The 113,471-nt window shown below is 47.1% G+C and overlaps 4 protein-coding genes across 7 annotated transcripts; 3 read left to right on the top strand and 1 right to left on the bottom strand.

Moving 5' to 3' along the window:
• Positions 1 to 17,933: 17,933 nt before the first annotated feature.
• Positions 17,934 to 35,595, bottom strand: STOML1 (stomatin like 1). The gene is given in 12 exon segments (XM_090268308.1): positions 17,934 to 20,695; positions 21,204 to 21,324; positions 21,327 to 21,400; positions 21,864 to 21,904; positions 21,906 to 22,033; positions 31,263 to 31,466; positions 31,779 to 31,830; positions 31,832 to 31,932; positions 32,979 to 33,250; positions 34,639 to 34,717; positions 34,905 to 35,172; positions 35,573 to 35,595. Coding segments are annotated over 12 exon segments (1,689 nt in total). The 3' UTR covers positions 17,934 to 20,369.
• On the top strand, positions 35,098 to 82,907 carry PML (PML nuclear body scaffold). 3 transcript variants are annotated; one of them, XM_090270025.1, is made up of 10 exons: positions 35,098 to 35,252; positions 38,595 to 38,778; positions 40,530 to 40,996; positions 63,365 to 63,945; positions 65,979 to 66,049; positions 70,991 to 71,128; positions 71,468 to 71,726; positions 72,736 to 72,788; positions 80,831 to 80,981; positions 82,033 to 82,907. In XM_090270025.1, exons 2-10 carry the CDS (start codon positions 38,647 to 38,649, stop codon positions 82,809 to 82,811), a joined length of 2,631 nt encoding a protein of 876 aa, XP_090126151.1. In that variant the 5' UTR covers positions 35,098 to 35,252; positions 38,595 to 38,646; the 3' UTR covers positions 82,812 to 82,907. The 3 variants fall into 3 exon arrangements, with proteins under 3 accessions (XP_090126151.1, XP_090126153.1, XP_090126152.1); XM_090270027.1 differs by having other exon boundaries at positions 35,098 to 35,276; XM_090270026.1 differs by having other exon boundaries at positions 35,098 to 35,284.
• Positions 72,918 to 74,558, top strand: LOC150015684 (uncharacterized). Its single transcript, XM_090270028.1, is given in 1 exon segment — positions 72,918 to 74,558. A coding segment is annotated over 1 exon segment (747 nt). The 5' UTR covers positions 72,918 to 73,381; the 3' UTR covers positions 74,129 to 74,558.
• An 18,050-nt stretch (positions 82,908 to 100,957) lies between the features above and the next one.
• ISLR2 (immunoglobulin superfamily containing leucine rich repeat 2) lies at positions 100,958 to 108,492 on the top strand. Of its 2 annotated transcripts, none has more exons than XM_090271800.1 (3): positions 100,958 to 101,088; positions 104,027 to 104,138; positions 105,483 to 108,492. In XM_090271800.1, the coding sequence occupies exon 3, from the start codon at positions 105,491 to 105,493 to the stop codon at positions 107,720 to 107,722; it is 2,232 nt and encodes a 743-aa protein (XP_090127926.1). In that variant the 5' UTR covers positions 100,958 to 101,088; positions 104,027 to 104,138; positions 105,483 to 105,490; the 3' UTR covers positions 107,723 to 108,492. The 2 variants fall into 2 exon arrangements, with proteins under 2 accessions (XP_090127926.1, XP_090127924.1); XM_090271798.1 differs by lacking the exon at positions 100,958 to 101,088 and adding an exon at positions 103,348 to 103,473.
• The last annotated feature ends 4,979 nt before the right edge of the window (positions 108,493 to 113,471 follow it).

The following is a 113,471-nucleotide window of genomic DNA, read 5'->3' as shown; positions in this document are numbered from 1 at the left end:
CGCTTTCCTGGCACAGGGAGGCACTTCTGCCTTGCCACTCTCCATCCAGGGCTGGGCCGGGAGGCCTGAAGAGAGTAGGCAAAAGCCTGTTGCCCAAGGGTCACTGTCTGCTGCACCCCTCACCTGGGTATGCCTCAGAGATGCTGTCTTAACTCCAGCTCCACCTGTCTCCATTCTCAGTACCCCCAAGAGAGAGCTCAGGCAAGGTCACCATATTCCAGACTGTTAGAGCACCCTTGAGGTGAAGTCAAAAGTTCCCAATTCCCAGGGCAGAAAGGAAGCCCAGAATGGGGAGCTTATGGGAAACCGCCGGCTCAGCCAATGCTCAAAGGAGGCTCCTGGGGATACATGATGCTCCTAGAGGCGGGGTGGCCTGGCTCTGGACAGGCTAGAGGGTTGGAAGGAGGAGAAGAGGAGGAGGAGCAAGCAGCTTCCGCGGCGGAACTAAGAAAGGGTTATTTCTGGAAGTGGATTTCTAAGAAAATTTGCCGGTGTGTGAGAGCCTTGGCACCACCCAGGGTCCCCCCTGGTCCCTAGCAATGCCTGGGGACCTAACTGGGCTTGGCACTCGGCACCACACATGGCTCTCCAGGAAAAGGAGGGAGGCATGGTGGGCAAGTCGTCTCTGGTAGCACCTTGGGTACTGATGTGCAAGAATCCACCTGGGCTGCAAAGGGCTCCTAGTCGCCTGCCTGAACCCTTCATCCTTTCGACGCTCAGCCTCAGTGCTGAGAGCCTCACCGCCTCTCAGACGCTGCTGTGAGAGACACCTGGAGGGGAAATGGGCCTCCCGTCAGCCTCCCTCTCTGTCAGGGCCACAGAATTTGTTAAGTACTAACAATTGGAGCAGGTGTAGCTGGGGAGCAGGAAGTACAAACAGAGGCTATGCAGGAGGCAGGGCACCTGGCTGTGGTCCTATCTCTGTCCTCCACTGGGCCTCAGTCTCCCCACCTGTGTTCTCAGGGGCCGGGCAACTTGAGCTCCAGGGATGCTCCATCAGAGAAGGTGGAGAAGGGAGGGAGAGGTGACAGGGAAGTCCAGCCTATGTGGGGCAGGCAGGGGACAGGCTACAGGACTCAGAGCAGGGCAGCCAGCAGAGAGACTGCAGGTGGTCAGGCCTGGGGCATCACGGCAGAGAGAGGCCTGAAGTGGGGGCGTTAGGCACCAAACCAGATTGGACCTGAAACCTGCAGAAAAACTTCCTGGTGCAAAGAGGATGCTAGGCTCCCGGGGCAGGGGAGGGTGTGGCTGGCTGGGCGAGTCCAGGGGCCAGGGGCAGGGCCTCTGATGAAAACCAGTTTAGGGGACAGCTGGGACCCAGATCCCACTGCTGTCCTGACCACAGCTCATAGCTGCCCGCTACCCAGGGACGCAGAACCCTGAAGCATAGGCACCCACTCCACAAAAAATCCCACCTTTTCAAAGAAGCTACTACCTAGGCCTGTATCATGGAAGCCTCTGAAAACCACAGGAGGACTGGTAGAGCTGGCCTGATGTCCTTCCTGAGACTTGGGTGAAGAGCTTCTTAATCCATCGAAATGACTTTTAAGAGAGCACTCTAATAAATAGACTGCTTGGCCAGGAGTGGGTGGTTGTGAGGATATTTACAGATTTCATGAAAACAAAGCCTCCGAAGTTCGACACTCGAGGGGGATCCCAGGGCCCAGCCCTTGCCCCTCTGCACTGGAGGTCTCTCAGCTCAATCCCATGGCGCCTCAGCCCTGTGATGCCTGACCCCCACTGTGGGAGGGTCCTGTTTGCCCTGCTGATCCCAGACTGACCGAGGTGAAATACCTGCCCTCTAGCCTGGGCTGGGGGGCTACTGCCCAACTCCTGCCACCCATCTTCTCAACACAAGAGGCCTAGGCACCCTTGCTGCCCACTCACAGAGTCTAAGGCCTGCTGGTCACGCCCCGGAATGGGCCCCTCTCTGTGGCTGCATCCCGGCACACACCGCAGCCCCAGCATTTGTTGGAAATCGCTGCACAGTTCTCAGCAAGACCCCCCGGCATCCCCCAGATTGAGTCCTGCAGGAGGTGCCTATGGGTAGGCCTGGCCAGGGGCAATGAGGGACACTGCCCACATCCAAGGAGCCTAACTGAAGCCTGTGGATACAGTTGTGAAGAGCAGCCAGAACCTGGGACCCAAGGGTGCTCATGACACCTGTCACCCTGGAAATTGTAGAACTTTCTGAGAATGAGACGGTCTTGAAAGCACTTGGATGCTAAAGCTCAGAATATGGAAGGCAAGGGAAGCAGATGTGGATTTGGGTTCCTGTATGCCCTATGTGAACTCATTTCTTCTTTTATTTTCCCTTTAATTTTTTAAATATTTTTTTTACCTTTGATCTTCATTGTATTTTTCCATTACCATTTAGTCCCCTTATACCTCCCCCCCCCCCCCAGCAATTCTCTTTAATTTTTCAAAATCAAATTTAATCTGCTTTGAGCCTCTGGCTACCAGGTGGGAAATTCAATGTCATGAGTCAATTTACTCCTACCCTAAAGGCCTTAAAAGCCCCAGAATATCAGAGAGGGGCCCTGTGGCCTTCAGGTCCCTCTACTTAGCTCACACAGGCTCATTGACTAACCTCCGAGGGTGGGCATCTCCAATCCTTGCATTGCTTGGACACAATACACCAGTCAGTCATGTCCCTCAAGGCTCACCACACCCCTGGGGTGCTGCCTGGCAAGGACACTGTCCTTGCTGACAGCAGACCCTCAGGCCCCATCACCCAGCTCTCCCAACCTCTTTCCTCTCTGCCTGCTTTCACCACATTCTCCTTAACTCCTCCCTCTGTCCCTCTTTCTCTTTGGGGTGACTTTCCATCACCCCCCAGTGTGCCTCAGTTCACAGAAGGAAGCCACATTAGACATGACCCTTGGCGGGTGGGAAGCACAAGTACCTCTTGAGGGAAGGGCGGAAGAATGACCCAGCAGAGTGCTGATAATGATGATGAAGGCAGCTAATTTCTTTAACACTTAGCCCTACATGCTCTCTGAAGGTGAGCCCAGTGAATCCTCATAATAACCCTGTGAAGGAGACACTATTTTATTACCATGTTGCAGATGGGGAAGTAGAAGCATAGAAAGGTCATGCCGGGATTCAAACAAAGGCATGTTCTGGGGAGGGGCAGGCTTCCCCTGAGTCCTCAAAGGCCGTCTGGACCAGACGAAAAGCTGTATCCCTGTGCTTTGAAACATAGCCAGAGCACTCACTGTTTAAACCTTCATCTCCTTCCTTCACAGCTCTCTGGAATCATGACTCCTAGAAACAGTGGCTCAAATACAGGATGGGGGAGGAGAAACAGAATTCCTCCCAGAAGCGTGACTCATACTTAGATTGTTCCTTATGGGCAGAGGAAGGGAGAAGCAAATGAGTCTAGACCACAAAAATAAAAATAAAAAGTATGATATGAGAAAGGGAATATTAACAGTCATGGATGACTTTTGAAATTTAAGAGAATAGTATATACAACTCCATGCTTATGAATTAGAGTGTTTCAGCATTAAATAATAATATTCTAGGTATATACTTATAAATTGCCAAAGCTGACTTGATGAGTGAAAGACCAATGACCACAGAAAAGTTTAAAAGTTGTCACTTCTAAAAAAGACACCAGGTGTAGAGAGGCATTTCTACGTTATTAAAATTCTTCCAGAGCATATGGCAGAAACAATAGATTGATTTCATGCTCCTGAATGGATTTGATGAAGCCAACATCATCCTGAAACCCAAATCTGACGAAGGTAGCCATCCTATCCCATCTACCTTCCAGATGCTAACCACACACCAATTTTACTCTTGACAATGGAGACAAAAACCCTAGATTAAAGGCTCCCCAAAGCAATCTATTATCGTGTTGTCTGATGCACTCAGCATTGCCCACACCTGTCCAGCCCCTGGAGCTTGGCCATGCCCTCCTGTATGCAGGTCATGCTGACACAAAAATGGAACCTGTGCAAAACTCACAAAACACAAAAGGCAGCAGCTCGAATTTCCACTGGAATACCCTGTTGGGTTGATAATTTGTCATTTTGTTTCCTTTTTGAGACGTTCTTAAGTGTTTGTTTCTTTGATTTTAAATAGGTTACATTCAGAGGCAGATTAAGGTCAGTTGAGGCCCCAGGCTCAAAAGAAAATATTGGGCCCCTTAAAAAAAAAAAGAAAGAGAGAAGGAAAATAAAAATACATGTTAACCATATTTTTAAATAAATAAAAAATATATGTACTATTAATATTTTATTTCCAGTAAAATTTGAATATATGTATAATTAATAATAGCATAATAATAATCACAAAGTTTTGATGTCATTTCATTTTTCTAGCTACCAATGAGAAGAAAAATATAAAATTTAATAGTCTGAATGATTAGAATACTAGAGAAGAGATTTTTTGTTATAGTGCAATAAACTAATGGTTCATTAAAATTCAAAAATTATTCATACACAACAAAAATCCAGGTGCTAATGTAACAACAGGAATTAATTTTATCTTAATATAATTTCAACAATAGGAATTAATTTTATTTTAATATAATTTCAACTTATCTGAATAATTATTTATATGCACAGAAAACTATTTTTAAAACCGTAAATGAAACAAGTACACATCCACAAGCTACTTTACACCCCTGCGTATTTGCGTATATCCTAAGTCTGCACTGCAGGAGAACCTTTGTAAGTACAAAGTAGCAAATACGATTCTATTGCTCCAATGAGCAGCAGCACAGACGCGCGGGGCCTATGCAGCGTAGTATGTGTATAGTCTGCAGCATAGTAATGAAATAATGAAAATAAGCAAATATAAACATACTATCAGGTTTTACCAGCAATTGTAAACTTGTACGTAATTAAAATTGCACATATGAAACCAAACTTGGTGTCATTAGAAAAAAGTGTAAAGTTGGGGTTTTGCAGGGCCCTTCAGAAGTCGGGGCCCAGGGCATGTGCCTGGTGCCTCCGCTGTTAAATTCGCCTCTGGTGACATTCCCTGCATCTCCCTGCTAGGCTTGGTAACATCTGACTAAATAATCAAGTCATGATGGAATTCCCTTTCACTGTGTCAGTATGCATACCCCCCAAAACTTTGGAATAGTGCTGTCTGAGGTCACTTGGGCAACCGAATCCTGGGCCCAAGGAAACTGATCCAACTGGCAGAGCACCTATGTCAGACAAGAGAGGGGAGGGGGCCTTGGCCTGTTTGGGATCCCAGCAGCCTGGGAGCTTCTTAGCCAGGAAACACTGTCACTGTACCTGGAAGCTACCTGAAGGTGCAGGGACTCTATGAACAGAATATGTGACATCAAAGACATCTCGTTTCTGACTCACAGCTATTGTCTCTCATTTTTTAAGTATAATTCAAGTGTATTAAGGAATTAGTTGCATACAGTGAGATTCCCCCATTTTAGGTATATGGTTTGATGAGTTTTGACAGTTATGTGCAGTCGTAGGGAAAAAACCCACAATGAAGATGTAAAATATTTTCACTATCCTGAAAAGTTCTCTCATGCCTCTTTGTAGTTGATTTTCTATCCTCACCCCCAGCCCCTGGCAACCACCAATGTGCTTTCTGTCCCTAGTTTTGCCTTCTCCAGAGTCTGATGTAAATGGAATCATATGATATGTGGCCTTTTGTATCTGTCTTCTTTCACTTAACATATTGCTTTTCTTTTGAAATTCATCCTTGCTGTATGTATCAATAGCTTGTTCCTTTTGATTGCTAAGTAATATTCCTTTGTGTGGAAAATTTATTTGTCCATATATCAGGGAAGAAATATTTGAGTCATTTCCAGTTTGGGGACTTTATAGGGAAAAAAAAACTGCTCTAAATATCCACCTACAGGTCTTTGAACTGACATATGTTTTCATTTTTCTTGGTCATATACCTAGGGATCTGGTTACTGAGTCACATGAGGGTATGTTTAACTGTACAAGAAATTGCCAAATTGTTTCCCAAAGTGGCTATTGCTCCATGAAGTGGCTATTGTCACTTTGTATTGTCTTTCTTTTCTTTCTTTCTTTTTTAAAAAATTCATTCTAGTAGGTATGTGATGCTGTTTCATTGTGGTTTTAATTTTCATTTCCCTGGTGACCAATAATGTTCAGTGTCTGTTCATGTATATATTTTCTACCATATCTCATCTTTGATGACATTTCTGTTTAAACCCTTTGCCCATTTTTATTTTATTTATTTTTAAGTATATTTTATTGATTATATTGTTACAATAGTTCCAAGTTTTTCCCCTTTGCTCCCCTCCGCCCAGCACCCCCCTTCGCCAACAATCCCCTCTCCAATCCATGCCCATGGGTCGTACACACAAGCTCTCCTGCCTCACCCTTTCATATATTCTTCTTCTTCTTTTTTAAAAAATAATTAATTAATTAGTTAAATATTTTAACAATAAAAAATAACAATCCCTCCCTCTCAGACTTAAGACCCTTTACAATCTTATAAAGGACAATGGGCGAAGGTCTCGAGCTCCTCTAGCCGCTTCAAGCTGGACATGGTCGTCATCCTACCTACCCGTGGGTCAAGAAATCCCTAATAAGAGTGGGGGTGTGGAGGGGAGGGTGGCCTTCCCACAAGGGGAAGGATTGTGCAGACTCCAGGTTGGTTGGCTGTCTCTGGACAACGGCATGCTTGGTTTAACAGGCTGGCATCCTTGTTGTATTACCGGGGCAACAGGGTTAAAGGACATCATTCAATCCGTAACCACTAGATGACAAAAGACAGGTATTAATTTTTCAGTGTCCCACATTAGGGAAAATAAGGGCTTCTTTGGAGGAAGGTATGCCAGGTACATCTCACCTGTCCAAAACCCTTTTGCCCATTATACTTAGTTTGGACTGAGGGGAATATTTTAGGTATCCCCCCTCTCAGGCCTCTGGGCTCTTTCTGTCCAAGCCATTAGGATAGAAAAGAGAAACCAGTTTTAAAGTGAAGCCCACAGACCACCCCGTTCTTCACCAACCCAGCCACTTAGTTCAGCCAAACCATTGAGTCTCAGGAGGCAGCAATGCAGACAGGATTAAGTGAGACCTATACGTACAGACAATCACTCAGGTCATGAGATCGTAGGCTTATGCCCTTTGAAAACAGAAAACACATGTTAATTTATGTAACATAGCCCACATACAAGTCTCTAAATCTGTAGGACTGTCTTATCGGAAAGACATCCAGTTGCAAGGCATTTGACATTCTTCTTGCCTGTAAATTAAACATCTTTGATAATGCCACAGACATAGTTTAACTTTCAAATGAAAACAAATTTTAAATGAAAAGAAACTTTAAAGACGGTTAGTTGCACTACTTTATAGTCTACCACTGGGCATTGTGATCTTCTTTGAATCGTGATTTTTCTCCCTAAGATTACCCTCCTTGTCATTAAAGGGACTGCATTAAGTCCATTTTTAATTTATCCTGTTCATTTGCATAAACACAACAAGAGCAGCAAATGATCACTTATGATCTTTAGTTCTGCTTTGCTGGAACTTACGCAAGGAACATTTAGGGTGACCTTCAGTCTCCCCTTCAAGGCACAGAAGCAGATCCACATACCTGGCATTCAGCCTTGCCTGTAAACACCTGTCTTTTCCAGGTCCTCCTGGTTTTCCATTGTGCCTTAAGGTCCCTTCTAGCCATCTTTCAGAAAAACAACCTTCATTCCTTCCCTGGAAAGATTGCTATGGACCGCTCATCCATCCAAGGTACCAGGCCTTTTATCTCGTGGACTTTTATTACCTTTGAAAGTCAGTCCCAGTTGCTCAGGGCTTTTTGGTAACAACCAAAGCCCAAGCATGTCTCCTTTAGGCATGACATTCCATTCAAAGTCTTAGTTAAAAAAGAAAAAAAAAAAAAAAACCCTCTATTAACAACTGGTCTTATTAGTTTTATGCAGAGAAAGTTAGGTCATTACTTACTTCTTTAGAATGCCAAACTCTGGAGGGATCAGGTAGGGAGAAAAATATACAGTGTGAAGGAAAATCGTTGTCCTTCTAATATTCACTGAACTTGCATTTCTATTCTTTATATTTTTATTTTCCCCCCCACTAAAAAATTTTCTGTTTGTTTGTTTTTCCATTACAGTTGTCTCACTTTTTTCCCCCTCTTGCTTCCCTGCACCCTGCCCCCCCCTTCTTCCACATTCAGTCTCCACCCAGTTGTCCATGTCCATGGGTCATTTATACATGTTCTTTGACTAGACCCTTCCCCTTCTTACCCCTTCTCTCCCTCCCATCTCCCCCTTTGTTACTGTTAGTTTATTCCTTGTTTACATAGCTCTGGTTCAATTTTGCTCATTTGTTTGTGTTGTTCATTAGTTTCCTGTAACAGGTGATAGCATAAGGTAATTTTCTTTTGTTGCCTGGCTTATTTCGCTAAGCATAATTCTCTCTAGTTCCAATCATGTTGTTGCAAATGGTAGAAGTTCCTTTTTTCTTTCAGTACTTATTCATTGTCATTTCCCCCCTTTGTACTCGTGTTCCTCTCTGTCTCTCTCTGTTTCTTCATCTTCTTAAAGCAGACCCTGTAGCATCTCTTGCATTGCTGGTTTGGTGGAGATGTATTCTTTTAGCCTTCTTTTGTCTTGGAAACTCCTTATTTCACCTTCCATTTTGAATGAGAGCCTTGCTGGGTAGAGTATTCTTGGTTGCAGGCCTTTGTTTTTCATTGCTTGGAATATTTTTTGCCATTCCCTTCTGGCTTGTAGTGTTTCTGCTGAGAAATCTGATGATAGCCTTATTGGAGCTCCCTTGTATGTTATTAGTTGTTTCTCTCTTGCTGCTTTTAGGATTCTCTCTTTGTCTTTGAATGTTGGCATTTTAATTATGATGTGTCTTGAAGTAGGCCTGTTGGGGTTCATCTTCATTGGGACCCTTTGTGCTTCCTGGACTTGTGTGACTCTTTCTCTCCTCATGTTAGGGAAGTTTTCTGTCATTAGTTTTTCAAAGAGGTTTTCTATCCCTTGCTCTTCTTCTTCTCCTTCTGGAATTCCTATGATACGGATATTATTACGTTTCATGTTGTCCTGCAGCTGTCTTAGAGCCTCTTCAGTCTTGTTCAGTCTTTTTTGGTTCGTTGCACCGTCTGGGAGTTTTTGTCTACATTGTCCTCCAGCTCACTGATCTGATCTTCTGCTTCCTCTAGCCTGTTTTTAATTCCTTCTACTGTGTTCTTCAATTCAGAGATCGTATTCTTCATTTCCTCCTGGCTCTTATTGATAGCTTCCATGTCCTTTTTGATGCTGGTATAATTCTCAGTAAGTTCCTTATAGTTCTTCTGGAGTTCACTGTAGTTTTTCTGGAGTTCTTTGTAGTTTCCGCTGAGCTCATTGAGCTTCTCCATAATCCATGCTTTCAATTCCATATCTGATAGTTGGCTCCCCTCTATTTCATTTAGCACTCTTTCTGGGGACTCTACCTTTCCTTTCGATGGGGGGTTGTTTCTCTGTCTCCCCATTTTTGTGACTCCTATTGTTTGTTGGTGCTTCTTAGAATGATCTGCACTTCCTGGATCTGCCCCTGGTGGCGTCAGATCCTGTACCAGTCTGGGCCTAGGCAGCCTGTTGGAGACTTCCAGGGATCTACTGCCTTTGTCTGGCTTCTTTAGTTGTTAATCTGTTCAATCTGTGATTAGCCGTCAGGCTTAAGGACCGTGGGTGTGGCAGCTTAATTCCTGTAGGCAGGGCCTATGCTTCCCCTCAGGCTGACGCCACTTGGCCGGGAATGGTCTGCCTGCAGTGTGGGGATGAGTCAGCACTGGGACCCGGCCGGCCGCTTCCCCTGCTCTCCCCTCAAAGCCACCACACCAAACTCTCCCCAAGCATTTCCCGTCCTCTCTGTCTTCCCTCTGCTTGTGCCCAGGGTAAGTGGGGGCAGAATATTTTCATATGTGATCCACTTAAGAGCTCTTTTTCTCCAGCTGTTTCTCTCTGGCTAGCAAGAAACCCTGTGGCTTTTCGCTTTTCTCAGCTGGATACTATTTTACTTTCTACTCTGTTGCTGTAGGCTGGGAAGCCCAGCTGGGGGTTTAGACCCTGCCCTTCTCAGGGGAACCCCCGGCTGCTGAGCTGTTTCTTAGTCCCTTCAGCTGCCACCCGTGTGAGCCTAGCCAGCCCTTCTGGGTCTCCGCACTCCCTACCAGTCACATTGTGATGTAGCGGCCTTTTCTGTCTCTCCGTGGTTATAAGACTTCTCTCCAGCTGGTGTTCAGTTGGTTATTCCAGATGATTTCTCCAAAATTACATTGTAAATCCAGACTAGTTCTAGGAGGAAGTTAGTATAGCGTCCACTTACTCCTCCGCCATCTTGTTTCTCCCCTTTGCCCATTTTTAATTGGCCAGTCCATCTTATTATTGAGTTGGAAGAGTTCCTTATCTATTCTGGATTCAAGTCCCTTACCGGTTATGTGTTATGCGAATATTTTCTCCAATTTGTGGTTTGTATTTTTATTTTCTTTTAATTTTTGTGAAAGCCAATATAATCATGATTACACTGTCTTATTTAAGAAATCTCTAACTAAACGAGGTAACAAAGATCTCCTTTTCTTTGTTTCTTTTTATTTATTTATTTTATTTGTTTGTTTGTTTATTTATTTTATTTTTAGAGAGAGGGGAAAGGAGAAAGAGAGGGAAAGAAACTGAAACATCACTGTGTGGTTGCCTCTCACTTGCGCCCCCAACTGGGGACTTGACATGCAACCTAGTAATGTGCCCTGACTGGGAATCGAACCAGCAACACTTGGCTCACAGGAAGATCTCTTATTTTTTAAAATATAAGTATGTAATACTATAATTTCCCTCTAAGCACTGCTTTAAATTGTGCCCTACAAATTGTGATATGTTGTGTTTTCATTTTAATGTAATTAAAAATATTTCTAATTATTCTCATGGTTTCTTCTTTCAGTCAGGAGTTATTTTAAAGTGTGTTGTTTAATTTCCAAAGATTTGGGAATTTTCCAGATACCTTTCAGTTATTGATTTATAATTTAACTTCATTATGATAAGAGGACATATTTGTATGATTTTAATTATTTTTTAATTTTTTGAGATTAGTTTTATGTCTCAGAATAGGGTCTATCTTGCTGCTGTTTCATATGCCTTCAGAAGAATGTACGTATTGCTGTTGTTGGGTGTAGTGTCCTATAAATGTCAATCAGGTTAACTTGGTTAATACTGTTATTCAGGCTACCCACATCCAGACTGATTTTCTGTCTTCTCACTCATTCTATCAAGTACTGTGTTGAGAGGGAAGTACATTTGTCTATTTCACCTTTCAGTTCTACCAGTTGAAACTGTATATGTGTTCCTGAGGGTATGACCCCTCACATTGAGGTTGTTTTTCTTCTTTGTGAACTTGACTTCTTTATCATGCGTTGTCCCTTTTTATTCCTGGAAATATTCTGTTCTGAAGTCTACTCTGCCCCATGTTAATATAGACACTTCAGCTTTCTTTGGGGTAGTGTTGGCATGGCATGTGTTTTTGTCATTCTCTTACTTTTAACCTAGCTAGGTCTTTATGCTTAGATTTCTCATAGACAGCCTGGGTGGGGTTCCAGAGGGTTTTTCTCACTGTTGCTGTGCACACTCAGCTTCCACAGGTCCCTTGCCTACCTCCACCAGAGTGTGCCCTCCACGTGCTCTTGCTCTCCTCCTAGTGGTAGACTGCTGTGACTGTTTCTCAGTTCCACTGGCTCAGCTTCCCAGAGCCTGTGCACCTGAGACTCCAAGGGTGGGCCTGGGCAGTGTTCCTGACGTCGGCCTTGTAGCTCTGGTGGGACTTGGGCAGGAGAGCATTTCCAACCCCTCCCAGAAACAGTGGTCTTAATTTCTGTCTCCTGCCACCTCCAAAGACTTTATTTGAAAGAACCTCCTCCCATAGCAGCCAGGAACCGCTGGTATGTCTGCGCCAGCCGGTGCGTGAGGGGCCTCTCCCTTCTCCTCCTCCTCTTGCTCTCCCTCCAATCTTCCTCTTGGGAAATGGTAGGGGAGGGACAAACTCCCTCCCGCCCCCCACATGATCTATCAAAGTAAAACGGTTTGTCCCATCTTTCCTCGGAGGAGCATGCCACTCTTTGGGAGTTGGTTCTCCTGGTTACCTATGACAACCTCATCTCTTTGATGGGTTTAAAACTAATAGTTTTTGCAAATTTCCTAGCTGTTCCTTGTTGTTAGATTGGGGGCGACATTCTCTTGTGGCTCTCTACATCTTACGAGGAAGCAGAACTCAGAGGGGCTTCTGTACACTAAGTGCCCTCTGAGTGACCCCTACTGCCTTCTAAGGTAATGTCCGTGGTGTCCAGTGTCTCATGGGTTTTGTTTGGGCTGTGTTTTCTGTCCCATGTGTGACTGACATTCACTGAGCCCCACTCCGTCCCAGCACTGCTCTAATTGTATTAGTTCATGTCAAGCCACCCCGACTCTCTCTGTCCTCTCACAACTGCATCCAGTCCAGCAGGTGATCCCTGGCTTTGTCTTCAAAATATAACTAGTTCCTTTCAAAACAAACAAACAAACAAACAAACAAAAAACAAGCTTACCAAGGGCTTGTTTACATTTAGCCCAGAGAAATAAAGACTTATTTTCAAGGAAGAACTTATGCACAGACATTCACACCAACTTTATTTGTAATAGCCAGAAGTCCTTCCAAGGGTGAATGGTTAAACCAGCTGTGGTACATCCATACCAAAGAACACAGAACACTACTCAGCAATGAAAAGGAATGAACTATTGATATGAGCAATAGCTTGGCTGATGCTCCATGGAATTATGCTGCATGATTCCATTTTCAGAGGAAAAGTACAGACGAGTGCTTGTCAGGGGTAAGGAATGGGAAGGAAGGGCTGTGGCTAGGAAGGGGTGACACAAGGGACCTCATCTTGATTCTTGTGGCAGTTACTCCAAGCTACACAGGTGACAGAATTGCATAGGGCTACACACACACACTTACACAAATGAGTGCACACATAATTGGTGAAATCTGAATAAACTGTGGAGTGTGCCAATATTAGTGTCTTGATTTTGATACTGTGGTGTGGTTACATGAGATGTTGAAGGAGCCTGGCTGTGGGAGGGGTACATGAGATTTCTCTGTGCATTGCTTTGCAATTGCTTGTGAATCTAGAATAAAATAGAAAAATTAAAATACATATAACTAGAATCCAACCCCTGCTTTCACCCTGGTCAATGCCACTCTCACCTCCTACCTGAATTATTGCAATGGTCTCTTAACGGGTCTCCATGCTTTTACATAGAGTCCATTCTCAACAGAGCAGCTTTTAGGCAGTTCCTGTCATTTTTTGAATAAATAAAAACCAGCCAATGAGAAAAGGAAAGGCTGTTTATCCCTGGCTGGGTGGTTCAGTTGTTTGGAGCATCATCCTGTATACCAAAAGGTTGCAGGTTCAATCTCTTGTCAGGGCACATACCCATATTTTTCGCTCCATAAGATGCACTTTTTTTCCCCAAAAAATTGGGAGGAAATGTCTGTGTGTCGTATGGAGCAAATATTGCATCACAGACCGTGATGTGTATTACCTGATCTGTCAGCGGCAGCGACAGCTGTTAGAAGAGGAAGCGGTGGGCCCACGTAAAACCCCTGGGGACGCTTAAATCTCCCACTTTACTGCTGAATCTCAGGGCATCTGGTCAGTATGAAGATAGCGAAGAAAGTGATATCAGTGATTGTGAGCAACTGAGTTAATAAATTCTGACACTAGCGATGATGAGTTCCTGGGGTTCCCAGAAAACTAGAAGAGTACTTAAACCTTAAAGTCTCTACTCATTTGTTAATGACAGTGATGATGGTTCTTAATACTGCTGTTGACTGCTGTTCACTTTACATGGTTGAACTATTATTCTGTTATATTTTATTAAATATTTTAGTACACCATTTGGTTCAGAATATTTTTTTTCTTGTTTTCTTCCTCTAAACCTAGGTGCATTTTATGGTCAGGTGTGTCTTATAGTGCAAAAAAAATATTGTACCTAGGTTGCAAGTTTGATCCCTGGTCAACACATACGGGAAGCAGCTGTTTGATGGCTCTCTCTCTCCCCCCTCTTCCTCTCTCTCTAAAATCAATGAACATGTCCTCAGATGAGGATTACAAAAAGAAAGAAAAGAAAAGGTTATATTTATTCAGAGCTTTCTCTAGCAAGAGAGGCAGCCTCTATCACTTTGTGTTGGCAGGCTCAGAGGAGGCAGAAAGTGGGAAAGCTTTATAGTCAGTGGGGGTGGGGAGAAAGGCTAGTGGCTTGGGGAAGCTATCATTGGGCTTACTAGAAGTGGGCCATCCTCTGTGACTGGTAAGGGTGCATATTTGGCTTTCTCAGGCTGGTCCTATGTTGGAAACAGGAACAGAAATTAGGGAAGCTCACCCCGGCTGGTGTGGCTCAGTGGATTGAGTGCTGGCCTGTGAATTGAAAGGTTGCTGGTTCGGTTCGATACCCAGTCAGGGCACATGCCTGGGTTGCAGGCCAGGTCCTCAGTTGGGGGCTTGTGAGAGGCAACCGATCAGTGTATCTCTCATACACTGGTGTTTCTCTCCCTCTTTTTGCCCTCTCTAATAGTAAATAAATCAAGTCCTAAAAAAAAAAAAACAACAATTAGGGAAGCTGTCAGTTATGAATCCAGTCCTGACTACTTGGAGCCAATTGTTATGGAAGTAATTGTTCAGCTTCCTGGATTGTCACTAGAGATAGCAGTCTGACTTCTAGCAGGCGGCTTCCTGGGCTCCTTATTGTAAAAGAGGCAGGATTCCTGGGCAGGTTGCTGCAGTTGCAGGTCAGAATTGTATTTTTATACATGATCTAACCATTGTCCATTTGTATATTCGGACTCTCACATTTCTGAGCTAGGGCTCTCCAGCCACGTCCCACCACACAGAGATCCCTGTGATGGCCTACAAGGTCCTGCATGAACGGGCTCCATCTTCACCTCTAGCCTCATCTCCTCCCACATTCCCCCACTCTCCACTCTGGCCACATTGGCCTCCTTGCTGTTCTAGAACATGCCAGGCCCTCTCCCAAGGTACTAATGGCCTTCTAACACATTGCACAACTTTATTTTTGATGCTTATTGTTTAAGTCTAACTCTCCAACGTAAATTTCACAAGGATAGTTGTTGATTTGTTCACTGCTAGGACGCTGCCTTGTCCAGCCCCATACAATTTTTTGAATGAACAAGTGAATGAATCTGTGAGTATGTGTGCATGCAGATATAACATGTTACTTTGTATTGGGTGCTCAGAGTTTACTGGGCCCTGTACTAAGGACTTTCATGTAGTATCCCATTTTTATTCTTTATAGCTCTTCTACAGGGTAGGTATTATCAGAGCCACTTATTTTGTCAAGTAAGAGAGTCCCAAAGGACACAGTGCCCAGTGTCCTAGAGCTTCTCAGGGGCCTACAAAATGTTTAAAAATGAAAAAACTCTGCTCCAAAATGCAAAAACTTCAGACTAACCCAAACTAATTTACATTTAATCAGATATCTACAAAATGTCATCAGTTGTTAACTTATGTCATTACTTTTGTGTCAATTTCTTTATTAAACAGTGTTCATAACAATTTCATTACATTTGGAAATGATTTTTAGATTGGATTTCTAAGAAACTCTGAGTACATCAAGAATGCAAATGAATGTTGGAGTGCTGACAACTTGCAGATAATTATACTATAAATGAATTACTCTTAGCCAAATTAATTTCCAAGGCGGGCTTACAAAAATCACTTCGCATCATTTTATAGTAAGATGTTATACTTCACGTAGCAATTCTGTGTGTTTCACTAATGGATTTTGGGGAGGAACCTCCAAAAGTAATAGCACCTCAGCCTAGGAAAGCCTTAAAATGCCCTTTGATATAATTAGCCCCATTTTACAGATTTAACTCCATGAGCTGCAGTTTCCAGGCCACACTAGTCAACCTTCCCCAATTCCTTCTGCTTGAACCCTCCTTCTCTCCCTACACCCCATCACTGCCAAGCTCAGCCTTGGCCTGGACACACATAGCGCTGTGTGTGTGTGATGTCTATGGGAAAGGTCAGGCAAGCTAACATTTCTGAGGCCTGGACCTCAGGTTCCTTTCCTCTCTCCGCTTTCTCTCTACTGTCCCAGAGATCAGTCCAGATCCTTGAATGCTAAATCTGGAATGAGGAAACCAGCTATCCTCAAAATTGCCACAAGATGGTGCCACAAGCTAGTAACTGGGCTTCTCTGGGTTCCATTCAGTGAGACAAGACTCAGACCAGACCAGGAAGCCAGAGGCCCCGGGCCCCCACCCCAAGCATCTCCTCTCAGGTGCCTCTAGACCCTCCAGGGCGACTCACATGGCTCTGTTTGTACCACTATAGCAGACATAGTGATTTGTCTCTGACTCCCTCTCCGGTTCATCTCCTTGTTTTCTTTCCTGTTTGCCTTCCAGTCTCCCTGTCCCATCTCTCTTTCCCAGTCTGTCTCTCTCTGCTTTCATCTTCTTCAATAAACCTAATACTTCCTCTCATTCAACAAGTTCATTTTAATAACCAGTTGCTGGTGTCTGTTATAGCGGACACTGCCAGGCTCTGGAAAGCAAGTTGGAGTCCCAGTCCAAGGGAGAGGAGGGCTGTGATAGGCAAGGCCCTCTTATCCTCAGCGTCCTCACTGTCCCCGCCTAGCTGAGTTGTGGAGAAGCTAGAGCACTGGGGTAGGAAATGTGTCCCCTTGCTGCAACCCCATAGTGGAGTCAGGCTTGGCAGAGCAAGAGGAAGCCCTGGGATCTTTCTCTTTTTTTAATTGACTTTGAGATTTGTTCCACTTACTTATGTATTCAGTGGTTGATTCTTATATGTGCTCTGACTGGAGATCAAACTCACAACCTTGATGTATCAGGAAGTTGCTCTAACCAACTCAACTACCCTACCAGGAAGCCCCAGCCCCAGGACCTTGAGAACTTCTTTAAGCCGGTCCCATTGCCCCATGACCCACACTGGTTTAGTGAACATAGGTTCTGGGCCCAGCCCCACCCCAAATCCCCCGGGGAAGGCTGTCTCAGGGCCTGCTGGGCCTTGGTCTCCCATCTGTGAAATGAGGTGTGTGGGTTCCCCAGGCCTTCCTCCCACCTGCCCTTGGCTTCACAGGTTCATCTCCTGCTCCACTTCTCTGTGCTGGCCTCACTCGGACCCGCTGTCCTGTCTGGTGAGCTGGACTCCACTCAGCTTAGGGTGGGAATCATTCACCAGAAAGAGCCAGAAATGTTCTCCAAGCCTCCAACACACAAACAATTCTTCCCGAAGCCCCACCTCCATATCACTCTCCGTTCAGTTTTTGGTTTAAAGGCCCCACTGAGGGGCTACCCAGGGAGCCTTGTGTGAGTTACCCAGTGACAGATTTTACCATCAACACTTCTGTCCCTTAACTTTTGTTAGCTAATAAACATCCCAGAGCTGCACCCTGTGTGCTAGGCTTTGTGTAGGGGTGGGTACATATTTACCCCATCCTATTCCCTCCCTTCTTTCTCCAGTCTCATTTATATTCCAAAGGGGTCAAAAATTTACATGTAAAAAATGAAATTGCAAGAGTATGTGGAATTCTTTTATTACCTCTAAAGGGCTTTTTTTTTGTTTTGTTTTTACTTGACTCAAAGTACACATGCTTTGACCTAGTAATGTCCCTTCTAGTTTATCCTACAGATAAACTCAATCACATTTTAACTGGCATATTTAAAGGTTATTAGTGTGTAGTGCTTGAAATAGCAAAACTCAAGACATAATCTAAATGCAACACAGGTTAAATAAATTGTGACACATCCATACAATGGAATCATATGTAACTATAAAACCCAATGGGGAACGTCCATGTGCTAATATAAAAAAAAAAAAAAAAAAAACCTCAAGATTTAATGTTAACTGAACAAAGCAACATGTGTTTGCTATGTTGCAATTTGTGTAAAAAAAAAAAAAAAAAAAAAAGACACCCAGCCCTGGCTGGTGTGGCTCAGTGCATTGAGCGTCACATGCCTGGGTTGCTGGCCAGGTCCCTAGTTGGGGGTGTGTAAGAGGCAACTGATTGATGTATCTCTCGCATGTTTCTCTCCCTCTTCCTCACTCCTTTCCACTCTCTCTAAAAGTAAATAAATAAAATTAAAAAAAAAAAAACACCACAGGATATACCATGTGATTGTATAAGCTACACAAAATTTAACATGAGCTACGTTAGATATTAGTATATAAACACAGCATAATATAACTATTGAATATATAGGCAGCGTCTAGCCCATTACAGGGACATTCCTAGCACATAGCTACTATTTTTACCCTTCTCATACTTGAGGTTCTAGTTCTCCAAACAGGAGGTGCGAATTACTTCTAAGTCCTCACAGGGGCTTTCCCTTCAGCCCGAGGTTCCCCCCCACTTCTTTTTAAAAACCTTATCGACATTTTTAGAGGAAGGAAAGAAACGATTTGTTGTTCCACTTATCTACGCATTCATTGGTTGATTCTTGTATGTGCCCTACCAGGGATCAAACCCAAACCCTAGGCTTATGAAAAGGACACTCTAAACAAGCTACCTGCCAGGCTTCCCCATTTCTTTTCTTCTTTCCTGGCCCACACCTGCCCACATAGCTCCAAGCCTCAGGCATCACCTCTTCAGGAAGCCTTCTCTGATTGACACCCTCCCCCCCTTTCCCCCAACACCCTGACCCTACTAGGTGCCCCATGTCCTCCCATAGGGACTGTAAGGTCTCTTCAGTCCTTTGAAGTCCAAGGGCCCTTGAGTGTATGGGCTTCATTTCCCAGAGTGCCAGCCTCACCCACGTGGCAGAGTCCCCAAAAGGGGTATTAACGGCTGGCAGCAGGACTTGCTCTCCACCACAGACATTTAACATAACATTAAACATTATGTTGATCCTTCTTAGCCCACAGAGGCCCTGAGGAGTTTCGGTTTCATTTAAGCTCTCACAGGAAGACGCCTGGGCTGCCTCATTAACATTCAGTGAGACCTGTGCTGTAGCCACGGAGGGAACAGAGATGAATTGCTCACATGTGAAGCTCATGGTTCTACCAGGAAGGTGGGCATCTGTGCAAGAAACAGTGACACAGGCTGTGGGGAAGGGGCACAATGATAGCCCCTAAGTGGAGGGGCAGCCCAAGCAAGAGGTGAAGAGCAATGCCCCACTAGACCTCAGGGTGGTGGCAGTGTGGCCAGCTGGGACAAGAGAGAAGGCTTCCGAGTGGTCAGCCTGGTTGGTTGGCCTCCAGGTGATTGAAGAGGACAGACCATGGGCAGGAGCTGCAACCTGAACAGGTGCATGTGCAGTCTGTGCTGGGAGGAGGCATAAGAGGGACAAGGCCTTGGCAGGAACCAAAGGACAAAGCCTGACACCAAAGAAGCTGAAGAGGGCCCTGCGGGAGGCCTGTCCCCAGAGGCTGTTGTTCCTCAAGGGAGGGCTCGGGTTTCGGTGGGGGCTTTTTCACAAGCCTGTTCAGGAAGTGAGATTCGGTTCTGAGCAACAGAGGAGTGAAAGGCCCCTCCTGTGGGGTGCCGGGGGTCTGGACTGGAGCAGTGAAGCAGAAAGCCTGGCCAGGCTTCCAGGCCAGAACTCTGTGCAGGTTTCCTTCCCTTCAGCCAATAGAGCAAGTGAGCTGAGGTGTAATAGAAGGGGAGGCAGAGAGCAGACCCGACTCCTCCCTGAATGGGGTGACTCTACCCTGCCTCACACCCCCTCTCTATCAAGAGGAACAGAGGGCCAGCTCCTGCCCCAGAGGGTTTGAGACCCTCGGCACAAAGGGGATCCATGGGTGATTCAAGAGCATCATGAGAGCTTGTGTCAGGCTTTGGGGCCCTGGTCCCTGGCCACCAACACTAGGGGAACAGCCTGGAAATCACCCACCCCCACACCCCACTGTTCTCCAACTCATTTGAGTTTTCAAACCTCTGGTAAGAAGCACAGGAAGGGCATGGCTCCCTTCATGCTGCCCTAGCCCCAGCCTGGCCCATCAGATATGCAAGATGGAGCTGTCAGACAAGTTAAGAGGTCTTTAGGGCCTGGGGAGGAGCCACTCTTTCCCATCCCAACCCCCACTAGCCTGGGCCTGGACTGCAATCTGGAAGGTGGGCCCTGCCTGACCCCGAGATCCCTCTGGTTGCGGTGGCCTCTTCTTGGTGGCCACCTTCCTCTCCAACCCCCCACCCCATATAAACACACTCTGGAGCTGAGAGCTTTGTTCCCTCATGCTGGGACCAAACCAGCTGCTGTCCAGCTGTTTCTGTGGGCCCTGCCTCTCTACCAGACAGGCAGTACAGCAGAGCGGGCCAGCACTCCTGTCACTGTGCTGTGTACTCAGTTGAGGGCTGGGTCCTCAGCAGAGGACTGGGAAGGGCAAGGCAACCTGACTCAGCCTCCATTCACTGGCTCCTGGCAGGGCCTGAAACCTCTCAGGGACTCAATAATCTGAGGTGCAGAGCCAATCCCTCTTCGTCCAAGATGCCCCCGTTGGGCTGGGCTGGGGATGGTTAGCCAAGGCTGCTGTTTCAGGGCCCTGAGGATAGCCTCCAGTTTCGTGGCCATTGCTAGGTTGCCCTTCACCTTCAGCCGGCCACTCATGTAGGCCCCAAGGAGCTGCAGTTCCCTGCACAACAGGGCTCGTAGGTCTGCTTCAGCCATCTCCACCGCCACGTCAGGGACGCTGTCAGGCACCCCACATCCCACTCTCCCTTGCCCTATGGGGAGAAAGAAGACCTAGTATGAGTAGGGGGACAGCTATGTGGTAGGAGAAAAGGGGTTAGCAAGGTTCACTGGGAAGGGGAGAGAGCAGTGGTTAAGCATTCAGGTCCTAATACCTGGGTTCAAGTCCTATTAGACATGTAACTGCTCAGAGTCTCAGTTTCCAAACTGGTGGTGTGGGGATGATGAGAGTCCCTAAATCATAGGCTCGTGATGAGAGTGGGTGACATAATACACCAAAAGCGCTCAGCACAGAGCCTGGCACACAGTAGGCCTGCAGCATATGCAGGAGGCTCGGCTATCTGAGCTATCCTACTGACAAGGACAGGGTGGGGAGACAAAGACCAGGATAATCATTGTCTGCACATGGTGTCTGTGCCCCTGACTGTTATGGGTTCACTTGAAACTGTTGGAAGGAGCAGGGCAGTCTAAAAAAAGGACCCGGGGAGGGGGTGGGGGCCACAAGCAACCCAGGTGAGGAGAGGGCAGGAAGGGCAGCTGCACCTGTAGTGAGGTCCAGGGTGCCTCTGGACAAGATGACATTGAACCGGTAGCAGGCCCCGACGTGGCTGACCAGGGTCTCAGACAGGTAGGGCTGCAGAGCCATCAGCAGCCCCCCAGCCACACAGGCTGCTTCAAGCTGGGCCCAGCACCAATGTGAGGGGCAGGCAGCTCAACTTCGCTCACCATCTCCAAGGTATCTATAGCGGGACAGCCCACGGGGTTGGGGAGGGAGGGAGAGGGTGGAGGTCAATTTGCTGTCAAGGATCACTGGCCTCCATACCTTCGCATCAGTTCCCTTACACCCTCTTAAGGTCTGGATTCAACTTTCTCCTCTGCTAAGAAGCCACTCTTGAGTTTTCAGCCTTAACTCTCAAACCCCATTTCTAAGCTACTCCAGTCTTGAATGTAAATCTCTTTTCTGGATGCTGCTGCTTCCTGCCATGGAGGCTCCCAAAGGCCTGCACACACTCACAAACACCTGGGCTCTTCCCACCACCTGAGCTGTGGACAGCTCTAGAATCGCAGTGGCCTGACAGGCAGGGCACGGACTAACTACATGAAGGTGCTTCGTTAAGGGAGTGAGTAGCCAAGCTCATCCTGTGCTGGACACCAAGCTGAGTGCCCTGCTGAGCCCCCTACCCTTTTCTGGAGGCTTCTTACCTGGCCCCAGGGGCAGGGCACCTCCTGCCATTGAGGACACCCGCCCCCAGAAAGTGAGGAGCTAGCTGTTGGAGGGGGCTTTCCTGGGGCGGCTGCAGCACGGCTTCTACTGCCAGCTCTACGCGGTCCACCTCGAGCCCCCAGGCCCTGGTCACATCGTTGAGCTCCAGCTGGAGGACAGTGTGGGGAGAAACAGAACTCACTTGGCACATCTTCCTGGGGCAGCTTCTTTGGGCAGGCTGGTGTAGCCACACATGGACGCGGCAGCACCCCAGGCCCCGTACCTGCCATTGACAAATTTCCACCTGATCACACAGGCATGAGACAGTTACAACCCAGCTGCGGGCTGCTGGCAGTAAACACCTAGGAGAGGACTAGGAGAGATATAGGGCACTGAGTTATCCAGGTGAAGGGGCATCACGGAAAGGAGGACCCTTCCAGGCAATGGGAACAGCATGGACACAAGCCCAGACAGGAGAATCTGGAACACTCTGGAACTGTGAGTAACCATACCTCCCTTCAGTTAAGACCCTCAAGTGCGGGCTGGGAGACTAGAGTCAGCGGAGGGGGCTGAGGGGGCCGCTCCTGCTCAACAGGATTTATTTTGAGGCACAAGGAGCCTCAGAAGGAGTTTAGCAGGGAGTTGAGAGAGCAGACTTGCTTGCTGGAAAGATTCTCTTGGCTGCCATGTGGACACTGGGTTGGAGGGGCTGAAGGTGTAGGCATAGAGACCAAGTAGGATCTTGTTTCAATGTCTCAACAGAAATTATGGAATCTGGAGATCCGGTCAAGATGGTGGCGTAGGCAGACAGGGTTCACCTCTTGCAAAAACCACATCAAAATTCAAACTAAAATATAGAACATATAGAACAACCATCAACCAGAACTGTCAGAAACCGAGTTGAATGGAAGTCTGACAACTACGGAATTAAAGAAACCACATCCATCGAGACGGGTAGGAGGGGTGCAAATCTGGAGTGGGCCGGTCTCTCACCCACGTGTGGTAAATAAAAATTTGGGAGAGATATCTCGGGAACCAGGAGTCCCAGCCCCATACCAGGCCCCCCAGCCCAGGGTTCCAGTGCCAGGAAAATAAGTCCCCACAACTTCTGGCTGCAAAAAGTGCAGATTGAGTTGGCAGAAGAAACTGCTGAAGCTCCAAGCAGTTCATTGTAAAGAACCCGCACAGATTCACCTACTCAGACTGACTCCCTCTGAGCTCCGGTCCCAGGGTAGCAACTTGGAAGGCACCAGTGGCATATAGGGAGAAAGTGAAGTGTCTGGCATCAAGGCAAGCAGAGGCCACTGTCTCTTTTCTAAACCCTCCTCCTACAAAGCTGGCAAGCTGGTGTCTCATATTTGAGACTCCATCAACCTGGCTATCACTGTTTGACTTGCCTTCAAGATCCCCAGAGACTCTGCCCCACCCAATTTACCGGCCCACCCAAGCTGCTTTTCCATATGAATGGCTGGTTTTGGCTCAGGCTTCAAAACTTCCTAAATTCTATCAAACAAGCAACAGCTAGCCTCAGTGAGCTCTAGGCCTGGCACTACCAGCAGACAGCCTAGATTCACAGCTTGCCTTCACCTGGGAATATCCAAGCCCAGCACAAGTAGCAGCCATCTCAGATTGCTTTATAGCTCAGGCAGGATGCCCCTGGCAAAGCACAGGTGGGAGCTGACCTTTCCTGCACCACCCAGGAAGCCCCAGGGCCAGCACACCCAGTGGACAGCTATAGGCCATGTCAAGCACCACCACCCTGCCCCTGCATAGCTGATTCTCCATAGAGAGTGGAAGTTGGTGGTCAGTGGTCACAGCCAGTCCTTGCAGCTTACTGGCCTGGGTAAATCCCTCTCATTGATTTGCTAACAGCAACAAAGGCTCAACTACAAGAGGAGGGTGTACTCAGCCCACATGAAGGGCACACCTTGAGTACACAGCTTGGGTGATAGGGGAAGCTATGCCACTGGAGCCTACAGGACACCTACTACATTAGGCCACAGTACCAAGACACAGTTGGTTAAAGCAGCTCTCCCTGATACGCAGAAACAAACACAGAGAGGCTGCCAAATAGAAGGGGCAAAAAAATATGACCCAGATGAAAGAACAGAACAAAACCCCAGAAAAAGAACTAAATAAAACATAGATAGGCAACCTATCAGATGCAGAGTTCAAAACATTTGTGGTCAGGATGGTGAGAGAAATGACTGAGTATAGCCACAAAATAAACAAGAAGTGAAGATTATACAGTTAAGTACGTAAAGAAAAATATGCAGGGGACCAACAGTGATGGGAAGGAAGCGAGGATTCAAATCAATGATTTGGAACAAAAGGGAGAAATAAACATTCACCCAGGACAGAAAGAGAAAACAAGAATTGAAAAAAACGAGGAGAGGCTTAGGAACCTCTGGGGCAACTTTAAATGTACTAAAATTCAAATCATGGGAGTGCCAGAGGAGAAGAGGAAGAGCATGAAATTGAAAACCTGTCTGATGAAATAATCATAGAAAACTTCCATAATTTGGTGAAGGAAAGAGACATACAAGTACTGAACAAGTTGGACCCAAAGAGGACCACACCAAGACAAATTTAATTTAAATACCAAAGGTAAAAGACAAAGAGAATCTTAAAAGCAGCAAGAGAAAAGCTTCTACATGGGAGCTCCCATAAGACCATCTGCTGATTTCTCAACAAAAATTCTGCAGGCCAGAAGCAACTGGCAAGAAATATTCAAAGTGATGAAAAGCAAGTAACTACAGCCAAGATTATTCTACCCAGCAAGACTATCATTTAGAATTCGAGGAGAGAGAAAGAACTTCCAACACAAGAAAAAGCCAAAGTAGTTCATCACCATCAAACCAGTATTATTACAAGAAAGATTAAAGGAAATTCTTTAAGAGGAAAAAAAAATTAAAAATATGAATAATAAAGTGGTAATAACTACATACTTATCAACAATTACTTTAAATGTAAATTGATAAAATGATCAATCAAAAGACATAGGGTGGATATTTGGATAAGAAAACAAGACCCATACATGTCCTGCCTACAAGAGACCCACTTCATATTGAAAGACAGAAATGGACTCAACAATAAAAATAAAGTTAAAAAAAAAAAAGTGTGGATATTCCAAACAGATTTAATTAGATATAGAGAAATAAATACATCATCCCTTAAAAAAAAAAAAAAAAAGACACATACAGATTGAAAGTAAAGGGATGAAAAAACAGGCGTTTCATGCAAATGGTAACCAAAAAAAAGCTGGGGGTCACTATATTTATATACAACAAAACAGATTTCAAAACAAAGGCTATAGCAAGAGACAGAGAAAGACACTTCATAATGATAGAGATCACAAGAGGATATAGTGGGAGCACCTAAATATATTAAGCAAATATTGACAGACATAAAGAGAAATCTATAGTAGTACAGTCATAATAGAGAATTTCAATACCCCTTTGATATTAACAAATAGTTCATACAGACAGAAAATCAACAAAGAAACAGCAGCCTTATATGATACATTAGACCAAATGGACCTAACAGATTTTTTTTTAGAACATTTCACCCCCAAGTAGCAAAATATGCATTCTTTCCAAGAACACATGGAACACTTTCCAGGATAGACCACATGCTGGATCACAAAACAAGCCTCAATAAACTTAATAAGACTTAAGTCATATTAAGCATCTTTTCCAAACACAACTGTATGGAACTATAAATGAATTACAAGAAGAAAACTGAAAAACACACAACACATGGAGGCTAAATAACATGTTACTATACAATGAATTGGTAAACAGAGATCAAGGAAGAAATAAAAAATATATTGAGACAAAAGTGAAAACACAACTCCAAATCTACAGGACACAGCCAACACAGTTCTAAGAGGGAAATTCACAGCAATACAGGTTTACCACAAGAAACAAGAAAAATCTCAAATAAACAATCTAAACTTCCACCTAAAGAAACTAGAAGTTAAATATAGTTGATAAATCTTTAACCAGATTCATCAAGAAAAAAAGAGAGCACCAAATAAAATCAGAAATAAAAGAGAAGTGACAACTGACACCACAGAAATACAGGAATTATAAGAAAATATTAGAACAACTATATGCCAACAAATTGGACAACCTAGAAAAAAATGGGTCAATTCCTAGAAACATAAAATCTTCTAAGGTTGAATCAAGAAGAAACTGAAAATGTGAACAGACCAGTAACTACTCACAAAATCTAACAAAATCAAATCAGTAATCAAAAACTCCCAACAAACAAAAGTCCTGGACTGGATAGCTTCAGAAGTAAATTTTACCAAATATTCAAAGAAGAATTAACAACATCTCTCCTCTCCTTCTCAAACTATTCCAAAAAACTGAAGAGGAAGGAAAGCTCCCACACTCATTTTATGAGGCCAGCATTACCCTGATTCCAAAACCAAAGACAGTAGAAGAAAATAGTTATAAACCAAGATCCCTGATGAAAATAGAAATAGAAAATCCTCAATAAAATACTAGCAAACTGAATTCAACAGTACATTAAAAAGATCATATACCATGATCAAGTTAGATTTATTCCTAGGAAGCAAGGCTGGTTCAATACCTACAAATCTATAGTGTGATACACCACATAAACAAAATGAAGGATAAAAATCATATGATCCTATCAATAAGTGCAGAAAAATCATTTGAGCCCTGGCTGGTGTGGCTCAATGGATTGAGTGCTGGCCTGAGTTAACCACACATTGATGTTTCTCTCCCTCTCTTTCTCCCTCCCTTCTCCTCTCTCTAAAAATAAATAATTTTTTTAAAGCATTTGACAAAATCCAACCTCCATTTATGATAAAAACTCTTGGCTAGTGGAAATAGAGGAAACACGCCTCAACATAATAAAGGCCACAATATGACAAGGCTACAGCTATCATCCTACTCAGTGGAAAAAAGCTAATAGTATTCTCCTTAAGATCAGGAATAAGACTATATCACCACTTATATTCAATATAGTATTGGAGTTAACAACAGCAATCAGACAAGAAAAAGGAATAAAAGGCATCCAAATTGGAAAGAAAGAAGTAAAATTGTCATTATTTGCAGATTACGAGATACTATAGAGAGAACGTTAAAGGTTCCACAAAAATACTATTAGAACTAATAAATGAATTCAGTCAAGTTTCAGGATACAAAACTGATATTCAGAAATCAATTCTATTTTTATACACCAATAACAAACTATCAGAAAGAGAAATTAAGAAAATCCCATTTACAACTGCATCAGAAAAAATAAAATACCTAGGAATACATTTAACCAAGTATGTAAAAGACCTATACATGGACAACTATAAGACACTGAAGAAAGAAATTGAAGATATAAATAAATGGAAGCATACAACCTACTCCCAGGTAGGAAAAATTAACATTATTAAAATGTCCATACAACCCAAATTAATCTAGAGATTCAATGCAATTCTTATCAAAATACCAAAGGCATTTTTCACAGAATTAAGCAAATAATTCTAAAATTTATCTGGAACCACAAAAGACCTCCCAATAGCCAAGGCAATCCTGAGAAAGCACAAAGGTGGAGGTATCATGCTACCTGATATCAAACTACACTATATAAGGGTATTGTAATGAAAACAGCATTGTACTGTAAGAGAGTGACCAGAAGACACAGAATGTGGGGGATGGGACTCAGTGGAGCACAGCCATTTTCCTGAGAGACCTAGTTTCTTAGTTATGCAAATAACTATGGCCACTCCATGTGCCAAGGAGATAGAAGGGCCTTTGACCAAAGAATGGTGACAAAAAAGCTTACAGGGCCTACAAGAGATACTGCAAGTGGCCGGGACTAGTCACTACACCCACTGCATCACAGGCCATGGTTAGGGGTTTAAAATAAGGCGGCAGCCATGTAAGGGGGAGAGCCATGCAGTTTGAAAGGAGGTAGGGGGAGCCATGTAGAATGAAAGGCGGCAGCCATTTGGCGCACTGGGCCACATGTTTTTAAAAGACTGCAAAGGCATTGCACTAGCCCATCATGAGGTCTGGCATGTAAGGAAGAGAGCCATGTGTAGCAGCTAGGCAGCTCTGTAGGACAGCTGGTTCGCTATGGGAGTGGGCTACACAGCCTAGGCTAGTAAGAAAGCAGGCACACTGCTGCTTTGATCTTGCCCACTCCAGCTGACTCAGAAACCACTGAGGATTTTGCCTTGCAGACTTGGACTTTCTCTGGGCTCTTGGAACTTGGGACATGCAGAGAGGACAATCTCAGGACTTGCCACTTTCTGGGATTTCATCATGCCTTTCTGGACTATTATACGGAGGCTGATGACATCGTATGCCAGATCCTGAGGGAGAGAGCTGACAGATAAGGAATGGGGCTTGGTTTTGGCTTACATCCTTTTGGGGAGCAAGGAAAGTGCTGGGTCTCATGGGAGAACAGGGTTCTGAGCAGGAGTGCCCCTAGCCACACCCCAAATGGGAATATTATAAATAAAAACCTGTTTTTCTCAACACTAATTGCTGATGCTTACACCAAGGCAGCACGTGAACGAACCACACTTTGCTTGGTAACAGTACTAACATAAAAACAGACATCAATCAATAAAACAGAATAGAGAGCCCAGAAATAAACCTACAACTTTATGGTCAATGAATATTTGACAAAAGAGGCAAGAACATAAAATGGGGTAAATAAAAACAGTCTACTCAATAAATAGTGCTGGGAAAATTGGACAGATACATGCAAAAAGTCAAACTAGACCACTTTCTTACACCATATACCAGGATAAACTCAAAATGGATTAAAGACTTCAGTGTAAAAACCAAAACCATAAAACTCCAAGAAGAAAACATAGACACTAAACTCTTTGACATCACTGTTAATAATATTTTTTTGTATATGTGTTCTTGGGTAAGAGAAACAAAAGAAAAATAAACAAATGGGACTATAACAAACTAAAAAGTTTTTTCACAGTAAAGAAAATTATCAACAAAATGAAAAGACAATGGGAGAATATATTTGTCAATGATAAATCCAATAAGGGATTAATATCCAAAATATATAAGAAACTTATACAACTTCACACACACACACGCAATTCAATTAAAAAATGGGCAGAGAACCTGACTAGACACTTCTCCAAAGAGGTCATGAAGATGGCTAACAGACATGAAAAGTTGCTCAGAGTCACTAATCATCAAAGACATGCAAATGAAAACCACAATGAGATATCACCTCTCAGCTTTCAGGATGGCTATCACCAATTAATCAACAAACAAGTGTTGGCAAAGTGTGGAGAAAGGGGAATCCTGTGCGCTGTTGGTGGGAATGCAGTTTGGTGCAGCTGTTACCTAACTCAAGGAGTTCCCCACTTGCGGGGTGTTGTCATTGTCTTTAGGTAGTTTTATTTATTTGCTGCAAGTAAAGGAGACGAAATTCACATCCAAAGCTCTGGTTCCCTGAAGGGAGACTTAGCCATTGCTTATATTCATTATTTGGTTGATTACATGTTGATATCTTCTTTGCAGCTGGCTACACTTAATGGGGTTGGTTCATGTCAAGCTCATCATGTTTACAGCTCCTTCTATAAAATACTGTGCTACATTTTGACACTCAGCAAGAATGCCATTTAGGAAGAACTACCCAGACCTTGAGACCCTTGTCCTACCTAACACAGCCACTATGGTAAACAGTATGTAGGTTCCTCAAAAAATTAAAAATAGAACTTCCCTATAACCCAACAATCCTACTTCTGGATATTAATCCAAAGAAATCCAAAACATTAATTCAAAATGTTATATGCACCCCTATGTTCACTGCAGCATTATTTAAAACAGCCACAATATGGAAGCAACCTAAGTGCCATCAATAGACAAGTAGATAATGAAGAAGTACTACATATATACAATGGAATATTGCTTCACCATTAAAAATAATATCTTTCCATTTGCAACAACATAGATAGACCTAGAGGTATCATGCTCAGTGAAATAAGTCAGACAGAGAAAGACAAATACCACATGATTTCACTTATATGTGGAATCTGAAAAATGGAATAAACAAACAAAACCGAAATAGGCTCATAGATACAGAAAACATACTGATGGTTGCCAAATGGGAAGAGGGTTAGGGTAAAAATGGTGATGGAATTAAGAAGTACAAATTGGTAGTTAGAGAATAGTCAATGGGCTTGTAAAATACAGCATAGGGAATATAGTCAAAAATGTTGTAGTGACTATGTGGGTGGGTACTAGCTTTATTGGGGGGACCACTTTGTTTAAGTTATATAAATGTTTAACCACTATGCTGTACACCTGAAACTAATATAATAGTGAATGTCAACTATAATTGAAAAAATCTTTTTTAACTTTTAAAAAGATCGAGCACTGGGTTTAGAGCGGGGAAAGCAGTTTTTCTGGCTCTGGTCCAGCTCTGCCCCTGACCATGGCTCTCAGAGGCATGCAAAATAATTTCTGAGGCTTAGTTTCCTCCCTCCAAAATAAAACAATATCAGCCCTCTTGCAGCAAAATATAAAGCTAAGATACATGGAGGCTGGAATGAGGGCTTTATAAACTATAACATGCTTTGCCCGTGAAAGGTACTGCTACTATTACAAATAGTATTTTCTCGGGAATTTCACCCAGTTGGTTGATCTACTTCCAGAAAGGACTGGGACCTCCAGGACTGGCAATGCCCCACTCCCCGCTCCTTTCCTCTAACCTCAGTTCCCTGGGAAAAGCAGAGCTGAGAGGAATGAGGGGCAAATTCACCTGTTTCCCTGTTAGGACATGGAATCAGAAGATACACTACCACCTGTGTATTCATTTCTACCCAATCTTGTCATAGGATTTAAGGTGAATTCCAGTGTAGATAATTGCTCACACCTGGAGAAGCAGGAAAAAGGACCAAATGTCCTTGTGTCCTTTTCTTCTGTGAAAACCGGGAATACAAAACCACAAAAATGCACATGCTGCACTGAGGAGCACAGAACTCCCCAAAAGGTGACTGGGCCAGGCAGGCCCCTGCTCCTTTCATCCACCTGCCTGCCCCAAGTCTACTGAAGGCCTCTGGGGCCCTGTGTTGTCATGGCAATGCCGACAGAACAGTGAAGGGCAAAACCTCAGAGACAGACCGCAAGAACCCGTGTCAAGTCACGCCCCCGTCAAAGCCCCTTTACCTCTCCGGGACTGGTTAGCTTCAGATTGCTATGGTCTGTGCCCACCTTCCATTCCTCAACTCACAGTCCCACCCACACCACTAGCTCTTCAAAGATCGTCACACTCTTCAGGCATATGGTAAACTGAGGCCCAGAGTGGCCTGCTGCTTTGCTCAAAGTGTCCTGCAGGCAAAGCCAGGCCCAGGAGCCAGCCACTGACTCTGCCCGTGAAGAGCTGCCTACCAGGAGCTGGTCGCTGATTTTGAGCTTCTCCATCTGGATCTCCCACAGCGGTCTCTTGAGCAGGGCCTTGGCCATGGCATTCTGGGCCGTCATGCGTGTGGCTGTGTTCAAGTCCTTCACAACCATCACTGACAACACTGGGTCCCAGATGCGGAACTGAACATCGGCCCCCACAGACAGCACAGCCCCATCCTTAGAAGCCAACTGCTGGTGGAGGCTATGAAAGAGGAGACACTCAAGGGGCTGAAGCTGCAGGAGGTCAGGCCCACTAAGACCACCCAGCTTGATCCACCCACCTAGTCACTAGCACTTTGTAGACAAAATGGTGTCCCAAGTACATGGGGTCAGGTATATGGAGCAAGGATGGGCTCTCAGCCTCCATCCTCGGTTTTCTGTTCTCCTCCCTACCCCACCCCCACCCCTGCCCCTAATGGCTACTCACAGGCCAAGGTACTGGCACCCAAAATACACTCTGCACAAGCCTCCACTTCCTCTGTCCAGGTGAACTGAGAAGACCCTCTCCTTGCAGGGAGGGACATTGAAGGCTCATGTCCTCAGATCTACCCTCAAAGGAGTCAATGAAGGGCAGGAGCAAAACCACACCAGGCCCTTGAGGGGTGCGGATCCGGCCCAGTCGAAACACGATCACCCGCTCATAGGTCGGCACAATCTGTCCACAATGGCAAAGGAAGGGTTGAGAGCAGTGAGCCCAGGCTGGTGATGACATCTGCCCAGGGCCCTCCCTCACCTCTCTCCCCCTTTCCCTGGGCAGTGTCTGGTATCCTTAAACTCTCTGATTTTAGATAAGAAAACCAAGGCTCTGAGGGGTTAAGTGACTTGCTCAAAAATCACACATTCCGTAAGTGAAATAGGCAAGATATGAATGCAGTTCTGAATGCTCTCAACTACCACACTGTATTAGCATGATCCTCAGAGAAACTTTTCACTTCTGTGGTCTGAAGCTAGATATGACTCAAACCAGGAAACTGTCTGGCCTTGAATTAGTCAGGAGCAAATTCTGGGCAGCTCTACCAGTAACCCCAAGGAAAGGGCTTTGCCAGCTTCAGGTGCCTGGAGTCCTCAAAGAAGAAAATACATCCAAATTGAGAAATGAAGGCCCAGAGAGGCAAAATGACTTGCCCAAGGTCGTGAATATTTCAGTAGCAGTTTTACGGCTAGGATTTGGGACTTTCTAAGGACCTCCTTCCAGACCACACCAAGCCCAAAGGCTTTCTAGAAGAGTTGACTGTGACCTAGGGCCGCACAGAGGGCAAAACCTGCCTGGGCTAGCACTCCACTGCAGCTTTCAGGTGTGGTCCTCAGCTATAGTTCATCTTTTTCCCATCTGCACCACCGCATGTGAAAATGAGTCTGGGTTTCCTTTTACTCATTATCTGCTGGCCAACTTCCATGTTTTTCATTTCTAATTTAGCCTGACCTAAAGGTAGGAAGATTTGTCAAAGATATCTGTATGCATCTGAATGCCATTATCCAGAGCCCATGACCTGGGAGTTTGGTTCTCATGACTTTGGACAAATCTGAGTCTCAGTCTCCTCATCTGAAAGATGGAAATGAACAACCCTCACACAGCCCACTTCACAGAAATGTGAAAACAAAATATTTAAGGGAAGGAAGCAGAGGACAGAAAATTCATCCATTAATGCCAAAGCTCTCAGTGTGGCTCAGCCACCCTGGGGCTGTCCCAGTCAGCCTTACCTTCAGGGCAAACCAGCCAGAAATGGGGAAGGTAATCAGCAACAACAAGAACCCCAGAAAACTAATGAGGCTGTGGGAGACGCAAGAGGGCCAGGTCAAAGGTGCATCTGGGGCAAGAGAATAGAAGCAGTCGATCAAGGGACACCAACTGGGCCTGCCAGGCCAGCTGCAAGCAGAGTCAATGTGGTCAAGTACACCGTCTGCCCACCTCCCTTCCTTCTCAGGGTTCCTAATCTGCCTCCTTCTAATACTCCCACATCTTTGGGCAGGTGCTAGTTAAGGGCTGTTTCCTCCTCCCATACATCAAAACTACTCTGTCCCACCCTGGCCAGTGGCCCAGTTAGTTGGAGCATCATCCCATACACCAAAAGGTTGTAGGTTCTGTCCCTGGTGGGGCATGTGGGCATGTACCAGAGGCAACTGACTGATGTTTTGCTCTCACATCCGCGTTTCTCTCTCTTTTTCTCCCTTCCTCTCCCTGTAAAGTCAATAAACATATCCTCAGGTAAGGATTAAAAAAAACAACAACCTAATATGCCCAAGCCCAACCCTCACAAGACTATTCTCTGCTGGACAATGGTCACTGTATCTGAGAAGCAAATCAGGTGATGACCTCCTCACCGGGCTGAGCAGGAGATATCTTCTTATCTGACTTAAAGTCTACAGTACTGCCTTCCCAGACTTGGCACAGAGTCAGAGCACCTGGGACTCTGTAAACATAGGCTGGGTTGTTTGAATGCTGCTAACATAACACAACCCTCCTCTCACAGCAACCCCAGAAGTGTGCTTTCAAGGAGTCCTTTCGCCTAAAGGAATAAAGCATTAATGGCTCACCAACAGGAGCCACAGGTGAGGACTAAGACGTTCTTTCCTAGCTCACAATTCTTCACGCCACTTTAATGCCCTAAGGACCATCAAAGGCATGCTTCACTTGAAGAGCTTCAGGTGGGAGGCGAAGAGGGCCAACTAGGAAGATGAGGCTCATTTGAGCCAGAGGTCCCAGCCCCTAAAAAGCCAGGAGCCCAGGATGGGAGTGAAGCTGAGACAACCTCAGAATCCAGGAAGAGGTTATTCTCTTCCCTTTCCCTCCCAATCCTAGACAGGGAGCTGACAGGAGCCTCTGCTCCACCTTCCCAGGACCCCACACTCTCTGGGTTCTGAGATCCAGGTTACTAAGTCTCCTTTTCTGCCAGGCTCTGATCCACATGGCCCCTGCAGGACGGTCAAGGACGGAGGGTCAAGGAGAGACCAAATCCTCCAGAATTTGGCTGTCAGGCTGAGGAATGAGAGATCTGGAATGTGGGACTCAAGGCTTTGGGTCAGAGCAGACAGAGAGAGCTGAGGGCCTTCCCTGCACATCACAGGGAACAGGGAAGCAGGTGCTCAAACTAAGGGGTGGAGGGAGCGGTGGAGATCCTGACACTTCTCTGTAGCTCAGTACCCTTGGCGTGCTGAATACCTTCTATGGCTAGACCTTTGTTTCTTCATGGTCAAAATGAGAACTTGAACCCTCTGCCCAGGACTAAAAGGCTGATGAGAATCAGGAGGAATGAGGTGGGGCAAGGTTCCTGGAAGATGAGAACCGTAGGGCTGCGGCCATTGCTCTAGAAAGCGCCGGGTGCAGGCCTCTCTGCACATCGTGTCCCCTGCCGTTTCCTACTCTTAAGGTGCGACTGCGCCAGACCAGCTGAATTCTGAGAAGAGATTTCGGGCCGGGTCCCTCGCACCTCCCGGGTCCTCTGTGTTTGGGGCGGGGGGCACTCAGCAGTCCCCGGCCCCAGCCGCCCCGCTCCGGCAACAAGGAGACTTCTGTCAGCCCAGGAAGCCAAAGCTTGACTGCTGGAATCGGCCCAAGTCCCCCAAAGGTAGCGCCTGGTACCCAGACCTGCCGACCATGGTTCCTGCCCTAGAGTTGAGGGGACGCACCCGCACCCGGGCACTGTCGGGACCCACCAGCCGGCCTCTGCTCCGCCCCGCCCGCCACTGCAGGCCGCCGCTTCCGCTCTCCCCAGGGCGGCCAGCGGCCACCGCTGAGGGCAGGAAGCCGAGGCGAGCCGGCCCAGCTCCCGCCGGCCGCACATCGCCACCTGCGCTGGGAGGACCGAACTGCGACCGCTGGGCTGGTAGCGGAGATGGGTCTTCTTCCCGGAAGTCCGCAGGATTCCATGCCTTCTCCTGTTTGCTCCCCCACGGCCTTAGGAAAGGACCAGGAGAGGAAGTTGGCTTTGAAAGGGATTTTTCAGGAGCCGAATCTTATCCAGAATCAAGGAATTGGTACCATTTCCTCTCCAAACTCAAGTACTGAGGTGGGGGTGTGTATGCTGAGGGAGGGGGAGTAGGGGGGCGGTGGAAGGCTTATCTAGAATAAGTTTTTCCAGGGCATGGTCGGCAAATTATTCCACTTTGTGTCCCCACAGCCCAGCAAGCAGGGCCTGGCACAGAGTGGATCTCAGTACTTTTTTGTTGATTAGGTCACTGTGGTCAAGGTGGGGCAGGAGGGCCTGGACTTTGGAACAAAAAGAGAAATATTATGTGCAGATTTCAGGAAGCATGGCAGAGTAATGGATAAGGGATTTTCACAGAGCTTTTGTTACCGAGCAAAGGGGGGCTCGTTCATGTGGCGTCTTGGGTGTAAGACCCAATAATTCCGTCGTCGTCGGCAGCCGTCCGTCTCGAGAGACGATGGTGTAGCTTCTTAAGAGTCTATCTGCACCGCCGAGAATGGCTGTACAGTCCGACTCGGGAGTGACACGGTATCTGTCTCCTCCCATGTTGAATCGACATCTTGCGATGACGCTGGAGTGTCCTCTCCAGTGAAGCTGAAGCTACAGAGCCTGGGCAGGGTGAGATGGAGGGTCTGCTGTTGCCCATGCAGCAGACCCCCCCTCTCTTCGCAGCTGAAGGGTCCAAGGGAAAGACGGAGTCAATACAGCTTGGCTTCAGGTGCGCCGCAGGAGTTGCCGGTGTTGACTACAACGTCAAACCACCTTAGGGACTCCGGCTCCGGATTTTCTGTCGGGGTTTACTCCCTTAGCCTTTCCCCTGAAGAGGTATGCCGCAAGGCAGCGGAGGTTTTTTGGAGTCAGAGTTTTCCTTCTCTGATGTGCCCTGACTGGAAGATCGAACCAGCGACACTTAGCTCGCAGGCCGACGCTCAATCCACTGAGCCAAACCAGCCAGGGGAACGACCCAATAATAAGTGTTGAGAAAAACAGGTCTTTATTTACAATATTCCAGCCTTGGGGTGGGGCTGGGAGCACTCCTGCTCAGAGCCCTGTTTTCCCCAGAGACCCAGCACTTCCCTTGCTCCCCAAAAGGCTATAAGCCAAAATCAAGCCCAGTATTTCCCCATTCCTTATCTGTCAGCTCTCTGGGGTACGTTGTCTTCAGCCCCTGTATAATAGTCCAGAAAAGCATGTGCCGTGTTACACTGGATCGTGGTGAAGTCCAGGAAAGGCACAAGTCCAGTGAGAGTCTAGGTGTGCAAGGCCCTCCTTGGAGACTTCAGAGTCAGCTAGAGCGGGCACAACCAAAGCAGCAGCGTGCCTGCTTTCTTACTAGCAGCTGCATAGCTGGATCCTGACTACAAACTGCATGGCTATTTCTCACATGGCTGCTATAACCTGCTGCTCCATCAAACTCCTCTAGCATGCTTCTTCTATTGTGTTTCTTCTCATGGTGGACAGGGGCTCTTCTGCAACCTTTTAAACAGCATGATTCCTCCTTCCCATCAGACTCCATGGCAGATGGCGGGGCCCTCTGTAGTCTCTCAAACTACATGGCCCAGCGCCCCAAATGGCTGCTCCCTTTTGTTTAAATCCTAACTGCAGCCTGTGATGCAGTGAGTATGGTGACCAGTCATGACCACCGGAAGGAATCTCGCACAGGACCGGTGAGCTCTCCGCCACCATTCTATGGTCAAAGTTCCTCCCATCTCCCTGACACCAGGCAGTGGCCACAACTATCTTCATAACTAAGAAACTAGTTATCAGCCATAGGTATGCAAAGTACCTTAAAAGCTGTATTATTTCCTCTCCCCACCCCCAAAATCATGGGCTGTGGGGACTTTGTGGACCCCTCTCTAGAAACTATCACCAGGAAGACCCTCCAGAGCATCCAGAGGTGAAATCTTCAGTCCTGTAGGTCCAGAGACATCACACCTCTTGATAGTTACCCAGAAGTAACTTGTCTCTCCATGGCTTGAGAAAACCCAAATACAAATGGGGAACTTACTGTGAGAAGCATTAACTTCCAACAGGGCATTGAGGCAGACTGTCTTCCAAAATGAGCAAAGAGGTTAATATAGCTTTCCTTGTCTCAGCCACATGCCAGTCTGCCTCCTCATGCCCCTCAGTCCGCCAGCAAAATTCAATTCCAGGTCCCTTCTACAGGTGGCTGCTCACCATCTTTTGCTTTTCCTAGTCTGATGGCCTGATTCTAAAGCCTTAGGGGTCCTGATCAGGCTGGAGGGTAGAGCAGACTTCTGAGGCCTTGGGAACTTGGTTGTCCCCACTTCCCCTCCCTTCAGGCTATAAGCCTTTATAAGAGCAGAGCCCTGTCATCATCCCTTCTAGTCTGTTCTAAGCTGGAACTGAGCACAGAATAGGTATACAAGGGTCAGCACAGTGGTTTCGATGGTCCCAGTGAAGCCACCCGGAGCTGTAGAACTAACTTGCTATCTCCTCACTCTTCATGCCTGGTCACCAGCTTTCCCCCTTTGCTCCTCATCCCCCATTGGCTAAGATTCACCCGCCTTTCCAACTATCACCCAAGGCATCATCCTGTTCCCCTCTTCTCCACTCAGTGTCCTCCTAGTGTCTCTGACTCAGGTCCCTCCTTGCATCCACTGCCACTGTCCTAGAACAGGCCACCTGTGCCTATGGTTGTCTGAGTGACTTTCTTAACATGGAAAATCGATCACATTTTTATAGGTTCCAAACCAACTCTATTGTCCTCAAAACTGGCCCATCTCTTCAGCTATGATCTTGCCCCAGTCCAGTCCTGGGTCAACATTGCTCATAGGTTCATCTTAAATCAGAAAATAACCAAAACTAGTTTCTCAACAGGCTCTCCTCTTTCATACCTTCATGCCTTTGCACATACTGTTTTCTCTGTTTAAAGAGCCCTCCCAATCTTGGAATCCCTGGTGAATTTCCACTGTTCCAAGTCTTATCTGAGAGACCTCCTTTCTAGCCAGTCTCAATACTGTGTGAAGATCTCTGTTTTGAGGCCTGCCGTTCTATTAGGTATGGGATGCTTCCAAAGCAAGAGCCATCTGTGTCTCATCTCTGTGCCCCCAGCTCCCAGCTCGGAGCTGGCACAAAGTTGTGACACTGTGGGCTGATTAATGGTTCAAAGCCCAGGGCGAGGGCTGCCTTCCCAACATCAGTTCTGCTACTTGCCCATTACCCCGGGTCAGCTGTGCGTCTACGGTTCTTCTCCCTCTCCCTCCTCCGCGCCCTGGGAGTGTCTTCAAAATCCTCAGTCTGCCTCTCCGCCCCTAGAACCGCCTCCAGCTCCTGTCTCACTTCCTCTCGAGAGACTGGCCCTAAACTGGCACCTCCCCTTTCGGACAGCTCCGGAAACTCAGCCATCTGGCGCACGATTCTCTTTCAGCTTCTCCAGTCCTCTAACGTCAAAACTGAGAATCGAAACTGCGCTGGGATTCATGCAGCAGGAGCCTGTACCTGCCCGATCTTCGGGGTCCCAGCAGGACTCTGCACTGCCTCGCACGCCCACCATGCCTCCCCCGGAGTCCTCCAGAAGCCACCAGCCCAGCCCGGACCACAGCCCCGCAGAGGTACTAACTATTGGGTTTGGGGAGATGGGGTTTAGTCTTCGTTAATTCGCTGTGGTGGAGGGAGAGGCGAGGAAGGAGAGGGAACTTGGCCAAGTACGCAGAGGGAAGACCAGACCCTAGGGTCCTGACCTTCTTGGCTCGAGTAGGAGTAGGGGAGAGTAGAAAAAGGGACCAGGATGAGTTAGAGGAGCCTCACTGGGCTGCTGTTCTCCACTGATCAGAAGCACCTTGGACCAGACTCTCATCCACGTGCTGGCGGCTTGCCTCTGCCCCTGTTCTGACGAAGGCCCCAGGGTGGTAGCCTTATTGCCCACGACCCGAGCATGGCTCTTGACCCGGGTGGGGGCACGCTGGAAAAAACAAAATCCAAGGACGGATCAGAATGGGAAACTATGGCCCAGACAAGAGAGGTGAATCACTTAAGGCCTCACAGCTCCTGTGGTTTCTTTTCCAGGAAGCCTTCCAGATCTGTCTCCTGGAACACCCTGCCTGCCCAACCCCCATTCCCAAAGGGGTTTATTAGGTTTTCCTCCTGGAAGCTTTGCCTTAGCCTTTTGAACAAACCGCTGGTTTCCCACCCCCAAAAGGAACTACTTAGATTCATTTTGCTCTGTGTTCTTTCAGGCCCCTTTGAAAGCACAAATAACACCAACTGCAGTAATTTGTATTATTTGCATAATTACATCTAGGAATAATATTGCTTAACATTACTAGTTAATATTTATTAGCTCTTCTCATGTGCCATGGGCTGTATTAAGCACTTTTTTGCATTTTTAAAACTTGTAGTAAAACATACACAACATAAGATTTGCCATGTTAACATTTCTAAGTGTACTATTCAGTGGCATTACCTACATTAACAGTGTTGTGTAACCCTCACCACCATCTATTTTTTCATCACCCCAAACAGAAACTCTGTGCTCTTTAAGCAGTAGCTCCTATTCTTCCCTTCCTCCAGCTTCTGGTAATCTCTGATCTACTTTTTCTCTGTGAATTTGCCTGCTCTAGATACTCATATAAGTGAAATCATACATTTGTCCTTTTGTATCTGGCTTAGTTCATTTAACACAGTGGTTCTCAACCTTCCTAATGCTGTGACCCTTTAATACAGTTCTTCATGTTGTGGTGACCCCCAGCCATAACTAAAGCATAGTGATTAATCACAAAAACAATATGTAATTATATATGTGTTTTCCAATGGTCTTAGGCGACCCCTGTGAAAGTGTCGGTTGACCCCCAAAGGGGTTGCAACCCACAGGTTGAGAACCGCTGATTTAACATAATGTTCTTTCATTTTAAGGCTGAATAATATTTCATTGTATGTACCACATTTAGTTTATCCATTAATGGACATTTGGGTTCTTTCCATGTTTGGCTGTTGGGAATAGTGTGCTACTAGGAATGTGGGTATGTAAGTATCCATTTGGGTTACTGTGTTCAGTTCTCTTGGTTATGTATCTAGAGTGTATCATATGGTAGGTAGTTCTGTGTTTACCTTTTTACTGTGTTTGATGGGAAGTAGAGTTAGAGTGGGAAGGCCTGAGTAAGTGGCGAATCGGGGTACTGATAAGCCTGGGTTTTTGCCTGGAATGGAATATGAAGTCCCATTCCAGCCTCCAGCCATTGGGGCGGGTGTCGGGTGCTGGGGGAAGAAAAGGGACAGCGGACATGTGACTGGACTGGAAGAGGGGGAGAGGAGTAAAGATGACTCCTGAGACTTAAGACCTCACCCCTCCTCTCTGGTTCCCTAGCAAGCCATGGAGGAGGAGTTCCAGTTCCTGCGCTGCCAGGGCTGCCGGGTAGAAGCCAAGAGCCCTAAGCTGCTACTTTGCATGCACACACTGTGCTCAGCATGCCTGGAGGCCCAGGGCACTCAGTGCCCCATCTGCCTGGTTCCGAGGTCCCCCGGCGCTAACGGGCAGACCCTGGATAACGTCTTCTTCGAGAGTCTGCAGCGGCGCCTGTCGGTGTACCGGCAGATTGTGGACGTGCAGGCTGCTTGCACCCGCTGCAAAGAGACCGCGGATTTCTGGTGCTTCGAGTGTGAGCAGCTCCTCTGTGCCAAGTGCTTCGAAGCGCACCAGTGGTTCCTCAAGCACGAGGCCCGGCCCTTGGCTGAGCTCCGCAGCCAGTCGGTGTGCGAGTTCCTGGATGGCACGCGCAAGTCCAACAACATCTTCTGCTCCAACCCCAACCACCGCAGCCCTACGCTTACTAGGTGAGCCCGCGGGCTGTCCAGGGTTGGGTGGCACATCCAAGAGCGCAGTAGAGGGTGAATGGAGAGCAGAAATCCAGAGTCACAAAGCTGAGAACATGGGACAGGGAGCTTCCAGGTCTTCTGACTCCAAGTGTGGTCCACAGACAAGCAGCATCTGTAGCAATGACCACAATTTATGCCATGCCATGCTAGTGGATCGTAGTAGTTTCCAGTTTCTGTGTGCAGTAAATAGTACAGCAGAATCATCTTTGCACCGTATTCAGTAATTCCTTTAGGATAAAAATATTTTTTTAAATACCATTGCTAGGATAAGAAGTATGAAAGTTTTACATTTTTATACATGTTACCAAACTACCATTTAGAAAGTATTGTAGTGGAATTTTCCACAAGTGCTGCCATGGGCTCTTGGTGTATAACTGGATTCTAGGATGAGATATATGCAGGTAGTTTCTATCTGAAAAGTCAAAACCTAACACCATGCTATTGGCAAATGTATGTATGGAAAAAGCAGTCAACTCCAGTTATCATTTTTATTAAACAGCACAAGATTTTAATTCATTTTTTCATATATAATACATTTATATGGTTCAAAAATTACAAACAACAATGTAAAGGGGGCAAAGTATCTATTCCTCTATAATCTGCCTAATCCCCACCACTTCTCCCTTCCCCATTCAGGTAACCATTGTCACTAGTTTGGAATGTTTCTAGTGTTTCTTTGTGAATACATACAGGGAAAGGAATGTATAAACTTTTGAGGTCTTATTTATACAAAACCCTTTTTAGCCAAAAAGATAGTGCACCTATGTGAACTTTCGGACACCCTCCCCCAATACATTGCTTGTGTTTGTTTTAGGGATGTGCTTGCAAAGTGAAAGTATTGTGTGTAGATGGGGGATCTGCTCAGAACCACATCCCTGCTAAACTGAGTGTGCCTCACATCCTGTGGGGAAGTTAGCTACTCCTGTCCCCCTGCTCCTCAACACTGTGTTATCATTTGAATTTGGATTTCTTGCTTATTTTTAAGGTTGAGGTTCAGCGACTTTTCATATGTTTATTTACCATTTTTCCTTCATTGGTGAATTGCCAATTTAGGTCCTTTGCCTTTTTCCCCTCCTTGGAGGAATTAATCTCTTTAATTGTAAAAGTCTGTTATAGTGTAAACACAATACCTCATACAACATGAAGTATTAGTGTTTAAGTTTTTAGGGTTTGTTTGTTTTTTAAAGATTTTATTTGTTTTTAGAGAGATGGGAAAGGAGTGAGAGAGGGAGAGAAACATCAATGTGCAAGAAAATGTCAATTGGTTGCCTCTTGCACGCCCACAGCTGGGAACCTGGCCTGCAACCCAGGCATGTGCCATGACTGAGAATTGAACCAGCAGCGTTTAGGTCTGCAGGCTGGCGCTCAATCCACTGAGCGACATCAGCCAGCGCTAAGTTTTTAGTTTTATGTAGTCCAGTCCATCAGTCTCTTCCTTTATAGTGTCTGGCTTTGATCATCCTAGGAAAAATTTTCTTCCCATGCCAATGCTAAAGATATTTTCTTACAGTCTATTTTAATAATTTCGTGGTTTTGCTTTTATAATTAAATCTTTAATTGAAATTGCATTTATTTTTGTGTGTGGTATATATATGGCAGAAACCTTCACTTTGCTTTGCTCTCTAAATGAAAGCCAGTTCTTTCAACTTTTATTGAGAGGTTTTAATAGTCCACTGTTGCCCTAACCTAAAATGCTCTTTTTATGTCCTAAATGCCCCTGTAGTCATGGCTATGTTTGTAAATCTCTGTTCGGTGCTACTAATCTGATGATTCCTATGCTAACTCTGCTATAAGGAGATCCGTAGTTTCATATTTACTAGGGCAAGTTCCCATTTTTCAAAAATAATTTGCTTTTCTTTTGCTCTTTGCAGTTTTAGAATTTACATATTCATTGGAATTTTGATTGAAATTGCAGCAAATTTGGCGAGAATTGTCCTCATCTTTGGGGTTTTATAGTTTTATTCACATTTGTATTGAACTTTTAAATTATAGTTAAATTTAAAATATTTAATAATATTGTGAGTGGAATCTTTTTCCATTACAATTTTTTAAAATATATCTTATTGATAATGCTGTACAGTTGTCCCAATTTCTTTTCCATTTGCTCTCCTGCAGCCAGTACCCACTTCCCTCCAGCAATACCACCCCCCTTATTTATATCCATGGGTTGTACATGTAAGTTCTTTGGCTTTACCCTTTCCTATATTATTCTTAATATCCCCCTGTCTATTTTGTACCTACCAATTATGCTGCTTAGGCCCTGCACCATTTCCCCATTACTCCCCCTCCCCCCTCCCAGCTGCTAACCCTCCAAATTATCCTCATATCTATGATTCTGTTCCCATTCTGGTTGTTTGCTTAGTTTGTTTTTGTTTTTATTTTTTAGGTTCTATTGTTGATAGTTGTGAATTTGTTGTCATTTTAATGTTCATAGTTTTGAGCCTCTTTTTCTTAAGTAAGTCCCTTTAACATTTCATATAATAAGGACTTGATGATGACGAACGCCTTTAGCTTTACCTTGTCTGGGAAGCACTTCATCTTCCCTTCCATTCTAAAGGATAGCTTTGCTGGATAGAGTAATCTTGGTTGTAGGTCCTTGCTTTTCATCACATTGAGTACTTCTTGCCAGTCCTTCTTGTCTGCAGTTTCTTTTGAGAAATCAGCTGGCAGTCTTCTAGGAACCCCTTTGTAGGGAACTCTTTTCTCTTGCTGCTTTTAAGATTCTCTCTATCTTTCACTTTTGGCATTTTAATTATGATATGTCTTGGTATGGTCCTCTTTGGGTTTAGCTTGTTTGGGATTCTCTGTGCTTCCTGGACTTATATGTCTATTTCCTTCGCCGAATTTGGGAAATTTTCCTTCATTATTTTTTCAGATAAGTTTTCCATTTCTTGCTCTTGCTCTTCTCCTTCTGGCACCCCTAAAAATTTGGATATTGGCACGTTTAAAATTGTCCCAGAGGTTCCTAAGCCTCTCCTTATTTTTTTCAGTTCTTGATTCTTCGTTCTGTACTGGTTGACTGTTTAATTTCTTCCTTACGTTCCAAATCATTGATTTGAACCCCAGTTTTCTTCCCTTCACCATTGTTTTCATGTGGATTTTCCTTCATTTCTCTTAGTTTAGCCTTCACTTCTTCCCTTACGTGTGTGCCATACACAACCATATTTGTCAAGTTCATGAGCATCTTCATCACCAGTGTTTTGAACTCTGCATCTGTTAGGTTGTCTATCTTCTCATCGCTTTGTTCTTCCACTGGAACCTTGATCTGCTCTTTCTTTTGGGCCATACTTCTCTGTCTCCTCATCTTAGCAGACTCTAGTGTTTGCCCCTGTGTCTTATGTAGAGCTGTCACACCTGTTACGTTATAAGGGGTGGAGCCTTAGGTATTCATCATTACAAGCGACCCATTTAACCACATTGTGGTGCTGTATGTGGGGGAGGGATCTGAGAGGGAACAATGCCGCTTGCTCAGCACTTGTCCCTTTTCCAGGCATTTCTCCTGCTTCCCATATGGGCCTGGCGCCTCTCTAGCTGTTGCCCTGGCCATTGTTCCCAGAGTGGGTGGGTCTGGGGACATTCTAGGACTGTGGGGGCCCTTTAAACAAGTGGACTGTGCTGAGAGACCAGCAGTTTCTGCCCATGCCACAACCCCCACTGGTTTGCACAGTCAGAATCAATGAGGTTTTATTGTCCCTGGTGCTGGAACCATGAGTTGTACAGTTTGGTCTGATGCTGGGAGCGCTCCCCAGGTGTCCCTCCTCTACTTCTTTTTAATGTGTCACTGCGCTTTCCCCCAGCTGGCCACAGCTGCTGTCACCCCTGCCACCACACCACGTCCTCTCTGCCCCAGCTCTGCCCCTCCTACCTGTCTGGATGAGTATTTTTTCTTTATATCTTTGTTTGTTGGACTTCCATGCAGCTTCATTTTCTGAAACTTCTGGGTCTCCAGTTTTGAGATGTACTCTTCTTAGTTGTGGAGGGAGACGGAAGTACCATTATAATTTCTAACTGGTTGTTATTATCATTCACTAATGTTCTTAATTTATATATATTAATTACATCTAGCCAATTATATTGAACTTTTATTTTTGTAAGTTTTTAGTTGATTATTTCAAATTTTCTAGGTAAACAGTCATATCACCTGCAAGTAATAAAGCCTCTTTTTCTTTCCAGTATTTATACACATTACTTTATGGCTTTGTTTCATTGGTCAGAACAATATTGAATAATAACTGTTAGAAAAAACAACTTTATCTTGTTCCTATGATTCATGAAAATTTTTCTTATGTCTTCTTGTTTAGTATGATGTTTATTACTGACTTCCTTAGGAAGCTTTTAAAATCAAATTGAGAAAGTTGTCTTAGGCCCGGGCCAGGTAACTCAGTTGGTTAGAGCTTTGTCCCCATCTGCCAAGGTTGTGGGTTCGATCCCTGGTCAACCAATGAATGCATAAGTAAGTATAACAACAAATTGATGTTTCTGTCTCTCTCTGATCAACAACAACAAAAAAGAAAGTTGAATTTCCATTTCTTATTTTACTAAGAATATTTTTTTTGTTTTATTTTTAACAAATAAAAATATTTGTTAAATGCTCAGGAATAAGTGTTCTTTTGGACTCTGAAGCTTTCCTTTCACTTTTTGTATGATGAATTGTATTAACAGGTTTCTTTATGTTGAACCATTTTTTAATTCTCAGAAGAAAATCTCTTTTTGGTAGTGATACACTATTTTAATTCATAGCTAGATTCCATTTATAACATCTTATTTAGTCTATAATATATATTTATAAATGTGATAATTTTTATGAATGTGTGGTTTCTTTGTCAGGTTTTCTTACCCATTTCATACTAATGAATTTGTAAGCTTTCTTTTTTTAATTATTTTATTTTATTATCTTCACCCAAGGACATGCTCATTGATTTTAGAGAAAAGGGAAGGCAGAGAGAGAGACAGAGAAAGAAACATATATATAAGAGAGAAAAATGTCCATGGGTTGCCCCCTGTATGCACCCAAACTGTACCAAACTGCAACCTAGGCATGTGCCCTGACTAGGAATGGAGCCTGCGACCTTTTGGCTTATGGGACGACATTCCAACCAACTGAGCCATACTGGCCAGGGCTAAGCTTAACTTTTTTAATGTGATAACATCTATCAATTGCTTAGCCCAGTGCCTGGCACATGTTAATAATAAATGTTAAAACCTTACTATTATTATCCTTTCTTTGCTCTAGGACAATTTAAAGAACATAAGCAATTAAGGCTTATAGAAGTTTCTTAAAAAGCTCTCTGAGACTGGTGCCTTTTTTGAAGAGTAGATTATTTTTCCCTGGTATTGATTTGTTTTGGATCTTAACTCAGATTTTCTGGAACATTTTTTAGTTCATTCTGAGTTATCTTTCAAAATTTAAAAATCTCTTCTATACCTGTAATTATACCTTCTGTCTTATTTCTAATCTATATTTGTGGTTATTTCAGTGATCCTTGCAAAGTACTAGTTTTTGGTCTTATACTCCTTATTGATATTAATGTTTTGTTTTCAAGTGGCTTATAATGTTTGGTTTCTATATTTGATGTTAATTTCTATAGTCCAGTCACTTAATATGTTAGAGTTCTATATTTGAGACTATATTGAGGTTTTCCTTGGGGCCTAGCATATTCCTATGACTTTAAAAAATCTGTATTCTTGGACTTCTGGCCAAGATGGAGGCGTAGACAGACATGCTGCGTCTCCCTCCACAACTAAGAAGGAATACAACTACCTCAAAACTAGAGACAACCAGAGGTTCCAGAAAATCGAGCTGCATGGAAGTCCAACAAATAAAGATATAAGGAAGAAATACTCATCCAGACAAGTAGGAGGGGCAGAGCTGGGGTGGAAAGGATGCAGTGGCAGCAGTGGAGAGCAGGCAGAAAGTGCAGTCAAACATTTTAAAAAGTCAAGAGGGGCACCTAGGGAGTGCTCCCAGCACCAGACCAGACTGCACAGCTCATGGTTCCAGCACCAGGGACAATAAAGCCTCATTGCTTCTGACTGTGCAAACCAGTGAGGGTTGTGGCAGGGGCAGAAACTGCTGGTCTCTCAGCACAGTCCACTTGTTTAAAAGGCCCCCACAGTCCTAGAATGTCCCCAGACCCACCCACTCTGGGAACAATGGCCAGGGCAACAGCTAGAGAGGCACCAGGCCCATACAGAAGTGGGAGAAGTGCCTGGAAAGGGGGCAAGTGCTGAGCAAGCGGCATTGTTCCCTCTCAGACCCCTCCCCCACATACAGCACCACAATGTGGTTAAATGGGTCACTTGTAATGATGAATACCTAAGGCTCCACCCCTTACAACATAAAAGGTATGGCAACTCTACCTAAGACACAGAGGCAAACAAGCACAGGAGCCTGTCAAGATGAGGAGACAGAGACGTATGGCCCAAAGAGGGAACAGATCAAGGTTCCAGTGGGAGAACTAAATGACGAGGAGATAGCCAACCTAACAGACCCAGAATTCAAAACACTGGTGATGAAGATGCTCACAGACTTGACATATATGCTTGAGTACAGCAGACGCATAAGGGAAGAAGTGAAGGCTAAGCTAAATGAAGTGAAGGAAAATCCATACAAAACCAATGGTGGAGAGAAGGAAACGGGGGTTCAAGTCAATGATTTGGAATATAAGGAAGAAAGAAACAGTCAACCAGTATAAGAGGACGAAACAAGAATTGAAAAAAATGAGGAGAGGCTTAGGAACCTCTGGGACAACTTTAAATGTGCCAAGATCCGAATCATAGGGGTGCCAGATGGAGAAGAAAGAGCAAGAAATAGAAAGGTTAAGTGAAAAAATAATGAAGGAAAACTTTCCAAATTTGGTGAAGGAAATAGACATACAAGTCCAGGAAGCACAGAGAGTCCCAAACAAGCTAAACCCAAAGAGGACCACACCAAGACATATCATAATTAAAATGCCAAAGGTTGTAGATAAAGAGAATGTGAAAAGCAACAAGGAAAAGCAGAGAGTTCCCTACAAAAGTGTGCCTATAAGACTGTCAGCTGATTTCTCAAAAGAAACTTTGCAGACAAGAAGGGACTGGCAACAAATATTCAATGTGATGAAGAGCAAGGACATACAACCAAGATTACTCTATCCAGCAAATCTATCATTTAGAATGGAAGGGCAGATGAAGTGCTTCCCAGACAAAGTAAAGCTAACAGAGTTCATCATCACTAAGCCATTATTGTATGAACTAAGCAGGGTGGGATTGCTGGAGGTTGTGTGTACTGGGAAGAGGGCAGCTAAGGGAAAAGAAATTGGGACCTCTGTAACAACATAATCAATAAAATATACTTAAAGTATTTTTTAAAAATCTGTATTCTTTATAGAGTACACACACATCTATATATACACATACCTATATGTATGCAAATATGTCTAACATATATCTTTTTACTCTTATTTACATTTTTAGCAAACATTATTAGAACATATTTTTGCATGTGTACATTTATCAAGAGTAGATTATCACTACTGTAGATAAGATAAAGCCTTTAGCATACTTTTTCTTCCTTCTTCATTTTTCCTATACCCTGATTTAGTTGAAATAACATAAAATTTTAGTTCTAGATTATTACCAAATTTTTATGCCTTTTCTATTGTATGCATTCTTCCTTCACAGCTATTAAATGTCATAATCACATTATAACTTGTTTGTTAGCCATCTCTTAGATATTAATTTCCCATTTGGCTGGACTACTTCAAGTAGTTTTTTTGTTTAGGGAAATTTACTTTCTGAGACCTTAAGTGTCCTAACTTGCATGTCCTTTTGCTGTCACATAAAGGAAAATTTAGCTAGGTTTTAAACTCTGGAGTCACCATCACAATTCCTTCATCTTGGAATATATAAGCATTGCTTAATAAGTTTCTGGCCCAAGTTTTGCAGATGAGAAATTCAGTTATTGTCTAATTATTTTTGTGTGTGTGGGGGGGGGGATTAGGTTTTGTTTGCTAAGGATTTCATATAATTGTTTTCTTTTTCCTTGAAATGATTGATCAGGCCATATCAGATATAGGTCTCACCATAGCAACAAGAAAAATAAAATACCTAGGAATAAACTTAACCAAGGAGGTAAAAGACCTGTACTCAGAAAACTACATAACATTGAAGAAAGAAATTAAAGAAGATACAGATATAGGTCTCTTTTTTTTTTCAATGCTTCTCTGTGACATTGTTGATCTGAAAATTTAAGTCTTTCTTCAGCTCACAAGTGTTGTCTTCTGCTTTTTTATATATTGATTTCCCTTCACTTTCTTATTTTTTCTTTTTCAACTATTTTATATGGATAGTGGAGCTCTAAATCCATCTCTTACATATTTTATACTTTTTTCAGTAATTCTGTTACTTTGCTTTTTTTCTTCTGGATTCTCAGAGAGTTCTTTGAATTGATTTTCTAATTTACCTACTCTTTTTTTTTTCATTAGGAGACGCCTTTCTACTATTTACTACCTATCATAAGTTTTGTTTTTCTTTTTCTTTTTTTCTTAAAGAGTTTATTTATTTTTAGAGAGGGGGGAAAGGAGGAAGAAACAGGAGAGAAACATCACTGTGGAGGAAAACATCAATCTGTTTGTTGCCTGCATGCGCCCTGACTAGGACTGAACCTGCAACCCAGGTGTGTGCCCTTACTGGGGATTGAACTAGGTGACCTTTAGTTTTGCGGAACTATGCCCAACCAACTGAGCCACACCAGTCAGGGCTGTTTTGTTTTTCTTAGCAATCGTGTTTTTTTATTGCCAGAAGGTTCATGTTCTCAGCCTATTCTTGTTTTCTGTATCTAGTATGTTCTTTAATCTCCCTGAAAAACAAACTGAGAATTTTTAGATGTTTCTATGTTTGCTGTATTACCCTTTTTCAAGTGCGTACCAAGAATCAGTTTGGTCCCCATTTTGGCTGCTGATTCTCTTCACAGGTCCTGTGATTCTGGGTCATCTGCTTATATGTAAATGTTGACATCTAGGCTGTAATGTTTTAGTAGCTGATGTGGGCTGGCAGCAGGTATATAACCACAGTTTCCACCTCACACTCCTTCAGTGAGGATGGAGCCTCTGCCCCAGATAGTGGTAGCTTACAAGTGGTCCCACCTGTAGTGTGGGGTCAGGGGTGGATTTTTCCCCAGATACAATGGGCAAGGCTGGTTCAGCCAACAAGAGGACAGGATTTCAGATCCATGAGCATGGCAGATGGCTTAAAAAATTTGACCTGATTGCTTAAGAATTATACACACACAATTCACATTGTTTTATAAGTTACCAGTGGTTACTGGAAAAACTCAACTTGTTTTTTTTTTCTAAACAAAACCTCAGTGACAGAAATATCTCACAACTTTCTCCAGTAATAAATCACTCGATCCTTTGCCATTGAGCTGATTAGGACGTGGTTGGACAGCAGCACCAGAGCTGCTCTTAAACTGGGGCCATTGGCATTTGATTACCATGTCTATGGAATCCATTCTTTCAGCCCACCTTCCTACTGTGTGGCAGGCCCTCTGGTAGGTAATAGGGTATAAATATGAACAGATAGAGCCCTGGTGCTCCGTGAGGTCACAGTCTAGTCAAGGAACTAGATCTGTGATTAACAGTCAAGGCTGCAGAGTGCCGTGGGGAAACCTAGTCACCATCCTCAGTCACTCTGCTTTGATAGTTCCCTTCATCACACTGCCTGTTGCTTAGATTCTCCCTTGCTAGTATACCTGACTGGTGTGTGCTCGGTCAGTGTAAAAGGGCAGAAGGAAGAAGGAAGGCAGTCACAAAGGAGGGCGATCTCAGAAAAGGCCACCTGCCCAGTCTGTATCTGCTGGGGAAGGCAGCTTCCAAGTGGGTATCAACATAGGCTGACATAAGGAAGGAGAAAGGGCATGGAAGGAAAGGAGCAGACAGAGGCAGTAATACTGAGTCTGCTGCATTTCAGGAACTGCAAGTCAAGGTGTGCATGAAAGCGGAGCTGGGGTCAGACGAGGTGAGCTTGGAGGAGTCAGGACTCTGTCCAGCAATTTCCAGAACCTAGAATGTTCTCAGCTTGCTCCTTCCTCAGGCAATTTACTCTTGTTTTACTAGTGAATGTCCTGTAGAACACTGTGTGTGGCACCCTATGGGGATTCTGTTGGAAACCCACTGATGGGTGTGAAGGCAGAGAGTGGAAAGATCAGGTCCTCTCTGCACTGTGCTACTGTGATTGAAGTGGGTGAGTGTGGGAACAGGAAGACCAGTATTTGCTTCTTTGGCTGCATACTTATTTATATTTCACTTAATTCCATTAAGAATTTAAGGAGCCCTGGCTGGTATGGCTCAGTGGATTGAGCGTCAGCCTACAAACCGAACAGTTGCTGGTTCAATTCCTGGTCAGGGCACATGCCTGGGTTGCGGGCCAGGTCTCCTAGTTGGGAACGTGCAAGAGGCAATCAACCAGTTGATGTTTCGCTCGCACATCAATGTTTCTCTCCCTCTCTTCCTCCTTCCTCCCTCCCCTCTCTCTAAATATAAATAGATAAAATAAAATAAAAGAATTTGAGATTTCCCACCATGCTGTTGGGTATGTTTGCCCAACAGAAACTGAAGCAAAGACTCTGGACCAGGAAAAAGGGACCCCCATTGGGAGACTGAGGCCCTGGTGCAGGGGATTGAGGCCTGCAGGAGTACAGAAATGAAGGAGTGGAGAGAAGGTCAGGGCCTGTCTAACCTAAAGGTCAAGGTGACTTCAGCCTTTCCATCATGTGTGATGGGGACTCTGCCCCGAAGTAATATGTACCTGGGATGCCAGTGGAGCTGAGGGAATCCCTTTTACCCACATGTTGTTCAAACAACTCTACCTTCAAGCTTCTTCATCCCTCACCCCATGAAAGAAGCCTTTGCTCCTGGCTCTGAAACCAAGGCCCCTGGGTGAACACAGAAAAACTTGAAAATGTGTCATTTGGCCATGCCCTAACTCCCGGCAGCAGCCAGGATGAGGAGGCCAGCCAGACACCTAGGATGTAGACTTTCAAGAGGGCAAGAGAGAGCTCCTCAGAGTTGGCACCCTTGGCCCCTGGCTTTCCTCTCCCAGCCCCAGCCCTAAGCATGCCCATCAGGATCTGTCTTTTCCATTTCCTCTTCAGCCATGAGCTTTGCCACTGCCCCTTCCTTGCCACAAGCTTTGCCACTGCATGATGTCCACCTTTGCCCTGTAATCCTCCCCTGGCATGCCTGGCGTGCCTCTCCCTGATCTGCTGCCAATTATTCCAGCCTCTGGTCTTGGGAAACCTTTTCTCAGTTTGTGATCTCATCATACCTCTCAAACTTTATTAATTAGTCTTTTGTTTTCTCCATTCAACTATAATTCAAGCTCTTTCTGGCTATCATCTTTGATGGTCCTGGATTAACTGCCCCACCCCATCTGTTCAAGCTTCAGGATGTGACACTCCCCACCAATGTCCTTTTATGTTTTGGAGAAAGAAGCGAGGAATTTCCTGTAACCCAAGCCAAGATGAGGGTTAGGGTTTGTGTCCCTGTCTCAGTTCTCCTCAAGCCCAGTCTCTGCTTTCTTCAGCTGTAAAGAGTAGGCTTTGCTATTCAGGGACGGATGCCTTAGACATTTTAGAAGAATTTTTAACAATGAGTCTGGAAATTAACAGGCTTTTGTCATTGATTCCTAACTCATAAGAGCAAACTACCTGGAACCACATTCATCTACCTGTCCAGCCAGCCATTGAATAATCATTTATCAAGCATTTATTTCATGCCTGGCACTGTGATTACTGTTGCTGCAGGAAAAAGAATACCTGTCTTTGAAGTCTGAATCTATGGAGGGTTTCTGTCTACAGTAAGTTGTGGGTACGCACAGCCCTGTGCTCTGTGGTAGGAACCCATACTTATCAGAAGATATGGTCAGATAAAGTGCTGGGGCAGTTTTAAGGAGAGGAAAGTTGTGTTTAATTGGGAGGATCAGGGAAACCCAGATGAAAGACTTGACATTTGAGCTGTACCTTGACATTGGAGGTTTGTGTGTATGAGTTTCAAGTAAAACAAATGTATAAATTAGTGACAGATTTTTAGTGGCTTAAGCAAAAATGAGTGAATGGCTTAAGTAAGTCAATAGAGGTGGAGCTGTCCTCTGGCCTAACCTTATTAGATATTGAAAGTGTGTCACCAGGACCAGTTTTCTTTGTATTTCTTATGACCTGGCTTTCCTCCAGATCAGCTCCATTTACAGAATAGCTTCTCCCTCTTGGCTGCCAAATGATTGCAGCAGCTCCAAAGGGTACACATCCTCATCCTGAAATCCAGCGTCAGAGAGTGAGAGTCTTTTCCCCATAGGCTGAGAATGGGGAGTGTGGGGCTCCCTAAAGAGGAAGTCGGGTTCTGCATGGTACAGAAAGAAAGAGGCGTGTGTCCTTCCTGTGTCTTAGAAAAATGAGCAGCAAGCACTGCAGGTAAAAGGAAAGCAAAGATTCCAGGTATGTGGAATGCAGCGGAGCAGGAACAGGCCCGATGCCAGCCTCAGGTGAAGGTCACTGAACTCTTGGTGCCTGGCAGCCCCTTCCTGATAGGCAGCTGCCCTTTTCCAGTATGGTCAGAGAATGGGCTATCTGGTTGGATTCAACTTCTTGTTAATGCAATAGGTCACTTTTCTATCCTTTGAGATGCTTCTCCTTTGCTGATCCTTAAGTCCTAAAGCCTCCTGTAAGATTATTGAGGAAGAGAGAACTGTTCCCCTTGTATAAATGAGGCAAGAGGCCAGAGTATTAATGAGAGCTAACTCAAACAGGAGAGCTAGCCTGAGTCAGGGCCACACGGATGCAGGGTTTCCTGACTGCAGCCTGCGCTCCTGTCCTGCTCTGCTGGCCTCTGCATTCAGGCCCTCCTCTACTAACAGCTGGGTTGAGTTGCAAAAAAGGATTCTGTAAGTCGCTTGTTTAGAACTCAGAGTGTACTTTCCCTTATAATTGGATTACTCAAAGGAAGCATGCTATTTAAGCAATGTTAAAATTTAATTTTCCTTGACTTTAATGGAAGGAAAAGGAACTGAAGTAAAATTGGATCTGCTAAGCTTAAAAGAAATATTTCTTCATCCTAAAATATTTTCCTAAAAGATCTCTTAAGATTAAGCAAAACAATTACTAAGACTTTAGGGGACAGCAGTCATTATAGTTTGCTTTTAATAAAACACTTCCATTTTAGACAGAAGTGACTGAGCCTCTGCTCTGAAAGGTCAGGATGGTTTCCTCCCATGTATTGATATCTAGTCTTGGTTCCGTGTCACAATGGCTCCAGGAGACAGCACTGGTCCTTTTACTTTGTTATCACTTTCCATGGATTTTTAATTTTGATTCAGCTCTTGGTTGGATGGATGTCATCAACCAGCAGTTTTTTTCCAGGAGGACAGCTGTTTCTGAATTCCTAAAGCCTTCTTTGTAACGAGACTGTCCAGTGGCTACTCATATACTTGAATGACATTTTAGCTGAGTATAGTGATACACCTGGTCACATTCTTTCTTTTAGAATTTTGTAGACTTGGTTGCATTGTCTTCCAACATCAGATGTTCATGAGGAAAGGTCTGAGGCACAGTTTATTTATTAATATTTTTTCATTCTTGAAGTTTATTAATTTAACCACAGTGTTCATTTCAGTGACATTTTCTTATATTACTCTTCTCCCTCCTAATTTTCCTCTTCTTGCTCTATTATCATTAGTGTTACAATTTTTAATTTATTATTTTTAGGTTTTTTTAAGGTTACTAATCTTAATAGTATTACTGCAATTTGTAGGAACTTATTTAATTACTATTGACTAACAAAGATCAGAACCACAGTATACATTCAAAGCTACATAAAGTCATTGTATGCACATTTTTATAAAAGTACTAGAGAATATCAAAATTGTTTGTATCATATAGGATTCACTGCCTGTTTTTATGTCACCAGGGTCTGTTAACCTTTACTATAATTATTAACTTGAGTCATTTAATTTTCTAACAGATACCTGCTTTGGCATATTTTATAATTCAGATCTATCCTGCCAAAGCTGTTAGAGTTGGTAGGGTATTTCAAGATTGGTATGACTAAACAGAAGAACTGCCTACTTTTATACTATGTTACTTAACCCATAAAGTATTAAATTATTGTTACCCTGATTATCAAATATTGTTTTTCTTATTTATGGCTTTAATCAATTTATTATTTTAGCTGTGTCCATTTCTTTCCATTTCATTTCGTGAAATGAGATCAGATTTATATAGCTTCATTATTGCTATACTTATCTATGTAATAAACTTTGTCTTATTATCTTGTAACATTTACTGGCCTATAAATTCATGTTGCATTAATGTTCACTAATATTCAATACTACATAATTATAGTGCATTATTATAAAATCAATAAATTTCTCCAAGTGACCTAACTGTTCCAAAAACCAAATCTCCTTTATGAACATATAATTTATATGATGCTTTAAAAATCTCTTGCACTTGATATACTCTTCCAGCTGTACTTCTGATGGGCATCATTGCAGCCACTGCAGCATATGACAATAATCACATTTTAGAAATAACATCTTGGTGGCACTGGGAAGGGTTGATTGGAGAGACCAGAGGCAGGGAGCCCTATTAGGGACAGTGCAAAAGGAGATAAGCCATGACTGGGGCAAGAACAAAGGCAGTAGCAATGGGAACTGATTTAGGACCCAGGATTCTCCCTTAATCATCTTTATATTGTAGCCGCATGCCTGCACACAGCCTGTACTCAGAAATTTTCTTTCTTTCTTTCTTTCTTTCTTTCTTTCTTTCTTTCTTTCTTTAGTGAATGAAGGTAGAATCAGCAAGACAGTAATGAATTATTGTTGAAGCAGTAGAGGACTGGGAATAATCTGGAATTCCCTTGGTCTCTGGCTTGAGTGGCCTTTGAATTGCAGGTAGTGCCATTCACTGCCATAAAGAGGGCAGGAGGGTGAGAGGGCCCACATAGCAATGCTCCTGCTACCTGATGAGTGAGTGGTGTGTCCCAACAGAACATTGTATACTGTGAATATTCCAGCCCTATGTCTTGGGAGCAGGGACGTGCATAGAAGATTGGGGAAGGGAAAAAAGCACAAACTTTCTCATCCTCATTATTAGGTGTGGGGCCAGCATAAAACAATAGTATGAAATAGACAAGGCTTCTTCCACTCACCTTTCCTTGCTGCTTTTTAAAACTGGTATCTTAACTAGTATCTCAAGTATCTTCCTCTCTCAACCCTCAGGTCATCCCATCTCAGCCACCTTCTTGTCAATCAATGAATATTTTGAAGAGGGGAGGGCCATAGGGATAATGCTTTCACTCTCTGTAAGTGCCTCAGGCTCTACAATTACCCATCTCTCCTGGCTTCAGAAATCTTGTTTTGTCCGTTGTGGCACCCAGGGGATAGCAGGAAACCAGTCTGATTAAATGTAGTCATACTACTGTGTAAATGACTGATGGGTCCCTTTAAATGTCTTCTAGCTAATTATTTGAGTTAACAAAGGAGGCTGCTTTCCTTGCTACTCCACCAAAGTGAAAGCTCCAAGTCCATTTTGTTTGTGTGTGTCCCGGGAAGGGGTGTGGACTGGAGTTTTTCAGTTGCCCTTCAGGCAAGCCAGGCCATGCCCTGGATTCCTGTACTGGGGTTGGCTGTCCTCCACCTTTCCTGTGTTCAGAGGATATTTGCATGTCTGAGGTACCCTATAGCCTAGAAAAACAGAAGCGGCATGCTGCTCTAATCCAGCAGGAGGCGTGGCTGGACTGGGGTGGCTTGTCCACACTGGGAAGGGGCAGTGCTGAGACCACACTTAGTGTTGATGTTACCTTACTGTGTGAGGTTGAGAAGTCCATCCAGCCACAGCCGGGCTATCCATGTGTATGTATGTAGTCAATGCTCCTCTTCTTTGATGGCTCCAGAACGTCCATTGTGTACCTGGCACCATGCCAATCACTTCATACACACACTTTAAAAATTGCTGTTGTGGCCCTGGCTGGTTTGGCTCAGTGGATTGAGCGCTGGCCTGAGAGCCTGAGAACCAAAAGGTCACCGGTTCGATTCCCAATCAGGGCAAATGGTGGGCCAGGTCCCCCGATCAGGGTGCAAGATAGGCAACCACACATTGATGTTTCTCTCCCTCTCTTTCTTGCTTCCTCCTCTCATTAAAATAATAATAATAATAATTTTTTAAAAATTGCTGTTGTAAATGGCAGTGTGGAGATTTTCTTCCATGTTTCTTTTCATTTGCTTTGCTGGGATAAAATTAAGTTATTTTCTCTTAATTCTGGGATAATTTAGCCACTTCACTGAGCAACTTACTAATGAACCTTTAGTTCATTCTTTTGAGTATTCCAGGAGCAAATAACTTTCGTTTTGCTTTCCAGAGCTATTCCACTCTCTGTCTGGTTAAGTCTAGGTTCTTGTCAAGGAGCTCATTGTGGGTGCTGTCCACCTCACCTCTGGCTCCCCCAAAATGCTAAGAACACAGGTGCTCAGTGACTGTCCCTTGAATGAGGGTGAAGGAATCCTAGGCCAAGAAGGTCATTTCTAGTCCCAAGACAGCCCCTTAATGGGTCATACCAATACAGGAGCTACACCTCAGATATATCAGAATGTTGAGGGCTTTTGGACCCAGGATGTTTGATTCAGGCCAACCAACTCACAAGAGACCTACTTCAATTGTCCACTTCCATCCACAGGTGGAGCGGTGACTGCTTTCCCTAGAGAGACCCCATTCAGGGCAGAGGAGGCCTAGAAATAGAACCAAGCAGAGACTGTGGTTGACCCTCCAGCCAGACCACCTGAGGTGTGCCCCTCCCAGGCTTGGAGCAGTCTTTCTAAGGAAGGAAGGCCAACTTCAGACTCAGCCACTTTCCTATGGGTCCAAAGCAGGGGAAATAACAACTGGCTCTAGTTCTCCTTCCTGTATTTCTATATCCTGTGAAGTTACCCAAGTTATTTTTAAAAAAACAGGTAATATATTCACAAGGTTCACACATGAAAGCAATCTAAAAGACATGCAGTGAAATATCTCCCTCCACATCTATCCTGCCCCACACATAATTACTTTCATTAATTTGTGTGTCCTCCAAATATTTCTTTATTCAAAAATAATGAAATATTAATATTTTCTTATTTTTCTCTACTCTTAACACAAAGGGTAGCATTTTATACATACCTGTCTACACTTTGATTTTTTTCTTTTTTACTTAAAATACACGTCATAATACACATATTGAACACTCATATGCTATTCACTGTTCTAACCTTTTATATATATTATCTCATTTATCCTCTTAATACTCTTATTATTAACCTCATTTTGTCATGGAGATTTTTCCATATAAAGAGCTTCCTTAGACTTCCCGCCAAGATGGAGGCTTAGACAGACATGCTGCGTCTCCCTCCACAACTAAGAAGGAATACAACTACCTCGAAAGTAGAGACAACCAGAAATTCCAGAAAATCAAGCTGTATGGAAGTCCAACAAACAGAGATATAAAGAAGAAATACTCATCCAGACAGGTAGGAGCGGCAGAGCTGGGACAGAGAGACACAGTGTGGTGGTGGCAGCAGTGGTGGCAGCAGCAGGCTGGCGAAAGCACAGTCACACATTTTAAAGTCAGGAGGGACACCTGGGGGAGTGCTCCCAGCACCAGACTAGACCAGACCACACAGCTCACGGTCCCAGGGCCCGGAAAAATAAAGCCTCATTGCTTCTGACTGTGCAAACCAGCGTGGGTTGGGGCGGAAGAAGAAACTATCGGTCTCTCAGTAGAGTCTGCTTGTTTAAAGGGCCCCCACGGTCCTAGAACGTCTGCAGATCCACCCACTCTGGGAACGACAGCTAGGACAACAGCTAGAGAGGTGCCAGTCCCATACGAAAGGGGGAGAAGTGCCTGGAAAAGGGGCGAGTGCTAACAAAGTGGTATTGTTTCCTCTCAGACTCCTCTTCCACATACAGCGCCACAACGTGGTGAAACTGGTCGCCCTGTACTGATGAATACCTAAGGCTCCACCCCTTACAACATAACAGGAGCAACAGCTCTACCTAAGACACAGAAGCAAACAAACACAGGAACCTGTCAAGATGAGGAGACAGAGAAGTACAGCCCAAAAGAGGGAACGGATCAAGATTCCAGTGGGAGAACTAAGCGACAGTGAGATAGCCAACCTAACAGATGAGGAGATAGCTAACCTAACAGATGTAGAGTTCAAAACACTGGTGATAAAGATGCTCACAGACTTGACAGATATGCATGAGTACGGCAAATGCATAAGGGAAGAAGTGAAGGCTATGCTAAATTAAACGAAAGAAAATCCACACAAGACCAATGATGAAAGGAAGGAAACTGGGTTCAAATCAATAATTTGAAACATAAAGAAGAAAAAAAACAGTCAACCAGTACAGAATGAGGAAACAAGAATTGAAAAAAATGAAGAGAAGCTTAGACAACTTTAAACATACCAACATCCGAACCATAGGGGTGCCAGAAGGAGATGAGGAAGAGCAAGAAATTGAAAGCTTAAGTTAAAAAATGGTAAAGGAAAACTTCCCAAATTTAGCAAAGGAAATAGACATACAAGTCCAAGAATCACAGAGAGTCCCAAACAAGCTAGACCCAAGGAAGACCACATCAAGACACATCATAATTAAAATGCCAAAGGTTAAGGATAAAGAGAGAATCTTAAAAGCAGCAAGAGAAAAGCAGAGAGTTACCTACAAAGGGGTTCCAATAAGACTGTCAGTTGATTTCTCAAAAAGAAACATTGCCGGCAAGAAGGGACTGGTAACAAGTATTCAACGTGATGAAAAACAAGGACCTACAACCAGGATTACTCTATCCAGCAAAGCTATCATTTAGAATGGAAGGGCAGATGAAGTGCTTCCTAGACAAGGTAAAGCTAAAGGAATTCATCATCACCAAGCATCATTATATGAAATGTCAAAGGGACTTACTTAAGAAAAAGAAGATCAAAATTATGAACATTAAAATGACAACTCACAACCATTAACAACTGAATCTAAAAAATAAAAACAAATCCAACTAAGCAAACCAGAATAGGAACAGAATCATAGGCATGGGGATCATTTGGAGGGTTTATCAGCTGGGAGAGGGGAGGGGAAGAAATGGGGAAACGGCATAGGGATTAAGAAGCATAATTTGTTGGTACAAACTAGACAGGGGGAAGTTAAGAATAATATAGGAAGGGGTGATGCCAAAGAACTTATATACATGACCCATGGACATGAACTAATGGGTGTGGGATTGCTGGAGGGAAGGGGGGTACTGGGCAGAGGGGAGTAAAGGGAAAAAAAGTTGGGACTACTATAACAACATAATCAATAAAATATACTTAAGAAAAAAAAAGAGCTTACTTAGTTTTTTATAGCTTCATAGTATTCCATTGTACAGTGCATCATAATGGATGTAATTCATTGCCTAGTGATGGGCACCTAGGTTTGTTTTTTTTTTCCTTTTATTGAATTTATTGGGATGATACTAGTTAACAAAGTTATACAGGTTTCAGGTGCACAAGTCCACAACACATCATCTACACTGTAGTGTGTGTCACCACCAGGTTTTTATTCTTTACCTTATGGGTTGTGTTGGATTGTAGAGATGTCATTTCCTACATGTGGAGATAGAGCTGCAGAATAGAGACCTAGAAGGGGGATTGCTGGGTCAAAGGATAAATAAATCTGTGATTTTAAAAAAAGATTTTATTATTTTTAGAGAGAGGAGAAGGGAGGGATGAAGAGGTAGAGAAACATCGACGCGTGAGAAATACATCGATCATTTGCCTCTTGCACACCCCCAACCAAGGAGCCTGCTGGCAGCCCTGACTGGGAATTGAACCAGTGACCTTCCGGGTTCTCAGGCCTACACTCAGTCCACTGAGCCACACCAGCCAGGGCTACATTTGTGATTTTGATGGGTATTGCCTCATTGCCCTCTGTTGTAGAGTTATTAGTTCTTTTCATAATTGCTTAGCATTTCTCATTAATAGTGACATTGGTGAGCACTGACATGCCTTTTAATTATAGTAATCATAGTCTTTGTTAAGAACATAGGACTTCTCTGATGTGATCTTCTACAGCACTCCCATATGTGATGGGAATTATCCCAGTATTACAGAGAAGAAAACTGAGGTGCATAGAGGTTAAGTGACCTGCCAAGGGCACAGAGCTGAGGGCCGACCCACATCTGCTAGGCTCTTTTCTCTGTTCCAGCTTATCTCAGTCACTGGCCCTGTCTCTTGGTAATGGGTCTCCGTTACTTAGAGCAGATGCCCAAAGGCTGGAGTGGCTGAATGCCCATGAGCCAGTGGCAACCCCAGTCCCTTTTCCCACTCTCTGGGCTCTTCAGGAAATCTCGTCTAGGCTAGAGTAAGTCTCCTTGATCTGGAGGATCAAGCCCTGAGACCGTACCTTTTTGGGTGATTCGGGAAGGTTGAGAGCCAGCAAAGCTGAGGACCAGTGCGTAGTGCTCTGATTTTCAAGTTATGTTGGCTCTCAGGCTGTCTTGTTTGCAGTTCCAGGACAAGTTAATCTTAGTAAATGAAGCCAAAGTAGCCAGCTGAGAGCCTTTCTCCTGGCCTTAGGTGGGCTGATGTATTATCATTGCTGGTGAGAGTAAATTATAACAATATTTCCAGGGAAGTAACAATGTTTTTCCTAGTAATATTTGAAGCAATGTTGCAATGATTAAGAGCATGGACTCTGAGCCAGACTGCCTGTGTTTTAATATGAGTTTGCTATTGCTGCTATAACAAATTACCACAAACTTAGGGGCTTAAAACGATACAAATTTATTGTGTAGCTCTGGAGATCAGAATTGGGTCTCATTGAGATAAAATCAAAATGTCAGTGGGGCTGTCTTCCTTCTAAAGGCTCGTAGAGAGAGTTGATTTTCTTGCATTTTCCAGCTTCTAGAGGCTGCCTGCATTCTTTGGTTCATGACCCATTTGCATCTTCAAAGCTAGCTGGATAGTATCACTCTGACCTCTGTTCCATTATCGCTTCTCCCTTCTTTCACTCTCTTACTTTCCCCTTTCCTTTGTAAGGCCTCTGTAATCATATTGGGTCCATCCAGAGAATCCAGGATGATCTCCCCACCTCAAGATCCTTAATGTAATCACTCGTACAAAGCCCTTTGTGCCACATAAACTAACATATTCACAGGTTCTGGACATTAGTATACGGATGGGGGCCATTATTCTGCCTACTACAATTTGCATCTAGACTCTTACCACTTAACTGATTGTGTGACCTTGAACAAGTTGTTTTACCTCTTGTTTAGTTTCCCCATCCTTAAAATGGGCATAAGAATTTCTGCCCCATAGGATTTTAGGAGGATTAAATGAGTTTATATTTGTTATGTTTATGATAGTGTCTGACATGTAGTAAATGCTATGGAATTGTCTGCTAGCTGAAATCTATTAAATAAAAAGATACACATTCTTTGATCTGGCAATACTTTATTTTTTGTAATCTGTTTCATAGAAGCAAAAGCATCCATGCATTAGGCAACATAAAGCATTGTCCATATTGGCCAAAAATGAAAAAGAAAGAAAATGTATAAACAGGAAATCACTATAATGTCTATTAATAGGAGAATGACTGAATCTGTTATGGTTCTTCTGGAATATAATGGGCTAGTAAAGAAAATACATGAGATCTATACTTAAAAGATGAATGACAATATCCTGAATGAAAGTTAAAGGAAGAAGTTACAAAGTAATGGGCATGATCTCATTTTTTAAAGTATAAGCATCAGCCCCCCCCCCCAAATTGCTGTATTTATTTGAGCCATTTTTTAAATCTCTGAATGTCTCAGTTTCTTCATCTGTGAAATGAGGATAATAGTCATTTTCCCTAACGGGCTCTAGTGAGGATGAAGTGGGATGAAATGAATCAAGTCCTTGCAACTCTTTAAGCAACTGTGGTAGTCTGGATATTTGTGTAAGGTGAGTTGAGTGGAGAGCGGTGTGGAAGGAGGACAGTCACCGGGTTACCTCACATGTGGAGAAAGGAAATTCAGAATGGTGGGAAGAGATGACTGCTTTTTAAAAAATATATCTTTGTATTGTTTCATGGCTGGAGGGTAGCCATTGTTTCTTAAGTAACTTTTTTGTATTCTAATGATTTATTGGTAGTTTGGATGCTTTCACCATAACCACAAACACCGAATTGGGGAAAGTACAAGCCTGGAAACGTACCATGATTCAGAGTTTTATAATTTTAAAAGAGGAATGTAATAAAAAAGGGAAAAGGGCAGGAGAGCCCTAAATCAGGTCTGTCTTATATGTCTGCAGCATCTACTGCCGAGGCTGCACCAAGCCACAGTGCTGCTCGTGTGCGCTCCTGGACAGCAGTCACAGTGACCTCAAGTGCGACATCAGTGCAGAGATCCAGCAGAGGCAGGAAGAGCTGGATACCATGACGCAGGCGTTGCAGGAGCAGGAACATGCCTTCAGCTCCGCACAGGCACAGATGCGTTCAGCCATCAGCCAGCTGGGGCGCCTGCGCACTGACACGGAAGAGGTGATCCGTGCACGTGTGCGCCAGCTAGTAGCACACGTGCTGGCACAGGAGAGCGAGCTGCTGGAGGCAGTGAACACCCGGCACCAGCGCGAGTATCAGAAGATTGCCAGCCAGCTGGGCCACCTGGATGCTGTACTGCAGCGCATCCGCACAGGCAGCGCGCTCGTGCAGAGGATGAAGCGCTACGCCTCGGACCAGGAGGTGCTGGACATGCACGGCTTCCTGCGTGAGGCGCTGCACACACTGCGCCAGGAGGAGCCCCAGAGCCTGCGAGCTGCCGTGCGGACTGACAGCTTCGAGGAATTAAAGGTGTGCCTGCAGGACCTTGTCTCTTGCATCACCCAGGGAACAGGTAAGCACCTGAGCAACCCTCATTGCTGGCCTGTTTACCATTTAAGAGTTGTGCCTTGCTGCAGCTCTCTGAGAAAGGTGGGGAAGAAAAATATCATTTCCTTATAGAAATGGGTTTTAGAACTTGTCTCTAGGGAGTGATCATATGTAGGTATATACCGAATAAGGGGCAAAGGAGGCCCTGACATGGGGCTGCAGCCATCCAGAGGGGTCACGTTTTACTGTTGGGTTGGCTAAAACATTCGTTTGTTTTTTTGTAAGATTGCTCTGGCAGTGCTTAGTTGTCTTTAACTTCATTCAAAACAATTTTGTTAGATTTCATTGTGACAGCTGTTATATCAGCGTGTATTTTTAAAAAACACATCAAAATTGGTGAATTTTTGTGCAGCCATTTTAATATTGAAGATGGAAGGAAATATGCAACATTTTCAGCATATTACACTATACTATTTCAAGAAGAGTAAAAATGCAACTGAAACGCAAAAAGAGGTTCGTGCAGTGTATGGAGAAGGGGCTGTGACTGATCGAATGTGTCATCAGTGGCTTGCGAAGTTTCTTGGTACTATTGACATTTTGGCCAAATAATTCTTTGCTGTTGGGCTATGTGATGCATTGGAAGACGTTTAGCAGCACCCCTGGCCTTTACCCACTGGAAGCCAATAGTGGGGGATAGCCAACATACTCAAAATATCCAAAGCAATGAAATTATTGGTAAAAATGAAAAATGTATCTTTTATGGAAAAAACTAAATGGAATTTTTTAGCCAACCCAATAATTTACAAGACCCTGTGGATTAGCTGTGATCTTGTGACCCTTGGGGAAGTTGAGAAACTACAGAGCTGAGAATGAGACCCGATATCATTTTAGCCCCAGAGGAGCCAACCACTCCAGGAAGTTTTCTTAAGCCGCCTATGTTCAGCAACAGAGAAATGAACTAGAAAATGAAATTAGGGCAGAAGGGGGCTGACAAACCCGCCTGGGGTGACTGAGTGCTTCCCCAAAAGTACACTATGGCTCAGTGAAGATCATTTGCCCCCAGAATGGCCTGCCATCTGAACCAGCTACCACTTTGTGGGCCTTGCCTGGTATTGGGCCCTTGGGAAGTGGGAAGTAGCCCTCCAGTGCCTCACCTCAAGTGGAAGGCAAAATGGGGCATATCTCATGGCTGGAGAAAGAGATGTGCTTGGCTCTGCAGTCCAAATTCAAGAGTCGTAGCAACTCCACAGAGCTGTAAACGCCAGGGAGATTTTGAAGGGTTGGGAGTGCACAAGAGGACCTCCAGGATGAAGCTTTAATGGCTTTTTTGATGATATCTCTAGTCTGGAATCAGCTCTAGACAGCCGGTGTGAAAAAGGGAAGGGAGGCTAAGAATCTGAAGTCCCCAGGGCAGGTGCCAGTGATAGAGGACTCACTCCCTCCTGCCCTTGGAGCTGATGGACATGGATTATAAAAGTATAGTCCTAGAGTGGGCGTGGACTTGTCCCTCCTCCACCTAGGCAATGAATGTTACTGCATCAATAGGAAATGACCCCACAGACTTTTTAAACAGCTTCCCTTGGGTGTTATAGCTGGACAATAGCAAAGAAAGGAGTTACATATTTTAATCTAAAGCATGAGAGTGTTATATTAGACTTAGTAAAAACCAGGCTGTGGGTCAGAAGAGTACCATGGAGCTCTCACTGTATGCAGAGAAGTCAGTGAGCAGTAACACACCTTTAGCCTGGTACACACTTTGCTTTGGTGTTTGCCCGGAGATGGAGAGAGGTGCACTTGTTTGGGGCCAAAGGCAAGTGCTCGCTAATGCCACCCCTTTCTTCCGTCTGGTTGGGTTCATACCCACTGCCACCAGGGAGCTTTTCTTCCAACTGCTAGACCCTCCATGGAGCTGCTCCAGTTCTGGGAGAGGCCCCAGAAAATGGGTCTCTAGGAAAAGCAACAGGGACACCCCCCTTTCCCTCTGTCATGGTCCTAGGCCAGGATACTTCTCACCAGAGATGTCTCTTACTTGCTTATGACCTTCTCCGTGTTATCCAGACGCAGCTGTACCCAGGAGAGCCAGCCCCGAGGCCCCCAGCACCCCCAGGGAGCCCTTGGACATCAACCTGGTGAGACGGGTTTGAGGGCCGATGGGGAGGTGGCACGTCCAGCAGGCAGGGAGATGGGGAGTTCGGAGTTCTTCGGTGTCAGAAAGGAAATTGAGTCTTGATGTCCCTGTGTCTGCAGTCAGTAGAGCAGAGAGAGTGCCCGAGAAATGGACAGCAAGTGGCTGGACTGGAGCTTTCGGTGGGAGGGAGGAAAGGAGGAGCTGGGATGCTCTGGGTTCCTAAATGCCACAGTAGCTCCTGCTGGGACATGAGTTCTCGATGGATTCAGGAGCAGTTAGGCCCAGGAGTGGACAGGAGGTGAAAGTGGTGGTCACTGATAGGCACCCCTAGCGACCTCTCCCTTCCCTGCACCCTAGCGCAGATATTTGAGGCTTTTCCTAGGGTCAACATGTGGACCTTTCTTTCCTCTTCCCCCACACATGGTTCTTGGAGAGGAATGGAGAATGGGGCCGGGAGGCAGACCTCGTCCCAGAAGCATGAGTTCTGTTGGTATGATTTCAGGGCTAGCATATATCCAAGAACCATAGTTTCTCAGGGTTGGAAACTGCCCATACCCCCTCTAATGTTGGCATTCCCTCTGCAGTGCCCCTTTCATACACACACCTCCAAGGAGAGGAAGCTCACTCGTTCTTGAAGGCAGTCACTCTGATCTCTGGGTAGAAATGCAATGACGCTTTGACTTGCCTTCATGGAAACTTGCATGCCTGGCACTCTCCACCAGGGTCAGCTTCCTTGGTTCTTTCTGGAACCAGGCATCTGGTCTCCTCCCCATCCTGCTCATCCAGGTTTGCTTTGGTCTGCCTGCCCAGGATCTGGGCCCAGAACTGATTGGACATCCATGGAAAGCAGGTCTTCTGATGGGGGTGGTCAGGGGGACAAGCCTTCCTAGCTTTGCTGTGGCATAGCCCATAGGAGAGGGAGATTGCTGGAGGCTGACGAGTCAGGAAAGGCTTCCTGGAGGAGACAGGAGTTTAGATCTGAGAATTTTAGAACTAGGAGAGAGCATGGAGTCTAATCCCCCCTTTTACAGAGGATGAAGTTCAAGTCCAGAGAGAGGGTGTGGCTTCACCAGAGGCCACATGGTCAGCTAGGGACTGGGCTAGAAGCCAACTCCTGCCTTGGGTATTGCATCCCCATATACATAGCATCAAGAGTTTAAAAATGACATTTTCGTTTTTGGATAGGTAATATAATCATATGGTCAGAAATAAAAACGTAGAGATAAATGTCTCACTTCTACCTTTGCCGCTCATCTGTCAGTTTTTATGCCCACATACCTATCTTTATTAATTTATTACATATCCTTCAAGAACTTCTTTATGTAATTACAAGTAAATACAATTAGAGATATTTGCTTTTTCCTTTTTTTCTTTTTCTTTTTCTTTTTTTTTTTTTTTTTTGCACATATGTAGTAGCACAGTACCATGTATTCATAATATAGGCTTTTTCACCCAATGAAATACTACTTCCTGGTGCCTTTTTGCATCTGTGTAGTGGTCTATTGAATGATTATAGCGTGCTTTATTTAGCCAGTTCTCAGTTGATGCATATTTAGGTTGTTTTTGTATTACATTCAGTGCTATCATGAAAAAATGTCCTCAAAGAAATCATATGAAGCATAATGGAAAGTGCCCTGGGTCCCCAGATCTCAACTGTCTTCCAGGTGCCAGTTCTTGGTTGATGAGCAGTAAGAAAGCCCATCCTGTCCATGTAAGGTCTAGGTTTTTTGCTGGGTTTTTATCTTGAGGTGACCTCTCACTACCCACTACTAAGTAGTTTGAACTTGGAACTTCAGAAGAATGCTCTTTTTGCAGAGCTTCTTGTGGTCTTTCACTTATAGGCTGGAGGAAGGGCCGGACAGGTGCGGGGAGCTGGGGGCAAGGACGTGGATAACACTGTGAGTGCAAAGGACAGATGTGAGCAGGCTTGGTCCAGCTGCCCCAGGAGAGTCAGGTCTATGAACCAGGAAGGAAGCAACGCCTGTACCCATGTCCCTGCCTTAGAAGGCAGAATCTGGGCTTCTGGTACCAGCATTCACCCCTCTTGAAACTGTTGGTTCACTTTCATGACAACCATGTACCTAAGTGGAGACAACAAAGCATGCCCACAGCTTCACTAGGACTGCTGTGAGTGTAGGGCAGCTTGTGCATTTTCCCCCTTTTGTTTCTCACAGAGAACTGTTACAATACTTTAATGAAAAAAATAAAAAATTTTAAAGCTATAAAACAACTATAAGTCAATCATCATGGTATTTTTTCCTTTACTGAGCCTTCATGTAACCCTGCTTCACTAACACTGAGGGTGGGTGTCAGGAAGGGGAGAGAGGCATAGGAACCAAACCCTGTCTTTGAGGAGTTCATGGCCCACAGGGAAAGGTCTTTTACATACCAGCAGCCTGTAGAGGAAGACATGAAATAATAGAGCAGGATCTTTTCAACTTAAAAATTGTTAATGGTAATAAAATACACGTAACATAAAATTTACCTATAAGTAGAATTGCTGGATTATATGGTAATTCTATTTTTAATTTGTTGAGGAACTGCCCTCCAACTTTCCATAGTGGCTATCCCAGTCTACATTCTCACCAGCAGTGCACAGGGTTTCCATTTTTTTCCATATTCTCACCCATATTTTTTATAATAGGTGATTTAAACTTTTTTTGACCACTGCTCATTGTAAAAAAATGTGTTTTACATCTAGCCTACACACTATAGGCACACATACATACCTCTAACGGAAATAGAAGTTCGGCAAAACAAGTTATACTTATTACATGGAATTGCACTAATATTTTCTGTTCTATGTGATATAAAACATGTGGGTTATGACCCACTTGATTGCTTTCATGATCTAATGGATCACATTGTATACACTTTGAAAAACACTGGTGTAGAGTACTCAGTGGAGACTGCACTTTCCTGGAATCAGAGATTTTTTGTTCTTTCCCTTCCCCCAGACAGGCTTCATTCTCTGATCCTCAGACAACTCTCCTCCCTTTCTGTAAAGATCTTGAGCAAAAGAAACCCAGGAATGCAGGAGGAAAGATGGCAGTCAGTCAGTTACAGCAGACTGGAGGAGCCCACGGTCCACATTAGAGCACTGAAGCCAGAAAGGGCCCTCCCTGTCTCGGGCCGGTACCCAGCACGTGGCCCCGTGGTGCTGGGCGTTCCCTGCTTACCCCAGCCCAGGCCTGACCAGATTATCTTTGGTGGTCCCTCTGAGGGTGGGCCTGACCATGTCTTTCCCCACACAGGCGGGGCAGATCTTGTCCCAGTAAGGAACGCAGGTCCCTGGCCTCGTAATCTCAGTGGGTCACCTGACTTTTCCAATGTAGCTCTGCCTGATGAAGGGCCCCTGAGCTGTGTTGGAATGAATGCCTTTTCTTCACCATGTGGACAGACTGCAGGCTCCTGAGTAATGATCATCTACCGAAATTTGAGGCGCCAAGGGGTCAGATTAGGAACAGGAGTCTGGGCCTCCCCTTTCGAAGGAGTACTTCCCACGTTACTCATTTTCAGCAAGGGGTCCAGCATGCTGTTCAGTTTCACACGGTAGGGAAGGATGGCGGGGAGGGATGTAAGGGAGACAGTGACTGAAGGAAAGCAAGCTGCAGAGGCACAGAAGGGACCTTCCGTTTCAGAACACTGGGCTCGAACCCTGGTCCAGACACTTGTTGGGTATGTGACCTTAGGACACCAATTTGCCTCTCACTTTCAGTTTCCTCCTCTGTAGATTGGTGATAATCAGGACGGTACTTTTTTTTTTTACTGTAGTTTTTTTATTGTGGTAAAATTCATGTAAGAAAACACACATTTTAAACTATTTTAAAGTGTAAAAGTCAGTGACATTTAGTATACTCACAATCTTGTACAACCTTCCCACCTATCTAGTTCAGAATACTTCCATTATCCCAAAAGGAAACGCTGGATCCACGAAGCATTCATTCCTCATTGCGCCCACCCCCATCCCCTGGCAACCTCCAGGCTACTTTCTGTTTCTGCAGTTAGCTATCCTGGATATTTCACATAAGTGGAAACACAATATGTATCCTTTTGTGGCTGGCAACCCCTTGGTATAAGGGATGATGCTCCAACCAACTGGGCCACCGGGCCAGGGCTGGCCAACTTGTTTTCACTCAGTATTATGTGTTCAAGGTTCATTCATGTGTGTGTATCAGAATGTCAGTCCTCTTCTGGCTGAATAATACCTCTTGTATGGGTGTACCACATTCCGTTGCTAGACATTTTTTGGCTATTGTGAATAGTGCTGCTGTGAACATTCATGTGCAAGTTTTGGGATATGAAAATTCTGTAACTTTGAGGAAATGCTTCTACTTCATTTTGGGATGGGTGCACGAAGCACTCGGCACTGTGCCTGGTGCAGAGTAGTAATAAAAACACTGTCATCACCATCAGCTGCCAAGTGCCAGGCACTCTTCCTAGCATTTTACTTAGTACCATACTTCATCCACACTACCCTGGGAGTTAGACATCATGACTATTTCCATTTACAGAGAGGGACTGAGAGGCCCCAGGAGTTTTAAGTGATTTGTCCAAGGTGCATAACGGCTGTTGTGAAGGCCACAGGGAGGCCAGCTGCAGCTTCATGGAAAGGTGTCCTTCCTGTTGCAGCTTCACTGCTGAGGAGGAGCTGGTCCCAACAGCAGTGAGCACTTGTCCCTGGATCTATGCAGGCTAGGTGTCAAGTGAGCCTTGAGGAGTTGCTGGGCATTGATTCTTGGATGCCAGCACCTCAGGGTCATGAGGTGAAACCATCAGGGTGCAGGGAAGACTCCTGGTCCCTAGGGGCTCTGGGCTGTGGACCCGGCAGCCTGTACCTGTGGCTACGTGAGGCCCTGGGGATTGGGCTGACCCCAGGCCTGTGTTCCCAGCCATCTCCTGCTGCCCAGTCATTTCCAATTCTCCTTTCCTGACTTTGCAGCCAGAGGGGCCACAGATGTCTCAGGCGCAGGCCCTGAGGCTGGCTGATGGTCAGCCTGTGGCTGTGGTACAGTCAGTGCCTGGGGCGCACCCTGTGCCGATGTACGCCTACTCCGTCAGAGACCCCTCCTGCAGGCAGGTGAGTTCTCTCCAGTCCCCGCCTCCCATCCTGAGATCCCAGATCCCACCTGAGAATCCAGATCTTGATCAGCACCTGCTTTATGCCCTTGCTTGCCCTTGGCTGCCCTGTCAGAAAGTTCCTCTCTAAGTATATGAGCCACTCGCTGGGGGAGGCAGAGGCCTGCAGAGGCCCGTGGTTAGCAGGCAGGGCCAGTGTACAGGGCAACCTGGGAGGGCTTTCTGTGTGGGGAGAGGCAGGCTCTGCCACAGGCCTCTGCCACCCAGTTCTGGGTCTCTGCCCACCACCTCAGGGCCCATGGAGGCTCCTGACCTGGCACTGTGACTCCTCACTGCATAGGAGGTCTCCACTACAGCCACACCACAGAAGAGGAAGTCCTGCCAGACTGAGTGCCCCAGGAAGGTTATCAAGATGGAGTCAGAGGAAGAGAAGGAGGCCAGATTGGCACGGAGCTCCCCTGAGCAGCCCAGGCCCAGCACCTCCAAGGCAGTCTCACTACCCACGCTGGAGGGAACCCCCAGCCCCGAGAGCCACAACATCGGAAATGAGGAATTACTGCTCAACAGCAACCACAAGGCTGGCGACTCTGGGGAGGCAGGTAGGGAGGTTGGGGGCAACAGAGGCTGAGGCCTACATTGCTGTCCTCCAGGGCCCCTCTTCTGCATCCTGACCCCACCCAGGAAGCCCAAAGCCAACAGCTGCCCTCAGCTGCCACCAGATGGGGCAAGGAGAGCCCACGGTTGGTCTGTGGAGTGAGTTAAAGCTTTGCTAGAATTCCAGTGTGGGGAACATGAGAGGCTGAAGCCCACAGTTCCTCAACTCCTTCCCCCAATACACTCTTACAGAACCCAGCACCATGCCTCTGCACAACATGGGTCTCCCCAAGCAATGTTTGTTTGGTGGGTGCCCAGCATGCTCCCAGAAAGGACTTAAGTAAAATCCATACCCATCAGTTCCCAGAGTTTTCTGCAAAGGCCACAACTTAAGTCACCTCATTTGTCCTAGACATCTTTTTTTTTTTTTAAGTATATTTTATTGATTATATTGTTACAATAGTTCCAATTTTTTTCCCCTGTCCTAGACATCCTTTATGGACACTGCCAGGACCATAGAATTCTGGAATGTTCTCATTCTAGGTTCCAACCTGAGTCCTGACGCAGTTCACACACCAAGCCCTAACTGATACTTCTTGCTCACAAATGCAATTGCTAAATCAGAAGGTTTTATCTAGGTAATAGGGTGTCTTTTAACTTGAACATCTTAGCTCACGGGTCTGAGAACTGGAATTCACCAGCGTGCTTCTTTAGCATTGCACGAGGTTCCAAGGCAGCTGGTGCTTGTCAGGCAGCTCTGCGAGGAGCAGGTTCTATACTCAGGCCCAGCAGCTGAATTAAGTGTTCACAGATGACACAGAAGGCAGTCTTGGAAAGCCACTGTAAATAAGCAGTCCACATAGGCACGCACACTGAATATTGACAGCCCCTCTTGCCCACCACATGTCACCCACCCAGGCCACTGGAATGTAAGGGTTTCTACGGGAGCACAGGTTGGAGGGAGGAACGGGCATTCCCATCGGGGCCTGATGCTGCCTCCCCGCCTCATTTCAGAGGAACGCATCGTGGTGATCAGCAGCTCAGAAGACTCGGATGTCGAAAACTCGGTGAGTGGCCCAGGACTCCTGCTTCCCCCTTTTCCAGGTCCCAGGGAACACAGTCACAGCAGGTGTCTCAGACCTGCCATGTACCTGGGGTATTTTCTAGCAAGGCAGTAAGTCCTGAACTGTCCTGAGGACAGTCTCCAAATGCCAGCTGTGGGCCTGGACTGCCCCAGCCTTCCTGCCAGATGAGGGGCCTTCAGTAACCATATATTCTCTTTAGAAGTGCCAATAGAGCGCTTCCTTCTAGAGCTCTGTTTTCTGGACTAGCCATTGCCTTTGTGGGGAGCTTCCTTATGCATTGCTGTCCTCATAAGTCCTCAAGGAAGGTGGATAGTAGTGAGGGCCAGTGCGGGGTGTGAGGGCACAGGGCAGCGCCACGCAGGGTCCACACAAGCAAGTCTCACTCCTGGTAAGAAAGAACTTCTATAATGGAACAGCGGCTTGTGGGTTATGACCCTTCTGTCCCTGAGGTTTGTTAATGGAGTCTGGGCAGTCACCTGTCCAGGAGCAAAGGGCATCTGAACAGTGAAAGGTTGGACTGGGTGGCCCCTGAGTCGCTTCCAGCCCTCAGTCTGAGGTTCTGTATTGGAAAGTGCATGGATCCCACGGAGACCACAGCGCCATACTCCCTGCCAGCCCACCCTCTGCTCAGAGCACAAGGAGCATCCTACACCAGCTGGGCCTCCCGTCTATCCCAAGTCATACGCTGCCGCCTGACACGGCCTCCCCGTAGTCCTGCCATGCAAGATGCCATTCCCGATGCCAAGTCTCCCAGCCAGCCACCTGGGCACCAGGAGCATGCCACCACCCACCATGGGATCAGCTACCTGTCCCGGAGAACACAAAGAGCCACCCGCCTTCACCACATCTTCCGCCTGCCGCCCAAAGTCCATCGTGCTCCCTTGTGGACTTGTCCTTCTCCTGTGGGCCAGGCCACCACCCTTGCCAACTCGGAGCCTCCCAACCATCCTGCCAGTCCCCAGGAGGATCGCACTTGCTTCCAAAGGGCCATCGGCCAACTCCGACAGGCGAGAAGGGCAAGGCGGTCTCTCGGCCACTCCCTCCGGGGATCCCCCCATGTAGCTTAGTGGCTCAACAACTGATTTGCTCTTCCTCTGTCCTCTGTGTCTCCCCAGCTTGATACCTCTCTCAGGCGGGGCGGCGCAGAAGGCCAGTCACCCCAGAGTCTGGGGGCAGGAATCTCCCCCCAGGATTCTGACAGGACCCCTGTGGAGAACCCTCAAACCCAAGTCACACTAGAAGTCCTTCCAAATGCATCCCCATCTCTGGCCTCACCAGAAAGGCCCTCCACCAACCTGGGCCCCCCTCAGACAAGCCTCTGAGAGCCCCGAGTGCCTCCCTCTACGGGTGCTGGCCACCATCTTGTAACCTTGTGGCCAGTACCTAAGCCCGGCACCCTGTCCCCATCCAGCCCGCTGCCAGCCCAGCCCATACACCCAAAGGCCCTGCAACAGTAGGCATTCATACTTCTTGGTCAAGGAGCAAACCAAGGAAGGATAGACTCTGGGCAGGGAGACTCCAGTCCTCTTCAGCTGAGAGGACATGACAGATTTAGGCCACTACTCACATACCTGGGCCTATGCTCAAGGAAAGGAAGCTTCTCTTGCCTTTTATACATCCCACTGCCCCACTGCCCTACCCCACACCTTTCCACTGGGCCCCTGCTAGGATCTGAGACCATGAGGGCAGGGACTGTGTCGGTCCCGGGACCTGGCCTGTGTGGTTGCTCAATAAATGTTTGTTGAAAGATCACTCTTGCAAACCCTTCCTCCATGACCAACAGATTCCCTGCTGGACTTAGCTCTTCCCTACAGGTGGTTTTTGTCACCTCCCTACACTGAAACTTGGTTCTCCTGTGGGGTCACTATGTCCTGTTTCTCCCACAATCTGAGCATCAGAGGTAGGAGGTGGGGTCAAGACCCTCTGTACCTCGTGGGCTGTTTCAGTCCCACCATCTGGTAAGACCTCCCGTGCCTTTGAGGTGAACCCCACTTTCCCTAGCTCATATCACACGTCCCCCAGCTTTCCCCACACAGGGAAGCCTGGCGCCTGCCTCCTAAGGTTCCTCTCCCTTCTTCCTGGGAAACTAAAGCTTCCACCATCCTGGCCTCTCCACTCCTTGACTTCTTGAGGGTCTTCACCGCAAAGCCACCCTAGGACCCTCACCATCACTGAACTGGCCCATTCAAGACTGACCAGGGCCTCCACTCTCTCCCTCCCAGCTCCTTCCTTTACCTCCAGCCGGCAACGCCCGCCCACCATTTCAGCCAATCTTTCATCAGGATCTCCGCACCCTGCCTCCTCCTGGCCTCCTCTTAGCCTGCCCTCCAAAAAAAAGCACCCTGGAGGGATTCATTAGCTTGCCTCCTCACTGCCACATGGAGCCAATTCTGTTTCAGAAAATCAACGGGAGGAAAACCGCAAAGGATAGTCTAAGGCGCACTCCCAGCCTCCACCCCAGCTCACTGCACCTCCACGGCCTGAGCTCTGGCTCCTCATCCCCACCCACACTCCTGACAGTGATTGCACCCTCTGCCCTGGGAAGACTGTGGGAACCCTCAGATGGCGAAGAAGCCGTCGGTATCTTGCTATCCAATATTCAATCACAGATTGACCTGACCCCCTCACATTCTTCCCCTTGTCCTGTGAGGGTGGAGGAACATGACCTCTTGCTGGGACTCCTCCTCTGTCCTGGCCCCAGCACCCTTGCCTCCTTGGGAGCTTACCCCATCTCCCCGTCCTCATCTGCATCTTCAAATACTTCCACTTCCTTACAGGCCATGTCTAAGCATGCCGAAGGAAGTCGTACCATCTCAGAACCTCCTTTTCCTCTCCTCCCCGTATTTCCAGCCTCGGGTGCTCCTTGCTCCCCCCATGTCTCTGCTCCCCCTCCCCCACAGTGCCTATGGAACCCTCCCTGCCTCCAAGTCCAATGGTCCCCTTCAGTCGTTGCTCTTGACCAGCCTTGGACCCTCCCGAGAGAGTGCTTCCCCTTGGTTCAGGAGGGCTCCCCCCTGCAGCCCGACTGCTGCTCCTCTCCTTCAAGGTCGCTGTTCCTTTAAATGTCCCGGCTTTGGTTCTGGCCCCTCTTCCCTGTCCGTCTCTATACTCTCCTGTGATCTCAGCCGGGCTGTGTCCTCACTTATAGGCCAGCGGCTGCTGATGACAGACCAGCACAGCCAATGGCCTTCCCACAGCTGCACTCCAATGCCCCATAGAGACCTCAGGCTCATTTCTTCCTCTGATAAACTGCATCATCTGCCCAGTTAGACAAGCCGAGGCCCGGAGTGTCCCAGGACGTGCACATGCTCGTACACCTTTTCTATCCCTGTTCTAAATTCCTCTGAAACCTTGGTGCTTTTTTCCATTTTATAACCTTGGTAAAATTAAAATTGAGCCTGGGTGGAGGTAGAGGCCTGGGAAGGAAAGAGGAAAAGGCTGGCTACCACTGGGCTGACCAGACTTCTGAGGGTCAAGCAGAGGAACCGACGCAGCGGTGTCTGGGTGGTGAGCGTGTCGGTCTAACCCTCAGCTGTCGGCAAGGAGCCAGGTGTCGCCTGAGGCTCATCAAGGAAGGAGGGAGAAGCATGTTGAAGGTGATGAAGAATTAAACTTAGAAACAGCTGCTCACCTTTGAGACTAGGTCTGCAGGTGTGGAGAGAGCCAGAGGACAACTGCTTTTGTGCAGGTGTTCTTCGGACACACTATTACCAAATTAGCCATTACAGGACTCTCAAACTTTTTGAAAAACATTTAAAAGAAAACAAAATAAGTCCCCCCCAGTGCTCCTAGAGTAGTCAAAGCAGCTTGGAGGGAAGGGGCAGGATAACAATCCCTGGTGATCCAGGCACCTACATTGCCGTGTCCCCCATCTCTGTGGCCTTTCTCTGACCGTCCAGTGACAGTTGTAGAATACCAGCCTGCTAACATGCCATGCTTCCCAAGCGTACCAAGGCATGCGGGCACCCCCGCCTCCTGCTCGGGCTGCCGGCGCGTCAGCTGCTGGACCGTAGACAGTCTGGGGACTCTGGTGCAGACCTGCTGGGCCAGGGAAGAAACTGTGAGCGGGAGGGGCCCTTTGCAAAAGACCTCTCTCTTGCCCCAGCCAGGTGAAGCAACAGTTGGGTGGAGGGGCGAGACTCGGGTCTGGCGGTGGCCCCTTGGGTCAGCAGTGCCTCTGCTATGGGCCCTGTGTTACGACCCAAGGCAGAAAAAAAATGAGTGTTCTCACCACTCTTGCAACTGATGGTTGGCCCCAGGGCCTGGCAGCCCAAACACCAAGTGGAAGCAGGAGGGAGCCTAGCAAGGGGTGTGTCCCAGTGGCTGTGGTGACCAGTGGAAGGGAGGCCTGTGGGGAGCAGTTCCTCCAGGGGAGGGACAGTGATGCGGGTGGGTGTGTGTCAGAACAAAAGGTGCTTTGCTGGGAAGAGGGCAGCTGGGTCCCCCGAGGGCAGCAGCAGTCTGCAGAGGGGCAGTGGGGCCACAGGTGTGCTAACGAGGTGGGCCTTGTCCCAGATACAGGTGAGATATCTCTGGGGCCTTCCAGACTTAGCAAGAACTGGGGTTTTATACCTGCAAAAACCAGCAGTGCATGTGTCTGGGCCCAACTGATCCCAACTGTTGCTTAGGGTTGGATGCTGAGAAAGTCCCACAGGAGCTGGGGACTCTGGGTAAGCAGTAATGTCAGATACTACGTACATTATCTCCGGGTGACTAGATGCTGAATATCAAAGGCATTGGCTCCTGTCTGGCTGATGCCCAGACATGGACTGAATCAGTAATTAGGACAGTGTGTCTCAGCCCTGCCTGACACTGATCACTTGGGGTTTTACCAACAACAGATTCCTAGGTCCCATCCACAGAGACCCTAATTGAATTGGTCTAGGGTAGAGGCTGGGCATCACGGCTTCTTCAAGCTACTCAAGGCAAAGGAGAGAACCCTGAAAGAACTGGGGGTTCAGTTGCACATGGGTGTCAGAGAAATGGTGCTCAGAAGTGTGTGCCTTAGCCTTGAATGGAGATGACATGTACCTCCTGGGATAGCACCCAGAGGGGAAGGAGAGAGCTGGATCTTCCTAGATGAGCCACCTAGACTTTTGGTATAGCCATTAGGCCTGCTGAGTTGAGTTGGAATATGGTTGACCTGCTCAGCTGACCTATGATAAGAAGTGAAATACAGCTCATGAACCAGACTGCATGTGTATCCTGAAAAAAATCCTGGATCCCCTCGTGGCTCCGTTTGAGAAACAGTTCATTAGCCAAATATAATGTTAAAAAAAACACATTCCAGTATTTAATTTGCATCTTTCAAAGGGACCCAACTCATAACTCACAGCAGCACTTCTTAAATTCCTCTGCTGCTTTCAGCTCTCCTGGGTCCTCAGAGTGTTCCCCCACTGCTCATTTTCCAGGCCTCACACAGGGACTCACCCACCCCCACTTTGTTTCTGCCCCACCCCTTTCCCAGCCAAGCAGACCTTTCTCACACTGCCCCTCTCTCTGCTCCCCACCCATTCAGTTACCCAGATTGCGCAATAGGTCAAGGTGTGGAGGGGTCGGGGTGGAACGGGCGGGTTTTCCTTATTGAACAGGGGTAGAGAGGCATTTTGCACCAGACCCTCAATGTGCTGATTGCCCTTCTGTGAACCCTGGGCCTTTAGAAAAGTCTTTTTTTTTTTTTTTTTTTAATGTGCCAGTACTTTCCAGGGTGAGGAAATTGAGTTACAGGTGACTAGAGTTCAGTGGAAAATGTTCCTGTGGGACCAGCCCCACAGAGAGACCATACTTTGTGAAAGGCCAAGGGCAAGAGGAACCTGGGAGGATGAGGAATCAGAGCTGGGAGATGTAGCTTGCCTCCACTGACAATCTCAGCAGAAAAGAGGTAGTGCCCTTTCATTAAGGGAGCCTCCACAGTCTTCAGGAAGTACAGGACAGAAGACATTTCCATGACTGTGAAAGAAAATGACCCCAGGACAATGGGAAGCTCTAATAATGAGGTTCTGGTAGCCATCATAAATAACCCCGGTATAAAGATTGGGGAGCTGGCCCAAAGATTAAGTTGTGCCTCTCTCCAGGGAACTGAACTTGGAAAAAAGTATCCTAGAAGAAGATTCTGGCTCTAAGGCCGGAAGAGACATGGCAGAAGGATGGAGACAAGTGGAAGCCCTCAGGGCCACTGCAGCGGCTTTTGCACTTATGTTTGGAGCAAAAAGAAGAAGGAATAGAAAGCTCTGTGCACCATGTCAGTGGATGGCAGAGAGGACTCAGCTGAGGGAATGACTCTTCAGCCATTGGTGAGAGAGCTGAGGCCCAGGTGAGGGCATAACAAGGATAGCGGCTCTCCACCAGCCCAAGTGTGAGAGCGCCGCTGCCTTACAAATGGAACAGGCTCTGGGAGGCTGGAGAGAAAGGCACTGGGTTCTCCCATGGGGGAAGAAGGTGGAGTCTCCACCTTCTATCACCAACTATCAACTTCAAGGAAAATGCTCTAAAAGACTACTTACAAAGGAGGGAAGGAAGCCAGGACATCGAGGCAGAGTCAGAGCCAGTTACACAAACAGCCTTGGATGCGTGGCTGTGTGCAAGGCTTGTGATGAAGTCTCTTACTAGGGCCTTCTGTCTAAAGTCCTGGAGCTCACAGGCTTCTCTGAGTAAAACCAGCTCTAGATGGATTTGTAGTGAATGTTTCTATCAATGACTGGGAGGAAGTTGGAGAGCCTGGGGTAAGGCTATGAAATGCAAACAAAATAAAAATCAGCCACTCCCAGGAAAATCCAGCACATTTTACCTGTGGTTAGTAATGATTTAGTTGTTGGCTGAAGTTTTGTTCATTAAATGTTTCACCTGGAAAATAGAAGGGCCTGGAAGAATATGCTGATTACCTCCTAGGCCAAGGACATTAGTCAGAGGCCTCAGATGGCCCCAAGTGGGACCAACTCCATCAACCAGCCAGAGGCAGTCCATAGGAGGAAAGACCAAGGCCCACTCTGGACTGTGTCCCAGCAGGGCCCCCAGCCAGCCCTAGGATGCTGGCCGTGTCCTTCCCTCCTCATCTCTGGCTAATATCCACAGGTGGCATTCACAGGAGGTTTTGAGCTGGCCACCAAAGACATCTAGGTTCGGCAGCTGTGCAGATAACAAGCAGTTAACTCTATATTATGAGAGGCTGCATCTAACTCCGTAGCCCCAGCCCCTTGGGAGCTGGGGCCCTTCCTCCACACCAGAGGCCTTTCAAACTGTTCTTGCCTTGGTGATCAGCCTGGAGGAGCCTCAGGCTTCCCTAAGCAGCAGCGGGCTCCTGGTTGCTGCGTGACAGCCTCTAGGCTCTGAGCTTTATCCCTCCACTGCTCTGTGTCAGTCTCCGTGTGTCCACCTCAGTGTGGTCCTCGAGGCTGAGCAGTCCACCCTCTCCCCTTTGTGTAGGACACTAGGACCTTGGCTGGCTTTGGGGACAACAAAAGCCAGGCTCCTGGCCCCTTCCAGAGAAACATCTGGGGTTCAAGATGGGACTCTTTCCTCCTGTCTCCAGTTCATGTTTCTCCTGAGTGTGCTCAGAAATGAAGTGAGAAAAGGCACTTCCAGCCCTCTGCTCCGTAGCACTGGCCCCTCCCCCAAGCCCCACCCCCGGCACTACTCCCCCCTGCACACACTCGCTCACAAGTTTGTGCTTTCACACAAACTTGTGTCAACACAGGATCACAAATTCACACCTCCCCTTGCATACCCAGATGCACAAACTTGTCCATGTGATCTCATCCGCTCGCTGCTCCTCTCTAATGCATGTACACTATCTGAAATACGGCCCGCGCAAGTGCACATGTACATCCATGTCCTGTCCTATGCACACATCCTTGTACACATGCACTCACCTGGACGTACACCTCCCTTCCCTAAGAACATGTCCTTGGGCGTGCGCATGCAGATGCCTGGGCCATACCTACTTGCTCATGTTCCCGCACACATGACTACATACCAGCACATGCTCGCCCTCTGGTCCCCTGACCTGTTGGTTTTCTGTGTTGCAGTCCTTCCTGGAGCCAGATGACAGCAGCAGCGAGTCCAGTGACCTGCATCTGGAGGGCCCCAGCTCCCTCAGGGCCCTAGATGAGAGCTTCGCAGACCTCCAGTCAGAAGACAGGCCACTGGTTTTCTTTGACCTCAAGATTGACAGTGAAAGTGGGTTCTCTGATGACCATCCCCACCCCTTTCTAGCTCAGTCTCTAAGTCCCCAAGATAAGTGCAGGCAGAGCCATCTGCAAGGCCCTGGGGAGCCCTGAACTCTGGTCAGTGACCACAGCTTGGGGAGGGGGTGGGGGGAGGTGGTACTGCATCTCCCCTTGGTCTCCCAGGTGTGCCACCTGGTTGTCTGAATAAGGCCAGCTGCCTTGACCAGCGCCTGAAAGCGTGACTCAAGCGCCCCTGTGAGTTCACCTCTGGCACGCACTTCTCTTACATGGAGAGCCTTGGGAAGACACCTCTAAACAGAAACCCAGTACACACAGGAAGTCACTACTTTGAGACCAGCAACTCAAGCCAGGCATTGGGCTGTGACTGCAAACTTCTGAGTACAAGGCCCAATCAACAGGGGGTTTCACAGGGAGGTCAAGAGAGTCAGAGTCACAGAGAGATAAGACCCCTTCTTCCAGAAGCCCCTCAACTCCCAGTCTGGGGCTAGCCTAGCCAGCCAGAAGCAGCAGGTAGGTGTTCCTACAGGACAGGGAAGCTACATGCAGACCCCACAGGAGGCTCTGAGCCACACTCTTGAGTACAATAGATTGGGCAGGTGTGCTGTCTGACCCAGGACTCCAGCTGGATAGGAGCCTTAACTATAGCTAAGATTGGTGGTACTGGAGGCCAAGGGCAGGAAGTGGAAGGCCAGGTAGAAACTGGAGGAGTCTCGAGGGTAGGTGGGTGAGGCTGACAGAAGAGCCATAGGAGGGACCTGGATCTAAAGGGTTAGGTGAACTCGGAGGCAGGCGGCAGGGAGGGAGTGGGTAGCTGGACTCCCAGCCAGTGAGCACAGTGTTTGAGGGCAGTAGACCTCCTCCCTGTCCCCAGCAGAGCTAGGGGCACAGTTGGAAATGTTCTGAGGCTGATGTTTGGTCCCTGGCAGCAGGCCCCAAGGTGGAGTCTCTGGATAGTGGGTTGGCAGCCCTGGAGGTCCCCCAACCCCACCCAGTGCTTCCCGTGTCCCTGGGGCCTCACCCTGCCCTTCTCTCCTGCCTAGCCCAGAAGATTAGGCAGCTGGCAGCTGTGAACCAGGAGAGCAAGTTCCGTGTGTTCATCCAGCCTGAGGCCTTCAGTATGTACTCCAAGGCCGTCTCCCTGGAGGTGGGGCTACAGCACTTCCTCTGCTTCCTGAGTTCCATGTGCCGCCCCATCCTGGCCTGCTATAGGCTGTGGGGTCCCAGCCTCCCCAACTTCTTCCGGGCCCTGGAGGACATGAACAGGCTGTGGGAGTTCCAGGAGACCATCTCCGGCTTCCTGGCCACCCTGCCCCTCATCCAGGAGCGTGTGCCCCGGGCTAGCAGCTTCAAGCTCAAGAGTCTGGCCAAGACCTACCTGGCAAGAAACATGAGCGAACACAGCGCCTTTGCCGCCGTCCTGGCCATGCGTGACCTGTGCCGCCTCCTGGAGGTCTCCTCAGGTTCCCAGCTAGCCCAGCATGTCTACTCCTTCAGCAGCCTACAGTGCTTTGGGTCCCTGCAGCCTCTGGTGCAGGCAACTGTCCTGTCCCGGGCCGAGGCCCGCCTCCTGGCCCTCCACAATGTGACCTTCATGGAGCTGCTGACCACACACCGCCGGGACCCACAGGGGGGCTTGAAGAAGTACAGCCGGTACCTGCAGGCCACCTCATCGCCCCATGCCTGGCCTGCTCTCAACCTGCAAGCTCTGAGCACCTACTTCAAAGGCCTGTTGGAGAAGCCAGCCTTGGTACAGGCAGAAGGCATCTCTACCCCTCTTGCTAGCCACAGCTTGGCCAAAAGGGCCTCCCAGCAGAGCTGAGAGGAGGGGATGACTGGCTTGGAATCTCTGGGGGACAGAGAGGGATGGTGTCCCTCAGCCAGGCCTTGCCCATCGCAACGTTCCGAGATCCTGGTCCCTAAATTCAGCTGGCATTTGGTCTAGAATAGTGCTCCTTCTTTAGGATCAAATTCCGCTTCTCTAAACACCCCGCAGAGAATGTTCCAAGCCAACCAGCCACCCGCTCCCTCCCAGAGCCACCAGATCCTTAGTGCATCAATGGGTTAATTCACCAGACCCCTGGACCCTCCCTTACAGGAACCAGAACCAGGGAGGTTCTGGGTGAAGAAGGCATGGCCTCTAGGCTCTCTAAATGGCCCCCATCTTGCCTCAACAGCCCAGCTTTCCACTTCCATGAGTGTCCTTGCAGTTCCTCCCTGACCCTGGCCACTGTCCAGGGGACCTACTGACAGATCCCATGGACACTGCCTGCAACACCAGTGGCCCCACAGCTACCCAAAGTGCCTTTCAAACCAAACCGCCCCTCATGTGCTTGGGTTCTGCCTGCCCAGAGGCTGGCTCTCTGTTCACTTCCCTCTGGACCATTTTCATCCCAGAAGGGCCTTACATCTGCAGAGACAGAAGCTGCTGTGCCATGCCTGTCCCCACTGCCCTCCACACTTGCTTCCTTCCTCCTGGCCACACAAACACCTCCCCTTAGTCAAGGCTTTGCACTTTGGTCCTCAGGCCACTGACTCCTCTCTGCATGGCCCTTCGCTGTGTCTGCACTGCCCGCCTCAGCCCTGTCAAAGAGTGTCCTCTTCCCCAGTGCTGCTCTGTGCGGTGCAGGGATTCGCATCTCGGATTTCCCCGACCGTCTCTACCGAAGGCCTCCGGAACCCGACTCTCTGGGGTGGGTCCCAGCAAGCTGTTTAGCTTAGCAGGCTGTCCAGGTGGTGCTGGTGCCCGCTGAGTTCCAGACCGCCGCTGTGTAGACTGCTGCTCGAAGGAGAAGCGGTGTGGAGCAGCAGAGCAAGTCCTGGCCCAAACTCTGTGCATCAGACGTGACCTAGAAAGCGCCTTTCTGAGCCCCCTTGTCCCACCTGTAAAATGGCTGGTTGACCGGGACAGTCTCAGAGTCCCATCCAACTATGCCACTCTGGGTTTTAAGAATAGACAACAGGCCACTGAGACAGTGTACAAGATGGTTTCATTGCTGAGCCCTCGCCTAGCTCCCAGTCCTAAGCTAAGGTTCTCAACCTGTGGTCACACCAGAGGTCAGCAGCACAGCACTGGCAGCTCAGAGCTGTCCCTTCTTACTAGCAGAACAGCTCACTGTTCAACCTTCTTCCCATCCCTATTCCTCGGCTGTTGCTACCAGGATGCAGCCCAGACCCCTAGCCTCTCTGCCTTCACCTGCCACGGGAGTGAAGTCTGTGTGCCCACACCTCAGCCCCCATTCAGTGGGTGCCCTGAAAACACACTAAGGGATTACATAGGATCTTGTTACTCTGGTGGGAGTGCTGGCTCTAACAGTGAACTCAAATGCCTTTAAAACAGGATTGCAATTTAAAGCAAGTGCTGCATCTGAAGCTTGGTGGGAATAGGCTGACGGGGAAGAGGGGCTGGGGCCCCAGCCTGGCTGTGATGGCCATCATCTTGGCCACTGCAAGGTATGCTGGCCTGGACTGAGCGTATGCAGTGACTCCAGCTCAAGCCCAGCCCCACAGTGCCTGCTGCCTTCAGATGTAGCTTGTCATAGCTTTTATAACAAAGGCTGTTCTGTCCTCTCTCCACTTTCACAGCCTTTAATAAAGATGTGAATCTTCAAAGCCCAATGCCAACTGCCCAGGAGCCACTGAGCAGTCTGGTGACAGGGGCACTTCCAGGCCTCAGGGAGCTATTCTTCATGGGAACCTTTCAGGACTCAGAGCAGAAAGCTTCTCACTGCTTATTGGTGAGGGCCTCATGGATATAGCCCTGCCCCTTTCCAAGTGGGGAAATGAGGGTGGGCCTGCACAGGATTATCTCCAAAGGGGAGAGCCCTGTGGCGGGAATGAAGCGCCAGCTCAAGGATAACCCCTCAAGGAAGTCAGGAGCCAGACACCGAGGTCTGTAGGAACTTCACTTCTGCCCTCTGCTGGGTAATCTTGTACCCTGTCTGTGTTCCCAGAGCCACGGGTCATAAAACCCTTAGCCAGACAGGTAGGGGAGGACCAGGATATCAGCAACGTGTGATTGATGTGTTGCTGTCTTGGATGTCCCAGTTGAAATTCACATTAGTACCTGCAGAGATTCCCTGTGGCACAGGCCATGTAGGGGCTAGCTCTCCGCTGGCCTGGGTGAGCAGCAGTTAATGGGGTTTGGTAACTGCCACCACCTTTAACCCCAACTCCTGTCCCAGTTGTCCGAATTACAGTCCTGGAGTTTTTAATCTCTGGAGCAAGTCCAAATATGTCACCTGGGCTTCATTTTTTAATTCTGTCAGGATTATCCATGTCATCTAACCATGAGTGCTAGACTAGAGGCTGGGTCACTGAGTTTTAATCCTCGGTAGCCTGTGACTGGTTTGGTGTATCAGGCTCAGGCTCTGACTCTGTAAAATGGGTCGAGGGTCATTTTTACCTCATAGGATGTTGCATGAACCAGTGAGAAAAATGGGAAAATACTGGGTTCGTTAAAAAGTCTGTGTGGTTTTTTTCCATAAAATAAAAGACATTTTCATTTTCACCAATAACTTTATTGATTTGGATATTTTGAGTATTTTGGCTATCTCCCACGTGGTATAAAGTTGATTGTTGTCAATTAATGTCTCAGTTTGATCGCTATCAACTTCAGCTGGTTTACCTAGCTGTGGAGCATCATCCAGCAAGAAATCTGCAGCACAAAACTTCGTAAACCCCTTTAGACATGTTCAATTAGTCACAGTACCTTTTCCATGCACTGCACAAATCTTTATCTGTGTTCAAGTTGTGTTTTTGTCTTTCGTGAAATAATAAAGCATAATATGCTGAAAATGTTGCAAATTTTCTTCCATCTTCAATATTAAAATGGCTACCAAAAATTCACCAGTTTCATTTTTTTTTTTAATGCAGGTTGATGTGACAACTGTCACAAAACAATCTAACAAAATAGTTTTGAATGAAGTTAAAGACAGCTAGGAGCTATTAAAGCCATCTTACAGAAAAAAACAAACTAAATTTTCAGTCTTTAATAGCTCTTTAATTTGTGAAGAACCATGCAAATGTAAGATCTTATTTTACAGACAACCAAGTGACAGTGTTATTGCTTTATAAGTTACAGAAAAATAACATATTAGATCTTAGCAAAAAAAAAAAAAAAAAAAAAAAAAAAGCACATGTTTGCCTTCAGGGGGATGAAGAACAAGATCTGGCACAAAACAGAAACCTGTGGGAGTCCCGAGTCTGAAGAAGCCGGGATGGAGAGCAGGGGAGCCCACCTTGGAGTGGTTAAACAGTAGCTGGCTTTGTCCCCAGCACACCCTGATGGGGGTTTCAACCACAAAGACCTGGGGCAGAAAGCAGACTTCCTGTGACAGCCCTGCCCAGCCCAGCCCAGCCTGCTCCAGTGCCTCCTCCTGAAGCTCGAGGGCTCTCTCACACCCCAGGAAGATCACTTAAAAAGTTGCTTTAACCCCAGCCTTGCCCTCCAACCTGTTGTAACACCCAGCTGCTCCCTGATGCCTGGCCTGCTGTGCTGCTCCCGCCTTGCACCCTCCGCTCATCCAGCCCCGGCCTGCCTCACTTCCACACTTATTTCTACCCTAGACTCAACTCTGACCCCTAGTCCCAACTCTGACAATACTTCATATCTCAGAATTTATCCTGCACCCTAAAGCTCCCAGCAGACACAGACCCTGCCCTGCTCTTGTCTCTTCTGTGACTTCAGGCTTGTCTCCACTCCACACCCCAGGTGCCCAGCCCGGAAGCCTAGACCAAGGAGGTCCCTTCTCATCTTTCTTCACTCACAATTAAGGGAACCCCACAGCTAGTAACACCAAATGTCAAGTCAAAAAGAGTACCTTGTGAACCCCACCCAGAGGAAAGCGGAGCTGGGCTGGAGCTTCCCCCAGACTCTGCCAGCAGAGGGCGCAGCAGCCCCACCGAGCCCCGTGGCGGCCACTCGCTGCTCCACGTGGGTGGGAACCAGCAGAGTGTGGGCTTTCAAGTTCAGGCATCCTTCCGCTGGTATGGGAGATAAGGTTATGTAGACGGTGCATGGAGGAATTTTTTTTTTTTAATGTTAATTGTTTCTGGGATGTACTTGCTCAAAATGACTACAGTGGGATTCTTTAAAGATCTAATTTAAAGACAAATATTAAGTAACTACAAGTTCAGAAGGAACACAGGTACAGCAAAACTTGTGACTTGGAGAGTGAGTGACTTAATTTTGGGAAACCCTGGGTTACCGTTGGAATTAGAATTAGGATTATGGATAAGGATTAGAGCAAAGGTGAGGACTCAGGTAAGAACTGGGGTAAGGAATTGGGGAGAAGCCTAAAGCTAAGATTTGGGGTTTTATCAAATTTAGGTTCATGGTTGGTGATTAAGGTTAGGAATGGGGTTAGGAATTTAATTAGGAATACAGTTAGAGTCATTTTTGGAGCCACGGGTATTTGTCCCTTTAGCAACTGAAAAGTCCTTGAAACTGTAGACAATGGGCACGAGTTTCTGAGGAAGACTCCCTCATTTGGCCCCCAAGGGCAGTGCCTCCCTCCCCAGCATCCTCCGCTAGAAGCACCTAGCAGAGTTTCTTCCCTGAGGGGCAAAAACCAGGCGTGAGAGCCTCTAGAGCAAGCAGGTAACTACTGCTCTCAGCTAACTCAAGTGATAGATAATGAACGAGACACTAGGTGTTTTCTCATTAGCACAGCAACTTCACTTAGTGTCCCCAACAACCCTGTGTGGTTACATCCTCCTCGTGTTACAGATGAACACAGGGTGGGATTGGCAGTGTCTAGACTGGAGCCGCCTGCAGCCCACACTGCCAGGTGCATTGTTGTGTGTTTGGGGAGTCAGTTTTTTGCTCTCTCCTTCCTGTGTCCTCCTGGTCTGCTGTTCTCATAAGATGCAAAATTCAGGCCCCGAAAAGCTCACACACTATCCTTCTGGTCCCAGCACTTAAACTTACCTTAATTCCAACTTCTTTCATTTTGTTTATATTAAGTATTACATTTATTGATTTGCAAATATTATACCATCCTTGCATCCCTGGAATGAATCCCACTTGATTGTGGTATATGATCTTTTAAATATACTGTTGGATCCAGTTTGCCAATATTTTGTTGAGGATTTTAGCATCTATGTTGACCTGTAGTTTTCTTTCTTTGTAGTGTCTTGACCTGGTTTTGGAATTAGGATAATACTGGCCTCATAGAAAGAGTTTGGGAGTCTTCCCTCTTCTTGGGTTTTTTGGAATAGTTTGAGAATAGAAGTTAGTTATTCCTTAAATATTTGGTAAAATTCACCTGTGAAGCCATCCAGTCCAGGGCTTTTCAGGGTCAGGAGTTTTTTGATTACTACTTCAATTTCACTAGTTGTTATTGGTTTATTCAGGTTTTCTGCTTCTTTTTGATTTAATTTTAAAAGATTATATGTTTCCAGAAATTTGCCCATTTCACCCAAGTTGTCATATTTCTTGTCATATAGTTGTTTGTAGTAATTTCTTACAATCCTTTGTATTTCTGTGATATTTCTGATTTTATTTATTTGAGTCCTCTCTCTTTTTTTCTTGATGAGTCTGGTTAAAGGCTTGTCAATTCTGTTTATCTTTTCAAAGAACCAGCTCCTGGTTTTATCAATCCTTTGAATTGTTCTTTTAGTCTCTGTGTCGTTTAATTCTGCTCTAATCTTGATTGTTTCCTTCCTTGTACTCATTCTGGGCTTTGTTTGTGTTGTTCCTCTTGTTCTTGTAGATGTAGGTTTAGGTTGTTTATTTGAGATTCTTCTATCCTTTTTAGGTAGGCCTGTATTGCTATGAACGTCTCTCTCAGGACTGCCTTTGCTGTGTCCCATAGGTTTTGGTCTGTTGTGTGTTCATTTTCAATTGTTTCCAGAAACTTTTTGATTTCTTCCTTGAGGTCATTGTTAACCCATTCATTATTTCATAGCATGTTGTTCAGTCTCCATGAATTTGAATGTTTTTGAGTTTTTTCTTTGAAGTTGGTTTCTAGTTTCAAGCCATTGTGATCTGAGAAGATGCTTGATATAATTTCAGCTTTCTTGAATTTGTTGAGGCTTGTTTTGTGTCCTACCATGTGGTGTGTCTCTGAAAATGTTCCATGTGCACTTGAAAAGAATGTATATTTTGCTTCTTTGGGTGAAAGTTTCTCTACATATCAATTAAGTCCATTTGATCTAGAGTGTTATTCAATGCCACAATATCCTTGGTGTTTCTTTGCTTGGAAGATCTGTCCATTGTTGACAATGGGGTGTTAAAGCCCCCTACTATGAGTGTGTTGCTGTCAATATCTTTCTTGAAGTCCTACAAAATTTTCCTTATATATTTGGGTGCTCCTATGTTGAGTGCATCTATGTTTACAAGGGTTATACCTTCTTAATGGATTGTTCCCTTAAGTATTATGAAATGTCCTTCTTTGTCTCTTTTTATGGACTTTGTTGTGAAATCTGTTTTGTCTAATATAAGTATTGCTACCCCAGTTTTTTGTTTGTTTGTTTGTTTTATGTCCATTTTCTTGAAATACTTTTTTCCATCCCTTCACTTTCAGTCTGTGTAGATCTTTTGTTCTGAGGTGGGTCTCTTGTAGACAGCATATACGTGGGTCATGTTTTCTAATCCATTCAGCTACCCTATGTCTTTTGATTGGCGCATTTAACACGTTTACATTTAAGATTATTATTGATAGGTACTTATTCATTGTCATTTTGCCCCTTTGTATCTGTGTTCCTCTCTGTCTCTCTCTGTTTCTTCGTATTCTTAAAGCAGATCCTTTAGCATCTCTTGCGATGCTGGTTTGATGGAGATGTATTCTTTTAGCCTTCTTTTGTCTGAGAAACTCCATATTTCACCTTCCATTTTGAATAAGAGCCTTGCTGGGTGGAATAGTCTTGGTTGTAGGCCTTTTTTTTTCGTTGCTTGGAATATTTTTTGCCATTCCCTTCTGGCTTGTAGTGTTTCTGTTGAGAAATCTGATAACATTATCAGAGCTCCCTTGTATGTTACTAGCTGTTTCTCTCTTGCTGCTTTTAGGATTCTCTCTTTGTCTTTGAGCTTTGCCATTTTAATTATGATGTGGCTTGAAGTGGGCCTATTTGGGTTCATCTTCATTGGGACCCTCTGTGCTTTCTGGACTTGCATGACTTTTTCTCTCATCAAGTTAGAGAAGTTTTCTGTCATTACTTTTTCAAGCAGGTTTTCTATCCCTTTCTTCTCCTCTTCTCCTTCTGGTATTCCTATGATACGGATATTATTAAATTTCATGTTGTCCTGCAGCTCCCTTAAAACCTCTTCATTCTTTATCAGTCTCTTTTTCATTTTGTTGCACTGTCTGGGATATTTTTTTTTTCTACATTGCCCTCCAGCTCACTGATCTGATTTTCTGCTTCCTCTAGCCTGCTTTTGATTCCTTCTACCATGTTCTTCAATTCAGAAATTGTATTCTTCATTTCCTCCTGGCTCTGATTGATAGCTCCTATGTCCTTTTTAATGCTGGTGTAATTCTCAGTAAGTTCCTTGTTGCTTCCCTGGGGTTCTTCTTTGAGCTCACTGAGCTTCCCTATAATCATTATTTTGAATTCCATGTCTGATAGTTTGCTTGCCTCCATTTCATTTAGCACTCTTTCTGGGGATTCCTCCTTTCCTTTCATTCAGGGGTTGTTTCTTTGTCTCCCCACTTTTGTGACTCTTCTTGTTTGTTTCTCCTTCTTAGATTGATCTGCTTTGACTTCCTGTGGTGTGACTTCTGTGGTAGGAGATCTGTGGGATTCAGTGGTGCAGTCTCCTTGATCTCCTGAACTTGATGCTTTTGAGATGCTCTTTATGCTGTTTATTTGGGCTGTCTGGTTTTACTTGGGTTTTGGTTGTTGTTGTGTTGCTCTTTGGTGAGTCCTTCCCTCTGGGTAGCTGACTGAGAATCACTCCACTTACCATGTCTTGTATACTGTTGTAGAGGTGCACTTTCTTTACTTCCTGGATCCTCCCTTGGTAACATCAGATCATGTCCCAGTCTAGGTCTAGATAGCCTATTTAATACTACCAGATATCCACTGTCTTTGTCTGTCTCCTTCAGTTGTTAATCTATTCAATCTGTGACCAGCCATCAGGCTTAAGCACCACTGAGCAGAGCAGATTAATTCCTGTGGGCAGGGGCTGTTGTTTCCCCTCAGGCTGACACCACTTGGAGGGGAATGGTCTGCCTGCAGTATGGGGGATGAGTCAGCACTGGGACCTGATAGCTGCTTCCTCAGTTCTCTCCTCAAAGCCACCATCCCAAACTCTCCTTAAGTGTGTCTAGTCCACTCTGCTGTCCCTCTGCTGGAGCCCAGGGTAAGTGGGTGCCAATGTATTTTCATGCATGGTCCCTTTAAAAAATATCTCTTTGTCTCCAACCCTCTCAGGCTGGCAAAAACCCCATGGCTTTTTGCTTTTCACAGCTGGATGCTGTTTTACTCTGGACTCTGTTGCTGTAGGCTGGGAAGCCCAGCTGGGATTTAGACCCCACCCTTCTCAGGGGAAACTCCTGGCAACTGAGATGTTTCTCCGTCCCTTCAGCTGCTGGCCCTGGGAGCCCAGCCAGCCCTCTCATGTCTCTGCACTTCCTACCAGTCATATTGTGATGAAGCAGCCTTTTCTCTCTGCCCATGACTATAAGGCTTCTCTCCAGATAGTATTCAGGTGGTTTTTCCAGATGATTTATCCACAATTAAGTTGTAATTCCAGACCGGGTCTGGGAGGAGGTTAATGTAGCTTCCCCTCACTCCTCCACCATCTTGGATCTCTCCTCTGTGGTGTAATATTGCCCCTGTTGAACATGCATGATTTCAGGGAAGGCCCTATCCCCAGTTACAATACAAGTCAGAAGTGTTGGGAGTACAAACCGCTCCAAGTGGCTCAGCTCATAGGAGGGGAGGAGGTAGGGTCAGGCTGTAGGGAGGTGGAAGGGAACATGGGCAAAGATCTCTGAAGACATGCTCCACTGAAGTGAGTGGCCTTGGTCCTAGACTAAGCCTGATGGCAGAGCCAGGGCTGGGGGATGGAAGGGACAGTGCCATCGTTTTTTGGTGTCCAAATCCAGATATCAGCTCCAAACCCTTTGGACTTGAATAAAGGAGATGTCTGTGGTGACTCTATTGAGAAAAGGGTCTAGAATTTTAACTGACTCCATGCCCCAAGACAAAACAAAATTTGGAAGTCTCTACTCATCCTTTCAAAATGCATTTGCTGACAAATGAGGGGAAAATCTCTTCGTTTTTGGTTCAAGGAACTTCCTTAAATTCAGCCCAGAAAAATTCTTTAAAGACCAGCTGCCTGGACTGTGCTAAAATCAGTATATAAATATAAATATCCCAAACTTGATAGCCAAGCAGATTGCAAAATCTAAGCACAGATATTTTCCACAAAGCTAGCCAGCCCAACAAGTGTGATAGAATATATTGGGAAATTCAGTGTTACTTGTCTGACTGTCTTAAACTGTTTGTTGCCCTAGTTGATGTGGCTCAGTGAATTCAAATAGAAAGGACTCTTGTTCAATTTTCCATCAGGGGACATCCCTGGGTTGCAGGCCAGGTCCTCGGTTGGTGGCATGTGAGAGGCAACCAATCGATGTTTCTCACACTGATGTTTCTTTTCTCTTCTTTTTTTCTTTTTAAGTATATTTTATTGATTATGTTGCTACAGAAATCCCAATTTTTTCCGCCTTTGCTCCCCTCTGCCAAGTACCCCCCTTCGTTCCAGCAATACCACCCCCCTTAGTTCATGTCCATGGGTGGTGCATATAAGTTCTTTGGCTTCACCTTTTCCTATATTATTCTTAACTTCCCCCCATCTATTTTGTACCAACTGATTATGTTTCCTAATCCCTGCACCATTTCCCCGTTTCTCCCCCTCCCCACTCCCAGCTGATAACCCTCCAGATGATCCCCATACCTATGATGCTGTTCCTATTCTGGTTTGCTTAGTTGGATTTTGTTTTTATTTATAAGATTCAGTTGTTGATAGTTGTGAGTTTGTTGTCATTTTAGTGTTCATAGTTTTGATCTTCTTTTTCTTAAGTTCCTTTAATATTTCATATAATAATAACTTGGTGATGATGAACTCCTTTATTTTTACCTATCTGGGAAGCACTTTATCTGCCCTTCCATTCTAAATGATAGCTTTGCTGGATAGTTTTCAATTTCTTGCTTTTCCTCTTCTCCTTCTGGCACCCCCATGAGTCAGATGTTGACATGTTTAAAGTTGACTCAGAGGTTCCCAAGGCTCTCCTCATTTTTTTCAATTCCTGTTTCCTCATTCTGTACTAGTTGACTACTTTTTTCTTATGTTCCAAATCATTGATTTGAAACTCAGTTTTCTTCCCTTCCCCATTGGTTTTGTGTGGATTTTCCTTCATTTCACTTAGCATAGCCTTCACTTCTTCCCTGATGCGTTTGCCATACTCAAGCATATCTGTGAAGCCTATGAGCATCTTTATCACCAGTGTTTGGAATTCTGCATCTGTTAGGTTGGCTATCTCCTCGTCGCTTAGTTCTCCCACTGGAACCTTGATCCGTTCCCTCTTTTGGACCATACTTCTCTGTCTCCTCATCTTGAAAGGCTCCTGTGTTTGTTTGCCTCTGTGTCTTAGGTAGAGCTGTCACTCCTGTTACGTTGTAAGGGGCGGGGCCTTAGGGATTCATCATTACAGGGCGACCTGTTTCACCATGCTGTGGCGCTGTATGTGGGGGAGGGGTCTGAGAGGGAACAATGCCACTTTCCCAGCACTCGCCCCTTTTCCAGCACTTCTCCCATTCACGTATGGGACTGGCGCCTTTCTAGCTGTTGTCTTGTCTGTTGTCCCCAGAGTGGGTGGGTCTGCAGACATTCTAGGACCATGAGGGCCCTTTAAACAAGCAGACTCTGCTGAGAGACTGGCAGTTTCTGCCTCCACCCCAACCCCCACTGGTTTGCACAGTCAGAAGCAATGAGGCTTGATTTTCCCCAGTGCTGGGACTGTGAGCTGCACCATCTGGTCAAGAGCTCGGAGCACTCCCAGGTGTCCCTCCTGACTTTTGAAAATGTGTAACTCTGCTTCCTGCTGGCCTGTCACTGCCAGCACTGCTGCCACCACCATACCGCGTCCACCACCCTGGCTCCTCCCTTCCTACTTGACTGGATGAGTCTTTCTTCTTTATATATTTGTTTGTTGAACTCCATGCAGTTTGATTTTCTGGACTTCTGGTTGTTTCTAGTTTTGAGGTAGTTGTATTTCTTCTTAGTTGTGGAGGGAGATGCAGCGTATCTGTCTACACCTCTATCTTGCCCAGAAGTTCACACTGATGTTTCTCTCCATCTCTTTCTCTCCCCCCGCATCTGTCTAAAAATAAATAAATAAAATCTTAAAAAATAAAATTTGTTGCCCAGAGGCCAGAATTATCTAAAGGCTGACTCTCCACCTAGAGTTCTACAGCCATAAAGCCCTTGGCTGACACCATGGTGGATTGATCCTTCAGTAAAAGCAACGGACCAAGGAGGAAGTTTCCACGTGGTACCCTTGTATCTGTTCGGGAGTGGGGAAGGGTGCCATGTGATAGTTAGAATATTGGCTTTGTTGGGCACCTGGTCAAATGTGAGCTCTGCTGTGTGACCTTGGATAAATTGCTTAGCCTTTCTGGTTATATGCAAACTGGGGATGATAATGCATACTTCAAAAATTATTAGGACTAAATAAGAAAACATACATAAAACACTAAACTTTGTGAATTGGTAATGCTCAATAAAAAAATAACTGTACATCCAACACACTAGAGGAGAAGGCATTGTGCTGAGCCCCTCCCTCCCCCTTTCCTCTCACCCCCTTCCCATTCTTTCTTCTCTTCTCTCACTTTCCTCTCTCTCCTGGTTCTGGTGCATTTAGGATCTGGGTGGCTCTGTCCCCAACTACTTCTTTCAGTACCTCTGTTCCCATTCCTCTAAGCCTCCTGGACTGTCTCCTCTACCCTGATAAGGTCACCCTGCAGGCTGAAAGGATTTATAGCACTCCCTCTCTCAGCCCCCACCTGGCTTCCAGACAGCCATCTGCAGGCAGGTCATTTTCTTTCAGCACCAGCAGAGACGTGGGTTGGACAGAGGAGGTCCTAAGAGAAGCAAATAAATACATCAAGTTTCCAGCTGGGTCTGGAGATAAGGGCTTGGGGAGAGGAGGCTGAGGCACTCACAGGGAATGCACGGGTTCACCTTCCCTGACCCTTCCACACTTGCTTTCCTGGAAAACCTATTTGGAGCACTTCAAGCGTTGCAGAGAGCTATGCCTAGGGGTGGTCCCTCCTGGGAGGTCATTTCATGAAGGACCCTTCCTCATTTTGGATTTGGTAGGGACAGGCCTGAGGAGCAAAATTGTGACAGATCCAAGCTACTGTCTCAGCTGAAGTAGGTGAGTGGGTTGGGGGGACATTTCGCCCCACGGCACAGGAGGAGAAATTGAGGCCCAGAAAGGAGGAAGACATTTCCAAAGTCTCACATAAAGGCAGGTACAACCTCCAGACCCCTGATCTCTTATTCTATGGCCCCTTATGCCAGATTGTACCTGGTTGCCCCCAAGATGTGACCATTAGAACTGACCTTGCCTAGATGCACAATTAGAAGCACCTCTGCAATGTGCCACCTCAGGGAGGGCTCTACTTCCTTCAAATCTCTGCCCCAACTGGCTGCCTGGCTGGAGGTACTGTCTCTGTGGGGCCTACATACTGGGGTTGGCATGCTATTACTAGAGCTGCTCTAATTGAGGCACAGTCTCAGTCTCTTGGAGGGTCCAGGGGGCTACTACAGACTTGAACTAGACCACCTGCTCATCCAGAAACAGCCATCAGAGAGGCCTCATTGGAGGTCTTAAGGGCCTTCTAACCAGCAAAATCAGTGACGGCCACCAAGATTGGGCTGTTTTGGACCAGAGAATCTGCACACCGGGGGCATTCCACACTCCTACTTGCTCTATGACCTCCTTCTTGGCCTCAGTCTTTCGTCCAATAAAGTGAAGGAGTCAGGATAGGGGAACTCCAGGCCCCAAGCTCTGATGCTCTGTGACTCTGGACAGCTCCCTGTCCATTAAGGTGGGTGCAGTCTGCCTTTCCAGCCATGGCCCCAGGTGACCTGTTGGTGCAGATGGAGCCTGCTAGCCATCCAGAAGCTCCAAGGTTCACACACAGGAGACCTGAACGTGCTGGGAGGTGCAGGAGCCTGTGAGCTCTCTGAGGGCAGAGATGCTGTCTGCCTGGTTCTCAGCTGCATCTGTGCCAGTGCAGCACTGGAAACACAGAGAAACTCAGTTATCGATACTGTTTGTGGAATGAGTGACACAGCAGACCGGTTTCTGCAGGTTCATCCCTTGGCTCCTGTGTACTTTAGTTCTGACAGCTCTCACCTGCAACTTTCTTCTGAGCCTGCCTTTGGGCTACCGGAGCTGATTGCCTACAGGCACAGAAAGGGGAGTACCTGGAAGTTTCTGTCCCCAGAGTAGCCCCTGGTCAATGTCTGCCTGCTGTGCATTCACTGAAGCCACTACCTTGCCTAAATCAGGACAAACTCTGAGGTGTGATTTCTGCAAAGAGCTCCCTGGGACAGACCAGATAGAGACTTCCTGAACTTGTACCCTGCCTTGGATGAGTCTCAGAATATGTGTTTACTGTGGCCCCTCTCCATATTCTCTGATAGCACCAAGCAACAGAGAACTGAAGGTCGCAGGGCAGAAAGCAGTGGCCAAAACTGCAAGAAGAGTCATGTCTCCCTTCTATAAGCTTCCTCACCCCACCCCGCCACCCAGTCAAGGCGCTCCTGGCAGATGTGACCTTTCTTCTTAGGCCCACACCTACTCAGTGATCAGATTTAATCTCTAATGATGTCACTTCCTCTACCCCCTGAATCCTGCTATGTGAAGGGCCTTCAGAAAGTGTTTTATAGCAGGAGGACTCCCCCTGCCCACAGAGCAATGAGCAGCAGTTTTAGGGACAGGGTTAGCTTCTGGGCCCTGGTGTGCTGATGACCTCAAGAGGTGAAGCAGATGCAGTGTGATGGGATGGAAAACAAAGAAACTGCCCAGGGGCATGAGGCGTAGGGCAAGCAAGAGTCCTCAGACTTTCTGAAGACATCTTTCTGTAGGAAGCCAAGGTGGAAGCACCCTAGAAGCCCCAACTCATCCTCAAACAGGCTTCTCCTAAAGCCACAGCACCCAAGGACCAGGGTCTCAGAGAACAGCAGCACTGGAAGGGCCTCAGAGCACATCCAACACATTCTTCTTCCTCTGCAAGGGTGGAAGACTTAGAAGGAGTTGCTGAAGATCACGCAGCGAGTCTGTGAAGCTGGTGGCCTTGTACTGCCTCCCCACTCACTGTAAGACCAGGGTAGAATTCTTCCTTCTATTTTCCACCTCGGCACTAAAGTGCTTCTCTTTTCCACCATGGGATCAGGTGACATGTTCAGGATGTGAAGTCATGTAGGAACATCTTTGAGTTCATAAACATCTGTTCATAAATACCCAACTGAAAACTGCTCCCAAAATAGCTTTGGATCCCAGCACAGGCATTTCCAAGAACACATTTTTATCCTTTCAAGAATTCTGTGAAAGCAGAGAATCCTCTAGTTTGTATGTATGCCTATACAAGAGAGCCCTCTGATCCTGCTCACGCACTGAACCCTGACCCTGGTTACACACTGAGTCCCGACCCTGCTCACACACTGCGGACATAGATTGGTCTAATCTCCAGATAAGGGGGTGTCTAATATGGTTCACTATAATTATGGTCAGTCTCATTTCAATTCATTTTGACACAATATTAGATTACTTTGATCATGTAATTTCCCAACACTTCTATTTAAAGGGGATTTCTTGCTTGTAGTGAATCTTGGGATTGTCTCCTCAACATCCATTTCAGGGCTAGATAATCATTACTCTAAGTCAATTAATTCCACCCCCTCTGCCAGTGATTGGCTCAGAGATGGGGAGTCCTAAGCCAATATGTGTTGATAAGACCTAAGGAGAGGCTGTGGCTTCTGGAAAGAATCCAGTCTCTCTCTCCACTAATGTGTTACCAATAAGCATGTGACCCTTGCTGTTGCTGAGTCCTCCAATGGCACCAAGGGACACAAGTCTCAGGCTACAACCCTGTTAAGGGTGGCAGAGGAGAGAGACAGGGAGAACCCGGGCCTGCTGATGTCATTCAGTCAACCAGCCCTGAAGCCAGACCTGCCTCCTGCTTGTGAGAAGATACTTAATCATTTAAAATACTTTGAGATTAGTTATCTGCAGATGAAGTATCTGAAGTGATTTTCTGCCCTGCCTTCCCTGCTTCCCCCTGCTGTGAAGGGACTGGCTGCCCAAGACTTGCATCTGGGGAGAACCAGCCTTACCTGCACTGGGTAGGAGAGCTACACATGTTGCCCCTCACAGGCAGGAGTGCTGACTTTTACAGGCAGGGGTTCCCATCTTTAGTGAGAAAAGCACAGACTCAGACAATTACCTGAGAAGCCACTGAAAGAGCTGTCATTAATTATGATGGCAATAAAGGGCCTTGCCAGCACATTAAGCTAATTTCATGAAAGCACTAGGAGGAAGGTCACAGACTGGATCCCAGATTATTAATAATGTCAAGCTTCATTTGAACCATTCAGGAAATTTCTCCCAGTTGCCTCCAGCAAACTGCCACAGGTTGTTACTTTCCTCTGAATCAACAGTCTTCCCACATGCAAATGTGGATTTTTTTGTTTTTCCCTAGAAAATAATTAAAATCACAGAGTCCAATAAATACTTAAACAGACTGTGGTTTTAATTAAAAACCTTCCACCAATGCTGCAGCTGCAAACCTCTCTTCCAAAACAGGCACACTGGTGACCGCCATGGCATCAGAAACTGGAAAGTATTTCAGACTAGAAATCTTTACAAATACTAGCAGTAATTCTGACTGTTACCTGTGCCATGTTGGGGGGAAAGGGGTGAAGAGAGACATTTGAGGGCAAGGCCAAGGTCCTTCCCCTGTGCAAGGGGCAGGACAGAAGCACATAAGGGCATGTGCAGCAGAACATCTCATCCTACCTGGACCCAACTCTGCAAAGCAATAATGATGGCTAATTCTAGCTATTGTTAAAAAAATAATAGCTCATTTCTAAGAATTATTTAAGTGCTAGGTACTAGCAGATTTGCATGCATTGATTCATTTATTCCTCACAGCAACCCAATAAAATTGTTATTTTTTTCTTTAAGTTTTACTTATTTGCTTTTAGAAAGAGGGAAAGAGAGGGAGGGAGAAAGAAATGGAGAGAAACGTCATTAGCTGCCTCTCATGTGCCCCCAACTGGGGACCTGGCCTGCAACCCAGGCATGTGCCCTGACTTGAGAATCGAACCAGCAACCCTTCAGTTCACAGGCCAGCACTCAATCCACTGAGCCACACCAGCCAGGGCAAAATTGTTATTTTTATATACACCTTTTTTCCCTAAGGCACAGAGAGGTTAAGTAACTTGGCCAAGGTCACACAGCTAGTACATGATGAAGCCTGATGCTCCAACCTTTCCTCCTTATCACTGTAGAGTGTGTATGAGGGAAAGGAAAGATGGAAGGTGGGAGAGGGTTATAAACAGAGGAGTGGGATTTCCACTGGAAGTTAGAAAAGGAAAGCAGCTTTTGAAAATGATGGGAACACTGTGTGAATGTGTGTGTGTGTGTGTGTGTGTGTGTGTGGCAGGGGACAGCACTACAGAAGCTGAAAGGTGGGAAGCACTGAGTGTTTAGGGGATTCTGCTTGTAGGGCAGCTGTGGGGAGGGTCCCCTGGGCAGGCTGCCATGCAGGGCGTATTTGATGCCTTCCTGGGCCCTGGCTCTCCTACTTTCAGGGTCCCTTCCACATCCATTAAATCACTGATGTGCCATGTTAAATACAAGGCATGTACAACTCTTAGTGCTGTGGTTGCAACTGAATCTTACTCAAACATCCATTACTTCCAACTGCGCTTTACTTTTCCTCACTTAGAGCCAAAAAGACTTTCTGTTTCAGATCTCAGACATTTTATAGGTCCCTGACAAAGTCATGAGACTTAAGGGCTCAAAGAGAAAGGGCTCAGCCTAAGGGGAGGATTGGGAAGGTGTACAGGAAAGTTCTGTCCCAAGAGGACTAAGCTCATGGGTTCGCGCCAGGGACTATTCCTTCATCGACTATTCAGAGGGTGCTATGTATTGTGCTCTGGGTAATGGACACAGTAGGGTCACAGCAGGGGCTCTACCTGTGTTAGGTAAGGAGAATGCAGATTCCTGGGACATAGGCTGGGTGGGCATGGGAAGGAAAGCTTTGGTGCCTTGGTTAAGAGTCTCTCACTTCAGAACATTGCCCCGCTGAGTCTACAGAGCTGGGGGCAGCAACAGACCTTGGCGAAGCTGGGTTCTATCTGCAGTCCTCTCCCAGTCCCCGCCCCTAACCATTGTCCTGGGCGTCAGAGCCCTGCAGGCGGTGTCCAGCAGGGGGCGGGCATGAACAGGCCTGGGCGGGACACCTTGAGTGGACAGAGCCAGGAAAGCTAGCGCGGGGATTTATTGGGTTTCAACCCGTCCACTCTTGAGACCGCCGGGGTCCCAACGTCTCCTTTAGAAGTCGTTCCGCAAAAAAAAGAAAGAAAGAAAGAAAGAAGCTGCCCGGAGTTCCAACTTTGGGCCTCTGGGTCTGTCAAGGGTCTGAACCACATTCTCGTAAAAAAGCTTTAGCCTGGATTGTACAGATTTCTATCTGCTCCCCTCCCCGCCCCGCCCGCTCCCGCCCCCCCCCCCCCATGATGGCTGGGAACCTTATCTCCTTCTTCTCCCCATATCTACTTCCACTCACCTGATTAGGGGCCTGTTTCTTTAACGATTAAAGACGTGGGCAGCGGTGGGGGTGGTATCTTAGCTCCCGTTTCCCCAGCCCATCAGTAACTGTACCATTATTAACATTGTAATCATTCGACTGTTACTGCGCACCCGGCGGCAGCGGCAAGCGCTCAATCATTCCAGCTGAGCTCCAAGGCTGAACCCGGAGTCCTGGCTCCTACCCCAGTTCTCAGCGGACCTTGTCGGGGGAGACTCGGACTGCCAGGGCAGGCACTAGGCTCTCCAGGGTCGAAGGCTGGGGTAAGGGTTGTCTTTCCACAGGGCACGCTCGGGGAACAAAAATGCTCCCTGGAGAGTGGGCGGGAACCACAGGGCGCAGCGGAACCGGCGCCCTCACTGGGTGGCCAATGCGCCCTTAGCTGCGGTCCTGATGGCTGGAGCCCTATCTCCCTGCTGAATTCCTCCAGCTTCTGCAACCCCGGCAGCAAAGCAAAGGAGGAAAGGGTTCTTTATTGGCCGGCGGGTCCCGGAGGTTCCCGGGACGCTGGCTGGACGGGTCCCTGCGATCCAGGGAAACATTCCACTGAGCGTGAGCGAAACCATTCTGACTTTCACTCCCCAGCCTCTGTCTTACAGCCCCTCAACCCTTTCAAGTTGTCCCCTGTCCGCCCGCCTCTCCATTCGCCTCCTCGGGGAAAAAATAAAGAAAACAAGAAGAGAGGTGGACTGGGTGGAGGGTCCACAAGCCATGTCCCTGCACGACGGAACCCTAGTCCCTACCTCCGCGCCAGGCGCCCTGCCCCCCACCGCCACCCCCCGCAAGGCTCCAGAACCCGCTCTCTGGATCCGACTCTCCATCTTCGATGCTGGGCCTCTGCCTTCCCCAGGCCCCTCTTCGGGGTCCACGGCTTTCTGAACCACCTCCTTAAGTTTCCCAAGACGCTGACAACACTGCCAGGAAGACCCCCTTACTCCGTAGACAAAGAGACTTCCAGGTCCGCCGCCGGCTGTGCCACACCCCAACCCAGCCTGGCCCAAACAGCAGGGCCTCGCTTCCGAACTGGAGATCCATTCCCCCGTCCCACCACTGGGTCAAGGTGCTCTCACCTCTCCACTGCCCTCCCTCTGGGCCGTCTGTGGGGATTACAGTAACAGGTGAAATGAAGTTCTGGGTTCTGAATTCTAGGCTGAAGGAGATGCGCTGTTCCCAGCCCGCTTGGCCTCCTGTAGCGGCGGCAAGAGGTGGGGAGAGGGAAGGACGTGGAGCTTGCATGCGCCAGACTGTTCATATTTAATTTACAAAAGATCCTCGGAACCCGGGTGGGTCCGGTGATCCTTTTAGATGCAGCACTTCTCTCGTCTCTCTCTCTCCCCCACCTCCCTAGCTCATTAAAATGCTCCACATTTAAATCGGAGACTGAGCTTCTCAGAGAGCCCTAACCCGTGTCAGCGACCCACCGCCGGAGACCTCCCCGCCCCCCGACCCAGCCCCGGCTGAGGGCGGGCGGGCCTAGGACCATCCCAAAGCTCAGTGTCTAAGAAAGGACCGGGAAAGCGAGGGCTTTGCGTGTGTCTGGGAGCTTGTACTCATTTCCAGATTCTGGCCAGCAATTCTGTCTCCAGGCTGCGGGCAGTGCAGGGGGACAGCAATCAAGTTTTAACAAAATCCTGACATCCCCTTGCCGCTGCCTCCTCGTCGCTAAAAGAAACGTGGGGGTTTCGCCAGAGACAGGGAGCGAAAGTCGGGAACAGCGAGTATTGGAGTATGTTGAGGTTGGCTGTTGTGTGAACATGTGAAATCCTGGGAAGGTGATGAGCGGCGCAGGCTGTGGGAACCGTATGTAGGGTTGGCGGTGTGCTTTCTTGTGAGGCTGTGAAGACATGAAAGGGAGAGAGGTGCTGGAGCCTCAAGTTCTCAGCCCACAGAGCACAAGAGGAGGAGACATTTTATAACCATCTCTTTTGGCGCCGTTGTCTGCTGCAGCCCTGAGGACCGAGGGTCAGGCGTCGGGTGCGCTCAGGCAGGCTTCCTGGGAGCCGAGTCTGACATCCACGAGCCCCGCGCAGCTTCTCCCGGCGGTGCGCACAAGCCAGCGAGTTGGGCAGTGGGCTTCAGCGCCAGTTTAGCCACAAAAGACCAGAGTCAGGCTTAAAAGGCTGGACAAGGTCGGCTGTGAGTTGGGAAGGGGGCATCACTTCCCCGCGAACCCTGCCGAGGCCTGCGTTCTCGTTCTCGTCCTTGGCTTGGACAGGCTGGGGGTGGGGGGAGAGGCGGGGGTGAGGCGGGTAGAGAAAGACCTGGGCATGTATCTGCCCCTGCCCAGATTCTGGCAAAAATGGCAGGGAGGGTGAAGTGCTCTGCTAACACTATCAATTATGCATCGTGTTGAACGTGGCTTGGGGAGGAGGCGGCTAGCGGAGGGAAAGGGGGTGGGTACGGGAAGGAAGGGCTGGCGCGAGCCCGGCTGCGCGCTGCTCAGCCCGTCCCACTCGAGGTCTGTTCTGCTCCACTAAATGCATTTGCAAAAAGAATTTAAACACAAAACACGATCCCGCTTTATTTGTGCGCCTTGCCTTCCCCCAAATTCCTTGAGGATGGTTTGTCTCACGTGTTGCGGGGCATAAAAGCAGCTCGCATTCAATTAGCAGCGAAGCTCACGGGCCCTGGCGGACCCGCTCGTAAGGGTGAGTATGGGTGAATGTATGTGCCTGCGGGAGGGGAGAGTGGTGAATATCCTGGGTGAAGACGTGCCTTTGAAAATGTGTGTGAACGGTAGTGAGAGCTCAACACATTGATTACACGATGATGGATAATTTTAATGTGTGAAGATCGACTGTGTTAAGGGGGTGAGGGTCTGTCCTAATGTGTTTGAATGAGTGTGTGTTCGTGAGGGTGTGTGATAAGGAATAACTGCAAAGTCTGCAAATGTGTAAATGTGGGTGGACATGGGCAATGGGGTGCGGTGAACTGGCCAGAGCCCAGCCGAGGGTGGTGGGCGTGGGAACCGAAACGAATCTTGGGGAGGGGTAGAGCCTCTATGGCGTTAATACATGTAGACGGTGCAGGAGGTGGGAGAGGCTGTGCGCGTCCCTGCCAAGCCAGGAGCGCGCACGGACTCTCGTCAATGTGCAGCCAGAGGTGGGGGGAAGAGACACGAAAGGAAAAACTGAAGTGGGACCTCAGGGCCAAGGGAGACCCCAGACTTACCCGTCCCTTTCCCCTCCGTCTTCCCCATAGTCACAGCAACAGATGTGGGAAGCGCCCTTGGGCTCTCCTCCTGGATCGAGACCTCGAGTCTAGAGAAGGGGTTGAAGCCCGAAGCAGCACACAGGGAGTCAAAGAGCTGAGGGTAAGCCTCGGGACCACCCCACAGCCTCAACCCAGGTGGGGATAGACCCCACCTAGGGTGCTGGACCCTGCGAGATCAGGGCAAGATGGGGAGGAGCTCTCCCTCCAGAGTAAAGGTGGAGTGGGGAACAAGGTTTTCGAAAAACGAGGGTGTGGGAGGGGCTCTGCCGAGCCTGCCTGGAGCCCTGTGTATAAAAGTGTGTTTGAGTGGCTGGGAGAAGGGTCCCTGGGGCATCGTAGAGCTTAAGATGGGGAAAAATCTTGAAACTTCTCCTTCCATAGCTAGTGGCAACCCCTATGACCCATGAGCTAGGGACTCCTCGGCTTCCTTGGGAACCAAATGGGCTCTGCGGTGTGGGGAGGAACCCCGGAGTGATGTTCCTCTGATGCTCCAGGTCCATGCATGGGGAAGGCCTTCTTCCTCAGATGCAAGGCTAATTGAGCAGCCCTGGTTCTCTCCTGGGGGGAGCTGCCAGAGGCTTAGGGCGTGATGGCTGAGGGGTCTGCCAGTCGGCTTCCGCGTGTCTCATGGCTCTTGCCACGCGATGCAAGTTCTCCTCATTGCTGGCCCGCTGGGATTTTAGTCTCAGTGGAGGGCTATGTGCACGTGTCAGTGGGGGCTTGTGTCCCTGTGTGTGGGTCCTTTTGCATGAAGACTTGTGTCTGTCAACACACACAATGAACAGGAAAGCGCTTTGCACCATTGTGGAAAGACTACAAATGCTGGGTTCAGCTGAGAGAACAATGAGGTCTCCAGGGTATATTGTGTCTGTGTCAGGGTGCCTTTATGTTTGTGTGTCTACAAAATATGTTGTGAACCTCTAAACCCCTGCAGAAGTTGGTAGTTTGATGGCAGTGTCTGAGTGTGTGTTTTATTGCTGTTCTCCTGCATGGGGGTGTGTGCCAGTGCTGTACATGGGACAAAGAGTTCGAAGGAGGACACCAGTCATAGACAAAAATACCCTTTGTGTATCTCTTTCACGGGATTAAACGAAGGCTTAGAAATACAGACTGGTCAGTGCAGAGCCCAAGGCAGACCTGCAGTCTGCCCGCTGAGCCTGTGCAGGAGGCCAGTGCCAGGTTGAGGGGGGAGATAGGGGGGAGAGGAGAGCAAGGTAGAAGGCTGCTGGGAAAAGACGTCAGGGTTCTGAGAGGGAGCAAGGATTGAATCCGGAGACTTTCACTGAGCTCCACCCATGCCCAAGAGAGGCACCTGGGCATAGAGGAGGTTACGGGAATCCTGGGGCCTACTCCAGAATGGTTTGTGGGGGCAGAGCTTGACAAGGCATGGAAGCCGGGGCTCGGTGAGTCACCCTCTCCCCTCTTCCCCCGCTTTCACCTGCAGGATCCGCAATGGTGACCTTGCGGGCAGTGTGGCTAGCCTGGGCGCTGCTACGAGTGGTGGGAGCGTGCCCAGAGCCTTGTGCCTGCGTGGACAAGTACGCACACCAGTTCGCCGACTGCGCCTACAAGGAGCTTCGCGAGGTGCCGGAAGGACTGCCAGTCAACGTGACCACGCTTAGTCTGTCGGCCAACAAGATCACCGTGCTGCGGCGCGGGGCCTTCGCCAACGTCACGCAGGTCACGTCGCTTTGGCTGGCGCACAACGAAGTTCAAACCGTAGAGCGCGGCGCGCTGGCCGTACTGAGCCAGCTCAAGAACCTTGACCTGAGCCACAACCTCATATCCAGTTTCCCATGGAGCGACCTGCGTAACCTGAGCGCACTGCAGCTGCTCAAAATGAACCATAACCGCTTGGGGTCGCTTCCCCGGGACGCACTCGGTGCGCTGCCCGACTTGCGCTCCCTGCGCATCAACAACAACCGGCTGCGTACACTGGCTCCCGGCACCTTCGACGCACTGAGCGCACTGTCACATCTGCAACTCTATCACAACCCCTTCCATTGCGGTTGCAGCCTTGTGTGGCTGCAGGCTTGGGCCGAGAGCACCCGAGTCTCACTACCTGAGATCGACTCCATTGCTTGCGCCACGCCAACCGCGCTGCAGGGGGTTCCGGTGCACCGTTTGCCCGACCTGTCCTGTGTACCACCCAGTGTGCATTTGAGTGCTGAGCCGCCCTTTGCGGCTCCGAGCAACCCCCTGCGCGCTGGCATGGCGCTCATGCTACACTGTGTCGCTGAAGGACACCCCACGCCCCGCCTGCAATGGCAAATTCAGATCCCGGGTGGCATCGTAGTCTTAGAGCCCCCAGTCCTGGGCGGGGAGGACTACGGGGACGGAATGGAAGATGGGGAGGAGGGAGATGGGGACAGGTCAACGCAGACGGAGGCCCCAACCCCGTCTCCAGCACCAGCTTGGCCTGCGCCCCCTGCTACCCCACGCTTCCTGGCACTCACAAACGGCTCCTTGTTGGTGCCCCTCCTGAGTAGCAAGGAGGCAGGCGTCTACACGTGCCATGCCCACAACGAGCTGGGCGCCAACTCCACGTCAGTGCGCGTGGTGGTGGCGACTGCCGGGCCCTCAAAGCACGCTCCTAGCGCAGGGGGAGACCCGAATGCGCAGGCTCCGACCTCTGAACATAAGTCCACGGTCAAAGGCCGGGTCAACAGCGTCCTGCCCTCCAAGCCCGACAGCAAAATCAAAGGCCAAGGCCCAGCCCGGGGTAGCATACTCGGGGTGATGGAGGCGGGACCTGAGGAGGCTGGAGAGGGGGAGGAGGCGGAAGACCAGGTCTCTGCAGACCCGGTGGGGAACCAGCGCTGCGGCCATGGGGACCCCTCGCGATACGTGTCCAACCACGCGTTCAACCAGAGCGCCGACCTCAAGCCGCACGTCTTTGAGCTGGGCGTCATCGCGCTGGACGTGGCGGAGCGGGAGGCGCGGGTGCAGCTCACGCCACTGGCTGCGCGCTGGGGTGTCGGGCCTGGCGGGCGTGGAGGAGCTGGGCGGCCTGGGCAGCGGCCCCTGCGGCGGCTCTATCTGTGCCCGGCGGGGGGCGGCGCAGCAGTTCAGTGGTCGCGCGTGGAAGAGGGCGTCAACGCCTACTGGTTCCGCGGCCTGCGGCCTGGCACGAATTACTCCGTGTGCCTGGCACAAGCAGGCGAGGCCTGCCACGTGCAAGTGGTGTTCGCCACCAAGAAGGAGTTGCCCTCCCTGCTGGTTATCGTGGCAGTGAGCGTATTCCTTTTGGTACTGGCCACCGTGCCCCTGCTGGGCGCCGCCTGCTGCCACCTGCTGGCCAAACACCCTGGGAAGCCCTACCGTCTGATCCTGCGGCCGCAGGTTGCCGACCCCATGGAGAAGCGCATCGCCGCTGACTTCGACCCGCGTGCCTCCTACCTCGACTCCGAGAAAAGCTACCCGGCAGGCGGCGAAGCTGGAGGTGAGGAGCCAGAGGAGGTCCCCGGGGAGGGCCCTGACGGAGACGCAGAGCAGGGGGATCCAGGTGCGGACTTGCGGAGGGAGGAGAGCCTTGCGGCCTGCTCGCTGGTGGAGTCCCAGTCCAAGGTCAACCAAGAGGAGTTCGAGGCGGGCTCAGAGTACAGTGACCGGCTGCCCCTGGGTGCGGAGGCGGTCAACATTGCCCAGGAGATTAACGGCAATTACAGGCAGACAGAGAGCTAAAACCCTGGCCCGCCAGGCGCGCCCAGTCTCATCCTCAACCTTGGGTGCCTGGGAACAGCAATCTGGGCCTGGCAGGATTTATGCCCCCCTCCACTTACTCTGCCCTCTTACCGCCCCCCGTCAACCGTGACTCCTGGGTACATAGTGGAGAGTGGAACGATTTCACCCCCCTCCCCGTCACACCCACGATCGTCATTGTCCTTGTGGGCTGAATTCCCTCCAGCAAGCACAGTTCCCCACTCCTCTCCCCGGGTATAAGACACCGCCGCTGACCATGAGGGGAAATCCACGCCTCATCATTCCCACTCGGTTATCTGCCCCGCAGCCCATCCAACCGTGAGCCCTTGAACCATAGAAAATGGGAGGAGATGTTGGAAACATCTGGCGTAACACTGTGGCTTGGGGTTTGCCCTGGGACCCCCAACAGACGTCCCTATGATGAAGCGCTGTGGGGTCCCGCCTCAACCCCAACTCTGCCCTTTCCAGGGTGCATGTATTAGAATCCAGAGTTAGGTGACAACTCTTCAATTTTTAGTTTTAAAACCCCCTTGTGACTGGAAATCAAACCCTTATGCACCTCTGCTCCCCAGCTCTGCCCCACTGCGCTCTGACCAGCTACAGTCGAGCAGAGTGCCTGGGGCGCCTTTCAGTTCCGCGCTCGGATTTTCATATTCTCGTTGTTTCCAAAGACAGCGAAACTCAAGAGTCTGGTGCTAACACTCTTTTCCCAGTCTCTGGGAAAATTTGTGTGTGTGTGTGTGTGTGTGTGTGTGTGTCGGGGGTGGGGGGGCGAGGGACCGTTTGCTCACGCTTTCTCACCTAACTTAAAGCGCCTCGGAACCGCGCACCCCTTTTTCATAGAAGGCGCGGGTTTGCTCCCGAGCCAATTTCTTTGTGGGTGGGTTGGGGTTTCCAGAGATTGGTGCACTCCACAGCTTCGCTTCTAGTGCTGCACCGGGCTCAGACATGGGCTGGAGAAGCTCCAGGGCCATAGGAAGCAACTGTGGTGTCCCGGGCCGGGTTCCTGGAGAAGCTGTGCTCCCTACTTCGCACAAAGCCTGCAAGTGACCTGCAGCAGGATCTGGACGGGGAAGAGCCCCTCGGTCCTCCTCACGTCTCCCCGCCCCACCCCTTCCTCCGCGACAATAGTATTTGCCTGGCGTGTAGTCCTAGAGGAGCGTGCTCTGTAGGAGAAAAGTCTATGTCCTGTAAAGTATGATCTCATAGTGTAGGGGGCGGGTGGGCAGGCAGGTGGACGGGGAGGGAAATAGGGAGGGAAGAGGAGGGTAGACGGGGGGGAGGGGCGACTCTGGCTGGGGTCCTTTTTTTGTTCTTGAAGGAAAATGTTGGGGTTGGGGTGGAGAGTTTCCAGCGTCTGGATCATCCGGTCCAAGAAAAGCAGCACAAGTGCAAACCGGGGTGGAGTAGCCCACTCCCCCCCCCCGGGGGGGGGGGCGCCCTTTTCTAAAGGTGTGTCTGTGTGTATACAGTCAATAAAACAATCGATTTGAACTGGGCTTGGTGACTCTTTGTCCGGGGACAGAAGGAGGAAGCCTGGGAGAGGGTTGCAGGAGGAAACCGAAGAAGGAAGGAGCTCCGAGACCCCTCCCATTGGGATCCTTTGTGAGGTCTCGTGCTTGTCCCGGGATTTTGCCAGGTGTTTACACCCGGCGCCTGCTCCTGTGCCTCCAGCTCTGGGGTGGTGGGGGCAAAACCACGTGGGAGGGGGAGGCTGATAGTGAGTGGGGTGGGCTCACAAGGAGAGGGTGGGTCTCTGCAGACTGAACAGGAGAAACTCCGGAGTGTGTGCACAATTCTCCTTGGGTAGACCCCGTCTCTGTGATGGGATGTGGCTGTGTGTGTGTGTGTGTGTGTGTGTGTACTGCCTAGTTTCTTAGTCTCAACACCAGCCTGTTAGTTCTCTGAGAAGCCAGTGGAGAGATTCACAGGGGCAAGACTGCTGTGGCTTGCACAAAAGAAGTCACAAATAACAAATCACACAGCAGGCAAGTGATGGAGGGCAGAAAAGGGGCAACCTGGCAAGGTTGATTCCACAGAACAAGTTGGTACCTTTTAGCCCAGGAGCCTAGTGTCCGTGTACCTGTGTTGGGCGTGGGGTGCTCAGTGAATGGTGCATGGGCAACTGTCAGGGTGTGTGAGGCAGCTAAGGTGGGCGCACATGTAGAGTCAGGTTAAAAGCGCACTGATTTAATAATCTCAGAAATGGGGCTTCTTGGGTGGAGAACAGGAGAGACAGAGGGACGGACCCACAGTGGATGCTGTGCTCTGCATCAGGATCAGCCTCAAGTGCTGTCCTTAGGCTGGTTGTGTTTCAGCTGAATCTCCCTGCAGAACAGGGAGTGTAGCTAGGGAGGGAGATGGAAGAGGAAAGGACTAGAAATGAAGGGAGCAGATGAAGATTACATCCCTACTCTCTCTGTGGGTGCTAGGTCTTCCCAACTGGACCAGTCCAGGCTGGGAACCAGGCCCACGTCCAGACACCATCATGCTATCCAAGCCTGTCTCCTGGCAGAGGTGGTGACTGACACTTCCAGGGGCTGGAAATGTCAGACCAGGGTCCCTTCCCAGACCAGCAAAGCTGTCTTAGGGAACAGCAATTCCCTTCTGAAAGTCACAGCCAGAGCCCTACCACTACAGCCCACCCAGGGTTAGGGATGCAGCTCAGAAATATAACCTTTTAGGAAAGGATGACTTTTTTCTACGTGAAAGTGCTGCCTTTGAGTAGGGAGCAGGGACTGGCCCAACTCCTGTGATTGGTTTAAAAATCCACCTACGTGATTGCTTTTTGGCACAGGCTGGTTGAGTCCCCAAAGTGCTTAAATTTTAGCCCAACCCAGCCCTCTGGTCATAGGAAGGGGGGGCAAGGGGAAAGGAAGGATACTTCCTGTCCCCACTGTCCTAAGGATTGGGCACTCCTCTGGAGATCTCCCCCCAACCCCTTCCCCCAGGATCCTGAGTTCCCCCAGAGGAATGTGCAGAATTAGAGTTCAGACACTACTTTGCCCTGGGCCAAGCTTCCTAAGGATGAACACACATTGTTCATCTAGGCCTCATGCTCCCTGAGCAAGGCTAGGCCCAAAGGTTCTGGCCACAGGACAGGCTTGGGTGGGTGCTGGAGGTGAAAGACCAGGATGCCATGACACTCCACTGACTTCCCATTGAGATACCAGCCTTCTTGCTCTCCCATTTCTGTCTGCACATTTGACACATGCACAGAATGGTCCCCAGCCTCTGGCCTTTCTGCTTGTCTCCTTTTAAATTTTATTCTTTCATTTACTTCCCCTCTCTCCTTTCTGGTCTCTTTCTTTCTGCCTCTCCAGTTTTTCTTCCTCGAGAATATCATAAAAATCCAAGGGTTGAAAGGGACCCTGAGTATTTGTTAATCCAACTGCCCTTTTGAGGTTCAATTCATTTTCTACAATGTCCCTATTAGGTGGTTGTACTTATCCAGGGATGGGAGCTCACCATCACTTCCTCCCAGCGAGGAACCAACTGTTGAGCAGTTTAAAGTGTGTCCCTCCCTCAAGTAACCCTTACGCCCAACTCTGCCACTGGCGTGTGCCCTGTGAGAATCTGCGGTGGTTTGGAGGTGGAATCCCCACCTCCATCCCTCACTCCAGGGCTCCAAAGCTTTTCATTCACTGACATTTTTTCATTTGTTTGTTTGTTTATGGGGCATCCAGTGCTTTAGGTGCTGTGCTGGCTTAGCTCTCCCCAGTGTGCTTTGTCAGAAAACTGATTTGGATGCGACATGGGAATGGAGTCTAAATGGGTTGAGGAGTGTGGGTGTGTGTTTGGTGGGGGATGGAAGGGAACCTGGTAAATAGTCAGAGAATGCAATATGACAGCAGTAACCTTGGAACTCACAGCAATTTATAAGGAGCAGTAATTCTCTGAGCTACAGAAACCAGATGCCCTGCCTGGGATGTGGCCTTGAATCATCAGAAACCTGTCTGCAAAAAGATGACTTGAAAGGAGTGTCCCCCACTCCAGTATCTCCTAAAACATCAGCAGGAATGAGGATCATTGAAGATCATTTGAGAAAGTCCATTAATATAAAAGGATAAAGAGAGGTACTGCTTCTTTGAGGAAGAAGCAGCTGAGTGGGGTCCTCTGCTTCTTAATCTGGTGCCTGAAATACTGTTCTCCACCCATGACATCTGAATAATAACCACAACTAAAGCTACCAAATCTGAAGATTTCTTGAGTCAGTAAATGTCTGGACTATTACTGCCTGGTGGTGATACTATTCTCAGTTTTTCCTCCTGGAACTCAGGGCCATGCATTTTGGTAGGTAAAGGAAAAGGGGTGGCATCTTGCTATGACTATATCACCTCAGATTTAACATCAGAGCCTCAGTTATAAGACACTCCACAGGGAAAGGGAGATCTGCTGTCTGCAGAGCAAGAGGCACCATCTGCAGAGAAAGAACCATGACTGCATGAGCACTGAGCAAACGAACCTGGGGGGCCTTGTCCTTTCAGGGATGAGGTGTATTCTCAGCTGAAAAAGCCAGGCCCCAGTAGAGACAATAAGTTGCCAAGTCTGACTTAACAAATACCTTTACCTTGTGAATCTCCAACGTAAAGATATTGACAAGAGCAATTCTGCTGGAAAATTGGGGATGGAGCAGGCAGAGCCATTTCAGTTGTAGTGTGTCAATTAATTGATTGCACCTGCAACACAGCCATCCATACATATGTGTTCGATGAAAAGACTTTGCCTTAGGACTCAATAGATAATAACATTATATTGAAAATGAAAGATGTGCTGGGACTAGCATATAAAAGAGATTGAATTATAAAGTGTCTTGCATTTAGTTCAAAATATGGCCAGTGTTCCTAATGAGAATTGATATGGATTTTTTTTAAAAAGCCATCTGAACACCTCATAATGGGTATAAAACAAAACCAACTCTGTAGGGTTAACTTAGTTGGAAAGACTTTGTATCATCCCTTGGTTGAATAAGTACTTCAGGTAATTTGAATTGTGCTTATTGTATGTGCTTTGTCTGGACATGTGAATGTAAATTTAATAATTAAGTTTAAGTTCACATGGAATAAGGAGAATAAAAGTGTTTATAATTTTTATCAACTGTTTACTGTTTAAACATGTCCCTTTATGTATTAGGAGTTAATTTGTTCTTGGCAAACTAAATGCATTTTCTGTTAGCAACATTCTAAGAAACTGGTCCTTAAATTGAGTCTGAAGCCATTTGAGACATCCAGCCATTTGAGAGAACTGCCACAATTGTAGAGAACAGAGGAACTCCATAAGAATTGATCAGTGTTGAAATGGGGGGAAAATTGGAATGAAGAATTAATTATGAATGACTTTTTAATAAAAGTGGCTTTTGTTTAGTAAAATTTAATAAAATACATTTTTATTTTAAGAAGTAAAATAAAAATTTAGACTGGCTAAAATTGCTAATAGTCACCATGTATTAGTATAAATATTCACAATATTGATAGTAGCTAATTCTTACCATATTCCAGGCACATACTATGGAATTTATAAATATTATCTTATTAATCCTTACAATAATCCTATGAGGTGATAGTATTATTATCCCAATTTACAGGCAAAGAAACCAAAAAGCAGAGAGGCCTGGTTATTTGCTAAGGTCACACAGCTAGTGATTGCAGGATGGAGATTTGTACTTGGTTGTCTGACTCCAACACCAGAGCTCCTAGCCACCAAGCCAAACCTCCTCCCAATACCTCTATCA

This window comes from Furipterus horrens, unplaced genomic scaffold, assembly GCF_987537825.1.
Source record: "Furipterus horrens unplaced genomic scaffold, mFurHor1.1.pri manual_scaffold_3, whole genome shotgun sequence".
Classification (NCBI taxonomy): Eukaryota; Metazoa; Chordata; class Mammalia; order Chiroptera; family Furipteridae; genus Furipterus; species Furipterus horrens.
The sequence above is the reverse complement of the archived record's forward strand: the minus strand, read 5'-3'. Positions and strand labels throughout refer to the sequence as shown.

Coding starts and splice junctions, on each gene's coding strand:
- PML (XM_090270025.1), top strand. CDS start 38,647: ATGCAGCAGGAGCCTGTACCTGCCCGATCTTCGGGGTCCCAGCAGGAC. Junction 63,946..65,978: donor TTGCATCACCCAGGGAACAG/GTAAGCACCTGA, acceptor CGTGTTATCCAG/ACGCAGCTGTACCCAGGAGA. Junction 71,129..71,467: donor GAGACCCCTCCTGCAGGCAG/GTGAGTTCTCTC, acceptor CTCACTGCATAG/GAGGTCTCCACTACAGCCAC.
- ISLR2 (XM_090271800.1), top strand. CDS start 105,491: ATGGTGACCTTGCGGGCAGTGTGGCTAGCCTGGGCGCTGCTACGAGTG.